Genomic DNA, 144,179 nt, shown 5'->3' with positions numbered 1-144,179 from the left:
TTACAAGTATTTTGTACAGTCCTCTGTGGGCTCATTCGTATTTAAAAAAAATTACTGCTGCAAAGTGCCCGCTACTTACATTCCATGCAAGATTAGAACTCAGATCGGTGATGCATGCAGGACGGTACAGACAGAAAATAAGAGCAATAATATGAATTATTATTCTTACAGTGAAATGAACGTTTACTGATACTTCTGGACGTATCAGAGTTGTGTGATCGCGATCCTATTCCAGCTTCTAGCTTCCTTTTGTTGTTATTATTATTACTTCACCTCTTTGATGTAAATCCTGAAACAGATATTTAAACTATCTTTATATACAAAACACACACCTCAAAAAATTTCGCATCACCCCGGTTCCCAGAACTACTGATGAGAGACGCTGACTGTGGGTATTGTATCACAGACGCAGTGCCTTTGAGTGTTGAGAAATACCACTAAACCCACCCAAAGATGTAAACAACCATGCGCCTACTAGATGGAAGGGGTCCAACAGCCGATCAGTTCCAGTCATTCCACCAGGAAAGAGGTACACCGCTCGCGTTGTCTGTAGTTCAACCATGCCTAGACGGTCAATACCGCGGTTCGATCGTGTCCGCATTGTTACTTTGTGCCAGGAAGGACTCTCAACAAGGGAAGTGTCCAGGCGTCTCCGAGTGAACCAATGTTATGTTGTTCGGACATGGAGAAGATACAGAGAGACAGGAACTGTCGATGACATGCCTCTCTCAGGCCGACCAAGGGCTACTACTGCAGTGGATGACCGCTACCAACGGATTACGGCTCGGACGAACCCTGACAGCAACGCCACCATGATATATAATGCTTTTCGTGCAGCCACAGGACTTCGTGTTACGACTCAAACTGTGAGCAATAGGCTGCATGATGCACACGTCCATGGCGAGATCCATCTTTGCAGCCACGACACCATGCAGCGCGGTACAGATGGGCCCAAAAACATGTCGAATGCACCGCTCAGGATTGGCTTCACGTTCTCTTCAATGATGAGTGTTGCATATGCCTTCAACTAGACAATCATCGGAGACGTGTTTGGAGGCAACCCTGTCAGGCTGAACGCCTTAGACACACTGTCCAGAGAGTGCAGCAAGGTGGAGGTTCCTTGCTGTTTTGGAGTGGCATTATGTGGGACCGACGTCGCTGGTGGTCATGGAAGACGGCTGTACGATACGTGAATGCCATCCTCCGACCGATAGTGCAACCGATGCGGCAGCATATTGGTGAGGCATTCGTCTTCGTGGACGACAATTCACGCCCCCACCATGCACATCTTGTGAATGATTTCCTTCAGTATAGCGATATCGCTCGACTAGAGTGGCCAGCATGATCTCCAGACATGAACCCTATCGATCATGCTTGGGATAGATTAAAAAGGGCTGTTTATGGACGATGTGACTCACCAAGCACTCTGAGGGAACAACACTGAATCGCCGTCGAGGAGTGGGGCAATCTGGACCAACAGTGCGTTGATGAACTTGTGGATAGTATGCCACGACGAATACAGGCATGCATCAATGCTAGATGACGTGCTACTGGGTATTAGAGGTACCGGTGTGTATAGCAATCTGGACCACCACCTCTAAGGTCTCGCGGTATGGTGGTACAAGATGCAATGTGTGGTTTTTCATGAGCAGTAAAAAGGGCGAAAATGATGCTTATGTTGATGTCTATTCCAATTTTCAGCACAGGTTCCGGAACTCTCGGAATCGAAGTGATACAAAACTTTTTTTAATGAGTGTAGAAAGTTGCTAAATATATGGTCCACTGTTTTTCCTATAGATCCAAATGTGTTTCAGCATGGTTGCGCCGCCCTCAGTGGATTTTCTTGATTTGAATCTGTAAACCTAGAACTTGTTTTAAGTGATAATTAATCTAGGAACATTATGCCTAAAACTCATTTTGTCTGTTGTCATTCGCGTAATTTTACATTACAGAGTTGACTACCTCACATTGTCATGTACCGAGAAAATGCTTTTCATCTGTTACTAAATTCTTTTATTTGATTTTGGTTGGCGAGTTAACTCATCAATTTACATCCAAACGTAATTTGGTTGTGCTAAAATACTTCGTGGCTGTATTTGTGATTGCTTACATTTAGTTCTCGCAAATCTCTGCATTCTCTTGAGCTATTGTGAAGCATACACAAATTCGACATCTGTTCTAGAACTTCGTGTTAAAAAACACCGATTAGACTTGCCAAAACACAGCGTGAACGTCTTTGTTGTTGTGTGTTCAGTCTCACTTGTTCTCAAGTGAGTGTGACGCTGAATTTTAGTTTTGTTTGCCTTCTCCCTTCCTCCTCTCTTTCTTTTCAGTCTCTCTCTCTCTCTCTCTCTCTCTCTCTCTCTCTGTGTGTGTGTGTGTGTGCGCGCATCTAGCTGTTTGTGTCGTAGAGTTCCTTTACTGAGTTAATGTTCCTCTGCATATTGCAGTGTAGTAGTTTATAATGTGGCAACATCTCACTTGAGAACATATGCACGGCAACTGGGACTGACACACACGACGTTACACTGTGTCTTGACACGTTTCATCGACGTTATTTACATACGTTATTTCTACAAAATATGTAATGTAGCGTTAAGGTAATAACAATTTTTATAGATGAAGCATCACTTATCCGTTCAATTTTTCAGATTCAAATAAAGAAAATCGACTTAGGATAACACAATGATGCTGAAACATATTTGGGCTTCTATGAAAAAACAGTGTTTTACGTAACGGGCGGACGTTACACCCAGTAACTTTTATTTGCAAACACAGCCTGTGCAAGAGCAACTAAACTTAATGATGAATATATCAAATAGCAAGATAAAACAGGATCAATGCACTGTTAATTTTCAATACAGTTTTCAGTGATTATTTCCCTAAACTTTCATCGTGATTCACACAGATGTCAGGCTTTAAAAAAATCATCTGCGTGTAGATATGCAAAGTTTGAAATTAGTAGGTGTTTCTACTCAGACTGTTCTGCTAAATATCTGCTATTTCTATGAAGAACGATACCGCAGCCAATAAGAGTACAAAATTGTTATTATCTTAATCCCAACCTCACTAATGTCGGTTACACTTTCGCTGCGAGAGGTCAACGTAAATCTTAAGAGAACGTCAAAGAATATTGAATTACTGCATCAGAGGCAAAACTGACACCTTCAGTCTCCCCGAAGTCACTCTGTTTTCACGGAACCGTAATAATCTTTTGACGTTATTTAGTTACGCAGCAAGCTTTCTAATCTGAACGCTGTTAAGGGAGTTTTCTGATTTTAACCTTCCAGTTCCGACAGACGTCGCCCAACGGCAGATAGCATTAGTCAGATTTTACTGTTGCTTTGGAAGCAACAGCGTTGCGATGCTGCCCTGTCGCCTTTCTTTCCTTGCCTCTTCTTTTTCTTTCTTTTTTTTTCGACTAACAGCCAAGTTCCTAACGACGTTACAATTTCCCACTCGCCTCGAGCGGCATCCTGCAGCCATTACGAAACACGCTTTCTCTCTGATTCAGTTATTGGCTTTGGGACGGGAGCTGAGAATGTAGTTATCGAAGTCAAATTATGGTATCTGTGAAGAAAGCAACAGCGTCTCCAGACGGAAATGTTAAGCTTTTCTGTCACCTATTACAGCAAAGCGTTACGTAGCCTGTCCAAATTTCCAATGGGGAATACTTGTGTGAAACTGTTCTTGCAATATTATACACGCAGAGAGCTGCGTAGTTCCTGTTACACATTTCTGGAAAATGTGTAGGACGCTTGGTAATTTATGTGTTACGTAGTAGCAGATATTAGTGCCCATGCCACCAGGAACACAAACTTAATTTTATATAGAAACGAAAATAACGTCATATGTGCCCCACGGAAGGATAATAGGACATCTAACGTTCTCAGTACCTATAAATTATTTATTAGAAAAGATCATAGGCATTATCAGATTGTTCGCTGACAACGATATTTTTAACTAGAAGGTATCTTCGTTGGATGATGATAAGGAAATTCAGAATGACTCTGACGAAGTTTTTTCTTGGTCGCATGAATAACAGCTCTCTGTAAATGTAGATATATGTAAGCGAATGCCTATAACAACAAGAAATAGCCCAATCACCTACGACTACACGGTTAGTGGCGAGCATCTCCAGACGTCATATCGTACAAGAATTTACAGAAATTACTAAGAAGCTGTGAAATGGGACGATGATGAACAATCATTATTAGGGAAGGACGTTGTTGTTGTGGTCTTCAGTCCTGAGACTGGTTTGATGCAGCTCTCCATGCTACTCTATCCTGTGCAAACTTCTTCATCTCTCAGTACCTACTGCAGCCTACATCCTTCTGAATCTGCTTAGTGTATTCATCTCTTGGTCTCCGTCTACAATTTTTAACCTCCACGCTGCCCTCCAATACTAAACTGGTGATCCCTCTATGTCTCAGAACATGTCCTACCGACCGATCCATTCTTCTAGTCAAGTTGTGCCACAAGCTCCTCTTCTCCCCAACGCTAGTGGAAGACAAATTTGTTGGAAGAGTTCTGGGAGAATATATGGATATGTTAAGTAAATTACATGCAAGACACTGGTGCGAGCAACTCTAGGGTACTGTTGCAGCATTTGGGGGCCATTATCAAATACACATGAAAAAAAAAAAACATCGAATTCAGAAGTGTGCAGTTAGAATCACAAGAGATCGTTTTAGCCCATCGAAAATGTGGCAGATGTGATCGCGAATTTAAATGGGAATTCTTGGAAGAAAGGCAATGGTATTACGGTGAAACCCTGTGGAGTACTTTATGCTGTCATCATCGTATATATATCATGTATGGATTATGAGAAAAAAGACTGACTTAGCTCGTCACATCACAGTTTCACACGAAGAAACGCTCAATTATATATTCGGAACTATGTATATGCAACGATGCATCACAGAAACCAGTGACCAAGACACCCACGCGATCATAAAGGCATACACAAACAAAAATTTCTGACTCTCTACAGAGGGTGTACTATAGTAACTATCACACGGTATTTCAGAGAGGTTACGTTTCTGCTCAAGTTATTGCTCAGAAGATTGATTTGGTGCAGCTCTGTAATCTCGTATATGCTTTTTTAGCCTTAACATATCTGCATAGCTACTGCATACCACATCCAGTTTGACCTACAGCAGTCAGTCCTCATTCTCCCTCCCCAATTTTTATCAATCAGGCTTCCACTCATACCAAATTACCTGTTCCTTGATACTTCATGATATCTTACCCTTTACGCAAACCTCTTTTCTCTCAGATTCGATTTGAAAGCTCTTCAAACCCATCGAACAATCAGCATTCTTCAGCAACATCACTTTATGGAAGCTACTTCAATACGTGTGAAATCCAAACTGGTGACCACAAAGTAAATGAAGTTGAGAAACTCTGCCACCCTGGAAGTAAAATAACACATTGCGAACGAAGCAAGGAGGACTCGAAATCCAGGTTAGCACAGGCAAATAGGGCATTCCTGGCCAAGAGTATTTAATTACTAGTGTCCAACATCCGCCTTAATTTGAGTAAGAAATTTCTGACGGTGTCCATTTAGAACACAGCTGTATGGCAGTAAAACGTGGACTGTAGAAAAACCAGAAAAGAAGTGACTTGGAACATTTGAGATGTGGTGTTAGTGAAGGATGCTGTAAATTAGTCTGGACCGATACAATAAGGAATGAGAAGGTTCTCCATAGAATCTTCCAGAAAAAAAGGAACATACGGATACCACAGAATAGTAGGACATGTGTTAAGACGTTACGGATTAGTTTCCGTGATACTATTGGGAGGTGTGGAGGGTGAAAACTGTAAGTGAAGACAGAGACTGGAATATACCCAACAAACAGCTGATAATGTAGGGCTTTAGTGGTGCTAATGTAGTCAGCCTTTTGAATAAGTATTCCATTTAACCCATATCTGAAAGGCTCAATCCTTCTGTTACAAACAAGCGTGAATCTAGGATTTGACTTTGGATGAGGATCACAGTATTAGCCCAACCCTCCCCCCCCCCCCCCCCCCACATACACACACACACAATCCAAATATAACTTGCCAGTTATTCTAAAAGTAACAACGATATTTTATTATTACAATTATTGTACTAAAACGTTCTATATATATGTTTAAATCATTGCTTAGCGTATCACTGAAATGTAGCTTCCAAGAAATTGCAATTCAGTTAAATATATTATCTTGTGGGGCTGCATTTGGATGAACCGAGGTTTAGGCTCGGGGTCATGCGAGCATAGGCTTATTTTACAATAACCTTTATTTAACAACATACATATTAACACAAAAGCACAATTACATCAATAGAAATGAGTGGCTGCTAATAAGAAATCAACAGTATTTTGCCCAGAAAGAGTTCTTATCTAAATATGAGCGTGCCACAATAATAAATAACATAATGAGAAACTTATCTAAGCAAATACAATGTGTACAACCCTAATCTGATTCAGCCCCTGTGACACACAAGCAGGCGCAAACCAAGACTAACAAAATAGAAATTACAATATTTACTCTCACCTTACAGCGTATTGTAATCTGACAAAGATAGTAACACAGTATAATGGATGAATGAAATCTCACAGGAACTACCGCTACAATAAAGAACCTCCATCAGCTACTACTGCTATGGGAGTTCACCAAGCTACCTAGCCTGCGAACAACAAACATCAACGGACAGTTCACAGAACTTATAGCTCAGTGGAATAGTTGAACGCATCTTCAGCATGATTACAGAACACAATACAGAACTCACTCCTGTACATGAATAGTCATGCTCTCAGAGTGAAAATGAAACAAAATACTTAACACATACTCTAGCACCCTCACAGCCATACCATACTATATTGCACTTGTAACAAATTTGCTATGTTCAAATACATGCATACACACCAGCCGCTGGCTGCCTTCAGTATGCTCAATAGCCTCTGTACAAGAAAACCAATCTGTTTGTCAGATATCCATCAATGACTGAGAACAACAAAAGCATATTCCTAGCACTCCTGGCATTCCTAGCACCTGTAAACTACAGTAACAACATATCTCCACAGTTCCATATCTCTAGACACTGGGAAAAGACACCATCCATCTCCAGTTAGTTGATGTACTTGACAGACTGGCAACACTTTGCATTGACTGCTACGGCTCTAAAGGCACATTCCTGAGTGAATCTTGCATCTTGTTTGATGGCCATCAACCAATTCGGACTGGTCTGTTCACGTAAGGCCTGTGATGGCAAACTGGGCTCACCACAGCACTCCCAAAACAAGTCCAGACTGCATCCCACACCAAACCTTGGGCCACCTCCTGAGCCATCTGGCTTCTCATGATGCCTAAAGTTGTAGTCGTTGCATCTCCCCATCATGCTGATCAACACATCCAGACCCAACCCAACGATAGAGCCAACAACCAACTCACACTGGTCTGCTTCACCTGCGACCTGTGGCAATAACTTGGGCTCACCACACCTTTCCCAAACCAAGTCTGGACAGCATCCCACATCAGACCTGGAGCCAACTCTGAGTCAGGCACCATTAGCCACCAGGGCTTCTTCCAGTGCCTAAAGCTGTATTCGTTGCATCTCCCATTCTTACTGACCAAAACATCCAAGCCCAACCCACTAATATGGCCACTAACAAATTCGCACTGCTCTGTTTCACCTGTGACCTGTGGAGATAACTTGGGCTCAACATGCCACCCCAAAAGAAATCCGGACAGCTTCCCACACTAGACCTACAGCCACCCCCTGAGTCGTCCTCCGTGATTAGCCCAGCGGTTACTGCTAACGCCTAAAGTTGTCGTCGCATCTCCCCATCATACTGACCAATACATCCAGGACAAGCACACTGATATGTCCACTAACAAATTCACACCGGTCTGCTTCATCTGTGGCCTTTGGCGACAATTTCGTCTCACCACACCACTCCCAGAATGAGTCTGGACAGCATCCCACAGAAGGCCTGGAGCCACCCCCTGAGTCGTCTGCCATTAGCCACTGTGGCTTCTGCCAGTGCCCAAAGTTGTACCAATGTGGACAACCTCGTCCACTGTGCCATTCCGTGGCACAATGTGCCGCAGTCTCGCCAGCTGGGATTGCAGCGCTGGCCTCCAGATGATGTTTTAATTAGCACTCAGCGCAACAGTCTGACCTTTCCCAAGCCACTACGCACTAACAGGTGTTGAAGCGGCACTGCTGCCGCTCAAACTCCGCCAATCGTGTCCTCTGGAATTAAGAGTGCCACCACAGTGCTGCCGTGGTCGGCTGGCATAAAAGAACTCTACCACGCTGCAAAATCCAATTTCGTGGCACAATTTGAAGAGAACGAGTCCAAATATTTTTGCAAGTAAATATATGTATCACACAATTGTTTTACGAATTACACTACTGCCATTATAATTGCTACACCACGAGAATGATGTGCTGCAGACGCGAAATTTAACCGACGGGAAGAAGATGAAATGATATGCAAATGATTAGCTTTTCATAGCATTCACACAAGGTTGGCGCCGGTGGCGACACCTACAACGTGCTGACGTGAGGGAAGTTTCCAACCGATTTCTCATACACAAACAGCAGTTAACCGGCGTTTCCTTGTCAAACGTTGTTGTGATGCCTCGTGTAAGGAAGAGAAATGCGTACCATCAGAGGCGGTTGTTCTGGGTACTGATTTCTCAGGATCTATGCACCCAAATTGCGTGAAAATGTAATCACATGTCAGTTCTAGTACAATATATTTGTCCAATGAAAACCCGTTTATCATCTGCATTTCTTGTTGGTGTATCAATTTTAATGTCCAGTAGTGTATAATAACCCAAATTTCCACAGCTTTGACAATCCCATAATTTATGTGATATAAAATCGAAGCATGCACACACAGTTATGAATCTTTCTTTTAGGTGTATCTGATACAGGTTTGTATATTACACGTATATGTGGGGGCACTGCTGTGTCTTTCTATCGTTTCCACTTACGTTCTCGAAAATACGTCCATCCGTTATTTTTCTTAGTGGATCATCTTTTCCCTTCCGTCTTGCCTCCTCCCCTCCCTGTTGTTTCCTGGTTCTACCTGTGGTCTCACTAACAGTGTCAGATTTACTGTTGGCGGTCGCTCGTTGACGAGCATCTTTTCGCGGTTGGTGACCCTCAGGAACGAACCTGGAAAGTACCCTGTGGTAAACTAAGTGTGTATGATTTTAGAATTTCTTCCCATTATCGAAATTCTTGGTCCTCACTGCACAATATTCTTCGTAAGTTTGTTAAAAACTTTGGTAATTAATAGTTGTAAAAATCATAACGCTTTCAGTAAACTGTAGTTCAGCAGGGTTACTTGCCCCCCCCCCACCCCCCTCCCCAGCCCCCCCGTGACATCGCCCATCCCCTTGGGTCCGTGCATAGTTATAAAGACAGGAATACATGCTGTCAGCGACTTTTTTGAATATTAACTAATGATGATTTTTTTCCTCTCTGCTTCGGTGATAAAATCCAGCTTTATTTCTAATAATTGTTGTTCTTAACACAGGCAGTGTCCAATAAACGAGTTAACTTAATGATCCATTGATTTATCTGCCCATGTTTCTTGTGGGACGCTAAACCGTTGTTAATTTCTGTAGCTATGCACGATACTTCCATCGTACAAAAATTTTTCCTACATACAAGTTATAATGAGTGCATTTTAATTGGTAGTAATCTAGTTTTATCAGCTCAATACAAAACATTACATTTGTTTTTCTGATGGCTGCCTGCTTATTGAGATCTATGGAGAGGCTTTCGCTGCTCTCCACACAATGAACGCGTCGGTAACAAAATTATTAGTCGAGTGTATTGGACCAATACTGCATTTTTAATGAGCCATTCAGAACAGCGACAAGTAGGTATCTCTAAACTTCATTATTGACTAACTCGCTACGGTATCAAAAACGTTATGTTTATTCATAACCGCAACTCTGACTCCATTTGGTACATAACTAATGATTTCCATATTTTTTACAGAGAGATGTTTAATCGTGGGAGTTAATATACTACTACAGCGCTTGAATAACTTTCTGTATGTGTGATCTCGTTAATACATAAAATACTTCCTTATTTCTGTCATTGTCGTAGCATATTTTCACCAGTTTTGCTACATCTGCCTCGCTTCAGTACCAACATTGTTCCATGTTACGTCAAATAAGAATAAAATATTAATTCAGAAACGCACTAGATCCAACCCCCCATCCTAGCCCTCGTCCACATCTGACTAGCTCAGTAAGAAAGAGTTAAGTGTCTCATCGAGAAGGTCATTAAAGTTTGTACACTGGCTCAGTGGAAGGAGGATGAAGAAAAGAATTGCCGGCCGCGGTGGTCTCGCGGTTCTAGGCGCGCAGTCCGGAACCGTGTGACTGCTACGGTCGCAGGTTCGAATCCTGCCTCGGGCATGGGTGTGTGTGATGTCCTTAGGTTAGTTAGGTTTAAGTAGTTCTAAGTTCTAGGGGACTTATGACCACAGCAGTTGAGTCCCATAGTGCTCAGAGCCATTTGAACCATTTTGAAGAAAAGAATTGGCTTCACCTTACACTAACTACAACAGTAGCATGGACTTGACCCGATTTATGTAAAGCACATAAAATGTGAGAATATCCAGAGAAGGTTTTGAACTCTTTCCTGCAATAATACGAGTAATTATATACTGTTTGTGAAGCCTGACATTGTCGAGGAGGAGGTCAGGTCTTAGTGTAATTTATTAAATAAATTTTTTTGTAAAGTAGGAACCTTTTACTGCCTACACCGCAGTTTTCAGTACACAATTAAAACACGATTAGTAGTTTCGGTTGTCTTCTACGACCATCTTCAGAGCGTTCAAACTGTAAAAGATCGGTGAACATGCATTGAAAAGCATCGTCTTTAGCTGTAGTCGTGCAGTGGCGTGTTTCCGTATCGTAAGCCAACAAGACTGTAAGAGTTTCTATGTAATAAATCATGGGCATATGATGCAATTTTTACTACTGTCATCCCGCGAGATAATTATTTAAGAATTGGCTCGCACACGATGAAGTTTTTAACCACATACTGTCATAGTCTTGTTGGCCCATAATACAAATGCATGTCGGCATAACTACAGCCAATAAAACGGGTTTTCAATGCTTTTCCACCTCCTTTCCACTATTGCACGAAGTGAACATGACTGTAGAAAACAACAGAAACTATTCACCATGTTTTAACTGTATGCTGAAAATTGCGATGTGGGCATTAAAACCTTTTTTCATTAAAAATGTTTAAGAAACTCGGTATTGTATTCAAGTGTCTTACCATTCTATTGCCCGCATCTCGTGGTCGTGCGGTAGCGTTCTCGCTTCCCACGCCCGGGTTCCCGGGTTCGATTCCCGGCGGGGTCAGGGATTTTCTCTGCCTCATGATGGCTGGGTGTTGTGTGATGTCCTTAGGTTAGTTAGGTTTAAGTAGTTCTAAGTTCTAGGGGACTGATGACCATCGATGTTAAGTCCCATAGTGCTCAGAGCCATTTGAACCATTTTGAACCATTCTATCATTTGACATTATAGCCAAAACAAGGGTTCTTTGCGCTAAATCTGGTATTTCGAGAGTATATATTTTGGGTACTGCGATCCGGCATTAGATTTAGCGCGGTGCTTGCACTAGAACAGTTAAAAAACACTCTGATAATGTATGCCAGTAAAAGTCGTAGTAACGTTACACAGTTTTACACCATGATGCATTCATATATCTGGATAAATTGATTAAAATGATATGGAATTGCACATACACTAAATACAGGATTTTCATGATGTTGACGGTTTCAGAGAGGTTACGACTATGAGGTTGAAAATGTGCAACCTTCTTTGATGGGACTTTGTCCTACGAGGGCTTCTCCCCTGGCCCACACTGATTGCCATCACCATGCAGCAGCACTGCTCAGTCGCTGGTGCAGTACGGGTTATTCATCGTCTTTTACTGTCCCTGTTAATACATATCGATAAACAGGTATGGCACTAGACTAATTTTTTACCCGCTCTGTCAAATGGACACGTAAAATTTCGCTTTAAAAATCATATTGTTTGTAACAGTGTAAGTTTGTAGCTTTAATTTGCTATGTAAGCGGTGCTGCTAGCCAATAAAAGCGGGTTAAAAGCTGTGAGCTGTCTGGGGAAGTTAATCTTGCATTACTAAGCAACTGTTTCATCAGGTATCTAGTCTAGGTTTACCAAATTCCCAAACAGACTAACATTAATGATAATCTTTTAATAGTCATACAACAACCGGTAATATATATATATATAAAAGAGAATTTAAATAAAAAGAAAGAAATCAGTTTATATTTGGAAATTTATTTTAAGATTTATCATTGAAATTTCAGCATATTACACTTGATTCCTAACTAAACTGGTGCCTTATTTAGGATTGTGAAAATGTGAGATTGCAATCTTACGGAACACATCAAATATGGAGCCAAGATTGGGAGACTGCATACAACACTGCATTCATAAAACAACACACAAAGAACGTTGAAACGCATGCAAGAGAAAGTTAACCACTACAAACAGATTCAAATTTTCACCCAAAGAAATTACGTTCGTAGCACAATCCTGTCCGTCATGTAATTACCACACACTGGTATACTAAATTCATACTAACTCTCTGTGAAATCTTCCCAAAAAGAATAGCTGAGGGCTACTTTGATGATTACACCACATGCTTCACGTGGTCAACTTAGTTTACACAAAGCGTATAACTCCACAATAATTTTGATAATTAAAACAAATTAGATCGAAAAGCAATTTACAAAAGAAAAAACTCGAACTGGTTACTAACGTCTTACTGTTAACCTGACGGGTCGAACAGTTATATAAGCACGTGGTACTGGTCTCGCAAAGTAACCCCACGTGGGTTGAACATAAAGAAAACTTGCTATATTGAAAAATATTGTCGAGACGAGACGTTATAATCACACAAGCATTCGCATTTAAGATTGATCTTAGTTAGAGTTACTGATCAACACGTGGTTCCACCTTACTCATAAAGTAGTGACAAAGCAACTACCGGAAAATAATCTGAACTTCACACGAGAATTATACTGCGCTGCAATTTAAGATAACATTAGATATTTTAGAGCTAAACCTGAAATAAAGGTGATTAAATTTTCAGTTAGGCTGAACTTAAGAAATCCATTGTCCTACGGACTTAGCAGACACGCGCTTAGCCGGAGATCTTACCACTTCAGACGCTCGCCACGGACAGACTGACCTGCGCTCCTACCGAGCGTGCTTCCTGTCGGTGGCTCACAAATACAAACGGAAGTGGCCAGAGGGGCAGCTTCCTATACCAACATGACAACGGACGGAGAGGACCATACTAAGGATAGAAACCTCTTTGCTTTTAGAAAGCGTAGCTACCTGTTCCGACGTTGGTCCTACTGTTCTCTAGCAGGCAGGCTTGTCTGCTACCATCAAGCATGCAACTAGAAATACATTTGTTCATTCATCCTCTCACACAGAAGGGAAGGGGGATGACAGTATCTTATCATATGCAGTATATACAAGAAAGCGGATGTAGGTTCCGTATGAGATTGTGTGACATGAATTACATATACACTGTGTTTTAAAGTGTAGTAGTGTGACAGATCGTTCTTGTTTATGTGTAAAAGTAACACGTTCCACTACTCAGTCTCCTCCCAGATAGTCAGAAACGCCACAGTAAATTTAGAAGAGGAATTTATGCCGTAAATGACAACAGATTTAAGAAATTAAACATGAAAGGAATCCAACAGAGACCTTTCAACAGGAAGCAAACCAACACTTTCGTCGACACTGGGAATTGGATGAAAGACATGTTGAGCAATGTTTGTTTTGGCTGCCTCCAGCTACACAATGTGAAATCCAAACTGAATATATCTGCCAGAATATCAGAGAAAATGTGCCTTACGTCTCTTACGATGAAAAGTATCCGGACACCTGGCTCAAAATGAGTTAGATGTTCGTGGCGCCCTCTATCGGTAATGCTGGAATTCAATATGGTGTTGGCCCATCCTTAGCCCTGATGACAGCTTCCACTCTCGCAGGCATACGTTCAATCGGGTGCTGGAAGGTTTCTTGGGGAATGGCAGCCCATTCTTCACGGAGTGCTGCACTGAGGAGAGGTATCGATGTTGGTCGGTGAGGACTGGCACGAAGTAGGCTTTCCAAAACATCCCAAAGTTGTACTATAGGCTTCAGGTCAGGGCTCCGTGCAGGCCAGTCCATTACAGGGAAGTTATTGTCGTGTAACCACTCCGCCACAGGCCTTGCATTATGAACAGGTGCTCGATCGTGTTGAAAGGTGCAATCGCCATCCCCGAATTGCTCTTCAACAGTGGGGCGGAAGAAGGTGCTTAAAACATTAATGTAGGCCTGTGCTGTGATAGTGCCAAACAAAACAACAAGTGGTGCAAGCCCCCTCCATGAAAAACACGATCACACCGTAACAGCACCGCCTCCGAATTGTACTGTAGCCACTAACACGCTGCCAGATGACGATCACTGGGCATTCGCCATACCCACACCCTGCTATCGGATCGCCACATTATGTACGGTGATTTGTCACTCCACACAACGTTTTTCCACTGTTCAATCGTCCAATGTTTACACTCCATACACCAAGCGAGGCGTCGTTTGCCATTTACCGGCGTGATGTGTGGCTTGTGAGTAGTCGGTCGACCATGAAATACAAGCTTTCTCACCTCCCGCTTATCTGTCATAGTACTTGCGGTGGATCCTTATGCAGTTTGTAATTCCTGTATGATGGTCTGGATAGATGTCTGTTATACATTACGACCCTCTTCAACGGTCGATGGTCTCTGTCAGTCAACAGACGACGTCCGCCTGTATACTTTTGTGCTGTACGTGTCCCTTCACTTTTCCACTTCAATATCACATCGGAAACAGTGGACCTAGGGATATTTAGGAGTGTGGAGATCTCGTGTACAGACATATGACACAAGTGATACCTAATCACCTGACCACGTTTGAAGTCCGTGAGTTCTGCAGAGCGACCCATTCTGCTCCGTCACGATGTCTAATGACTACCGAGCTCGCTGATATGGAGAACGTGGCAGTAGGTGGCAGCACAATGTACCTAATATGAAAAACGTATGTTTTTTGGGGTGTCCGGATACTTTTGATCACGTAGAGTATATAAAGCCGGAAAAAAGTAGGGGAAGCTTGAGACGTTCCCTGCCCTCTTTCGCACGTCGCCTCTCATTTTCATCAATTTTATTAGTGTTCTATGTCGTTGCACGGTTGTAACAGACCGAATAAGGTTATTGTAATGAGAGTATTTGTACTGAGAGCTCAAAAAATACTTTTCACTTGATTCCTAAACATGTTGTTTTACTTCCGTGGGTGGCCTGGGCGAGGCGAGCATCGTAGAATGCGGCACACTGCGTTTCCGGTTGGGAGCTGCACTTCCCTGAATTCTGAGGGGTTCGTACAATAGGCTTAAGCGCCTGGCGGAACGACTGACGTCGGTCGGGTGTCGCCTATTGTGTGCAGGGCGAAACGACCTGCGAGACGTCTGAGTGTCGCTGCAGTTTATGTGTTTACCGTTCTGGAGCGTCCGGAACGAAGATTCCTGGCACCGACTGATTGCATTGCCCTCATGATTCTGAGAATACTTGTGGACTGTGCCCTGCTGGGTGCGACTGTCTGGCACCAGATGGCCGTTGGTCTAGTCAGGTTGTTTTCATAGCCGGTCAAACGGCAAGTTGAGTGCCCTCAGCTGAATAGCAGAGGCATGATTGGTCAACTTAAACTGCGGCTAGCTGACGCCATAAAGCCCTGCTCGAAATTGGAGGGAACGGTCGCTATTGGCGCGAATGATGTTCTGAGACAGTGTGGGGGGAATTTTGGAATCAGAACCGAATGCTCATTCGCAGTTTTCGAGGAGATCAGGGAATTGAGCAATGCTGACTTCGTTCTAGCATCGCATCACAGTGGGTCTGATCTTCGTTGTAGTCGGATGGTGTTGCGACTTGGTCGCTCCTTTTCGGAATACCTTAGAATTCTCGGATAACCTTCGAGGCCAGGGGTTGACCAGAGTTGCTACACGGCAGAAGTCGGCGCCTACATCATCAGGACACTGCCTACCGACGACGTGCTGCAGATTTCAGTACTGTTACAGTATTCTGCGGCTCCGGCATTGTAGGACCTTATCAATTTCGTACTGGATCCCTCAGCAGCACGCTCGCTCGCTTTGCTACAAGTCCACCTAGCTTGTTTCTCCATGTGATCCCATTTGAGCTCTCACTACTAATTGCGATACTGCTATATAGTCAGGAGATTAATATTTGATTCATTAGGACCTCCAGTCATTATCGTCAATCTATTGCATCACAGAGAGTAGGAGAACCTTGTTCTCAAGCTATCTCTTATTCTCATAATATTTCAGTATACCCTATCCTTTAACCTAGTGTGTGTCGACAATCATGTACATTTATGTTCTGATACATAATAAATCTCATTGTGATATTTAAATCGCATATCATTTCGCAGATATAGGCAGAATCCGATTTCCTGTTGCTTATTATCATAAAGTTTGTAACGTCTATTAGCAAAAGACATATTATGTGATAAAAAGAAAGAACATTGTGTATCATGTTTTGGTCTTGTATGGAATTATGTACTTTTTTTATTATTTATTTTAGGTAATATCTGTGTCGGCGAGTACTGAAACCGCCACAGACGATAAATATCAAACAAAGATGAGAATGTGTGACTAGTATAAATAATACAGAACGAACATTAATTTCTCTGTCTTCTTCTTGGAGTTACGAGAGTAGGATAGCCTGTGACGTTGTATTGTACGCTAGCGTAGCCTTCTTTTGTCAAGACTGAGAGATGTACGCCATTACGTACTCATTTTAAAGGTGTGTAATAGTTAACATATTTAAATGTTTTGAATAGAGTTATTTAATGAAACCTTGCATTATTATTTGTCATAGCTTGCTTGGTATATTATCCCATCCTCTTGAGACATTTTCAGTTATTTAAATATTATCCGTGGTGCAGAGCTGCGCTACGAACGAACGAGCCGCTGCCGCGGCGCATTTAAACTGCATTAAATGAAATCTATCATACCGCAAAGAAGCGGGAAGGTAATAGTGAAATAAAATTATTTCTTTCAGCTTTCGGACTTGCAGAGCAGAGCAGCAGATTTTATGATGTGTTTTGCAGGTTGACGCGGGCTGCTGATAATATATTACTAACAGTACAAAAAAGATAATTTACCTTCGTAATATAATAGGAATCTTTCTGTGCTTAGTTTTGGTCTGGCTAACCTTATAGTAAAAAACGTAATTTTCTCCGATAATAGTCTCATGTTCTTGTGCTAGCCGTGGTAGTTATTGGTGTTTTACTGATAACAAAAAATCCACTGCAAAATTTTGATGTGAACAATCATTGCGAACTGTAACATCAGTATTCATAACAAAGTAATTTTCATTTTCAATAACTATAAGTAGGGAAGATATGCTGAATTTTATAGTGAGTTACAGTAACGAAAAATGTTCCTTTAATAGAAAGCCAGATACAGAACAATAAGAACCCCATATATTCTGTTTAGTTGAAAATTAATGATCATAAAGAAATTCATGGCACAGCATTAAAAAAAAGTATTTCGCGGCTCCTTTCGTATATGCGTTGTTACGCAAATAAGTAATAATAACAATAATAATAAAACAAAATAAACAGAAAAGAGCTAACGAAGCGAAAAGTTCTCTTTTTTTGAGGAGATAACAATTTTTATTAAATTATTGTGAGTCACCGTTGTGGGCATAATTAATTAGCTGGTGGATAAGGAGGGGGTCGAGTGCATGTCTCGTTCTCACGCAAAATTCGTCTGAATTAAAGAGGTGCAAACTCTCCTCCACCCCGGTACCTCGCAAGCTCACAGCCTGAAGGCTCAGTGAGGTGCAAACGTGTGAAGCAAGCAGTCAACCAGGTCACAGAGATGCACGCTTGCTTCCTACTGCCAACCGAGCGACTGTGTGCAGGATGGTCCTTTTTGGAGACTTGCCAAACAGATGTGCTGTGTAAGTTGTGCAACGGTGCTGGTGTCAGTTGTCACGTGAACATTCTCACACGTATAGACGAGGTTCTGGACTCCAGCACAGACGCCCCCCAGGATCGTCATATTGCAAAGGCAGACGTGGTAGATCCTGCAACTACCACAGCACAGGTAAGAGGGCCGAGGTGTGTCAACACGAACTGTTCTGCACCGATTATTAGCAGTGGGACTAAAGGCACGCACACCTCTGGCCTGTCTTCCACTCACACCACAACATCGATGTTCACGGCCCGACAGGTCCTGTCAGAGGATCACTTGAAAAATGTAATGTTGCCCTGTGGTCATCAGCAATTAAAGCAGATTCTGCCTGCACGCAAGTTAGGGTTGGTTGGGTTGTTTTGTGGGAAGACACCAAACTGCGACGTCATCGGTCTCGTCGTATCAGGGAAGGACAGGGAAGGAAGTCGGCCGTGCCCTTTCAAAGGAACCATCCCAGCATTTGTCTGGAGCGATTTAGGGAAATCACGGAAAACCTTAATCAGGATTGAACCGTCGTCCTCCCGAATACTGCACGCAAGTGAAGGCGTTTGCGTGTACGACATAGACCTGTTGAGCTCTGTCTCATAGAGTGCATTCATCCAAGACGGACTGGCCCCATCCCAAGCCTTATGGTCTCGGGTGCGACATGTTACGTCTCTCGTTCACTTCTGGTGTTTCTGGAGAGGATGCTAACCAGCACTCAGCACATGCAGAATGCTGTTAGAGCCATTATTTTGCCATTCTTCCGACAGGAAGGTGATGTGATGCTCCAAGAGGATAATGTTCGCCCACACGTTGCCCCTGAAACTCAACGTGCTCTGCAAGAGATGCAGCGACTTGCCTGGTGAGCATGATCCCAAGACTTGCCTCCATTCAAGAACATGTGGGATATGGTGGGACGAGGAGTGACTCCTGCTGCTTGTCAACCGTGATAAGGTCGAGTAGGCGTGGCATAATGTGTCGTAGGACAGTATCCGTCATGTGTACGGCCGACAGGATGTCAGAGTCAGGGCCTGTATTGCTACTCATGCAGGCTACACTACCTAGTAATATGGGTGTTTCAGCAAGGGTCAATACCTGTACAAATTTTTTACCAGCGAGATATGCGCACACAAACACACACACACACACACACACACACACACACACACATATATATATATATATATATATATATATATATATATATATATATATATATATATATATATATATTGAGAAGTGGCATGAGCCCCCTCTCATATTTCTATCTTACGATTCTCCTCTCTAATTGCATGTGGTGGAAAGTTGCTATTCCTTCACATGCGGACTTCCCACGCAGCGTCTCTCGTCACCCGGGTGGTCCGGTGACAGGCGGGCTCTGCTGATCTGGAAAGGGTTAAGCCGACGGGTGTGAGGAAGTCGAGTGAATGCTTTGCAGACGCCGACATTGTCAAAAGACACGCCCGGAGGGGCCTGAAGTAGCGGCTGGGCTAGAGGTTCCGTTACTTCGCAGAAACTTAGCGAAAACACTTTCTGGCGGGCTACCAGCGAGGCGTGGGAATGACTTGTGTACCCAGGCAGTTGTGGCGGGAAAATTCCCGCGCTTTCTGCAAAATAGTAACTGTGATTGGCTTGCTCAGGGCATAGCTCCGTGACGTAGCAAAATCAGCGCAGAAATTGGCGCCAAGAATCTCCATTGGTGGAATGGTAGTGCTCCGGCAATGGAGTGGAATTTTCCGCCGGTTTTCGAGTTGCTGATTGGAACGTTTAACCACGGCCACTGTCGTGGGGGCGGGAATGTTGTGTGTTCGGCCTGTACGGGTGCTCTAGGTAGTCGGCTCTCGCCTTTCGGTCGAGGACGTCGAAGCAACCAGCCATCGCCTCCGGTACGCCAGATCGTGTTCTGGCAGTTAAGAAGACAGTTTGGTTATGTATGTCCGCAGCACCGGCAGATAGGGATTTTCCTGGGTGATAATCAGAGCTCAGCAGAGCGCGCCTGTTCGTCTTTTTCCAACTTTGTTCTGTCTTGAGTAGCAGCAATTAATGTTGGGTTAGCTGTGTGTCTCTCTTAAGATTTGAGTGGCAAGGAATTGGCTCCACATACCACTTCGTCTTAAACCTCACAATCTAGTTTAGGGACAACTTCACCTTCACAGCGTTTGTTTGAGTATCCAATTTGAGCCAATTTGATGTATTATAAATGTTTCATGTGTTTTTGTTTATTATTTTGTGTTTAGTCTTAATAAATCATATTGTTATTTTGGACAGAACTTTGATTCTGTTAATCGGTAGAGCAACCCATCATTTCTCACTACATTAATGAAACCTTCCTTTATTTAACTTATTTATCAAATTAAATTATTGCAGGTGCCAAACTCTTTTCTACTCCACTTGCAGGGTTGATTACAGCCAGTTCGCGTATATTTTTTAATCCATGTGCAACAGCAAAAGTCGGAGTTAGAATAGGGAGGGGGGGCCTTAGAGCATCATTTACATATGTAGATTCTAGAAGAATTTAGTGTTAAATACACTGCTTACCCCGGCACCTCGCAATATATATATATATATATATATATATATATATATATATATATATATATATATATATATATATATATATCTGTGTGTGTGTGTGTATGTGTGTGTGTGTGTGTGTGTACAGAAGGTCACTGTTTCTGCAGGGTAAAAACTGGTTCAAATGGTGTAAGAGGTATGCGCTGCCTGCGATATGCAAGGTATAAGAGAATCGCTGACCAGAGAGCAGTGTTGACTGAGTAGGAACTGAGTAGCTGTAGCAGTAAGTTGTTGCTAGTCGCCTGTCTGCGGTTGTCGCTAGTCTGCTCTGGTCTGGTGTATCGTGTTGGCTGGGCCGGTGGCGGTGCAGCGATGCCGGAGCCTAAGTATTATTGTATAAGGTAAAAAGCAGCATCGCGCATATCTAGTAATGTATGTGAGTTCCCATGTAAATCTTTAAAAAAAAAAGTCCTAATAATATTCTTTGTGATATAAAGAATTTAAAGAATTTTTGCTTTTTTATTCAGAATCACCTTACAGGGCCATGACGCAGCACTGCTGTCGTCCTAAAATTTACCAGGTTACTGAATTTCTTTTTTTATTATGAGGTTTAAGTATTTTTCTGTTTCGTGCTTATATTAAATGAGAAAAGAATTTTGTGAGTGCATTAAATGTGAATGCATTTCTGTACGGAGATTATAAATGGGAACCAATTTTGTTCTGAGGTTACACTAAATTAGAATCACATTCATTATTCATATTTAAATTCATTTAATTATTTCGTGTGGGGAGGTTACAATGGCTCTGAGCACTATGGAACTCAACTGCTGTGGTCATCAGTCCCCTAGGACTTAGAACTACTTAAACCTAACAACCTAAGGACATCACACACAACCATGCCCGAGGCAGGATTCGAACCTGCGACCATAGCAGCAGCGCGGTTCCGGACTGAAGCGCCTAGAACCGCTCGGCTACCGCGGCAGGCGTATGACCCTCAAGCATCAATAAATAGAACCTGGGAAGACGCATCATTTAAGATTGTAACTTGTATTCATATCTATTTATTTAATGTATTCTCTGTTGTTCTAAATACTGCATTTATATTATCATGTCAAGTCGGAAAGTGACCGACACAGAAAGACGATTCTTTTGACATAGGAAGAATGAAGGGAAAAACTTGGTAAGTCACAATTCTTACTTTTTCTGGAGGCGAATTTTAAAATCTGAAGATTCGGAATACTTTAACTTCACAATTCCTTCTTGTTTAAGAGGGTAACGTATATTCAAGAGGGACATTACTGCAGAAATAGGATGTAGCTAGCTAGTACAGAGGAAAAATATGACAATTCCATAATATATTACAAATAGTTCTTAGATTTCAAAAATAAAAATAGCTGGTTGGTAACGAAATAATACTCATATGATCCTTGTGGACGCATTTTTCTCATTCATTACCTGTTTCGGGCTCTGCCCATCTTCAGATGAGCTGGTGACATATTTTGTTACAATCTCGCAAAATTACACACGTGTATAAATTGAGCCCCTGCAGTAAAGCACCATATAGCAACAACACATTCAATAGGCAACATAACAAAGTTATCAAGTAACGTCAAAAGCGACGTAAATTTTCCAATTCCACACAGCAAAATGAGATTTCAACTAAACATGTGTGCTACTAACAGCCGAGTGATGTGGCTGGCAGCCGTTCTCTTGAGCAGGAACGCCCGCTGTCTGGAATTGTAAAACTTATCTCGCTTTTGACGTTCCTTGACAACTTCGCCAAAATTATATTTTCACTGTGTATCAAAGGGTTTGCACTACATCTTAAATGTCTTATTGCTATATGGTGGTTTACTATAGGGTCTCCATTTGTATACGTGTATAATTTTGCAAGATTGTAACAAATATCTCAACAGGTCATCTGAAGATGCACAGAGTCAGAAACGCGTAATGAATAAAAGAAGGGTCCAGAGACATCCTATGACTATTATTTCGCGACCAACCAGCTATTTTAAAGCCATTTTTATTTTTGTGATTACAATGGTCGCAGCCTCTACCACGACTTTCAGCCACGTCTGCGAAACTAGATTTCAAACACTTACCACTTATTTAATAATTTAAAAAAATATTATGTAATGTAGTCTTACAACAATACATTATTAAATATTATTCTGTCCCTTTTCAAAGGTTAGGAGTAACGTAGCAGACGTTCAGAAAACATTTTCCTTTAACTACGCAAAATCTTTCCAAGTCCCACAAATCTTTGTATTTCTCAGTGGATATTGTAAGATCATCTCTATGATAGTCAGAATTTCATTTCAATGGCTGCTTCACAGCCTGTGCCATCTGAATCCTTGCTATCAACTCGAGCTTTTCTGAACTGCACAGGTGGGAACTCTCTCTGCAATCCACCTGCCCTCAACCTTCGTTAGTCATTGTTCTTTAGCCACCTATCCCCTTCCCTGCTCCCATTTCAGCACTGCACAGCCTTCTGTTCCACCAACACACCAACAGTCTTTTTACTTCTGTCCTTTCGCCACTCTGACCCCTCCCTTGCCCTACATTCAACCTCCCGACTGCACCTACCTGCGCTATCTCCTGTCCACCAGGCCCCTGTATGCTCCCACAAGCAGCACTTTAGTGCCTCCCATCGCTATGCTGCTATTCCTCCCCCTCCCAGTCTCCTCCTTACCCCCACTACACTGATTGCTTCTCCCATCACTCGCAGTTTCTCGCAGTCTGACCTCGGCAGCCAGAGAGAGTGGTCATGTGCGTGATAGTTACATGTGTATGTGTGTGGCCGAAAGGTTACTTAACGCTCAAGTAGCTGCTCCGATTTTCATAACATGAGTGGGTGCATGATATACTTTGTACACATGTAAAGAATGGCCGTGTTTACGTTACTAACGTAAACATGTATGAGCAAAATCACAGTTTAATCTTAGTTTAATTAAACAATGATAAAATAAACTTATATTATATGAGTTAAGTCACAGTTTAATTTAATAATAACAAAGTAAACTTTCATTGTCTCACTATATTGTCGCATACAAGTGTTACCTCACAGTAATTACTCACTGAGAGCATTAAACAGCAGACTTGCATCAGACCCCAACCAAGCGCTTATTCTGTTACTAATTACACTACTGGCCATTAAAATTGCTACACCATGAAGATGACGTGCTACAGACGCGAAATTTAACCGACAGGAAGAAGATGCTGTGATATGCAAATGATTAGCTTTTCAGGGCATTCACACATGGCTGGCGCCGGTGGTGACACCTACAACGTGCTGACATGAGGAAATATTCCAACCGATTTCTCATACACAAACAGCAGTTGACCGGCGTTGCCTGGTGAAACGTTGTTGTGATGCCTCGTGTGAGGTGGAGAAATACGTACCATCACGTTTCCAACTTTTATAAAGGTCGGATTGTAGCCTATCGCGATTGCGATTTATCGTATCGCGACATTGCTGCTCGCGTTGGTTGAGATCCAATGACTGTTAGCAGAATATGGAATCGGTGGGTTCAGGAGGGTAATACGGAACGCCGTGCTGGATCCCAACGGCCTCATATCACTAGCAGTCGAGATGATAGGCAACGTATCCGGATGCAGCACGTCTCGATCCCTGAGTCAACAGATGGGGACGTTTGCAAGACAACAACCATCTACTTTCAAACAAATTGTCTTTAATTAAATTTCTACTCTGTGGCCCCACAAAGATCCCTTCTTCACGTTTGCAGCAGCATGGACTATCCGATCGGAGACCATGGATGCGGTTACCCTTGATGCTGCATCGCAGACAGGAGCGCCTGCGATGGTGTACTCAACGACGAACTTGGGTCCACGATTGGCAAAACGTCATTTTTTCGGATGAATCCACGTTCTGTTTACAGCATCATGATGGTCGCATCCGTGTTTGGCGACATCGCGGTGAACGCACATTGGAAACGTGTATTCGTCATCGCCATACTGGCGTATCACTCGGTGTGATGGTATGGGGTGCCATTGGTTACGCGTCTCGGTCACCTCTTGTTCGCATTGACGGCACTTTGAACAGTGGACGTTACATTTCAGATGTGTTTCGACCCGTAGCTCCACCCTTCATTCGATCCCTGCGAAACCCTACATTTCAGCAGAATAATGCACGACCGCATGTTGCAGGTCTTGTACAGGCCTTTCTGGATACAGAAAATGTTCGACTGCTGCGATGGCCAGCACAGTCTCCAGATCTCTCACCAATTGAAAACGTCTAGTCAGTGGAGGCCGTGCAAGTGGCTCGTCACAATACGCCAGTCACTACTCCTCATGAACTGTGGTATCGTGTTGAAGCTGCATGGGCAGCTGTACCTGTACACGCCATCCAAGCTCTGTTTGACTCAATGCCCAGGCGTATCACGACTGTTATTACGTCCAGGCGTGGTTGTTCTGGGTACTGATTTCTCAGGATCTGTGCACCCAAATTGCATGAAAATGTAATCGCATATCAGTTCTAGTATAACATATTTGTGCAATGAATACCCGTTTATCACCTACATTTCTTCTTGGTGAAGCAATTTTAATGGCTAGTAGTGTAGTTCGGTATGTATGGCATTTTCTTGTATGGATCGTAAATTTATTCTCACCTATCTCGCTGTTTATTTTATATTACTCCAGCTCTCTTGGAAGTATGACAACATAATTTACCACTGTGTCAACTGAAGCAATAATAAAGAAATAGATATGGGCTCGCAATTATAAAACAACAATGGAGCGGTACAAGCAATGGTATTTGTGGTTGGCGCACCTTATGCTTAGGCGCACCCGCTCGAGGGTTAACACTCTTTTTGTTATGACTGTCTGCAGTTCAGCATTTCCACTATATGCTTAATAGAAATCTATCCTTTTCATAATATTGTCATTATTCCATCCTGGATTTTCCATTTTTTGACAATCACAGTAACTTAATTCAAATAGTTATAATACTTAAAAATACAGAAACTCACTTTGTCAAACGAAAAAGCTTCAAGATGCCGTTGCAAAGGAACCACTGTACCTTCACATCGAGCGGAAGGGTAGGTTGAACTCGTCCTCTTTGAAACTAACAACTCATCATTTCTTTCCAGGAATAAGTAACGAAGATTGCTCATAGGCTCCATCGCAACTGCTTCTAAACCAATCGAGTGCCGTATTATTTCGAGTGACTTCCAGGTCTCTTATAGGCCTGGCTTTCAAGGTGAGTTTCTTCTTGTAGATTGTATTGTCTGAATGCGGGGTCTGTATTCTGATTGTATCTGGCCGCTCCTCAACATCAATGACAACAAATGATGAAGTATGCGTGCTCAAATTCGTGTGGCATTTTGTGTTCCTGAACTTGATCAGTTATATCAATACTTTTATCGTATTCGAGGTACGAATGGCGACCTTTTGGAAGGATCACCTTTATAAAGTTCAGTCTTTTTCTATACGGACTAGATTGTGAAAGAATCTGCACACCATGGAAGTCTCGTTTTGCTCTCTGTAGTAGTCACAAAAGATCCCCAGATGCCTGACTTCTGGATTTAGAAAATTGTACACCAAATGATGAAGGAACGATGAAACTCCATCTGTTGCTTTTCGGTCTGTGTTCTTTAGACAAATATAAAACTAATCATCCAGTGTTGTCAAAACATAAACATTGTAAATAGTAACGGACAACTGTCGTTTATAACTAGCTTCATTTGTCTTGATATTTGGACAAGATAATTTTTTAGTTTATTCCATGATTACTGCAATCCTAGATGGATTCTTTTAACATTCCTTCTTTGTGTTTTTCTTCCAGTTGTGAGGTGTCAGTTGAGTTGTATAGCATAGCCCTGAGATGCTATAATTCCAATCGCTGACGAAATACTTGCCCGTAAGATCATGCAAATATAAGAAAATAATGTCAAGCATCAGGAACTTCGTACTGAAGGAAAATTACCACGGGTTGTTCAATTAAGCATGAAGTGAGATCGACCCTTGCCTCAGGTTGGTGGACACATGAAAGAAAAACCATAAAACCATATCGCAGATACAGCCAATGATACTGAAATTATTAGTGGTTTAAAGATAGAACCCATAAAAATAAGTACGAACACCATTATAATCGCCAAAGTGTGTGATGTAACAACTAGCTGGCTGTGAATGGAAACTTTTAATTAAATCCCGATGAAAGTTAACTAGCCTGGTGTCCGCCTTTGTTCAGTGATTGCATCACAGGCTCATTCTTATGGAATGACCTCTGTACTGAGTTCTAATGCGCAGACATCCTTCTGCACGGCGCCTCACCAGCAAGACTACTCATCGATCCCCCAGCAACACGTCAGTTCTCTTCCCTCACCTGGCGGAAAGTGTTTTCTTACGTAACTCTGCTGCTTCTCCCAGTGTAGGAATCTTTCCGACAAACTGCAGATCTTATGAGTTTCACCCAATTAGAATTTGTAAATAAATTTAAGAAACTCTTGCTCTCGTGGGTTTTGTCATGGCTAACCATTGATGGCACAAACTCTCCCTCTCCATGACAGGGTTCTAACCCCAGCCAATCAGAACTCTTACACATAGATATGCACAGGGAAGCGTGCCTTCTTCAAAAACAATTACTGTGAGCCAATCAGAATCATTAGGATTTTAAATGCACATTCTTTAGTGGCATGGGCGCAGAGAAATGGTCAGTCTCACAATTCGACCATTTTAGCAGTGACATCTATCTTCAATTGTTATCATTCCAAAAGGAATTCTTCAGGTTTCTAGCACACACCTGCAATACTGAGATGGGAAAGAGAGAATTATGTGTGTCATACCTGCTTGGGCATCAGCTTTCAGCTCCGAACACGTTTTAAGTCTCTACAGCCCTTTTAAGTAAGCATCCATCTTATCGGAGCCAGCTAGAAAGCGATCACCAGGCTACAGAAAATACCAGCTCCTGCTCCCCCTCACTATAATAAAAGGAAAGAAAAGCAGAAGTATTTCACTAAGTATTCGTTGGCAGCAGTGAATATTGTCTGCAGTTCTGAAGCAGTATTAAAGGATCGACGATACTGACTGTTGGATGTGCATAGTAAGTTATAAAATATGTTTTGTGACAGTATGACTGTAGACTGCCACACCACTGTCACAGAACACTTTTTGCTTGCAACATGCAATTCATGGGCTGTTTTATTCGAGCGAAGGTCAGAATCAAGCTTTTCAGAAGATCATACGGAAGTCAATTCCTTTTCTCAATTTTTTTCATCACAGGAACCACAAGTATCAGAACGCGAATATCCTAAACCTACATTGAAGTCTGAATTGAATATGACGCAGTATGTTTCATATGATACATTATTGTCTTTATACTTCTCCGTGAACGTATTGACCACTTTTTTATATTCGAAGACTCAGGTAGGCAGATTTTTTTTTCTGTCTTTGTCAAACTGTAGTGGCTGCTAGGATCCTTAAATGTACTAATATGACCCCTTGTTATGTCACACGTTTCACCTGTTAAAGCCTGTGGGCATTTTCTGTGTTTTCCTCAGCCGTCTCAAAGAGATTGGTCCCTACCTTCTTTATTCCTATTACTTTGACTCAACACAGTGCTAGATCGAACTTCCTTCATAAACTCCACAACTCAAACTAAAATGGTCAAATTAAACACAACAGTTAGTGTGGCAACAATCACAATATAGCTATAGCAGACCAACATCATTAAATTTTCCCGTTGCATTCCTTGGACTTGTCAGAATATTCCACTGTTTTGCATGGACTCTTAAGATTTTTTCGATGTATTCGTTTTCAAGATGTTGAAATGTCTTTCCACTTCTCAGACTATTGCCCACTTCTGGAAAACCATCTAAAACTAAGTTGGCTGAATAATTAAATTGTGAAAAAATCAGACTATATGCAATTTTGGACTTATCAGGTTTCTCCTCTGGACTCTACATGGGTAATTACTGTTAAATCTGAATGGTTGTTGTTTAACTATCCTACCACTAGGGTCATAAGCACATTGGAAACATCTCTCCATTGTTTACAAAACTATTAGTTTCAAAATATATGATTTTTTCACGTAGTCAATTGTATCCATTGATGTTTTGTTCATTTTTCTATTTACAACACGTAGAAATTAATTCATGGTTTTTACACTGAGTACCACCACTGTGGTCAGAGTGATCTCAATTTAAGTAATTTGTTGGTTTCATAAGTGTGACATTTATGGAGATGGAATGATGAATATTATGTTGAACAGCTGTTATACGAAAGATCTGCGACAGTGAAAATATTATTCCCTGCTTTTTTTTTTTGTACCAATTGTTAGGATTTCTTGCATCGGTTGTTATTGTACTCTTCCTAGTACCGCTGGGTTCAATATGATCCCATAAGCACACTGGAAAACTATATCTCCCTTGTTTTCATACATTTTTTAAATAGATATGATTTTCTCTCTCTGAGACAGTTTTATCCAACGATATTTTGTTCAGTTTAATACTTACATTAAAATTTATTCATGGTTTTTTTGCACTGAGAATCACTGGGATCAGTGATTCCAGAACGTATTATTTATGAATTACGCTGAACAACTGTAATATATGTTTTTATGTTAGTTCATTAAAATACTGTTAATGTATCCAGTGTAAATTACTCGAGTTCCATAATACCACAGTGGTACTCAGTGAAACAAAAATATCCAGGTAGTGGGAGGATTAATTAAAATTGTCGGATTCATTAGTATTTTATGTCAGAAAGAACAAAAGGTCACAGGTACTTTTGTTCAGAGTCAATTCGTGAGCTACACGTGAAGGGGCAAGGCATATGCTAGTCTAAGTAACCTTTAGGAAATTGATTTTGAACGTCTAGTTGGTCGCTGACTTTTTGTATGGAGGTGCAAGACTCAGTGCATTTCTTGGTGGCACAGGATAGATTTTGAGTGCCTGTTGAGCCTGGGATTTGATCTACAACCGAATGGGTGATGTATTATACTATTACACTGTATGCCTGTGAGGAACTTTTCGTATTCTTACAGGCAGAGTCTCAGGGAGAGCATAAGAGAACAATTGACAGAAATGGGGGAAAGAAATACAGTAGAAGAAGAATGGGTAGCTTTGAGGGATGAAGTAGTGAAGGCAGCAGAGGATCAAGTAGGTAAAAAGACGAGGGCTAGTAGAAATCCTTGGGTAACAGAAGAAATATTGAATTTAATTGATGAAAGGAGAAAATATAAAAGTGCAGTAAATGAAGCAGGCAAAAAGGAATACAAACGTCTCAAAAATGAGATCGACAGGAAGTGCAAAATGGCTAAGCAGGGATGGCTAGAGGACAAATGTAAGGATGTAGAGGCTTATCTCACTAGGGGTAAGATAGATACTGCCTACAGGAAAATTAAAGAGACCTTTGGAGATAAGAGAAACACTTGTATGAACATCAAGAGCTCACATGGAAACCCAGTTCTAAGCAAAGAAGGGAAAGCAGAAAGGTGGAAGGAGTATATAGAGGGTCTATACAAGGGCGATGTACTTGAGGACAATATTATGGAAATGGAAGAGGATGTAGATGAAGATGAAATGGGAGATACGATACTGCGTGAAGAGTTTGACAGAGCACTGAAAGATCTGAGTCGAAACAAGGCCCCCGGAGTAGACAACATTCCATTGGAACTACTGACGGCCTTGGGAGAGCCAGTCCTGACAAAACTCTACCATGTGGTGAGCAATATGTATGAAACAGGCGAAATACCCTCAGACTTCAAGAAGAATATAATAATTCCAATCCCAAAGAAAGCAGGTGTTGACAGATGTGAAAATTACCGAACTATCAGTTTCATAAGCCACAGCTGCAAAATACTAGCACGAATTATTTACAGACGAACGGAAAAACTGGTGGAAGCCGACCTCGGGGAAGATCAGTTTGGCTTCCGTGGACATGTTGGAACACGTGAGGCAATACTGACCTTACGACTTATCTTAGAAGAAAGATTAAGGAAAGGCAAACCTACGTTTCTAGCATTTGTAGACTTAGAGAAAGCTTTTGACAATGTTGACTGTGTAACACTCCCTTATATTTTGGTGTATCCACTTGTTCGCGGATCTGAATAGCAGCCCAAATTAAGTAATTAATTAATGTGACCATGTACCTAATGGGGCTGGCAATCGGATTGGACTGCTCAGGAGATGTTACATTCCATATTGTCCTTCGCAAATGCTGTAATAATGAAACGTCTGGTGGCAAGAAGGACAACAAACACAGCTTCACTAAACAAGACCTATATTCTTATCAAAAACCGCAAAGATAAGGAGACAGCCACTGCCTTCGCCATACACTGTTAATAACGGCTAATCTCAGCACAGGTTTCTTCGTTATTCATCGTCGTCACACGCAAAATCCAATCACTGTAATCCAACACTGTAATCCAAATAATGCCGGCGCGGTAGACGCGGAAGTTCAATAACGGCACTTAAATATCACTGAAATCACTCTATTAATTAAACTTTCTCACTTTCCCGTATAATACTAACACAAAGGGGTTAAACCGCGGCGATGGCCACTCCCTTTGTCGGTAATTTCTATCAATTGCTGGCTTCTGCACAGCTCTCTGCCCGCCTCGCGGGAACCTACCCCAACACAGCAACTGACTACTGACTCTCGCTCTCGCGACCCAACACACTATCGATAGTTGCCCTGTCGACCTGTGCTGATGCAAACTTAGTAGTAAGGGCCTGCGGACCCCTTACATCCCCGCCCTCGAAAACTTCTTTAGAGCCGCAGGCGAAAAAGAATCGGCAAGGGAATTAAACATTGCTACATTTGAATGAAACATACAATACAAATAATGAAAGAAATTACAATTCATCAAAATAATCCCTCGACTCCGGTAGTGGGCTGCCTCCACAATAATTTCTACAAAAAGTTATTACATCACATAAATGTGGTATATTAAATTACAAATTTTTATCAAGTAGCATTAGTCCTCTCAAGTCCAATATCGAATGAAACACACAACATACACTCAAAAATTATTACCTAAACACATGACATGTGAATTACTATACTCCAAATTAGTTATTACAGGTTTTATACTCATTCTTAGATAATCTTCGATATGAAATATGCAATTCTGATTATAATACATCAAAAAACACAATGTAACCAAACATTTCCCCTTTTTAAATGTCCGTTTTGCAACTAAATGTCCTAAACATGTCCTACCCCACTACATCAAGGAGCTTGAACAGTCTCAGTTCAGACATTTGCCCTAATCAAGTTTCTCTTCCTCATCTGGGTTATCTCTACTCTCGTGTGAGTAGTACCTTTTTATGTTTTCCACATGTTCCTTACCATGCACTCTCTTTGTCCGTGCATATTCCAACTCCACAGTGTTAGGATGACCAATTTTTATAATCATGTACGGTCCCTTATAAACGTGGTTAAACTTATGTATTTCAGCGTTTATTTTCTTTGATTTAGCATGAACCTTTACTAACACCAGGTCTCCCACTCGGTAAGTTATCGGTTTCACTAGCTTGTCGTGTCTTTCCTGTCTTTTCCTAGCCTTCTCCTTCATACTTAATTCCACTAGCTCCAATTTCCTTTCCCAGGTCAATGAACTTCCTGGTGGGTAGACTACCAACTCACGAAAAATACTATCGGGTTCTTGATTGAGCAACACTTCACATGGTGCAAACCCTGTAGAATCATGTGGGAGGTGATTCCTAACCCGCTCAAATTCTTCCAGATATTCTTTCCATGACCCATGCTTCCTATGACAGTAGGTTCGGCATAAACGGTTCAATTCCTTCATTGTTCGTTCCGCTGGGTTGGAAGCTGGCCTATACCTGGAAATGGCAATTTGCTCTATTCCGTGCTCATTTAGCATCCCTGTCCACTCCTTTGATCTGAACTGTGACCCATTATCACTCAAAATTCGCTTAGGAATACACACCTTTTGAAAATAGTCTTTCTCAAAATGGTTAATGACGGCTCTACTAGTAGCTTTCTTCAAGGGATAAAATTTTATGTACTTGGAAACCAGCTCTTCCACTACTAAGATTTGTGTGTAATTCCCTCGTGAGGCAGGAAGTGGCCCAAAGAGATCCACTGCAACTATGTCCTTAATTGCTGTTGGTACAATTGGATGCATATATCCTTTGTGCTGTACTGTAGTCGTTTTAGATTTCTGACAGGTGTCACATGTACTCAGTATTTTACGTATACGCCTTCCCATGTTGTTGAAAGCACAATCCAATTTCAACTTTTCCAGACACTTCTTCGGTCCATAATGCGCATTACTATAGTGCGTATACCAAATTAATTTTTCTACCACATGTTCAGGCACACAGAGTTTCCAGTTCTCCTCACTCTCCCTGTTTCTTTTATAAAGTATCTCATTGTGAATATAATAAAATGTGCGAATCCTTTCCTCTCCTGCACACCTGTATTTGTTTTTAATTGTCTTTAATTTCTCATCCTCGTTCTGTTCCCTACGCACATTCTTCAGGAACTTCCTTATGAATTCTTCATACTGTACTCCCCTCATCAGGTTAATTCTAACTCCTTCTCCTTCCGGCCTGTCCACCAACATTCCTCTTGAGTCAGCTGGTAATCTTGACAAAGCATCAGGTATTATATGTGTTGCTCCTGATTCATAAAGTATCTCGAAGTCATAGTCTTGTAATGCTAGGGCCCATCGCGTTAGTCTGCTATGCCTCAATTTGCTTGTAGTCAGAAATGTAAGGGCCTTATGGTCAGTCACGACTTTCACATGCCTCCCGGCCAAATAATACCGGAAACGCTTAAACCCCCACACAATTGCCAATGCTTCCTTTTCAGTAATCGAATATTTTCTCTCCCAAGCATTTAAACTTCTGCTACCGAACGCTATTGTTCTTACACTCTCACCATTTCCGCCCCTCTCTACTTGGTATAAATGTATTCCTAGTCCATAGTCAGAGCTGTCTGCTCCTAAATAAAAATCCTTGGAAAAATCCGGGTGGTACAATATATCTGCATTATATAGTGCTTGCTTGATATTCTCAAACTCGGTTTGGCACTCTGCACTCCAATGCCACGGCATCCTCGCCTTGGTCAATTCCCTCATACTCGGGGCATTAAGTACAGATCCTTTGACAAATTTTCTATAAAACTCACAAACCCCAAAGAATGCTCGCAACTGTTTCTTACTATGGGGGGTCGGAAAATTTCTAATAGCCTCCATTTTACTAGGATCAGGATAGATACCCTCCTCGGATATTATATGGCCCAGAAATTTTATCTTTGATTTGCCAAATTCCGACTTGTCCAGGTTTACAGTTACCCCTGCGGTTTCAAAAGCTGCCAAGATTGCATCCAGTCTATTTAAATGTTCTTCCCATGATTCGCTTGCTATCAAGAGGTCATCCACGTAGACGGTGACCCTCTTAAGTAACTCCTCGCCTAGTATTTTATCCATCGCCCTTATAAATTCGGACACTGACACATTTAGCCCAAATGGCAACACTCTAAATTGATAGCACCTTCCTCCATAAGTAAATGCCGTATACTGGCGAGACTCTGTGGCCAATGGTATCTGCCAGTAACCAGCAGTCAAATCGATACTACTAAGCACCTTTGCTCCTCGGAATTTTTGAATTAGTTCTTCTATAGTCTCTGGTTTGTCCCGCTCCGGTTCGATGATTTTGTTCACTGTTCGTGCATCCAAAACTATCCTCACCTTTCCATCCTTCTTATCAACGACAACAACGCCTGTATAATACTGTGGCTAATTTCTTCTTAGTCCTCTCATCTAGGTGTGTCATCTCCTCCAACTTTTTTCTGATCTTATCCTCTTTATGTCTATCCTCTCGTGCTAGTCCCTCAAGGTATATCAACTCTTCTTCTCCTAGTTCCTCTTCCCTGTATCCCGTGGTGGGTTCCTCTTCATGACACAAATTTACTCTTCTGAATTCTTCCTCTTCTTCGATTGCATTCCCCTCAGCAAACTTTAACCTCTTCTCTTCTCCCTTTCTTCCTTTGACCTTGATAGTACCTTCATCAAAACTCACTACTGCATCAACTTCATTCAACCAATCTATCCCTAAAATAATTGATGTGTTCAATCCGGCCACCACCAAAAATGTTGCTTCGTATTCTTCTCCCTCTATCTGGAAGGTAATCAACACTTGTTCTTTAATAGGTTTACTCCTTGCACCCAACGCGTTCACAATTCTTACTCCACTCACTGGGAAACTAGGCAAGCTAATATTTGCTTTTAGTATCTGTTCATATAACCTTTTGGATACTGCACATGCTTCACTTCCTGTATCGACTAATGCCTCGATATTCAGTCCACATAACTTAATCCCTATCATGGGTAGCATGGGTTCTTTGGGAATCCCACTTCTTTCCTCCAGTAGATCTTCTCTTCGGTCTCCGCCACTGTCGTGTCTTAGTAGGTTTACCCTGGTCCTCGTAGCTCTCACTCCCGATCGGACCTCATCTGGAGTGTCATTCAGTTTTCCGGTCTCTCCACCTCTTCTATATGCACCGTATCATTCATTCGCCTATCCCATCTCCTCTCATGATCTCTTGGTTCTTCACTCCTTCTCCAATCATTTCTCCATTGACGTTCACCACTATGGTTCCTGTATCTATGACTGCCACCTCTTCCTCTACAATTAGACGAATTACCAAAATGATTCCTTGGGTCATTATTTCCCCCTCAGTTTTGATCATTAGGTTGATTGTGTCCCTGTGATCGAACAGATTCCAACTGTTCCAGTATTTTCATCAAGGCCTCCCTATCTTCAATTAGGCTCCCGGATACAGTTTCTTGCATTCTCTGGCTCATTCTCCTTTTTATCGCTGATATCATTACGTCATCACTCAGGGGTTGTTCCAAGGTTTCGTTCAATTCCCACAAATGTTCGGCAAACTCTCTCAACGTTCCTCTCCATGTACTAAGTGACTTGCGATGGAGTAGGTCCTCAATTGCTGCACACTGATGGCTTTTGGACCAGTATTTCTTCAAGAATTCCTCTTCAAACTGATCATAACTAGTAGTCCCTTCCTTCTTCCTGACTCCCCAAGTGAAGGCCTCACCTTCCACTCTATCTATTGCAAATTTAATCTTGTCTGAGTCCTTAAGATGTGCTGGAAAAACTCCTTTTAGCCATTTCATAAATATCATTGGGTGCAACCCTCCTTTCGGTCTAAATTTCTGCCCTGTATTACTTTGGATGCACCGATTATCACTGCTCGTCAATGTAACGACCTTACCTCCCGCAATGGCTAAGGTGGCATTGCTAATTCGTTTATCAATTTCTTCCGTCTTGCTGTCCAATTGCTGCACTCCCTGTTGTTACTGCTTGACCTCCATTTCAACCCTCTTGTTATCCTCTTCTCGTTGCACGGCTATAGCATTTCTCAGATTGACAGCTAGTTGGTTTTGCCTATCTCCTATCCCCTTAACCGCATCATTGCATTGTTTCTGCATCTGCGTCACCTCGGCGATTCGATGATTGCAATTTGTTTCCACTTCGTTGATTCTTTCTCCCAATTCGGCTTTTGTTTCTTCAATATCGTCTTCTATCTTTTTTGCTAACTTTCCTTCCATCTTCTCCACGTCTCCCTGGTCTTGGTCTATGCTCTTCTGTAGCTTCCTCTCTCTCTCGTCGATGTCCATCTTCAGTCGTTCTTGCAACTCCTGCATTTCCTTCTTCAAATTATATTCCATCTTCATTTGTGATGTTTTGATCTCTTGTAAATCTTCCTTTAGTGATTCTCTTGTTTCTTGTGAACTCTTCTCTAACGATGCTTTAGTTTCTTGTGAACTCTTCTTTATCAAGTCTACCAACATCGACCACTTATCAGCATCCTCTGAAACTAACTTAGCTCTCGTCGTTTGTCCCGGTGTTTCGGGATAAGTAGTTGAATGTGCTGATGGGCTTCCTAATGACAATCCACAATCACTAATTCCTGAATCATCTCTGTCTTCCTGTCCTATCCCTTTCCTTTCAACTACTGCCTCACAGACCTGCTTATCTTCAGTAGACATGTTTGGTTTATTTTCAATACACAGCCAAGTAATACAAAATAACCTCTAGTCACCCAAAACACTCCTAATTACCATGAAACTAATCCAACAGCACCGGCAATCCTTTCAGTTAATCCCCAAAATGATACTACATGCATGAGTACCGAACATCACAACTCTCAAAAACCTATTAATTTCCAATAACACTTTCCACATACACAGTTTATGTAAAAATGTTTTAAACAAGATAATCACAACACTCACAAAATCTATAAATGTAAAATCCCCAAACAATTACCATTTAGACAGTGCAGTGTGCATAAACAAGTATGCAATATTTCAAGGTATGCTTCGCAAATTTTTCGGAAATTACTACCATTGGGCATTTTTCCTAATGTAAATATCAGTTAAAAATTGTTTAATTATCGCGAAGATTGCACACTGCAATTTAATGTTATGTCAACCAGTCGTCTTCACTCACCAACCGACGTTACCGCTAGTCGCGATGTTTTGACGTTTGAGGTAGGCGTGGCGCTGTACTGTCGCTGGAGCTGGGTGAGGTTGCGCTGCCGTGGCGAGTCGTCGTAGTTCTCCGTCGGCCGCTCCGTAGCTCTGCAGGCGGGCGTAGTCCGTAGTTTAGCCGCTAGGTGCCAGGACTGCGCTCGGTGTTTCGAAGTCGCATCGCTCGCCGTGGTGGGATGTCGTGTGAAATCACCTTGCGGACCGAAGCTCTTTGGCGCAACTGCTACACAGGTCTGCGTGACGTCACTCAACAATTGCGTCGCCACAACACATTATCGTCTGCATAACAGTTTATGGGTCCACACGAAGCTGTCCGATTTTCACTGTTCAAAAAGCAATTTCAGTCAAAATACTACCACTAAACACCTTTTTAACAACTTTCGTGACGAATTCTTGGCTCGTTTTGCTATAGTAATGTTCACACGTGCCTCTCTTTAGTGTTCACTTTTCACAGTTTTTCACGCGAATTTACGCATTTGCACTTTACAACCCAGTTTATTGACACTATTGTTCTATTTAATATGGCAAGAAAAACAGTTTAGTCACAATCATAGGATGCTATTACTTCGCATTGTTCAAAAAATGCATTGTTCCTTGCCGCGATTTTAAAGTTTATGCACTGTCCCGATCCAAATTGAAAAAAACACTTTCTTGCGTTAAGCAAGGTATAATTACCTATTGTTCATTACGATTCGTCCGAAAATTGCACTAGTCCTTTCACGGTAAGCCAAGGGTGTAACACTCCCTTACATTTTGGTGTATCCACTCGTTCGCGGATCTGAATAGCAGCCCAAATTAAGTAATTAATTAATGTGACCGTGTACCTAATGGGGCTGGCAATCGGATTGGACTGCTCAGGAGATGTTACATTCCATATTGTCCTTCGCAAATGCTGTAATAATGAAACGTCTGGTGGCAAGAAGGACAACAAACACAGCTTCACTAAACAAGACCTATATTCTTATCAAAAACCACAAAGATAAGGAGACAGCCACTGCCTTCGCCATACACTGTTAATAACGGCTAATCTCAGCACAGGTTTCTTCGTTATTCATCGTCGTCACACGCAAAATCCAATCACTGTAATCCAACACTGTAATCCAAATAATGCCGGCGCGGTAGACGCGGAAGTTCAATAACGGCACTTAAATATCACTGAAATCACTCTATTAATTAAACTTTCTCCCTTTCCCGTATAATACTAACACAAAGGGGTTAAACCGCGGCGATGGCCACTCCCTTTGTCGGTAATTTCTATCAATTGCTGGCTTCTGCACAGCTCTCTGCCCGCCTCGCGGGAACCTACCCCAACACAGCAACTGACTACTGACTCTCGCTCTCGCGACCCAACACACTATCGATAGTTGCCCTGTCGACCTGTGCTGATGCAAACTTAGTAGTAAGGGCCTGCGGACCACTTACAACTGGAATACTCTCTTTCAAATTCTAAAGGTGGCAGGGGTAAAATACAGGGAGCGAAAGGCTATTTACAATTTGTACAGAAACCAGATGGCAGTTATAAGAGTCGATGGACATGAAAGGCAAGCAGTGGTTGGGAAGGGAGTAAGACAGGGTTGTAGCCTCTCCCCGATGTTATTCAATCTGTATATTGAGCAAGTAGTAAAGGAAACAAAAGAAAAATCGGAGTAGGTATTAAAATCCATGGAGAAGAAATAATAACTTTGAGGTTCGCCGATGACATTGTAATTCTGTCAGAAACAGCAAAGGACTTGGAAGAGCAGTTGAACGGAATGGATGGTGTCTTGAAGGGAGGATATAAGATGAACATCAACAAAAGCAAACGAGAATAATGGAATGTAGTAGAATTAAGTCGGGTGATGTTGAGGGTATTAGATTAGGAAATGAGACACTTAAAGTAGTAAAGGAGTTTTGCTATTTGGGGAGCAAAATAACTGATGATGGTCGAAGTAGAGAGGATATAAAATGTAGACTGGCAATGGCAAGGAAAGCGTTTCTGAAGAAGAGAAATTTGTTAACATCGAGTACAGATTTAAGTGTCAGGAAGTCGTTTCTGAAAGTATTTGTATGGAGTGTAGCCATGTATGGAAGTGAAACATGGACGGTTAAAAGTTTGGACAGGAAGAGAATAGAAGCTTTCGAAATGTGGTGCTACAGAAGAATGCTGAAGATTAGATGGGTAGATCACATAACTAATGAGGAAGTATTGAATAGGATTGGGGAGAAGAGAAGTTTGTGGTACAACTTGACCAGAAGAAGGGATCGGTTGGTAGGACATGCTCTGAGGCATCAAGGGATCACCAATTTAGTATTGGAGGGCAGCGTGGAGGGTAAAAATCGTAGGGGGAGACCAAGAGATGAATACACTAAGCAGCTTCAGAAGGATGTAGGTTGCAGTAGGTACTGGGAGATGAAGAAGCTTGCACAGGATAGAGTAGCATGGAGAGCTGCATCAAACCACTCTCGGGACTGAAGACCACAACAACAACAACAACAACAGGCAGTTTGGTGTTTGATTATGAGTGATGACACTATGTTGCATTTTAAAACATTTGTAACGATGTTTTATGGCTGTAAGGTAATATTTAAAGGATATTTCATTCTGATTTCAAATCTGATTTTGGTTTCTCTGGCTCGCATCAGATTTTTGTGCAAATCACGCCTGAAGTTGTAGCTGAAATCGCGTTTTGTTTCTAACCGGGATTTTTTAAAATTACATTAAAATAAATTATTTATTTCCTAACCTTCTACAGAATCACTACACACTGCATTAGACTAGACTTAAAAATCGTAATAACTATTACAAAAACACATGTATGACAATTTAAATTCCCTTCATTGATTTCACTGCATCCCAATCTTTCTGAAATGGAGTGAAACGTTTCTTCCTTGACTGCCTTCCTTGACCAGTGCCATATCTGTTTAGCGTAAAATACAGGGTGATTCAAAAAGAATACCACAACTTTAAAAATGTGTATTTAATGAAAGAAACATAATATAACCTTCTGTTATACATCATTACAAAGAGTATTTAAAAAGGTTTTTTTTCACTCAAAAACAAGTTCAGAGATGTTCAATATGGCCCCCTCCAGACACACGAGCAATATCAACCCGATACTCCAACTCGTTCCACACTCTCTGTAGCATATCAGGCGTAACAGTTTGGATAGCTGCTGTTATTTCTCGTTTCAAATCATCAATGGTGGCTGGGAGAGGTGGCCGAAACACCATATCCTTAACATACCCCCATAAGAAAAAATCGCAGGGGGTAAGATCAGGGCTTCTTGGAGGCCAGTGATGAAGTGCTCTGTCACGGGCTGCCTGGCGGCCGATCCATCGCCTCGGGTAGTTGACGTTCAGGTAGTTACGGACAGATAAGTTGATTGTGGAATTTGCAGCTCTCTGCTCGCTCTGCGAGTCGATTTTCCTGGGCTACGAACAAATGCTTGCTGGATGCGTGCTACATTTTCATCACTCGTTCTCGGCCGTCCAAATGGTTCAAATGGCTCTGAGCACTATGGGACTTAACATCTATGGTCATCAATCCCCTAGAACTTAGAACTACTTAAACCTAACTAACCTAAGGACAGCACACAACACCCAGCCATCACGAGGCAGAGAAAATCCCTGACCCCGCCGGGAATCGAACCCGGGAACCCGGGCGTGGGAAGCGAGAACGCTACCGCACGACCACGAGATGCGGGCTCGGCCGTCCAGAACTTTTCCCTTTGCACAAACACCCATTCTCTGTAAACTGTTTATACCAACGTTTAATACACCACCTATCAGGAGGTTTAACACCATACTTCGTTCGAAATGCACGCTGAACAACTGTCGTCGATTCACTTCTGCCATACTCAATAACACAAAAAGCTTTCTGTTGAGCGGTCGCCATCTTAGCATCAACTAACGCTGACGCCTAGTCAACAGCGCCTCAAGCGAACAAATGTACAACTAAATGAAACTTTATAGCTCCCTTAATTCGCCGACAGATAGTGCTTAGCTCTGCCTTTTGTCGTTGCAGAGTTTTAAATTCCTAAAGTTGTGGTATTCTTTTTGAATCACCCTGTATTAGTCATCCATCACGGTTGTATTCCCTCTTCCCTGGTCTCTGTTCCATCTCCTTGATGTACTGGTGGAACTGTTCTCCCCGTTCTTCACTGACATCGCTAAGGTTCACAGGGAAAAATCAGTATGTGGGTGTAGAAAATGTTACATCCTAATTTCATGAAACTCTGCAACATTTTTAACCACAATTTTGTAATTTGGGTGTTTGTTGCTGCTCATAATGTTGGCTACTGCTTCTTTCAACAACATCCAAGCCCTTTATTCTACTAGATTCCTTCTACTTTCAAACAAATTGTCTTTCATTAAATTTCTACTCTGTGGCCCCGCAAGGATCCCTTCTTTACGTTTCACATAAGGTACTTTTGGAAATCTTGTTACCACATCAGGAAGCAGTCACCATCTTTCGGAAGTGCATAGGTGAACTGTTTCATCAATCCAAACTTAATATGAAGAGAAAGTAAGACTACCTTGCTTGTTTGAACAACTGATTCATTTATTATATTATGTGAACCAGGTTGGATGTTTTTTTCTCTCAGGCCAGTTAGTTCTCTTCAAATGCCTGTCTTTGGTTCGGCTGTCCCACTCACAAATGAAACATGGTATTTTTGTGCAGCTGGATTGTTAACCAAGTAACATGCTGACTTCTTTCAAATCCCACATATTGTCCAAGAACGTTTTTCACAGTTCATGTATTTCTACACTGTTTTAAGCTTCTCATACGTCTCCCAATGGCTTACTGAATCGGTAACAGGTATTCAGCCAAAGGAATTCCGTTATGAAAAAATACACCTTCCAGGCTACGTTTTGACGAGTCTGTATACAATCTCCACTGACTTGGATCAGAAGTGACCTTAAAGAAATTCAATAAACCCTCGATATCACAAGAAAAAACCATATGGTCTTTGTCTAAAAGGAATCGTAATAGTTCCTTTTCTGCGATCGTGTACCAAGAGACTGATACTTCCGGTAGTAGACGACGTTTTGCTTTCTCACTTAACCCAAGCAATTTGGCCTCATCTTTTCTCAGATTCAAGCAAGTAGTTAAATTACTTAGTTCATTTTTCATTAAATAATTCTGGCGCAGAAACATCGCCATCATTGCATTCATTTTCTGAGCTGCTCTGCTATTGCAAATCTTCAAGAATGGTAGGTGGAATTGGAAGAGGGTCAGATTCACTATGCATAATTGATCGTAAGGCTAAAGAAATGTTAGGATATGCGTTATGACCTTCAACGTTAACCGTACAAAAATTACAATCAAATATGAGTTTTGAGAATCCCTCTAAACCATGGGAATTGCAGAAGGCTTTGATTTTCTCTTCACATTTTTTCAACATCTCAGTTCGTCAACACACGTACGGCATAAATTGTGCGGTTCCCAGGTTCTGTCTTGAACACCAAGCCTCATACTAAAGTATGGATGATAGACGTTTCTCAAGAAACTATTTATGTCCTGCCTTTGCTCAGAAATTGGTGCATAAGTTCATAGCGTTTTTCCGTAAGTTCAATGAACACAGTAATATACATAACGGAGACTTTAGTCATCAATAATTTACAACAATCCAACAACACTGAGCTAACTTTTCGGTTCCGCAACAGTAGAAACAACGTGGTGCGAAGGCGAAGGACACATTGAGCCACGTTCGCAGTGCATTTTCATCCGGAAAGGAAGTTCCTTCAAGGATGTTCGATAGAGCGGAAAAGGTGAAAATTTGAGGATACAATTGTAGTTAGCAAACCTTATTGTAGTTACCAAACCTTACTTACCTTACGCGTTTCCTATTACATCTGCACCACTACTGGAGGCTCGGTAACAATTTATGAGAAATTAACCGTCAGTCGGGATCAATTCATCGCTACCTAACCACCAGAGGACGAGTACACGACTTTAAATCTGAATATGGCTCTTCTGAAGAGGAGGGGTTCGTTAATACACTTTTGCTTTCGTTCTTATAAAAGCATAAGTATAATAAGGCACTTTAGGATAAACACATCAGTGGGTTAACAAACTAATTAATAAGTGATTAGGATGTAATAGGAAAAACTTTAAGAACATGATTTCATAGGAAAATAAAGTGAGCTACAATCAAAAGATTAATGTTGACTATTCGTTTATTCGAATCAGACACAATTTTTTTTCAGAATCTTGGCCTCACACAGGTTGTTATTGAACACAACACCAAGCAAGAAATCAAAACTATTAACTTTTCAGAGCAAGCAGTGTGTTCTCAGGTGGAAACGATTATAAACTGATGGTATGGAGCCGTGAACCAAATCACTGAAACTGCATTTTAACCTCAAAGTTCATCAAGTGTACGAAAGTCTTTATACAATAACAAAATTCAATTCAGCTGAAAATTCCAGCCACTGATAGCCATACTGTGAGTCTACAGCACTCAGTCTCAAAATATTTCTAAGTCCCAGGGAACACCTAAGCCCACAAGACTTTCTGGCAGTGCAAACATTATCAAACTAACCATAGTGAGCAAGCGACAAGCATAAAAGTTGGCGAGTGCCACTCTGTAAGCCTGTTTCAAAAACACACTGCCTGATTCAGTGTAACAACTTACAACATGATCTCCACTCGTAAGATCATATGTATTGGTTGACTGTAATTAAAGTTCCAGATTTAAAACGCTGTAGACAGAGAAACACTGCTCAGAATGACGTCAAATTTGAACAGAATAGTATTGATGCAGGGGGAAACAACAAAAAATTAACGAAAATTTAACTAATAGCCGTAAATGAGGTCCACTACAGATGACAGAGGAATCGCAATACGATGGCTATGGTTTGTGAGCCGTGCGCCGATTCAGTAGCTCACGCCTGGCGTGTTGAACATGTTCTTTGCCATCTTCAACTTTTGTAGTCCTGTCTTCCTCAGTTGCGTGTAATATTACGGTATATTGATAATTTCAGTTTGAGGAAGAATATTATCTACAAACTGATGGACAGCCCATGGGATCCCCAATATCAGGAACACTAGCAAACATTTTCATCAGTCACCTTGAAAATCAGGTATTTGATAAGATAACCACGAATGAAAGTTTCAAAATCATATATTGGTACAGATACGTGGATGACATTATTTGTCTGATAGACGAGCCAAGTGAAAAAATAGATGAACTCCATTCAGAAATAAACAAAGCTCATAAGAACATAAAATTCACACTTGAAAAAGAAAAAGAAAATCAAATAAATTTTCTTGACATTACAATTAAAAAAGAAAATGGAAAACATACATTTAACATCTTTAGAAAAACGACAGCCACGGACACAATAATACATTCCACATCCAACCACCCCCACAGCCAGAAACTTGCAGCACTAAGACACATGTTACATAGATTAAACAGAATCCCACTCAGCAAGAGAAACTATGAACAAGAAATGAACACGATCATACAAATAGCTAGGAACAACGGGTATGACACACATGTGGTACACAGGCTCAATCAAAAAATAAAAACACAAATAAAAAACAAACACAACATTTCCACAATACAAAAGAACCCACAAGCAGAAAACTTACAAACACACTCAACAAACACACACAATGACAACACCTCACAGAAAAGAACCAGATGGTACACCATGACCTACACACATAAACTAACACACAGAGTTGCAAACATCCTAAAGAGACAGGGCTTCAAAATAGTATATAAGCCTGGGCAAACCCTTCAATCACACCTAAGCCAGCCAGCTACCAAGAGGGACAAATTCCAACAATCAGGAATATATAAACTTGAATGTCAAAGTTGTGATGCAGTATACATAGGCATGACATGCAGGAATTTTGAAACAAGATACAAAGAACATATCAGATGTTGAAAGTATGAAACAAACCATTCCACATTTGCAGAGCATTTAAAACACTACAACCATCATCCTACAAACATGGAACAAGAAATGAAAATAATGAGAATAAGCAACCATGACAAACATCTTATACAAATGCAAGAAAACTTCCACATCCAGAAAGCCATAGCAGAAAGCAAACATGTGATAAATGAACAAACACACATCAACACAGGCTCCCTACTACACTTAATAAAGGAAATGATAACATAAAAAAAATAAAAAAATAATATATATATATATATACATATATATATATATATATATATATATATATATATATATATATAAAACACCAAAATACAGACACACACACACACACACACATACACAGCCCCACCCCCCCCCCCGAAAAAAAAATTACATAACACCAAAATACAGACAGACACACACACACACAGCACAAAAAATATATATATCACACCAAAATACACACACACACATACACAGGACAAAAACAAAAATAAATAAATAAATACAATAAAATAAAATTAAATTAAATTAATACCACACCAAAAAACACTCATACACACACAGACACACACACACACACACACACACATACACAAACACACACACAAATGCATACACGAACAGACCACAGATACTTCAACAGTTACACTCATAAGTTTGGCAGTAATATTCGATCTTTGGCAAAAACATTTGACAGTCGGCAACAGAAACCAAAACATTGCATTAAAACAAGCGTTCAGTGCATAGTGCTGTTGAATGTGGAAAAAACACCAAATTGGCGCTCATAGGAAGAAGAATAACACCAAAAATGCAACAGGAGTGTAATATGTAAGAAACTGTCTACGCAACCCGTAAGTACAGTTCAAAACATTACTACTTAATAGGAAATACCAACCACCAGAACTGTTTATAACCTATAGGCACAGTGACAAAAATGTAAATAAAATATCTAACATATGTACATATTCCAGGCCACTGATGATGCCTTGCAGAAAATAAAGGCGAAACGCGTATGGCACTAAAATTGTGTTTTATTCAGTTGGTGTCAGACGGTCCATAAGTAAAAATTATCAATATACCGTAATATGTTCTTTGCCAGTTAGAGGGTCTTTGGTTTCCTCTCTGGCGCCCCAAGTTCAGTAGCTCGTGCCTGGCGAGTTGAACACATTCTATGCCGGTTAGAAGGTCTTTGGTTTTCTCTCTGGTGCTCCTAGTTCAGTAGCTCACACCTGGTGAGTTGAACATGTTCTTTGCCGGTTACAGGGACTTGGTTTTCTCTCTGGTGCTTCAAGTTCAGTAGCTCATGCCTGGTGAAATGAACACATTCTTTGCTAGTTAGAGGGTCTTCGTTTTTCTCTCTGGTGCGCCGAGTTCAGTAGCTCACGCCTGGTGAGTTGAAAACGTTCTTTGCCCATTATAAAGGGTCTTTGGTTTTCTCTCTGGTGCTCCGAGTTCAGTAGCTCGCGCATGGCGAGTTGAATACGTTCTTTGCCACTTAGAGGGTCTTTGGTTTTCTCTCTGGTGGAACAGCGGAAGCAGGCTGAGCAGATAGGCAGCGTGGCAGTCGGGACTGCATGGTTATGGTGGACTGTGTGTCCAGTGGAATGTAGCAGCTTCCTGAGAAGTGGTCAGTTAGCACTGCCGGCGCACCGTTTTTCTGGTATGACCAATTGCGGTCGGCGTTCTTCATGCAGGCCAGTGAGGCTCTTTATGCATCGTGCTGGACCAGCCTAGTCCTGCCCTGGCTGTAATTGTTCAAGTAGTACACGGGATCCTCTCAGGGAATTTGGCACAATCTGGGGAAAGCCACTCATAATGTCCCCTGCTGCACAAGACAACCGAACACTTCACCATAGGATTTTGCCGGGCACCAAGTCAATGCCTGGTTCTGCTTCCGTATGTTTATGGTGAGCATCATTTGTATGTTCTCAAGAGACTTGTCTCCAATGCCTGCTGATAGTTGCGTCTGGAGCAACTCGACACTGGTCTTCCACTTCGTTTTCAATTTTTTTTACATTTCTTTGCACCACACTCTCAACTTTGTGCTGGACCGGGATTTGACTCCAACCTGGGCATCCTTCTAATCACAAGGGGTCAATCTAGCATTTAGTTATAGAGCATGACTCACTTTTCATTGTTGTCATTCCATGACACAGCTGATGGTTGTCCATATTCGCAACAGCGAATACATTTTGTGTATTTCATTACAGCTGTAGACGCCACAGTGCCTGTTCTTTTGGACATGCATGCATGTCTGTAGGAACATTCCATCGTAATTCAGATAACAGTTTTGCAGCTATTGCATGACTGTCTTAGTGGAAGACCTTAGAGGATTTTCTGTTTCCTTCAGCATTTCAACTAGTAACATTACCATTGACTGTTGGACTCTCCTACCTGAACAAATTACAACCAGAAAACAATTATTTCTTTGCAGTAGGGAAAAATATCGTTACCCTATAAAGGGTACAATCGGTACAAAGGCTGCAGTAATTATCAATAGCCGGCCCGGTGTGGCCAAGGAGTTCTAGGCGCTACAGTCTGGAACCGCACGAATGCTATGGTCGCAGGTTCGAATCCTGCCTCAGGCATGGACGTGTGTGATGTCCTTAGGTTATTTGGGTTTAAGTAGTCCTAAGTTCTAGGGGACTGACGACCTCAGATGTTAAGTACCATAGTGCTCAGAGGCATTTGAACCAATTATCAATAAATTAGCGCTTCCCTGAGCTAGGGAAGAAAAGTCTTCCTTGTACACAGAACATAAGATTCTCCACGTTTACATTAATAATCAGATATATATATGAAACACTTCCACTCATTGGTAGTTAGAATTCACATTCTCCCCATTCAGATTACCCAATCAGTTCTTCTTGTTGTATAACAATCCTCTACTTGTATAACAATCCTCTGCAGTTAAGAAAATATAAACTGTTATCCACGATAATTAATCAAAAATCATTGCACTGCCAAATGTTTATCCACTAACCCCAAAAGGCCCTACATAGTTTGCAGATCACTGAAATAGTTCAATTCCCTGATTTTTTATATAAGCAGATTGGTCATTCGGTAAACTTTTACAGTTGTTGCACAAATTAAAATGTATTATCCACATATATATTTTTTTCAGTAATATTTGCAATGAGTATTAATATGTCATCTCCTGCAATAACTCTTGTTACTCTCTGTGTGTACACCACTCAATTGCATGATGCCAATGGGGATGCCTGCCATTCTCCCCAGCCACAAGGCATTTGATCAACTTGGCCCACAGCCACAAAACTCTGAAGGGATTCTGGTTCAAAATGGCTCTGAGCACTATGGGACTTAACATCTCAGGTCATCAGTCCCCTAGAACTTAGAACTACTTAAACCTAACTAACCTAAGGACATCACAAACATCCATGCCCGAAGCAGGATTCGAACCTGTGACCGTAGCGGTCGCGCGGTTCCAGACTGCATCGCCTAGAACCGCTCGGCCATCAGCGGCCGGCGAAGGGATTCTGGTGTTATTAAATAAGAAACTATTATGAATAACTTCAGTAAGTTCTCTCACTTTCTGACATTTACAATACGTTCTCACTGTTTTCTTTATAATGTTAAACACAATCTTAAAATAATGGTGTTTCTTCTTCTGTAGGACATACTTTTTGTGACAAAAACACACACCATCTTATTCTGTACCCAACTCATTTGTAACGCGTATCTCATTTAATTTAGTATAATCTAACTACATTGATAAAAATTACATGTTTTTTTCACTTCTTTTGTAACATCATGTCTCACCTAGCTTTATCTTGTACTATAGAAGCGATGGTCGGCAGTCATAGTGACCGTTTCCTCACTTTTATCTGAATTACGGAGTTAATACGCAAATTAAACCCACATCTTGATAGCTTTCGTTCCTTTACGATTTTATATTTCACGACTTTAAGAGGCCATAAACGTAGTAGTTTTACTACATCTTCCATTAAAGTCGTTCCGAAAGTCCTCGTACTATTCTTCTGCTCGTAAACCTGACTTCCAACTTAGGCATACAGCACAATCATTTGTGAAAGAAGTGGTTTTTCAGTCTCGTTTCTCTGCAGACTATCAGATAAATCATCATTGTTGACAGTTGCAATAGGAAACTTACCGGTTATCTAGCTATACTATGCGTATTTTCAAGTTATGAACCTTATTACAACGGCTCGGCTACACGAGGAATTTACTGCGAGCTTTTCACATATCAGAATTCTGTTCCCAAGATGGTGACTAAAGTGAAATTATTAGACTATTACATAAGGTTATACTTATACGAAGGGGAAACTTGAAATTTGCACGTTGGCATTTATCTGCACGGTATGAGCACTCCTAGGGAGAAACGTTTACTTTATCATTGGCTAGCACTTTACCCGATGCTTCACCCGCTTACTCGTGTGTCACATACATTGCACACATGTATGTCTGATTGTCGGCTTGTAATGCTACAACGATGAAAATTAATATTACGACGATGTCAAACCTTATTTTCATGATTTAAAGAAGTATTCATGATAATAAAAATGTAATTATAATTTTATTATTTTCATTTTTGTGCTCAGTGTATCAAAGACTTTCTAGTACACGGAATAAATTAGTATTGTTTGTACTACGAAACTATATATGATTGTTAAGGGTTAAGCATTTAATAATTCGATGTAAGACATTTTTTTGAGTCTGAATTTTGTTCCCGTACTGGTCGGTAGAGAAGGAAAAGTTCCTTAATCGATGTGAAGGCATAAAGTCTGTAAAAAGGAGAGAGAGAGAGAAGGTAAATACAAGTTATTCAAAACAAATATCTCTAAAGTGTAACGTCTTGTGATTTCCTATAACTAAAAATTGCAAGGTCTAATCTGAGCCTGTCCTGAAATAACAGCGAAGAACATTAATGTTATCATATATTTTCTTCGTTTGATCACGGTTGTGATTCGCATGTTTCTTTTTGTTACGCGACGTGTTATGAATATTTTCATTATACGCGCAAAAGTGCACACAGCTTTAATCGAACCTGCGTCTTTCGGAAACGATAACTTTTAATCAGTACAATTACGTGAATACTGTCTAAATCGCAACGGTGATCGCAAAAGTGTTTCCTGGACCAAATAATTCTTATAAAATGTGTATTCTCCAAAGCGAGCAGCATTGCACTATCGCTGACTCGCAACAATCGAAAGAGTAAAAACAGTGCTTAAATAAAATTGCCACCTTTTAATAATTGTTATTATCCCATTAAATAAATAAATAGCAATTCAGTGGCTATCCAGTCAATAAACAGAGAGGGCAATTCAGGCTGTTTTACACCTTACGAGTCCAGAGAGAATATTAAAGTTATGTGTGGTATCCAGCCGCGTAGCATGATCTTAGCCCTCGAAAAACATTGACAAAATTGTTAGCTCGCTGCACTGCCTCATTCTCGTGCCCTGGGTGACACACCGAAAAGCACAAATAAGAGACAAAACACACTTCATACTTTTAAAGTATTCCTAGTCAACTAAATACAGAATTGACATACCAACAGGTCGTTTAATTAGCACCCCCTTCTCATCCACATTTTATCCTAAAACAAATACTTTACTAGTGAAAAGGTAATATTGGACTTACTTGAGATAATCCTGGTAATTAGTTACATGGCTACCGACATTTAGCTCGCGAGCCTGTTATTCTTGTCAAGTCTAACTCAGTGAAGCTTTTCAATGATGACTAAGATTATGAAACTGCAGTTCATAAACATCTGTTGTATAGATCTGTTCAAGACCCTACAGTGAACTGAGAAAAACAGAATTAAAGAAATAGATCTTTGATAGTGGTTTGTGTTTGTTGGACACGCTGCTCGTTATCTGGTAGAGCTGAAAATACAATGAGGTGACAGAAGTCATGGGGTAGCGATTTGCACATATACACGACGCATGGCGGGAGTTAACAGACTCTGAAGACAGAATGGTAGTTGCAGCTAGACGCATGGGACATTCCATTTCGGAAACCGTTAGGAGATTCATACACTATTGGCCATTAAAATTGCTACACCAAGAAGAAATGCAGATGATAAACGGGTATTCATTGGACAAATATATTATACTAGAACTGACATGTGGTTACATTTCCACTCAATTTGGGTGCATAGATCCTGAGAAATCAGTACCCAGAACAACCACCTCTGGCCGTAATAACGGCCTTGATCCGCCTGGGCATTGAGTCAAACAGAGCTTGGATGGCGTGTACCGACAGGTACAGCCGCCCAAGCAGCTTCAACACGATACCTCAGTTCATCAAGAGTAGTGACTGGCGTATTGTGACGAGCCAGTTGCACGGCCACCATTGACCAGACGTTCTCAGTTGGTGAGAGATCTGGAGAATGTGCTGGCCAGGGCAGCAGTCGAACATTTTCTGTATCCAGAAAGGCCCGTACAGGACCTGCAACATGCGGTCGTTCACTATCCTGCTGAAATGTAGGGTTTCGCAGGGATCGAATGAAGGGTAGAGCCGCGGGTCGTAACACATCTGAAATGTAACGTCCACTGTTCAGAGTGCCGTCAATGCGAACAAGAGGCGACCGAGACGTGTAACCAATGGCACCCCATACCATCACGCCGGGTGATACGCCAATATGGCGATGACGAATACACGCTTCCAATGTGCGTTCACCGCGATGTCGCCATACACGGATGCGACCATCATGATGCTGTAAACAAAACCTGGATTCATCCGAAAAAATGACGTTTTGCCATTCGTACACCCAGATTCGTCGTTGAGTACACCATCGCAGGCGCTCCTGACTGTGATGCAGCGTCAAGGGTAACCGCATCCATGGTCTCCGAGCTGATAGTCTAAGCAGCTGCAAACGTCGTCGAACTGTTCGTGCAGATGGTTGTTGTCGTGCAAACGTCCCCATCTGTTGACTCAGATATTGAGACGTGGCTGGACGATCCGTTACAGCCATGCGGATAAGATGCCTATCATCTCGACTGCTAGCGATACGAGGCCGTTGGGATCCAGTACGGCGTTCCGTATTACCCTCCTGAACCCACCGATTCCATATTCTGCTAACAGTCATTGGATCTCGACCAACGCGAGCAGCAATGCCGCGATACGATAAACCGCAATCGCGATAGGCTACAATCCGACCTTTATCAAAGTCGGAAACGTGATGGTACGCATTTCTCCTCCTTGCACGAGACATCACAACAACGTTTCACCAGGCAACGCCGATGAACTGCTGTCTGTGTATGAGAAATCGGTTGGAAACTTTCCTCATGTCAGCACGTTGTATGTGTCGCCACCGGCGCCAACGTTGTGTGAATGCTCTGAAAATCTAATCATTTGCATATCACAGCATCTTCTTCCTGTCGGTTAAATTTCGCGTCTGCAGAACGTCATCTTCGTGCTGTAGCTATTTTAATGGACAGTGTGTAATTCCGCGACCAAGATTGTCAAGACTGTGCCAAGAAAACCTCATTTCATCGTTACCTCTCACTTGGGGGACTGCCTTCATTTAATTGCCGAGAGCACGGGCGTTTGCGTAGAGTTGTCAGTGCTAACAGACAAGCAGCAATGCTGAAATAACCACATAAATCACTGTGGGGCGTACGGTGAACGTATCCGTTAGGACTGAGTGGGGAAATTTGGCGTTAATGGGCTACGGCAGCACACGACCGATCTAAGTGCCTCTGGTAACAGCACGCCATCGCCTGCAGTGACCACATCGATTGGATCCTCGATGCAAAGTCATAGCAAAGGAAACGAGGGTTGTAACTTTAATAGTAACAACTATTTATTTACAGCTCTCACAAAATAGATGCTTTTTCAAAGTTTTACTGACCTTCAAAGTAGTCACCAGCATTGTTATAACCCGTTGCCAGCGATGTGGAAGCCGTGGGATACTCTTAGCAGTACCAGTTGTGTTGACAGTTCGAGTGACGCGAGCTTTTACCCGACCACTTCGTAGCATAATGTGTACTGAATTTAGTTCACAAGGGGTAATGGTAGCGTTCGAGTGTGGCTCTGACCCCAAGAAGCCATAGACACAAGTTGTCTGTCCGCAGTTCGTGGTCGTGCGGTAGCGTTCGATTCCCGGCGGGGTCAGGGAATTTCTCTGCCTCGTGATGACTGGGTGTTGTGTGCCGTCCTTAGGTTAGTTAGGTTAAGTAGTTCTAAGTTCTAGGGGACTGACGAGCATAGATGTTAAGACCCTTAGTGCTCAGAGCCATTAGAACAATTTTTTGAACCAAGTTGTCTATAAGGCACTGAGCAAGCTGGAGGTGCCTCCATAATGGTGTGCGCTGTGTTTACATGGATTGGGTCCTCTGGTCCAACTGAACCGATCGTTGATTCGGAATGATCATTTTCGGTTACTTTGGGACCATTTGCAGCCATTCATGAACTTCATGTGCCGGATGACAAAGCACTGTCAGCGGGCCACAACTGCTCGTGATTGGTTTGAAGAACATTCTGGGCAGTTCAATGGAATGATAGCTTAATATGTATCCCATCGAACTTCTATGGGACATAATCTAGAGGTCACTTCTTGCACAAAATCCTGCACCGGCAACGCTTTCGCAATTATGGCCGACTATAAAGGCAGCATGGTTCAGTATTCCTATAGGTGACTTCCAACGACATTTTGAGTTCATGCCTCGTAGAATTGCTCCACTATGCCAGGGAAACGGAGGTTCAACACGATATTTGGAGGTATCCCATTATCTCGGTGTATTAACAAGACTGTCGCCGTAGAATTCTGTACGCATCACGCCGCTGCTCCTTGTATTTGTTGTGATGCTGTAACTTGAAAAAGGATTCATCGGAGCACTTCAGGCATACAGGAAACTACTATGCAGTATAGCGCTCTTCACAGAGTACTGATCACTGGTCGCGTAAGGAGAAAATTTATGACATCTTGGGTTGTCGGGTGTTCTGCCGGATATCAGCGTTGTACTTGCACGATATTTCGGTCACATAGCTCGTAACCTTCATCAGGTGCGACCTGAGACTGCTCCTCGAGTGGACCTGGTCCAGTATTTATGCCTGTGGCCTTCCCCTCCACCAACGGCTGCAGGCGCTTCCTCTGTGGGCCGCGCCCATTCCTTGCGACCTAAATACTGGACCAGGTCCACTCGAGGAGCAGTCTCAGGTCGCACCTGATGAAGGTTACGAGCTACGTGACCGAAATATCATGCAATTACGACGCTGATATCCGGCAGAACACCCGACAACCCAAGATGTCATTAGATCGCCGGGAAAACCTGAAGAGTTACGAGAAAATTTATATTTGATGGAACGACTTGTAACAACAACTGTACATATAATAATTTTTTTCTTTATGAATTTCGATAAATTAGTGTGAACAATGTTTGATTTCATTTCTTTCTCTTTTCGTGTCATGTTAAAGAGACTGTGAGCAACTTTTGAAATGAATATTATTATTTATGTTAGATTTCAAATAATGTGATAATCAAAAGAAAGTGTACTTAATGTTAAAACTATTGTAAGATGTGAAAATTGTAATTTATACACTTGGTCCATACGTAGGTAATGCATTAGGATATGTGTAGTAGAAAACCTGTGGTGAATACCCTACCTGTAGGGGAGCGGGAAAAGGTGGAGGCAGGCGAGCGCGGGAAGACACACACTGGCGCACAACGGGCTCAATAGAACAGTCGGAGTTGTGAATCGGTCAGAGGAACACGTACTGTACCGAGGCGGCTACCCAGGAAAAGTGGATTCCATTGAGCCTCGGATGAACCGATTCCGACGACTACTTGGCATGGCTATATTCTGAGGCACAAAATTGGAAAGATTACGACGCTAAGAAGAAGGAAAGTGCCGATGTAGTGTGAGCCTTAGCCGTGCTCGTATGTGTGCCCTGCTGCCCGCTATCTAACTGCCGGCCAACCGCCGCACCGACTTGCACAGGTCAAACATTTATTTCATCTTTAGAAGTGTATCTGTGTGGACCAGTGTCGAAAATGTTTCTAACTGTTCAATAATAACGTGACTTTTACCAGAATTGCCTTAGCCATGACTTATCCTGATCACTGACCTAGACAGGATCCTTACCTCGTATTGTGCAACCCGAGTATCAAATGGTTCAAATGGCTCTGAGCACTGTGGGACTCAACTGCTGAGGTCATTAGTCCCCTAGAACTTAGAACTAGTTAAACCTAACTAACCTAAGGACATCACAAACATCCATGCCCGAGGCAGGATTCGAGCCTGCGACCGTAGCGGTCTTGCGGTTCCAGACTGCAGCGCCTTTAACCGCACGGCCACTTCGGCCGGCCCCGAGTATCCTGAACTGAAAGTTTAAAAATTAGTGTTAATAAGAATTATCAGTAGATCAATCTATGCTATAAAGAAGTTTAAAAGTTCTGTGTGTTATTGCAAATGTTGGTAAAGAACAAAAGTATGACTAAATTGGAAGAGAGTTTTTTGAATTGAGTTAGCGATGTTATTTAATTAATTTGAGACAGAACTAATGACAGTTAAATTATTCAGAAGTAAGACAAAAGAGTAGTTATCCATAGATTGATAATTTTGAGTGTTAATTTGCCTTCAGTACTTAATAGTTTCAGTATAACGACCATAACAGTTTCAGGCCCCCCCCCCCCCCCCCCTTCTCTTGTCCATTCTTTCAAACCTTGAAATGTGCTGATCAGATTTGACCAGTAAAGTTAAGTTCTATATTAATCCTAAGTGTATTAGTGTTGCTTTCCAATTTTAATAGTGACATTGTATGTGTGCTTTCAAAACTGCTCATTCTAGGACAATCTATGCCCGATTTCAGTCTGATCAATATACAAAATGCAGTTCGTAGTAATCATTGCTGTGTGGTGTTGTGTGAATTTATCTCGTCCAAATTAGTACAAAAAGAGAAAACTTTAGTTCAGTGGCTTTTTCTGGTTACAAACTTTGCCATATAACGCATCATTACTTCGTGTTACTATGATTGTACATGCACCCACTTGTACAAGGAAAAACTCTCTCATTGCCTAAGTAGGCTGGCGACCGAATTATTAATTATAGGTAACATCTACTGTGTATACTTCTTATCCATGCGAACGAGCAATTATACTTTACATTTGCTTGATGCATCACTGTAGTTATTGACTGAGTACAAGTCCGATCTTGCTTCTATTAGGTACACGCGGTCAACTTATGTACTAAAATCCTTGTTTATAAGGTGAAGCCCGTGAACTTATTACAGTACAGGCTTTATAGAGCTAACGTACGTCCGAGTAGGGCGGTAGCGTTACAGACTCTAACAGAGAAAATTTTTCAAAGTCGATGGGGTACTCCAAAAAACCGGAATAACATTGCCGTGGGCGGAGCTTGTGTAGTACGCATTTCTGCCGCTCATTACTAGTTCAGTGTCACCTGTGTTGTCGACCTGGCTTGTTCTGTTCATCTGCAGTGATTGTTTCTCCTAGCTCTGTTTTGCTCTTGTTTCGTTTCTTATGATGGCGAGGTTTAGTGAACAAAGTACAACTGCGAAATTTTGTTTTCTGTTTGGTAAAAATGCTGCTGAAACTGTTTTTAATGTTGAAAACAGCTTACCACGATGACACTATGGGGAAAACTCGACCGTGTGAGTGGTTTGCTGGATTTAAAAATGGCGACATGTCGATTGGTGACAAACCTCGTTCTGGACGTCAATCAACTGCCCGAATCGACGAAAATATGAGAGTTTGGTCCCCCAGGTCAGACCGTTATTCAAACCTGTTTGTTGAAAGTTTTAAGAAGATTTCGCAACGATGTTCCTAAAAAAAGACCCGATTTTTGGCAGGCAAGAGACTGGTTCTTCCACCACGACAACACATTTTCACACACAGCCATCACTGTTAGACAGTTTATGGCCGAAACGTGGCATAGTTCCGCTGTCGAAATTACCTTACTCGTCTGATTGGCTCTGTGACTTATTTCCACAAATGAAAAAGGGCATCAAAGGGCACGGATTTGAAAACATTGAAGAAGTCAAGAAAAAAAACAATGGAGGAGCTGTAAACCATTTCTAAAGGTTGCTAAAAAAAATGATTCGAATAGTGGCAAAACCGGTGGGACAAATGTATTTGTTGTGATGGAGAGTATTGTAAAGAGGATAAGGTTGTTTTGTAAACAATTTGAAAATATATAGCTTTCAAAAATATTTCCGGTTTTTTGAGTACCACACTAACAAAGCCGGACCACAAGCAGGCTCACGCCCGCGACAATTCGGTACGGATTCCAACTTTCTGAATGCTGTCTGTTCGTAATAGTAATTATCTCAGTAGCTTTTGTGGAAGAAAAATATTTTACAGTTAAATACATTCGATTTATTCTTAGAAAACCGTTTCCTAGTTAAGTGAACACTTTTGCACCTATAGAGCGCTGTAGTCCAATCCAGAACAAAAGTAAAACCATAACTAATTCTTCTCGTTAAATGCAATGAATCAGAGATAACCTGTCATCCTCGAGTATTGAAGCACGTGTAGGAGTTCATATATTGTTATCGCTGCTTGCGACAAACTCGCACCTGGAATAAAGTTCATTTACAACTGTTATGCGAAAGACGAAAAAATTAATACATACACATCGCGTCATTATATTTGATCCATTATAATCCCTAGGAAGTAGTAGGGGCATGTACACACCAAATATGATTGAAATTACCGCAGCAGTCCCGGAGTTATGCTTTTATGTCACTCCTCTTCACCTCCACCCCGAGCCGTAGGGGCGCTAGGAGAGCCTTAGTGTCACAGTATTTTTTTTTTCAGGTTGCAATGAGTAAGTTTAACCAGTTTCGCAGAAATTTCTTCAGGCGTTACAGAGATGGAGTAATATATCAGTCTTTCCCCTCCCTCTCCCTCTCTCTCACACACACTCACACTCACACACGTAGGGGCGAAACGTCATCATGACTGTCAAAAACTAGCGTAGCGACTTCAGAAACTATGGATTCGATACTTATTTCGGCTGTTACCTAATATTTTTAAATGTCGCGGCTTCTCATTCTCACACCTAACCTTTTACCCACACAAGATGTTTATATAGACAACACAAATAAAAAGCCATGTATATACAAATTTTGGTTGAAATCGCTTGACACATTCCTGAGTTATGCTTCTATGTCACACCATTTTCACCTTTACCCCACCCCTACCCCCACAGTTCTTCTATCCAGACAGTAAATTATACATGTACCAAGTTTGGCTGAAATCGATTCAGTGGTTTAGGAGGACATGTGCAACGTACATACATAGGCCTACATATATGTTTGTAAGATATGCGGATATAAATATCACGATAATTTTGCTTTGTGTACTGGAACTAATCTGTGATGGTATGTTTCGATGTCATTTAAACGGCAGTTCGCGTTCTATGACGTCATTCAAAGTTAGTATCAAAATTATCGTACTGAAGACACGTGGGTCATCAAAGAGGAAGAATGAGATGGGATGCCATAAGTTCAACAAATTATGTGAAAGTTTTCTACTAACTCTGTTAGTCCACTATTTCTGTCACATCGCCGTAGTATAGCCCATCTGCCTGAGGGCTCTGTAGCGTTATTGAAGTTATTTCGTTTATCGAGTAAAATTAGTTTTGTATAAGATAGCACAAAATTCCAGTAATTGATTAACTCTACATTTGAACCTACTTATATACTATATAAGCTGCTGTACAGTCATAGCAAAGGATACTTAGCACCCAAACATTAGCTGATCAAAAGTAACCGGACATCTATTAGTGGACTCTTTAACCATCTCGTACAATGGTGTTATTGAAATTAATCTGCAAGAAATTTAATATGCAACTTTAGTGAAGTATCCCTATCTTTCAAGATAAAAACAACCCATAGAATGGTAGTTACATGAAAATTCGACCTCTGCTAATATTTTCAATACCTTCAGTGTTCCAGAGGCTGAAATGATCTATCAATTACTTTTCAGTAAGATGGTATGGGTCCGCTTCATGAAATGACTGAATTCCAATTCTTTCCTGCTGTTAATTCATTATGACGTTGTCTTGAGTCCAAGCCTTATTATAAACTTTCGATTACATTGTTTTTCCAGTCCAGATCTGAAAATTTTAAGTCGCATCAGGCAATCTACATACCCCATTGTAAAATATAATTTGTATTAACGTTAATAATTAATTGTACTCAATACAATACAATACAATACAACACAAACGTCTCAAAAATGAGATCGACAGGAAGTGCAAAATGGCTAAGCAGGGATGGCTAGAGGACAAATGTAAGGATGTAGAGGCTTATCTCACTAGGGGTAAGCTAGATACTACCTACAGGAAAATTAAAGAGACCTTTGGAGAAAAGAGAGCCGCTTGTATGAATATCAAGAGCTCAGTTGGAAACGCAGTTCTAAGCAAAGAAGGGAAAGCAGAAAGGTGGAAGGAGTGTATAGAGGGTCTATACAAGGGCGGTGTAGTTGAGGACAATATTACGGAAATGGAAGAGGATGTAGATGGAGATGAAATGGGAGATACGATACTGCGTGAACAGTTTGACACGGCATTGAAAGACCTGAGTCGAAACAAGGCCCAAGGAGTAGACAACAATACATTACAATTACTGACGGCCTTGAGAGAGCCAGTCCTGACAAAACTCTGCCATCTGGTGAGCAAGATGTATGAGACAGGCGAAATACCCTCAGACTTCAAGAAGAATATAATAAATCCAATGTCAAAGAAATCAGGTGTTGACAAATGTGAAAATTACCGAACTATCAGTTTAATAAGTCACAGTTGCAAAATACTAACGCGAATTATTTACAGATGAATGGAAAAGCAAGTAGAAGCCGACCTCGGGGAAGATCAGTTTGGATTGCGTAGAAATGTTGGAACACGTGAGGCACTACTGACTCTACGACTAATCTTAGAAAATAGATTAAGGAAAGGCAAACCTACGTTTCTAGCATTTGTAGACTTAGAGAAAGCTTTTGACAGTGTTGACTGGAATACTCTCTTTCAAATTCTAAAGGTGGCAGGGGTAAAATACAGGGAGCGAAAGGCTATTTACAATTTGTACAGAAACCAGATGGCAGTTATAAGAGTCGAGGGACATGAAAGGGAATCAGCGGTTGGGAAGGGAGTGAGACAGTGTTGTAGCCTCTCCCCGATGTTATTCGATCTGTATATTGAGCAAGCATTAAAGGAAACAAAAGAAAAATTTGGAGTAGGTATTAAAGTCCATGGAGAAGAAATAAAAATTTTGAGGTTTGCCGATGACATTGTAATTCTGTCAGAGACTTGGAAGAGCAGTTGAACGGAATGGACAGTGTCTTGAAAGGAGGGTATAAGATGAACATCAACAAAAGCAAAACGAGGATAATGGAATGTAGTCGAATTAAGTCGGGTGATGCCGAGGGAATTAGATTAGGAAATGAGACACTTAAGTGCCAAAGAAACTTGTACAGGCATGCGTATTAAAATTCAGGGATATGTAAACAGGCAGAATACGGCGCTGCGGTCGACAACGCCTATACAACACAACAACTATCTGGCACAGTTGTTAGATCGGTTACTGCTGTTACAATGGGAGGTTATCAAGATTTAAATGAGTTTGAACGTTGTGTTGTGCTCGGCGCACGAGCGATGGGACACAGCATTTCCGAGGTAGCGATAAAGTGGGGATTTTGCCGTACAATTATTTCACGAGTGTGCCGTGGATATCAGGAATTCGGTAAAACATCAAATCTTCGACATCGCTGAGGCCGGAAGAAAGTCTTGCAAGAAAGGGACCAACGATGACTGAAGAGAATCGTTCAACGTGACAGAAGTGCATCCCTTCCTTAAATTGCTCCAGATTTCAATGCTGGGCCATCAACAAATGTCAGCGTGCGTCCCGTTCAACGGAACATCATCGATATGGGCTTTCGAAGCCGAAGGTCCACTCGGGCACTCTTGATGACTGCACGGTACAAAGCTTTACGCCACGTCAGGGCCCTTTAGTACCGACATTGGACTGTTGGTACTGACGAGAAGCATATTGCCTAGTTGGACGAGTCTCGTTTCAAGTTGTCTCTAGCGGATGGACGTGTATGGGTAAGGAGACAGTCTCATGAATCCATGGCCCCTGCATGTCTGCAGGGGACTGATCAAGCCGGTAGAGTTCTGTAATAGTTTGGGGTGTGTGCAGTTGGAGTGATATGGGACTCGTGATACATCTAGATACGACTCTGACAGGTGACACGTACGTAAGCATCCTATCTGATCACCTGCATCCATTCATGTCCATTGTGCATTCGGAAGGACTTGGGCAATTCAAATGGTTCAAATGGCTCTGAGCATAATGGGACTCAACTGCTGAGGTCATAAGTCCCCTAGAACTTAGAACTACTTAAACCTAACAAACCTAAGGACAACACACACATCCATGCCCGAGGCAGGACTGTAGCGCCAGACTGTAGCGCCAGAACCGCTCGGCCACCAGCGGCCGGCACTTGGGCAATTCCAGCAGGACAATGGGTCACCCCACACGTCCAGAATTGCTACAGAGTGATCCCAGGAACACTCTTCTGAGTTTAAACACTTCCGCTGGCCACCAAACTTCCCAGACATGAACGTTATTGAGCATATATGGGACATAATCTTACAGGTTTATGGGAAACCCTGCAGGATTCATTGTGCCAGTTCCCTCCAGCACTACTTCAGAGATTAGTCGAGTCCATACTACGTCGTTTTGAGGCACTTCTGCGTGCTCCCGGGGGTCCTACACTATGATAGGCAGGTGTACCAGTTTCTCTGGCTCTTCAGTTAGGAGAAACAAATAGAAATAATGGATAAAGGTCATAAAAAAACAAGTTCCCCCGTGAAAACCAAGAGTCATGAAAATGTACACAAAACGATATTGGACAATTCACAAATGGTGATACCAAGGTTGATAGATTCAATTTAGAACTGAGGGAGTCAACATAGGGTTGTTACAACACCCTTCGCCATTTTAACAGCTTGAACTCTGTTAGGGACGCTTTCAATAAGGTGTCTGAATGTGTGTGGTGGAATGTCAATCCAGTCTCCCTCAGCCGAAATCATAGAAAATAGGGATTTTGGAAATGGGATCTGGAGCAAAGTCGGCGTTCTGACACATCCCCAAGGTGTTCCATTGGGTTCAGGTCTGCATAAGATAAGGAGATACATGTCCCATATTTTGATGCTCGCAAGCTCACTCATGAAAACCAACAGATGGACATTTACACGACTGTTTGGGCTGATGTCCTAATGGTGGAGTGCATAATTGGAAACTAGGCCAGTCCATTTCAGGGATGTTATTGTCTACAAACCGTTGCCTCAGAATTATTGCTTTATGACAGGGAACATTACCACGTTGCTACAAACAGTCATCGTCTCTGAGCTGTTCCTCTTCTGCACACAGTGCACAATGGAGTAAAATGTGTTCATATCAATATGCAAATAGCATTTTCATAAGTGCAATATGGAGACCACTCCCTAACCACAAGAAACACCCCCATTCTGTAATACAATATCCTCTGTACTTCATTATTTATACTACACATAGCGGCAGGTAATGTACTCCAAGTATTTACCAAACCCACACTCTTCTATCTGACTGCCACAGAGAGTAGCGTGCTTCATCACTCCTAATGACACGTTGCTAGTCATACATTGTCCAGTGGCGTCGCTTTTTACACCACCTAAGGAGTAGCACAGCATTGGCTACAGACATGTGTGGCTAATGAACAGCTGCTCGACCATTGAAGCCATTCTTCTTAACTCCCTACGCTCTTTGGTACTCACCAGTGTTTCCTTCCATTGATTTCATACTATTTTCTAACACCAACTTTCATGGCGCTCGTTGGACTCTGTCTGACCATACATAAAGTCTGTCTGTTCTTGGTTTAGCATCACCTCTAGAAGAGTTGCGATATCCCTGATGCATTTGTTACTAAGATGACATCCAATGTCTAGTCCATATTCGCAATCACTGAACGCTCCTGAACGAACCATTCATCTGTTACTGCTTCTCTGCAGACGACAAAATGTTCCACACCTCCTTTTACACTGTTAGATCCACCTCTGGTGGTATATAATGATCGATTACATTTCATATATGGGTGTCCAGAGAAGATAGTGTATTATCAGTTTTCTGCCCTATTCCATCCACGTTTGAATAAGGTAAAAATGACTACATAACTAGCACACAATCAGATCTCTCTTATTTTCGTAATCCACAAATGAGACATACGACGTCATGTACATGCTCTAAAATACAGATCTAAATCTACACAACACGGTTTCACGAGAACATTGTCTTGCCACAAAAGATTCCCATTTAAGAGCACTTGTGCAAAGTGGTTACTGGACCACTGTCTGTGCCTGCTCCATAAGGATTCAGGAAAATGAGCCTGTTATTCTCCTTACGTAAACAAACTACTGGCCACTTGGGCTAACGCCTTTACATAAACAAACCACTTGCTTGTTATGTTTATGCAAGTGTAATTTATGATCCCATTGTAAGCAAATTGGGTATCTATGCTCTTAATTATACTTTCATAAATCTAATTTAAAAACGCATGCTTTTAGCCTAATCATAAATACCATAACTTTGACCGAAAATGCCTGCCTTCCCTACCGCTCCCCATCTCCAAGTATTCCACTTGCACTCTTATCCTAATGTAATCAACACACTCATTTGTGCTCTAAGTTATTGTTAGGCAACCAATATTTATAGCCTGACGCTTTTAGCCTAATCTTAATTACCGTAATTCGTGACACAAGATGGCCACTTCCCCAACATACCCCTCTATTCCAACTGGGTGAGCTGAATTACAATAATTTATGGCACAAAAAATGACATCAGGCACTTTGGAATTTGTGGATTTGTGAGAAATAGAGGAGTATTGTCCTATCGGCTGAATTCCTAAATTTAATAACGTAATGGCAGTTCGATGGTATTATCTGAAAGCCCTCCAACATATGAACACATCCCAATTCTTTTTATAATTTTGGTCCAATCTGAAACAACTTTGGGGTAGTTCGTCACAATTTTTTAGGAACTCTTGCTGATGTTCTCCCACGATTCCAAACACCCACTTTCAAGATCGTCGTTCAAAGACTCACGTAAATTATAGTAAATAAGATACTTTTGTGTTTAACTATCACCACAGTACTTTACTTAAACACGTAAACTGGTATCTGACAGTTTAATGATTATAAGTTACAAAAGTACATTATTTGAACAACATACCCTTGAGACTGACGTACTAAAAGAGGTTTAACAAATACTGATGTCTTATAACTTTTAGAAATGTGCAAGAAATTCGTTCACATTATAGTGTGTTAAAAACAACGGTCAACACACTGTGATGTTGGAAAGGAATGATCAGTACACTTGTGATGTCAGCAGAGCAGTGGCCTAGTGGAAGAAAAATTTCCACTTACACCAGTTTTTAAAGAATGTATGTGTCACTGGTGCAACCTCAAACACGTGTAACTGCCATGAGCAGTAGTGGGACTGGAATGGAAGAGGCATGCATTTTATTAAAAATAAACAAAAAATGTGTGGAGGAGTCCCGCATGTCTCGTCTCCATGGTTGTACGTGCCTCTCCTGGCGCTGCCACTGCCACCGCATTGTGCTGCAGTGTGTGTTGTGTTCACAATGGCTGCCACTTCGCTTGTAAGGAGATGCTGAGGACCACAGCCAACTGTCGCCAGCAGCGGCCATGCGTGAAATAACAAAATTACCTCCACGCCCAGCATCAGTGGGCTTTGACAGACCGATAGACAACTGAGTCATTAAACGACCGCCGCGCGGGATTAGCCTAGCGGTCTTAAGGCGCTGCAGTCGTGGACTGTGCGGCTGGTCCCTGTGGAGGTTCGAGTCCTCCCTCGGGCATGGGTATGTGTGTTTGTCCTTAGGGTGATTTAGGTTAAGTAGTGTGTAAGCTTAGGGACTGATGATCTTAGCAGTGAAGTCCCATAAGATTTCACACATTAAAGACCAGTCGCTACTTGTCTACGTAGTGTAACGCACTCTGAAGAGATGAAGGTGTGCGCAGGGCTACTGGCATGGACGCCATATGTAGACAGTCTTAAACATGCTTCAATAATTTGATAAATATAATACTTCAAAAATGAGCTGTAATTGACGTTCCATCACCATGAAATACTTTTCTGTAGACCTGTACAGTAACCCTATTTTCGTTGGCTTACTAACACTAAAACTAGTAATTTTATGACACCAGAAGATTCACGAGAAAATCAGTTTATCTTTAAATGTAATTTCCGCAGTACACTGATTCGTTTTAGCGAACAAAACTTACGAGGGTTATTCGGAAAGCATACTCCAGTCGGTGGCACAATGGGAACTACAGTGAAACTCTGATGAAGCTTCTCATTCATGTGTTGGGCAGTGTTATTAGTATGACCGTTGGTCGTGTCATATCGCTCTTTTCGGTTCTGAGAGCACAGTGAACACTTAAAGATGCCTATAAAATAGTGTCTCCCACCAAGTAAGGATGCCTGCTGAGCGATTCCGCCTGATTTCATGCAGCCCCGCATAACGTAACTGGCATTAATTTCCTCCTTGATGACAATTCTCGACCACACACGTCAGTGGCAATGAAGACTCTCCTGCAGCATTTTGGATGGAAGTGCTTGATCATCCACCGTACACCCCAGACTTGGCTCCCTCTGATTTTCATCTCTGCTGAGATGAACTGCTTGCTATGAAGACAACATTTTGGGGCAGACAACGAGCTCCAGACCAGCATAGAAAATTGCCAGAAAGCACAGGTGGCTGTCCTCTATGACAATGTTGTTACGCTACAACAAATGTGTAAGTCAGAACGGCGACTGTATACAGAAGTAGCTGGAACGTGTAGGTAACTGTTGCAACTGATTTCACTGTACTTTCCATTTCGCAACCGATCTGACCTTACTTTCCGGAAAACAATACTAAAAGCCTAGGAACTGCACATCCATAGGAAAATCGTTACTGCTTTCTCATATCTGCAGTAAGATAGAGTAAAAACCTCGCAACAAACCAACACATACACAAAATAACGTAACTGGGCTAGGTGCTTACAAGATAAAGTCATTTTCTCAAAGATTAATTTCATCTTTTACATATTTATTGGATCTTTAAGAGTATGTACGAAGACTTGATAGTTGCACTTGAATGGTATTTTGTATTATTAACGTACTACACGCATCAGAAAAAGTTTTGCATCACCACGGTTCCGAGAGCTCCAGAACCTTTACAGAAAATTGGAATATATACATCAACATAAACATCATTTCCACCCTTTTTATTGCTCATGAAAACCACACATTGCATGTTGTACCACCAGACAGCGTGATCTTCAGAGATGGTGGTCTAGACTGCTGTACACACCGGCACCTCTGATACCCAGTAGCACATCCTCTTGCATTGATGCATGCCTGTATTCGTCGTGGCATATTATCCACAAGTTCAACAGAGGCACTGGTGGTCCAGATTGTCCCACTCATCAACGGTGATTCAGCGTAGATCCCTCAGAGTGGTTGCTGGGTTACGTCGTCCGTAAACAGCCATTTTCAATTTATCCCAGGCATGTTCGATAGTGTTCATGTCTGGAGAACATGCTGGCCTCTCTAGTCTAGCGATGTCGTTATCCTGAATGAAGTCATTCACGAGATATGCATGATGTGGGCGCGAATTGTTGTCCATGAAGACGAATGCCACGCCAGTATGCCGCCGATATGGTTGCACTGTCGATCGGAGGATGGCATTCACGTATCGTACAGCCGTTACGGCGCCTTCCGTAACCACCAGCGGTCCATTCGGCATGTTGTTGGGCCCATCTGTACTGCGCTGCATGGTATCGCCGTTGCAAAGATGGACCTCGCCATGGACGTCGGGAGTGAAGTAGCGCATCATGCAGCCTATTGCGCACAGTTTGAGTCGTAACACGACGCCCTGTGGCTGCACGAAAAGCATTATTCAAGATGGTGGCGATGCTGTCATGGTTCCTCCGAGCCATAATCCGTAGGTAGCGGTCACCCACTGCAGTAGTAGCCCTTGGGCGGCCTGAGCGAGGCATTTCATAGACAGTTCCTGTCTCTCTATATCTCCTCCATGACCGAATAACATTGTTTTGGTTCACTCCGAGACGCCAGGACACTTCCTTTGTTGAGAGCCCTTCCTAGCATAAAATAACAATGCGGACGCGATCGAACCGCGGTATTGACCATCTAGGCGTGATTGAACTACAGACAACTCGAGCTGTGTACCTCCTTCCAGGTGCGATGACTGGAAATATCGGCTGTCGGACCCTCTCCGTCTAATAGGCGCTGCTCCTGCATGGTTGTTTACACTTGGGGGGGGGGGGGGGGGGGGGGTTAGTGACATCTCTGAACAGTCAAAGGGACTGTGTGTATGATACAATATTCACAGTCAACGTCTATCTTCAGGAGTTCTGGGAACTGGGGTGATGAAAACTTTTTTCTATGTGTGTATAAGTGAGTCTGGGTATCGCCTTTGTTAGGTGGTCACGGAGCGAGTTTATGTAATATTCAATGAGCATAAAACTGAATTTAAGATAGCTGATGGAAACCGTCGTGTCGTGCACCTCCACCACAATCTATTTGTTTGACTTTGGCACTTACCACTGCTTGCCTTTATAGAAGTTTATCTGGATAGACATTTGGAGGTAGAAAGAAAAAATGTTCCTGAAAACAATCTGTAGATTGTCTGGGTGAGGGGATAAGAATCACTGTTGGACGCTACATAAATCAACCCATGTCTGATAGGATGGCCAACAAGGACTGATACATTCTTGTACAAAAATCTTTATTAATTATTGTATTTATATTTACACACAGAATATGGAAAATGTCCAGATACAAATGAGGAATATGGGATATCCACATCTACTATACGTACTAGAGGAAACTGGTGCACTTGTAGAATAATTATGGATTGGTTGGTGTTTACCACATTAGGGAATGTAAGAAAAACCTTTTTATAAGCCTCCATTCCATAGTGTTAAGAAAGAAGCTCCATAAATGCTAGTAGAGGGTGATCACATGTTGGCAAACTTTTTGAAACTGCTGAATTCGATGGTATTTACTACTACCTTAGGAGATATATGAAAGATCTTTTCATAAGCCTCTATTCCCATTTTGATCTGCTTAAAATGGATGGTTATATTGTACCAGCATGTGATGGACTGGATGATGTGCACCTTGTTATTACATGGGTCTTACGAAAAAAACACTATAAATGCTACTGTTCCCAGAAATAATTATTCCCTGTGAGATTAGTAGACTTTTTTGTGTTCTGCATATTTTAGAGCGTATTAGACATTCTCTGTCACAAATCTTATGATAAACTTACCAGAAAATGCTGTAAGATTGTATACCTTCAAAGAATAAAGCTGTTTTTTGTTAAAATGAAATGGTGTCCATTAGCATTTTAAATTGTGGCAGACAATACCTGGGTAGATCAGCTCTTAATATGATGGATGTAGTACACCACGATCTTGACACTTCCTTCGAAAAATATGACCAGCATCAAAGAGTTGTGATTTAACGTCAAAATGTGGAATTTACAGATGATATCTCCATTTGTAAATAAAGCAATCTTCCTTAGGGTTAAAAACATTATTTTATTACCTCCAGATTATCACTGTTAAGACCTGTATTACACAGTCGTGTATTATCTGGTAACAAGCGCTTTTTGATGTGGGAATAGCACACCATCTGATAACTTTGTAATCTAATAACGACCCAAGGTTGCAGTGACATGTATACTGTGGAACATATCTAATTGGATTACATAACAATTATAATTCGTAGCCTACAGCCTTATATCGAATCTGTACTACACAGTTCTGTATCATGCGGTAAAAAGTGCTTTGCAATGTTGGAATAGCACTCCAGAGGCAACTTGTACACTTCGCCAAGTTAGTAGCTACTCGATGCTGTACCTGGGGTGTATAGCATTGAAAGATATCCGATTCCATAACACACAAACCCTCCTAAAATATTTGTTGTAATTAATTGGCATACTCTCATATTATTTTATTAATATTACATGATGTTATAGATACACTTAGAGAAAAGCAGTCTCTAGTGGAAGTGGTTGTAATTTGTGGTAGAAGCTGTGAGAAATTAATGTAAGCACTAAAAATGAGAGGGGGATGACATCACATATCTGTACTTTAATAGGGGAAAGGTGAAATATTATAGAGATATGAGGTCATGACGAAAGTACCATTTCTCCTATACAGCATCGAGAAAATATAAAAGAATTCTATGCCTATATTATATACAGTGGAATTGGCTGACACTGAAATGGATGTTCTAATGAAGTAGCTGTGATGTGTAGATGTATGTTGCCATATGGTCGTGGATATAACAGAAGAATTTGTTTGGATATTTAATAGAATGGAGATTTGTAACAGCCTAACATCAAACCACAAATTCAGGACTGAAACCCGGATTTCCGGCTTATTGCGAGTGCAAAATCCGTCCCGCTCTGGCATAAATTTTCATGTGTCACCAAGACACAGCTGAAGCCAAGTTATTCGGATTCGGCGAATTTACTTCTTGGGAATTTCGGGTGGCTTTCTTTCGTCAATACTGTCTGCTCATCTAGACATGCAACTAGTTTTTTTGTTAAAGTGAAACATCACACATCATTATTCTATACTGAGATGGGTAATACCTAGATAGGCCAATTATTAATATAATGACAATGATTGCACCATTATCTTAACGCCTCTTTCGAAAAAACTGCCCTCTGCTACACAGTTCTGTTTATCAATTAACACGTGTTTTGCGATGTGAGAACAGCACTCATTAGGCAACTTTACACTCCACAAAGCCAGTAGCAACTTCAAACTGTATGAGTGTGTACTACATGGAAAAATATTCAATCCCGTTATTATAAATTACACAAGAAATTATAATCCGTTGTCTGCATCCAAAGGTCATACTGCTTTAACAGTATCAAAGTGATTGATGGATACACTTAGGAAAAGCAGTGTATGAAGGAGGTAATCGGAATTTGTAACAGAATTTGGGGAGCTTTTATATAAGTTATAAGAGGGAGATGACAACACATATGTGTACCTTAATAGAGGGAGGACGAAAGATTTTAAGTTATGCATAAAATATATAATGCATGGGTCGAATAAACTACGTAAGTACAAGCTGTCAAGATTACGCCTCAACAATGTAGGATATAGAAAATTGACATCACATAAGTGAGTGCAAGCAAGGATTGAACAGGGCCGCACTTCTCTAAGGAGCCATCAGAACACTTACCAGTCAGTCAGGGGGTCCTATGTGGAATCTTATTCCTCAAAAACGTAGCACATAGGTTGGGGTTTTGCAGTATGTATCGCTTTCCTGCACATGATGCGGCTATGTATAAGATGATAGTCCCACCGAAAAACCGTAGTGAATTGCGTAATTTGAACGATTAATACAGCGACCTGGGCACAGTAAATGCAACTATTGCACAGACATAGACGAAAAGGTCCATTATCGTTCGATTAAACTATTGTAGGGAACAGTAAAAACCACATAAAACTCGGGAGTGGCTTTCCGGGCCGACCTAAAACGAGGAAGAGTAATCCATCCACAAAAGAAGAAGTGACTTACAAAACACTTATTCAACGGAATTTTTTAGTATTTCTTCTCAGCCTGAGACCCATATGATGCTGCAATGGTAGAAGATGCAATGAAGGGCAGCACGCACAAAGTCATGTCGTCGGAGCGAGGAGCTAAACGGACTCCAGTTGCAGACGCTGCAAGAGAGGCGTTGCGTATCACAGAGAGGTTTACTGCTGCAAATCAGAGGTCTATGTTGTGGGCAATATAGTACTTCCTCCCTCACACGTATCGCAAAATAATCACGACTAGGAATTAGAGCTAATGCAGGTTTTTTCTACTGAGAATCATTCTTTCCAAGTGAACAAAGCATGGACAAGAATAAAATATCAGATGTACTCTCCAACACACACTGTAAGGTGGCATGCATGTAATAAACATTTGATTTTCTATATAGACATTGTCATCGTCTGCGAAAAGCTGTGGACGTTCGAACAGTTTTCAGGTCGATCTATGTGTAGCAGGCAAACGGCTGGAAATCCCATCCGCGTGTCACCTAGAGGCTGTTAACTACAATTCTGTTATGTCTTCAACGAGCATTTTGTTTCTAGAATAGCTTCCTCTACGCGTATGTCCCCTGCCCATGTGGGAGAAGACGTACGGGAAGATTGTGTTGTACGAAATAATGCTGTTCTGTGGATGCTATACTAAGCAATGTATAACCAGAGGTGCCACGCAAGCGCTATTTGATCAATGCTCTGGAGAACTCTTAATCAGGCTTTCTCTACATTCTTAAATATTTTAGTTTATCACACCAATTGTTTCAATAACAGAATTGGTAGGGCCTTAACATTCTAAGTCTGCTAGAGAATATGTGGCATAACAGCTCTAAATATGAGGAGTAGCCATCTCTAAAAAAAGGCAACCGCAGATGTTGGACAGACAAATACAGGTACAAGGAAGGTAACTGCGAAGAAGTCTTGGGTATCAGCAGAAATACTGCAATTCATCAAAAGAAGGAATACAAAAATGTTCAGCGATATATAGAAATAGAGCAAAATCAATCCTATAGGAATGAGTAAATAGCAGCTGCAGGGAAGGCAATGCGAAATGGCTGCAGCAAAGATATATGGAAATCGAAAAGGAAATAGTTGTGGGAAGGACTGACTCAACATGTAGCGAGCAGATACGTGGAAAGATTACTCTGAAGGTCTCTATATGCAGAATGGATGGATAACATTCCATCGAAAATTTTAAAATCAGTGGACGATGTGGCAACCAAACGGTTATTCAAACTGGTGTGTAAAATCTATGAGACGTACCATCAGACCTTCGGAAAAATACCATCCACACAATTCCGAAGATAGTAAAGGCAGATACGTGCGAGAATTGACACACAATCAGCTTAACAGTTCATACGTCCAAGCTGCTAACGAGAATAATATCAGAAGAATGCAAAAGAAAAGTGAAGATGTGTTAGAGGACTGCCAGTTTGGCTTCAGAAAAGGTTAAAGCACCAGAGAAGCAGCTCTGACGTTGCACTTGTTAATGGAACGATGTTCGAAATTTTGAGAAAAATAGGAGTAAGCCATAGGGAAAGACGGGTAATATACAGCATGTATAAAACAAAGAGGGAACAATAAGACTGGAAGACCAAGAACGAAAGGCTCAGCCGGCCGGTGAGGCCGTGCGGTTCTAGGCACTTCAGTCTGGAACCGCGTGACCGCCACGGTCGCAGGTTCGAATCCTGCCTCGGGCATGGATGTGTGTGATGTCCTTAGGTTAGTTAGGTTTAAGTAGTTCTAAGTTCTAGGGGACTGATGACCACAGATGTTAAGTCCCATAGTGCTCAGAGCCATTTGAACCATTTTGAACGAAAGGCTCGGGTTAAAAAGGGTGTAAAACGGGGATATTATCTTTCGCCTCTATTGTTCAATCTATGTATCGAAGAAGCAATGAGTGAGATAAAAGAAAGGTTCAAGAGTGGGATTAAAATTCAGGGTGAAAATATATCAATGATAAGATTCGCTGATGACATTGATATCCTCAGAGAATGTTAAGAAAAATTACAGGATGTGTTGGATGGAATGGACAATGCGGAGAGTACAGAATGTGAATAGAGGGTAAACCGGAAGAATACAAAGATAATGATAAGTAGAGGAAATGAGAATAATTGGGGTTACTAAGTAAACGAAGTTAAGGAATTCTTCTACCTTGGAAGTAAAATTATCCGTAATGAACGAAGCAAGGAGGACATAAAAAGCGAACTAGCACAGAAAGAAAGGCCGTTCCTGAGCAAGAAAGCCTACTGGTATCAAACATTTGAAACACGCCCGGGGGTACAAAAGGTTGGGGGTACCTTTTTATACTGTTGTCGTTCCTTGACCGTGCGCTCTGTCCACACCACGTACCTGATAATCCCGCGGCGGTCGTACTGTCCTGCTCCACACTGCTGCTCGCTTGCCTGAAATTGTCTATCGAAATATGCAAGCGAGTAAGGGGAGCCACTCAACGTCAAGCACAACACTGTTCTACGTCTGAGGCGATATGGAAGTCACAGGTTGCACTGTTTACATTCTAATTCATAAGTGTTTATCCCAATTAATGTATGATTACCAGTCCAAAATATCACTTGGACGAGCGTACGCGTAACCGACACGACGTGCGTGATTGTTGATTGTGCGGAAGCCGAATGATCGCACGGAAGTTCTTACGCTCGTCACGCATACACAGATATTTGGTACCAGTCCTCCTTGACACTAGTAATAAATTTTAACGCTGTTCACAAAGTTAAATTTACAGTTCACAGTTGTCAGTTGTACGAGTGTGCGCGCAACCGTCGCGGCGCGGCTGATTGTTGATGATGCGGAAACGCGATGACCGAACGCCCGTTCTCACGCTCGCTACAAGACATTGGCACTTGTTTGCACTCTTTTATGGTAACTAATTTTTGCTGATTCACATTAGTTCAATCTGAGAGACCGAACACGGCGCGGATGATTGATACTATACGGTGCGACACGCAACGAGAGGATACATAAATACGTTATCAGCATCACTGCTCACTTTTAAATTACTTCTTGACGCACTTTCCTCTGAATCACTTGCATATTTTATCACTTTACTGTAATAACACTTGTAGTAACACTTCAACTTCCATGCTAACAATGTCTCTCACGTGCAGAGCTACACACTACACAACATAACAGTTCCGTGTCCCATGCTCGACTCGACAGACGCGACTGCCCGCAAAGATACTCCACAACTGAGCCAGTGATATGACAATACGCTTACACATTGACCTTAATTTGAAGAAAAAATTTCTAGAGATGTACGTCTGGAGCGCAGAATTATATGATAGTGAATCATGGAATAGGGGGAAAACTAGAACTGAAGACAATCAAAACGTTTGAGATGTGGTGCTGCAGAAGAATGTTGAAAATTGGGTGGACTGATAAGAATGAGGAGGTTCTCCACAGAATCGGTGAAGAAAGGAACATCTGGAAAACTCTGCAAGAAGGGACATAATGATAGGAAATGTGTTAAGACAGCAGGAAGTAACTTCCATGGTACTGGAGGGAGCTGCAGAGAGTAAACACTGCAGCAGAAAACAGAGTTTGGAATATATCCAGCAAATAATTGGAGACGTAGGGGGCCAAGTGCAACTCTGAGATGAAGAGGTTAGCATCGTGGCATGTTTGATGTGGCCTGCCTGAATATTGTTGACTCAGTTAAGGTCCCTGCAACAGTGGTATGAGGTAATTGCTCTCCTACCTTAATCCGATATCAGAGTCATCACATACTTGAATAGCACGTGGAAAAACGAGTAATGCCTGTGTTAAACCCCTAAATCTTTAAACATCAAGTAGTATTGCCTTCGTAAAGTGAAGCAAACCTCGAAGTATTAAATCCACTTTTCGTCCGTATGTACCACAGAGCACTGTACAAGGGGGAAGATGCTTGGTACGTATTTTAGCAGTTTTTCTGCTTTATACGTATACAGAGCAGCGAAATAGTTATTGGTATGCATGCACTCTAGTCTCTCTTATACGTACGACCTCTATGCGAAATATATGATAGAGGCACTAGCTTTATCGTGCAGTCCACCTTCAACGCTCGTTCCCTAAAATTATCCAGCAGTGTTTCACGAGAAGCATGTCGTTGTTCTCCCATGGAACCCCATTCACTGGGGTATGAGAAACCAGCCCAAGAACTTCATATAATTATGTCTGATATAGCTCTCAGGCCGACCTTTGAAAAAGACAAACAGTTCACAGCCTGCACACGAGTACCAGACTGTTCCGCCGTGGATTTTTTTTAAAAAAATAGAGTCTGCTTTTCAATTGGAAGACATACCCTACATTAATGTCCATTTGTAGGTAGTAGATACTTTTGGTCAGACAGTACGTGTGTAATGCAGATCACACAGCACACTATCAGGTAACTAAATGGGGACAAGTTTACGCTGCTCAAAATACTTATCAGAGTCATCCCACAAGAGCTGCATTCGCATTTGTGAATATGGTGAAACTCAAGCTGTACTATGTATTGGTGACAAGATAGTGCTGATGGAGTTTCACCATATTCACAAATGCGAATATAATTCTTGTACTTCATGAATCTGACGATTGCAGCAGTGCCTGTGAGCCGTGCACGGCTTCATGCCATTTATTGTTCGTCATCTTCTATTATGGCACTGCCGCCTTTTTTTTCTTATTCCATTTACTGGCGTCACCAACTTCCTGCCTTACTTGTCCGTGAGCAGCAGCAGCAGCAGCACGTATCGAAAAGTGCACTGTCGTACCATCGCTGGAGTGACCGGTAGTATTTCCGGGTCGTCGTGCGTCTGGCAGTCAGTTGGAGACGGACCAGCAATGCAGTCGGGACGCAGCGGCAGTGAAGTCGGGGACGGAGTGCCGGTTAGGCGCCGACAGCCAGTGCTCGCCGACCGCTGGCGACACACATGAACTGTCCGACGGAGGGAGATTGGAACGGGACGACCCTTGGTTGGTTGTTCGGTTGGTCATCTCACCGGTCGACGTGTATTTGGTCCTTTAACCATTTTCGGGCTTGGCCCGTTGGTCGGTTGGCGTGGAGCAATGAAGAAATCTCGGCGGCGCGTATTTTGGCCGGGCTCGCTGGCAGCCTCTATGCGGTGTCTGAGTGTGTGGTACTGTTGCCTTTGCTACGAGGTTCGTGGCTCACCGATCCTGGACATGAAAGTTGAGTTTTGACTTAATCTACCAGCAAGTCACGACGGTTCACATTGTATCGTTTGGAGTTCGTTGTCGGCTGTTGGGATATTCCCGCGAGCAACAAAGTGTGTTTTCAAGTTGGCAAATTTTAGCCACCCTCTGGTGGAGTTTAACTGTACTTGGTTATTTGAATTGAAGTGCACCTGCGGAATCTTATGCCTCGTGGCCGTTAACATTCCGGTTACCTGCCCTGGCCATTGACGTAAATTCAGACAGTGTATTTTCCCCATCGTGTTGTCGTTGTCCAGTACGGTGTGTAGTTTGACAGCTCAAAGTATAATTGGTTGTGGGCGCCAATACCTTCTACGTTGTTCTATTGAACTCCCTGTTGTGTGCTGGTCAGATGAAGCGGAGTTTACCTTGTCGGTGGGTCCGTTGAGTGTCTGTCGGGTGGGTTTTCGTCGGATCGACAATGGTTGGGCCGATGCCTCTCACCTAAGCGAGCGTTAGTGATTGAATTCCAGGCCGACCCTCGGAACTCCTGAGCGCCTTTGGGTGCACTGCCTTTTCTTGTTTGTTCTTGTTGTTTGTACTTGTATGGCTTCTAGCTGATTTTTAGAGTAAGGTTGTTTCGCCCTCAAGGCGTCAGATGGTTTGGGCCTTCAGCCTAATTTAAGAAATGTTTTACGTAAAGCCATTGGCATTTTTTTTTAAATTAATGTTATTGAGTCCGTAGCTCGTGGTCTCGCCGTAGCGTTCTCGCTTCCCGAGCACGGGGTCCCGGGTTCGATTCCCGGCGGGGTCAGGGATTTTTCCTGCCTCGAGATGACTGGGTGTTGTTGTGTCGTCTTCATCATCATCATTCATCCACATTACGGTCGCAGGAAGGCAATGGCAAAGCACCTCTACTAGGACCTTGCCTAGTAAGGCGGTGCGGGTCTCCCGCGTCGCTCCCCTACACTCTGTGAAGGAGTATGGGACTCATAATCAATTAATAAATAATGTTATTGAGTCTTAAGTGTTGGGCCTTCAGCCGATTTCGAGTTTAAGTTGTTTGCTCTTAAAGTGTCAGATTCTTTGGGCCTTCAGCCTAATTAAGGAACTGTTTTAAGATAAGGCTTTGCCTTTTTAATTTCTGATTTCGGTTGAGCTTTAAATTAGTGAATTTCAGCCGTTTTTAAATTAAAGTGGCCTTTCCCTTAAGGCATGAAATTGTACGGTGCATTCGGCCGCTAATTAAGTTCCAAAACTAAAGCTGTGTTTTTTTTTTTTTTTCTTGGCTCTTGTAATGTTTGATCAAATAAAAGGTGGTATGTTCGAGTGTAACTGACAGCCGCTTATTTTGGCCCCTTTCCACAACTTAAACTACCTGTCCTGTCCTGCGGGTTTAGCAAAGCGTCTCAGCCTGTTCCTTCAGGCAAGCGTGCGTGTCTGAAGGACATTGCCGAGGACGTCGAACCAACACAGGCACTGGTATTTACTGGTGCCGCTGCTAGCGACCATTGGCCGAGGCAGCGTCGCCTGTATACACGTGAAGTGGCAGCCATCGTGAACACAACACACACTGGAGCACAGCCTAGTGGAAGCGACGGCAGCTCTGGGGTCACTGCGGCTGCTATCAGGTGAGGCACGTGTGACCGCGCAGACGATTACCTGCAGGACTCTCCTCACATTTTTTATTCGTTTTAAATAAAGTGCATAGTTCTCTCATTTCAGTCCTACTACCACGCATAGCAGTGACCTGCGTTTGAGGCTGCACTAGTGTTTATAACTTGGAGTGAGTAGATATTTTTTCTTTATAAGTCCACTGCTGTGATGGAATCGTAGTATCTCGACCATAGTTTTTCAAACACTGGTAATGTGAGATCGAGTTGTTTTTGAAAGTAATAAGCTGTTGTGGTCACCAGTCCTGAGACTGGTTTGAACCAGCTCTCCATGCTACTCTATCCTGTGCAAGCTTCTTCATCTCCCAGTACCTAATGCAACCTACATCCTTCTGAATCTATTTAGTGTATTCATCTCTTGGTCTCCCTCTACGATTTTTACCCTCTACGCTTCCCTCCAATACTAAATTGGTGATCCCTTGACGCCTCAGAACATGTCCTGCCAACCGATCCCTTCTTCTAGTCAGGTTGTACCACAAACTTCTCTTCTCCCCAATCCTATTCAACACCTCCTCATTAGTTGTATGATCTACCCAACTAATCTTCAGCATTCTTCTGTAGCACCACATTTCGAAAGATTCTATTCTCTTCTTGTCCAAACTAGTTATCGTCCATGTTTCACTTCCATACATGGCTACGCTCCATACAAATACTTTCAGAAACGACTTCCTGACACATCTATACTCGGTGTTAACAAATTTCGCTTCTTCAGAAACACTTTCTCTGCCATTACCAGTCTACATTTTACATCCTCTCTACTTCGACCATCATCAGTTATTTTGCTCCCCAGATAGCAAAACTCCTTTACTACTTTAAGTGTCTCGTTTCCTAATCTAATTCCCTCAGCATCACCCGACTTAATTCGACTACATTCCATTATCCTCGTTTTGCTTTTGTTGATGTTCATCTTACATCCTCCTTTCAAGACATTATCCATTCCGTTCAACTGCTCTTCCAAGTCCTTTGCTGCCTCTGACAGAATTACAATGTCATTGGCGAACCTCAAAGTTTTTATTTCTTCTCCATGGATTTTAATACCTACTCCGAATTTTTCTTTTGTTTCCTTCACTGCTTGCTCAATATACAGATTGAATAACATCGGGGAGAGGCTACAACCCTGTCTCACTCCCTTCCCAACCACTGCTTCCCTTTCATGTCCCTCGACTCTTACAACTGCCATCTGGTTTCTGTTCAAATTGTAAATAGCCTTTCGCTCCCTGTATTTTACCCCTGCCACCTTCAGAATTTGAAAGAGAGTATTCCAGTCAACATTGTCAAAAGCTTTCTCTAAGTCTACAAATGCTAGAAACGTAGGTTTGCCTTTCCTTAATCTAGCTTCTAAGCTATTTGAAAGTAATAATACGTTATTAATTGTGAAATATATTTCTGTACAGCGGTGTCGGGGATCTGTTGTTTAGATGGCACACTGTGTAATTTTTAGAGATGAAACTGTGGGATGTTAGTGTATCTGCTCAAATAATACACTGTAGTAATTATTAAACATTAAAAGTCTCTTATTTGCGATAATCTGCAAGTGTCTTTCGATGACCATCTTGGAAGTGAACATTCGGAATACTGTGAGAAGATCAGTAAGGTTTCCACAAAAATTGTAACAAACTGCTCCAAAATTGTAAATATTAATGGAAAGCGGTCATACATTGGAATGCTTTCAGAAAACGCCACTGAGCAGTCATGATGTCATCAACTTATAGTAATTCCACTTTCTGGATTTGGTGCCGCTCCATTGGAGGGCCTCTTCATAGTTTACTCCAGCAGCTGCTAAATTCTTGCCGCCACTCACAGAGTTGGGATTTCCTCAGGGAAGTTGGCATCCCTTTCAAGTATTCCAACTATCTACCGCTCCGATGACACCCCACGCCAGGAGGGGCAGCTCACCTAACTGGGTCATGTACTGCTAGCCGGCTGTGGGCATCAGCATCCCAAGAAGCATACAACCGTGCCAGCAAGCTGGGCGCCAGTTGACACTGCGTGGTGCGCACCTGCAATGTTACTACTCTGAGAAGGGTTGTTACCACCTCCTTGTGGCAAATGAGTCTAGCCACGTGATTGACTTTTAATATCGTTTTACCAAGCTGCTATTGGCCTGTTCGTTACAACATCACTCTCCCGCTACACAATCATGCACAGAAGTGGTCATTCACCTATTGGTCGACATCAGTTGGTGATAGAAGAGGTATCGACAATGCCTACAAACGCCATCCATTGATGAAGGTGATGATTCGACTACTGCAGCATTGCCGTTTCTTCAATATATGATGGGGTGAGTGCAGTCTTTTTTATATGTTTTTTTATGACTATATCATGGAGAATCAACGAGTATAATTGTATTAGTAAGATCAACATGTGGTAGGTAGTTGCAGACAGTGTTCTGTGGGTGTGTAAATAAGAATCTTAATTTTTCAAAATGTGTTGTCATGAGCCTTCTCATTGTCTAGAAGTACATAAGATGTTAACCATTTGTAGCAATTCAGAAGAGGAAGCTGAGTGCTATCAAAAAGTATTCATTGTTTGCAGTGTGTAAATAGCAGGTGTGAGCGGCCATTCAGGCAGAGTAGTTACGTTACAATAAGAAGTATTGTGACTGTGTTATAGTTAAGCGTCCTTTTCATAATTTCGTTTTGTTTAGCTGTCTTGTTATATTTAATAAATACAGTTTTCACAACACCACAGTCTGAGAATTGTTGGTAATGTGTGTTAATTTGCACCGCCGGGAGGGGCAATGGTGTGGACCAAGAAATATGACTCGGTATGTAAACATGTAAAATAGTGTAAGGGTTGATATAGTGGTAGGCTTAAGTGTGTTCGTCGTTTGTGTGTGTGTGTGTGGTTGATAGATGCTAATTGCCGGCCGCTGGTGGCCGAGCGGTTCTGGCGCTACAGTATGGAACCGCGCGACCGCTACGGTCGCAGGTTCGAATCCTGCCTCGGGCATGGATGTGTGTGTTGTCCTTAGGTTAGTTAGGTTTAAGTAGTTTTAAGTTCTAGGGGACTTATGTCCTCAGCGGTTGAGTCCCATAGTGCTCAGAGCCATTTTTGATAGATGCTAATCGTTCCATGTCCAGTACCACTGGCAGTGGAGTTTTCGACAACACAGAGGAGGTATTAAATATCACAGCAGCTGAAATAGGTAAGATGCAAGCGGACAATGAGAAGCTGTCTAACAGATTGGAAGCTCTTTGGGCTAATGGGAAGGAAATAGCTTTCAGCAATTCTCCGAAGTTTGCAGAGGAGAGGCAAAGAAGACGCAACGACTGGTGAATTGAAAATATGCCTTTGGGGGTGAGGAATAGGAAGATTTTGGAAAGGATGAAACAAAGGGGAAGAGAGTTAGCAGAGAAGAACAAAGTGGAAATGGAAAGGAACAGGTTCTGTCCAGCGTACCTGTTCCCACAAGATGACCGGCAAGCGTTGGTGTAGTTAAAGGTGTCAACGCTGTGAAAAGTAGGACGAAACCAGTTGACTGGTGAGATCCTTTAAATGAGAAAATTAAATGGTCAAATGTGTGTGAATTCCTAAGGGAACAAACTGCTGCGGTCATCAGTCCCTAGACGTACACACTACTTAAACTAACTTATGCTAAGAGCAACACACATACACCCATGCCCGAGGGAGGACTCGAAACTCTGGCGAGAGGGGCCACGTAGTCCGTGACATGGCGCCTCAAACTGCGCGACCACTCCGTGCGGCGAGAAAATTAAGATAGTAAATGAAGAGGGTACTACCGTGAGCAGATCCCTGAGAGTTTGTACAACATAGGGATTAATAATGTAGTGGATGTTATAGGGAGAAACGTAGCTCCGGTATCATCTGGAATTTCGGAGTCTGAAGTAGCTGTGGTGCCAGACGGAGTAAGTGTAAGCTCTATGTGGCGTATACCAAAGTGAATGGATGATTTAATTGCCGGGGTATCTTCCCCAACGGATGATAATGGGCTTTGCTTAGAGGTCATGTGCCTGGGTTAGAAGTGAGAAGAAATATCCATGTTGCTGATTTTTGCGTCGTGCAGTGTGGAACTGCAGACAGTGATGTTATTGTAATACTATAGGAAATGCAAAGGAAGCTGCTAAAGTAGATAGTTGTGTTCTAGATATTGTGGAAGACACGGTACAGACGCACATATTTCCTAAAAAGCGGGGTGAACTTGGGATAAGAAAGAGGAAGCCGTTTTCATAAAGTTAGTGACAGGGCCAACAAGGCTGAATCTTTTGTTGAATGTGTGCCTGAGGTTCGGGACGCAACGAAAGTGCGAGCACTAGGTCACAGCTTTGCAGAGAAAACAGCTGGTGTGCACTGCGAACTGTTTACAACATAGCCGTAGTCTGAGGGGCATAATGTATGTGATGTGTAGGAGGCACACCTGACAGTAAATTTTCTGCCTGAGATAGCGCAAAAATTGACCTTCTGCGAAGCACTGTGAAACTTGGACAGAATTCCAGCTAGGGGAAGCTGTCGTCAGTGCGTTGCTAACACAACGTTCGGCCACCTTAAGGGGAAATCAAATTAACCCGAGAACACGAACGCTTAATTCGTATGATATAGTGAAGCAAGACAGCAGGAAGTTGCTTTTGGTGCTCAAGGGTACCAGAAAACCGACTATTTCTGGACGCACTCTGTGATTAACACTACGGTGATACGGGTAAGTGGGATTCATGTGCGTGGACAGTACTGTGAATATGTTTTGTAGGAAGGCTTTTGTAGGAAGGCAGTATCTGAAGGACCCACCAGACAGACAGAAAAGATGCCGAATATAAGAGTTTAATAGAATGAGATCATGTGCTGTTAAGGAAGTTTTACTCTGGATACTTACTAAGAGGGAAAGAGTTTTCCAGTATCATTCTTAATAAGAAGTGGAAAATGATAAGCAAACGATAACTGCTGTAAATGTGACATTGTAACACGGATATACTAAGAAATGTATTTCTTGCATTTAAGAGTTATCTACTTCTACATTTCTATCTAAATGACTACTCTATAATTTACAAATTAGTGCCTGGCAGACGGTTTGTCGAAACATCTTCAAGTTATTTCTCTACCGTTCCACTCTCGGATATCCCACGGAGAAAACGAATACATGAATCAAATACTTTTCTGTAGGCCACAGTCAACAGCCGAAATATATCGTACAAATTACATGACACAACGCTGCTTTTTTTTTTCTTAATTTCGTATTTATTCCTACGGACTTCTCTCTTAAACAATCGTCCACGGAAGAAACAAAGTAAAAAAATCTCTTACGTGTCGTACATGATACAACACGAGATTACTATCCTTACTGGAATCACAACAAATGTTGTCTTTTGCCACTGAATCCCCTTGCATGTTATCGACGTCTGAGATGGAGATGGCTCTGTGAAACAAGGCCTTCACACCTAGATTATATTGTCAATGAATGCTCCACAAAGAAAATGTGCCTCCATGATCTATTGTGAGCAATATCAGAGACTTCACTAATGATTTGGTCAAGTACTTAGCATCGCTACTCAGTCTCATTGTAGGCAAGTGCCCATGCCATTTAATAATTCCTACTGATTTTATCAGTACTCGACTTAGCAGTTTTAAGCCAATAGAATTTTGGCGATATGTCGAGGAACTATTATAGTTTGGCCTCTTGATTTTTATAGTCTCAGGGAGTTCTTGGAATATCCAAACTCACACACGAAAACATACAATTTACAATGAAGATAGCAATAGAATGTTGTGTACAATTTTAGCCGTCTTACTGAGATGTAAGAGCGATGGTACAGTTACGCATCAAGGTGGTAAGGACATGGGAGTGAGAAAAATTTTCTAAGCCCCTACAGCCCGGCATTGCTCAAAACGAGCCAACCGCTGGGCATAAACATTTGGGCACGATCAGTCAGTCACCAAGGGCGCGTCATCAACATTTGTGAGTGCGAGCAGAATTATGAGACAAGTGTAGACCAACCCGCCTCCGTTACTCTCGTAACATTATAATGAGGTGACAAATGTCATGGGATACCTCCTAATGCGTCTCACCTCCTTTTTCCTGGCGCTGTGCAACAACTCGAGCCATGCTTCCTCTGTAGCCGTCCATAGTAAATTGCGAAAGTGTTGTCAGTGCAGTATTTCGAACACGAAGTGACTTCTAGATTATGTCCCATAAATGTTCTATTGGTTACATGTCAGGCGACCTGAATAACCAAATCATTCGCTCGAACTGTCAGGAAAGTTCTTCAAGCCAGTCGCGATCAGTAGTGGCCTAGTCACATGGCGCATTGTCATGCTTAAAAATTCCGTCGCTGTTTAGAAAGTCCATAAATGGCTATAACTGGTTTCCAGTCAGTGATCGGTTCAGTTGGACTAGAGAACCCAGTCCATTCGATGTAAACACAGCCCTCACCATTGTGGGCCCATGGCCTGCGCCACACTTAAATCCTACCGCCAGCTCTTATCAACTGAAATCTGGACTCATCTGACCAGGCCATTGTTTTCCAATCGTCTAGGGTCCAACCGCCACGGTCGCGAGCCCAGAAGAGGCGCTGCAGGCGATATAGTGCTATTGGCTAAGGCACTCTCGTCGGTCGTCTGTTACTAAAGCCCATTAACGTCAAATTTCGCTACACTGTCCTAACAGATTCGTTCGTCGTACGTCCCACATCGATTTCTGCGGTTATTTCACGCAGTATAGCTTGTCAGTTATCACTGACGATTCTACGCAAACACCACTGTTCTAGGTCGTTAAGTGAAGGTCGTCAGTCACTGCGTTGTCCATGGTGAGAGGTAACGCCCGGAATTTAGTATTCTCGGCACACTTTTGACGCTGTGGATGTCGGAATATATAATTCCCAAATGATTTCCGAAATGTCCCCTTTGTCTAGCTCCAACTACCATTTCTCCTTCAAAGTCTGTTAATTATCGTCGTGCGACCATACTCGCGTCGGACACCTTTCACATGAATCACCTGAGTACAAATGACAATTCCACGGATGAACTGCCCTTTCATACCTTGTGTACTCGATACTACTGCCATCCGTATATGTGCATATCGCTATACCACGACTTTTATCACCGCAATCTATGCAAGAAGCACTAGGTAGGGTGCAAAAACACCTATCATGGGAATGACAAAACAGTTGATACTGAAACAAACTGATCAACTGAAATCAGCAAAACTGAAGACCCATGACAACTCGTAATAACCACGACCAATTTGGTCATTACAGATGGCATCATACAGCAAAGTCAGTCCTCAACGCCATAAATATTCGGCACTAGAGTGAGTCGACTAGTATGATCGATGGCGTTCATGTCGGTTGTACACGAATCTCGAATTATTATATTCTAATATCTTGTGTGAGATGGCTTTAGGGTTGCTCATACTCTTACTGCCTAACGTGATGACCACCAGCCCATAGCCAAAGATGACTAGGGACCAGCAACCAATACTGAAACCGTCAATGATGGGTTGTTGACGAGTCTACCAACGCCGTTCCAGTTCACGGCACCAACTGTTCTGAAACTTCAGCATCATTTGGGTCGGCCTACTGACAAGTGGGCCAGGACCAGAATGCAATATAACATCAAGGCATCAATCAGCGTGGTCCATTTGACTGGGTAACCCAGGCACTGACCTCAGAGGGACAGAGTATTCCCATCTACAGCAGGCCTGCCGACGGGAAGTGCCTTCTGAGTCAACAGATGGGCAACCCGCCACACTCCCAGTCAACTGGCCTGCGCTTGGGGCTGATGCAGCAGCCTTCGCCAGCCCTGTCTATGGATTCAGCAGATTGCACTCCGACTCACGAAGCCACCACGAAAGACACCGCAAGAAGATCTATTCTGAGGAATAAAAGAAGTAATACTTAATCTTGTTGTATTGCGTCTGACGACGCAACACAGATTTCTGTGCCTCCATCCTGGTGAAATAGTAGGGGTTTACAGCCCAGGAGTGGACGACTCCCACAAATTGGATTTCAGAGGTGTTCATGCCCAGCAACAATTGGAATTGGAGCAACATTGGTCAAGCCTAAGGATGACAATGATTCCAGAAGTATTTCCAACCCGGTGCAGCAACGTCTATAAGAGTTACATAACTTTGCTCAGAAAAAAATGTACTTGTCCTCAGAAATACTGTATTTTTGCGTTCCCCAGAATATGACTTAAAGACTAGAAAGTTCCTTTTAGAATTCCAAGTGAACCAGTTGATTTATCTTAATTTAAAGATAATAGCTGACAAAAGTGTTTCGTTCTGGTAGTTGTGAAAATTTTAATAGTGCATCTTGTGATAAATATATATCTGCGACATGTACTACATGTAGAAGGTAAAGGCACTCAGCAGACGATTTCTCAAAGTCTCGATGAACAGTGATTAGGCTTAAGGATTACATGTAATGACCTTGGTTGCAACTGTAGTTATTAAGTTAGTGTTTGGAAGCAGTACTAGTTTGTTCGTGAAAAAAGGAAAAAGTGTATTGCTCAGGCACGACACAAATGTGAGCAGCTAGTACTAGTGATATAATAACCACTCTTATGGATCAAGTTTCTAAGTTGTTAGAGAACAGTGAACGGCAAAAAACACATAATGAACAGCTAAATCAGCATTTACAAGCTTTACTAACAGGACAGCAGCCTCAATCCTGTTTGGGTGAAATTAAAATGTAGTAAATGTTTCTTCCTCATCTACCGATCTTGTAGCCACAAATTCCACAATCCCCTGTATTTGTAAACAATCAATTAGCCACGGGCAAGTTAAGTAGCTGGTCAGATGAAAAGTGCTTGTAGTTGGCCAAGCTAAGACCTATATCATGTATCACAAAGTTCTTAACTAGGAGCCAATATTTTCAGGATTAGCAGAGGGTTTACGACAGAGGTATAGAGTCCACAGGAATTCAGGTCATATGTGAAGTAAAGCCAGTAGCAAGACGCTGCACGGTAACAATAGTGATGTTTTTGATGATAATGCCACTAAAGCAGAGTTACTAGACATTGTTTTCCGAAATTCCTTCATAAATGAAGACGAGGGAAAAATTGCAGAATACAAATTAAGAACAACCATGAGTAACTTAGTAGATATCGTTGGTGTAGCGGAGCAGTTTAAAACACTTAAGACATGGCCTCTGGGCCAAATTGTTTACTAGTCAGGATCCTTAAGAGTATGCTGATACAATAGCTACATACTTAACAATCATATACAACTGCTCGCCCATAGAATGATCCATCCCCAATGACTGGAAAGTTTCAAAAGTAACACCAATACCCAAGAAAGGAAATAGGAGTAATCTGCTGAATTACAGACCCCTATCACCAACATCGATTTGCAATAGGGTTTTGGAACATATACTATGCCTGAACATTACGAACCACCTAGAAGAAAAAGCCAAATAGCCAACACGCGTTCAGAAAATATCGCTCTTGTGAAAAATTAGCCCCTCATTCTCTAGAAGTAATCAGTGCTAACGAAGGGGATATCAGATTTGTTCCATAGTTTTAGACTTTCTCACATGCTACATCTACTGAAACTGTGTGCCTATGGTGTATCTCTTAGTTGTATGCTTGGATTCGTGATTTCTTCTGAGAAAGATCACAGTTCGTAGTAACTGACATACAGTCATCACGTAAGATAGAAGTGATAGTTGGTGTTTCCCAAGGAAGTGTTACAGTCCCTCTGCTGTTCCTGATCTACAAAATGACATGGGAGACAATCTGAGCAGCGCTCTTAGATTGTTTACAGATGAATCTAGGCCTCGTGGACAAGTCAAGACTGTTTGTAGTAGGCAGAGATAGAATATATTTAGTAGGGAGGACACAGCACAAGTTTAACCCAGGAAACATATGTTTTCGTTAGCAAATGAAAGTGTTACCAACTGTGGGAAACAATTTTCTGCAATATTTGAATCTAGAACGAAATTTTCACTCTACAGCGGAGTGTGCGCTGATATGAAACTTCCTGACAGATTAAAACTGTATGCCGGACCGAGACTCGAACTCGGGACCTTTACCTTACGCGGGCAAGTGCTCTACCAACGGAGCTACCCATGCACGACTCACGCCCCCACCTCACAGCTTTAATTCCGCCAGTACCTCGTCTCCTACCTTCCAAACTTCACAGAAGCTCTTCTGCGAAATATTTGAATCTAACTTACTGGTTAGGCATCATGCTAAAATCGACCTTTGGCAGCAAATTATTGAACTCAATGACACACGTTTCAAACGGCGGTAGTATTGCGTACAAAATCTATAAAAGGACAATGCATTGCAGAGCTGTCATTTGTACTCCGGTGATTCATGTGAAAAGGTGTCTGACTTGATTATTGGTGCAAGATGGGAATTAACAGACTTTGGATGTGAAATGGTAGCTGTTTGCCATTGTTAAAGTAGTACCAAATAAACTGTGTACAAATGCGTTAAAAGTAGTTTCATATGACAGTACCAGCAGGTACAGGAAAGCCAATTTTGGATACAGTAGATCTCAATGTCCGACAACCACTGCCATTTTAGACGAATAGCATTGATGAACAGCATTGTTTTATACGAAGAAGTATAGCAGATGCAACGAACGTGAATGGCAAGATTAAGGTGCCAATAAGCTTGGATCATTTTGGAATGGACAACGTGAGTCCTTAGAAGAGGTTGGTACTAGTTGCGCTAGAAATACTCGGTGAAGAAGAGACAGATAGGTCAATGATAGAGCATAATGTCAAGCAAACTGTCAACACATCTGTGTTGAGTAGTCAAGTTAGTCACTTAAAGGCTAACGATCTGCCAGTCATGGAGTCATTTTAGTGCAGTACAAAGATTTATTTAATTCAAAAGGTCCACTGTTAGGCACGCCTATAATAGAGCGTTGAATTCCAATGGTCAATCACACACCAGTGTATCTTAAGCAATATAGCTGACTGAAGCACCTCCAGCTGTTGATAGAAAAATTAATAGGTCCGCAGCCTGAAGAAGGTATAATAAAACACAGCGACAGCCCTTGGTCAGCAAGTATAGTAACTGAAATGAAGACATCATCCGACAAAATGAAGAAATATCGATTCTGTTGTGATTACAGATATTTTAAATGAATGCACAGTAACTGATGCGTATCTACTTCCTAATATAACCAAAACTTTGGAGAACCTGGGACAGTGTAAATTTTTTTCCACAATAGATTTCAGGAGTGGTTATCACTAAATTGAAGTATGCCTGGATTAAAGGCCTGAAACAGAATTTACAACACCGTCGGGTCACTACCAATATCGCAAAATACCTGTGACATTCAAGCGTTTGTTAGATGGAGTCCTTCACGATTTGAATCTAAAAAACGTATGGTCTATTTGGATAACATCATAGTTTTTGCTAAAGATTTAGATGAATACGTACAACTCTTAAGAGAAGTATTGAATAGGTTAACGATAATTCGTCTTAGATTCAGCAATGACAAATGTCGTCTTGCATATTTACAAGTTAATTACCTAGGACAGATCATTAGGCAAGATGGAGTGAGGACAGCCCTTTGTCTCACTGCAGCTGCGTGTGTTTTTCCCGTTTCACAGACAGTAAAACAGTTACAATCACTTCTTCAGTTAGCAAATTAGTAGAAAAAATTCATTAAAGCGTTTGCACAACTCCATAACCACCGACTAGACTACTAAAAAAAGGGGCTACATTTCACTGAATATCAGAATGTCAAACAGCATTTCAAATTTAAAGGAGATATTAACGTCAGATCCTTTATTAATTTTTCTTGATATTAGCAAAGAATTTTTACTATCATAGAATGCATGCAGTACTGCTTTAGGTGCCATTAAACATCAAAATATAGATGGAAAGGAACACCCAGTGGCATACGCGTCTCTTCACCTAAATAAGGCTGAACACAACTGTTCAACTACAGAAAAAGAGATGCTAGTTTTAATGTGTGGTATTTCGTATTTCCGTTGTTACTTTTAAGGTTGTAAGTTTAAAGTTGTTGAAGTGGTAATTGGAACTAAATGATCCTTCAAGCCAACTTGCAAGAGAGCCACTGAAATTAAGTGAGTTTCAGTATGAGTTAGTTCACAAGACTGGTATTGAGCACGCAAATTTGGACACACTTAGTAGCAAATTGCAGCTTTACAGATATCTTGATGAAGTCTGACAGACTGGAACAAGGCACAAGTGATGGACAAAGAACGCCAGTTGTGCAACAAGCAACCACTGTTTCTTATGCACGAAGATTTACCATGTGGGTCAACTAAATGCAGACTGCATGTACTTGTTCCTTCAGCATTCTGAACCAAAGTTTTATGACAAGTACATGACTATGTACTGTAAGGACATAGAGGTAAAAGAGCTACTGATAGACAAATTACAGAGACACTTTGTAACGCCGGAAATGCATATCCTACTATTTCCATCACTATTTGTATATATCTATTTATGCATTTATTTCGATGTATAATTGGTTTGTTTTGTAAATATTATTTGTATTTTTACGCTGGGTCTGGCCTAGGGAAAACTATGCTATCGAACGATTACATCGATAGGTCGTGTGGAGAACCAAAGTGTTTAGGATCTTTGGTAGTGTTAACTCTGCTGCATGGAGCGCGGGCAGAGGGGGTCTGGCGGGAGTAGGGCAGTGGAGCAGGTGTGTTGTGTGACGCTCCCGCGAGTTGCCAGGCTTTCGGGGTTTGGCAGCATGTAATTGCGCTCGACTTTCTCTTATAGTTTCTGACACGATGTCGCGGACGGGAAGCATTAGCTGGTGCACATCAAGAGCCAGTTTCGCCTGGTGACAGTGTCGAGAAGAAGGCCCGCCAACATCCAGCTTCTGCAACAGCGACAGCCGACAATGAGTAACTGTCGCCACCTCCCCGATCTACGACTGCAAACCTTCAATCAACCAACAAGGAAGACTAAAAGCACGTAATGTTTTAGAACTGTATGGCAGACCTCAGCTTTTCGAACTATTCCATCACTAAAATACAGCAATTTAGCATGAACCTTTGTTGCTCATTGTCCCAATTGCATTACCAAGCAGGGCCCTTCCTTTTCCGGAATGAACCAGAGTGTCATTGAAATTCAAATGCCAGCATTAAAGTAATATCATTCCATTTCATTGCTTTAATTTCAAAGTTCAGTTAAAGTATTCATAGCTGGCTACAATATTTAGATTACACAAGCACAAATTAAGAGTGCAAGTTTTATTACCATATTTTAGCTTACATGTGACTGCAGCTCAGCTTGGTAGGTACTAAATTTTACTATTGTTAACTGTTCAGAATCATTTAATTCAAGGTCAAAGTTAAATCTCTTATTTCTAAATTGCGTAGATTCAACCAGCTTCTGAAATGCTTGTTGAGGTAGCCCAAGACTAACCTTATTTTACTGAATTTCGTAGTGCTTCAGAAACAAAGCTCACTATTAATTTCAGTCACTAAATTAACTTTCAATTTTCCGGTTTTATTAATTCTTGTGCTAAATTTAAGTCAGCGTGTAGCGAAATTTTATTACTTCTGACAAACATTCAGTTTTCACACAGCGCGTGTCAACCTTCAGTTGCCACGTTTTTAGTGCTAATTATATGTGCATTAATCTTCCATTTTCAGTTATTATAGTAGTTGTCCATAGGACTGGCGACTGTAATTTTCCCCAAATCTCAAATATCTAATTAACGCCAATTAATTGTTAACATAACGACCGCAAATTTACTTTCTTTATTAATTTTACCTTTTTCTCAAAATTAATTTTCACCAATTTCATTTGCATTTTTCCTTTCATCTAGGTGTAACCTTTTCCTCCCTCTTTACCGACAGATTAACTTCGGTGACGATTGCTTTTCCCAAATTTCCATTAGGTACACGCGGTTTAATTTCTCACTGTCATTAAGGTCGATAAGTGAGAGGGGAGGTTACAACTTTGGTGGAGAACACGACTTGGTGATATGGGGCAATACAGTAGAACTGCAGCCAATGTCTCAATGAATAGACTGTCACCAGAAAATACAGCTACAAAGGTTATTAGAATCGGAGAAGCCATTTCACATGATAGGAATTGACATTCAGGTACCATTTACTACATTTAACAGGAGTATCAGGGAATAAGTATGCATTATGATTTATCATTTTTCGAAATACCTAGTAATGATAGTAATGACAGCTTAAAAAGCGAGCACTGTAGCTAAATCTGTGGTGAACAACAGGGTACTTAAATTCGGAGTATCAGAAACTATATTCTCAGATCAAGGAACTAATTTTATATCTTATCTGATGAACCAGTTATGTCGCCTGTTAAATGTGAAGAAATTGCGTGCTGATATATTTAACTGACAAGCAAATGGTTGAAGTGTGTCCACCATACCATAGCAAAATCTGAATAGCCAACTGTTAGACTGGGATAGATATCTAAGTTATTTGGTGAGTGTGTATAACTCTAAAATCCACACAAACAAAGTTGTACACAGGCGAAAGATGCCTTCAGCTGCTGATGTGATTCAGCAGAAGTTAGGTACACAAGGCCAACATGTGAAGCAATTCGCAAAAACGTTGAAAGATGTCTTGTAACAGGCAAAACGTGCTAATGCAAAAGCACTGCAACGTCAAGAACGCATTGGATAAGTGAGTTACCTCAATACAGAATAGGGAAATAGGTCCTACTGGTGAACCCTTATACCCCAAAGGGTAAAACTATGGAATTCTTGACGATGTTTCAAGGACCAAATCAGGTAGTGGAGATGACTTCACCAGTCAGTGTCAAGTTGCAGTTACCGATGAAAACGTTGATAGTGCATGATAATTGTATCAAGCATTTTAAAGGTACCATTAAAGCGTTACCCCAAGTACCATCAAGGACTTAGGGATAAGTAATGGGTTATATGTGTTTAATTTTGTATTGGGTTACCTAAATCAATACTATTTTATTTAGTTTGACATAGTATATGTAGTTTCTATTGGCTACATCTTCATCCTGAGGAAGGGCAGGGATTCATGATAATTCCTCTCTCCTAGGTGGTGTCGAAGATGATGCTGAAACATGTAATCATGAACAAAGTCGTCTTACACGTATGTGGTGCAGAGGTAATTAAGAATCAACCTTTGCAAAACGGAATCTTATTCTCGCAGCAACGGGACGTTCTTCTCACGAACAACAGGTAGTCGCCAAAACATTGATATCTGGGAGGTAAGGAATGTAGTACGACGGTTACAGGATATGTTTAAAGACTTATCTGCAAAAGTAATCAAAGGGGAAATACTAACAGATATACAGAGTGAATATCAGGAATTGAAGTTTCCTCCGAGGAGCTGAGGGCTCAATTTCAACAACTGACAGCTACGATTTCTGAGTTACTAGAGCGAAAGAAAAGAGGCTGGTTAGACGCTGGTGGAAAGCTGTTGAAAACAATATTTGGTATGCCAGATAACGAAAATATCATGACTTTAAATAATACACTAGGGATGATACAGGAAACTGCCAGTAACACAGAAACAAATGTAAGTTGGCATGTGGCACAGATCACGAATATGGAACATGAGACGTTCAACATTACAATAACTATGCACAAAATAATAACAACCAAGTTGCAGAACTATGTGGAAGGGACGATGAAAATATTAAACAAAGATTTCAGAGATATAAAGTCATTTTTGAGACTAGGGGAGAAACTAATAGTGACCTTACTACTATATCAACTAGGTAATAGTTTGAGAGATGCCAGAAGAGAAACTGAAAGCGTACAGCAAGCAGTTCACCATGCCAAAGATGGACAGTGAGTACAACACTATCAACACCACAGCAGTTTTTATTTGGATTAAGCAAGTAGGAAAAGAATTTCCAACAGGGTTATGACATGTTGTAGCTATAGTAAAAACTAATATAGCATTTTTATATCACGTTACTTCTCTTAAGGTCTATTCAGATCAAGCTAGGGTATCCACTGATATACAGTTTCCAGAAGTAGTAATGTACAGTTTTCAGAGTGTTTAAACACTCCATACCAGTGTTTCACAATTAATCTGTATCCAGTGAAATGGAAGCTTATTAATAAGTGAGTACAGATTCAGATAAGCGATGGATTACTTCTTTCACAACAAAGGATACGCACGTTGTTCTGTCAATAACTGATGTTAACAATTCTATCAGGGAGTCAATACCCACTTGTCCAGTTCAGTTGGTACGAACCAACAAGTGATCATGTGAAATTCACTTACTCCTAGGAAAAATGGAAGCACCTGAATGCAAAATGGTAGTATTAATGCCTTAACCACATTTTCAGGAGGTTGGCAATCAATGGAATTTTTCCGTTCTCACCAGAGAAACTTATGGTTACTTGCTATAACAACACAACATTTATAGCTACGATAAAATCAGAACTGCGACACAATGGATTATTGATTAATGGAACCAGGTGTGACATTGCCGGGAGACAGTTTCACCTTCCTGCTACAATTACAGGAATACGGCCAATGTTGTACTGGCCAGAGAAGCTTCTGTGCATTATCCATCCAAAACCTAAGCTCCCGGAAGAGTACCTTGTTCCCCATTTTGCTACAAACGATGGATGAAGTATTCATTTCGGAGAAAGCACAAATTTCGATAGATCAAATGTTACAGCAAGTATAGCAATATCAAGAGAAACGTGGACGGAATACCATTACGATCAGTGTATCAACCACTAGCGTTACTGAGATACTGGCATTTATTTGTGCAGTTCACTTTCGCCAGGACGAAAAATCACTCATGCAAATGAAATTCCCATTGAATGGATTCGTACCGGCGACTAAGAGATTCTAGAGAACATAATCTATAAAGAAGCGAACAGGGAAGAATATTTTAAACTAGGGTTAGATTTCTGTTGTGATTAAAGTAACCAAAGGTTCAAAGTAAATGTAAATATGTAAGGTAGTTAACTAGCGGACAAGGAAGGAGTAAAATTGGGGACGAATTTTATTGAGATAGGGAAGAGTAAGGGAATGGGAGAGAGAAAATGTTTCTAGGTCCCTACAGCCCAGTACTGCTCAAGCACATGGAAGTATCAACATGAGCAAGCTGCTAGACGTAAACATTTCAACAGGGTCAGTAGGTCACCAAGAGTGCGACATCAACACCTCTGTGTGTGAGTGTGAGTAAGCTCAGCAGAAAAGTGTAAGGCAAGCGCTGACCAGACTACGAGTACTTCCTTTACTCTTGCAACACTAATTATCACTATATAGGACGGAAGAACACGTATCAGGGGACTGACGAAGCAGCTATGATACTAAAACAAATTGATTAATCCAATATAGGAAAACTGAAGACCGTTGACAACTCTTACTGAGCGAGACCGATTCGGTCATTACAAATGACGCCTTGCAGCAAAGCCATTTGTCAACACCATAAATACTCCAACCCACTAGCCTAGTAAGCTGATTCGTAGGATCAATGGCATTCACGTCGTTTGCACTGGATTATCTGTTTATTATATTGTAGCATGTTGTGTGAGGCTGTTCCAGTATTGGTCGTACTCTTGCTGGCTGATGTGATTACTACCAATCCAGAGTCACAGACGACTATGAACCAGCAACCAGTACTGAAACCGCCAATGATGGCTAGTCCACAAGTCTACCATTCCAGTTCAGGGCACCAACTGCAGCATGTTCGGTTCAGATGGCCTGCCGAATTGGAGAGCTAGGATCAGCATTTAAAATGACATCCATTATTATGGTCCATCTTCTCAATACAGACACTCATCTGAGCAGGACAGAGCACTCTCAGGACGGCATATGAGCCAAACACACATGTGCCTCATCTGCCTCATCTGCCTCATCTGCAGCAGATCTGCTGATGGGAAGCACCTTCCAAACCAACGGGTTGCTGGCCTGCGCTCAAGGCTGATGCAAACGTCTTCGTCAGCACTGTGTCTACCTCTGAATTCTACAGATTCCACTCAAGCTTACGAAGCCACCAGCCACCGTGGAAGACACAACGACTAAATCTTTTCTAAGGATTAAAAGAAATAACACTTATCTTGTTTTATTTCTGACGGTGCTACACAGGTTCCTCGGCCTTCTCGTAACGAAACAGAAGGGGTTTCCTGACTGGGTGTGGGCGACCACAGTAGTACACGTGGACGTTTGGTCTTCCGAAAGCCAGTTCACACAGATCTGTATCTACAGGCTACTGGTCGCATCCGCCAGCATAAACAATAGGCTTTCTGAAGACTTGGATACACCAACCGCGTACCATATCAGATACCAATAACCTGCCAGCAAAATTGTAGCACCTGCAAACTGTTCACCTGGAAAATGGTTATTCATCCCACAGATACAGCGGCCGCTACATACATACAAGCGGGACAACAACGAAGAGGATGATGTCTCCAAGACGACAGCCTACCTGCCGTATATTCGAAATATTTCCGTGAAAATAGGCAGAGTGTTTTGATACCAGAAGGCTACAGTGACCTTTCGTCCCCAAACAAAATATCGGCACTTTTGGCATCGATCAAATAAGACTAATAGCTATGCAGAGAGGTATTTCGAAGAATACATGCCACTGCAGAAGATCAGAATCTAGTGCCGATTTAGTGGTTCTATGGTAATGCTTCCAAGAAAAATCTTCGTACATTTGACGATGTTACGATAATTTGGTTTTAGTGAACTTCATCGTCTGCAAACATAAGGTTGGAAAACAGTATTAGTTCTCATTTTTGTATAAAATTAATACGTTGCAATTTAGCCTGCCATTATTTAAAGACATTACAGTGACATTCATAAAATTGTGGTTAATATATACAATTATTATGCACGTACTATAATAATTTACAGGGTGTTACAAAAAGGTACGGCCAAACTTTCAGGAAACATTTCTCACACACAAAGAAAGAAAATATGTTATGTGGACATGTGTCCCGAAACGCTTACTTTCCATGTTAGAGCTCATTTTATTACTTCTCTTCAAATCACATTAATTATGGAATGGAAACACACACCAACAGAACGTACCAGCGTGACTTCAAACACTTTGTTACAGGAAATGTTCAAAATGTCCTCCGTTAGCGAGGATACATGCATTCACCCTCCGTCGCATGGAATCCCTGATGCGCTGATGCAGCCCTCGAGAATGGCGTATTGCATCACAGCCGTCCACAATACGACCATGAAGAGTCTCTACATTTGGTACCGGTGTTGCGTAGACAAGAGCTTCCAAATGCCCCCATAAATGAAAGTCAAGAGGGTTGAGGTCAGGAGAGCGTGGAGGCCATGGAATTGGCCTCTACCAATCCATCAGTCACCGAATCTGTTGTTGAGAAGCGTACGAACACTTCGACTGAAATGTGCAGGAGCTCCATCGTGCATGAGCCACATATTGTGTCGTACTTGTAAAGGCACATGTTCTAGCAGCACAGGCAGAGTATCCCGTATGAAATCATGATAATGTGCTCCATTGAGCGTAGGTGGAAGAACATGGGGCCCAATCAAGACATCACCAACAATGCCTGCCCAAACGTTCACAGAAAATCTGTGTTGATGACGTGATTGCACAATTGCGTGCGGATTCTCGTCAGCCCACACATGTTGATTGTGAAAATTTACAATTTGATCACGTTGGAATGAAGCCTCATCCGTAAAGAGAACATTCGCACTGAAATGAGGATTGACACATTGTTGGATGAACCATTCGCAGAAGTGTACCAATCAGCTGCTGATAGTGCCTGCACACGCTGTACATGGTACAGAAACAACTGGTTCTCCCGTAGCACTCTCCATACAGTGACGTGGTCAACGTTACCTTGTACAGAAGCAACTTCTCTGGCGCTGACATTAGGGTTATCGTCAACTGCACGAAGAATTGCCTCGTCCATTGCAGGTGTCCTCGTCGTTCTAGGTCTTCCCCAGTCGCGAGTCATAGGCTGGAATGTTCCGTGCTCCCTAAGACGCCGATCAATTGTTTCGAACGCCTCCTGTCGGGACACCTTCGTTCTGGAAATCTGTCTCGATACAAACGTACCGCGCCACGGGTATTGCCCCGTGCTAATCCATACATCAAATGGGCATCTGCCAACTCCGCATTTGTAAGCATTGCACTGACTGCAAAACCACGTTCGTGATGAACACTAACCTGTTGATGCTACGTACTGATGTGCTTGATGCTAGTACTGTAGAGCAATGAGTCGCATGTCAACACAAGCACCGATGTCAACATTACCTTCCTTCAATTGGGCCAACTGGCGGTGAATCGAGGAAGTACAGTACATACTGGCGAAACTAAAACGAGCTGTAACATGGAAATTAAGCGTTTCCGGACACATGTCCACATAACATATTTTCTTTATTTGTGTGTGAGGAATGTTTCCTGAAAGTTTGGCCGTACCTTTTTGTAACACCCTGTATATGCGTTTATATACAGGGTGTCCCAGCTATCTTGTCCACCCAAAATATCTCTGGAACAATAACAGCTATTGGAAAACGACTTTCACCGGTATCAATGTAGGGCTGGGGCCCATGAATGTACATATTTTTTCTTCAGCAATCCATAGCATGACAAAGCACATACACAATGGCGTTGATTGCATCGCAATATTCCCATTACATCCCGCGATATTAAGACGCGAAGTTGACGCTTGAAACACCCGACATGCGTTGCTAGCGCACGTCCTGAGGCTCAGGTGTGAACCCCATGCTGCCCGTAATCGCGATGTGATTGACATGCGTAATCACACTTCCATACTTATCAAGAGGTCCTCAGCCACACCGAACACAGCCGCATCTCGTATACTGTCCACAAACTAGAGTCCAATAACCTCGGCGTCTTCCCTCTGATTACCAACCCGTATACGCTGCAGCACGTTGACAAACACATGCCTCCGCCCCTGCACCTATACATACTCCACCACATCCTATCTCAAAGCAACTTCACCCAACTCCCTCTTCAAGACAGTGAGATCTCCCCTGTTATACGATATCTCTCCTGCCAGGTTTAACTCTGTCCACCCATCGCACTCCACATCAGGGCTCTTCTCTCTTTTTCTGTCTCCATCTAACTTTATCCCTTTCCTCTTATTACCACTACCCTACACACACACACACACACACACACACACATACACACACACACACACACACACACACACACACACACCAAACTTCTCCTCACCCACTGTCTTTCCCACCGCCTGTATATACACTATCCATCCCAACTCCAACGTTCATCTCCATAGTTTTCCTACCTAACTGATCCGAACCTTCTCAACCTGTACACCTCAGCACTATGGAACATATTCTTTCCTCCCATAATACTTGTCACCCAGCATAGATCCTTTAGATTTTAATTGAAGCAGCAGTGCCCCAATGTTTTTTCATAGAGAATATCACCACTCTGCAATTGTGTATTTTAAATTGTGTATATTTTTCGTCCTTTTAGCTGTCCGTTCTTAATCATTTTAATTCAGAAACGAAAACGAGCCCTCATTTTTTTCTTTCATCTTCTTTGTGTTTTTAAGAACACTCATGTGTGTTTATTTTTCGTCCTTTTAGCTGTTCGTTCTTAATCTTTTTAACTTATAAACGAAAAACAGTCCACACATTTTTTTCTTTCATCTTTGTTGTACACTACTGGCCATTAAAATTGCTACACCACAAACATGACGTGCTACAGACGCGAATTTTAGCCGACAGGAAGAAGATGCTGTGATATGCAAATGATTAGCTTTTCAGAGCATTCACACAACGTGCTGACATTACGAAAGTTTCAACCGCTTTCTCAGCAGTTGACCGGTCTTGCCAGGTGAAACGTCGCTGTGATGCCTCGTGTAAGGAGGAGAAATGCGTACCATCACGTTTCCGACTTTGATAAAGGTCGGACTGTAGCCTATTCCGGTTGCGGTTTATCGTATCGCGACATTGCTGCTCGCGTTAGTCGAGATCCAATGGCTGTTAGCAGAATATGAAATAGATGGGTTCAGGAGGGTAATACGGAACGCCGTGCTGGATCCCAACGGCCTCGTACCACTAGCAGTCGAGATGACAGGCATCTTATGCTGCATCACAGACAGGAGAGCCTGCGATGGTGTACTCAACGACGAACCTGGGTGCACGAATGGCAAAACGTCATTTTTTCGGATGAATCCAGGTTCTGTTTACAGCATCATGATAGTCGCATCCGTGTTTGGCGACATCGCGGTGAACGCACATTGGAATCATGTATTCGTCATCGCCATACTGGCGTATCATTCGGCTTGATGGTAGGGGGTGCCATTGGCTACACGTCTCGGTCACCTCTTGTTCGGATTGACAGCACTCTGAACAGTGCACGTTACATTTCAGATGTGTTACGGCCCGTGGCTGTACCCTTCGTTCGATCCCTGCGAAACTCTGCGTTTCAGGAGGATAATGCACGACCGCATGTTGCAGGTCCTGTACGGGCCTTTCTGGATACAGAAAATGTTCGACTGCTGCCCTGGCCAGCACATTCTCCAGATCTCTCACCTATTGGAAACGTCTGGTCAATGGTGGCCGAGCAACTGGCTCGTCACAATACGCCAGTCACTACTCTTGACGAACTGTGGTATCGTGTTGAAGCTGCATGCGCAGCTGTACTTGTACACGCCATCCCAAGCTCTGTTTGACTCAATGCCCAGGCGTATCAAGGCCGTTATTACGACCAGAGGTGGTTGTTCTGGGTACTGATTTCTCAGGATCTATGGACGCAAATTGCGTGAAAAAAAAATGGTTCAAATGGCTCTGAGCACTATGGGACTCAACTTCTCAGGTCATTAGTCCCCTAGAACTTAGAACTAGTTAAACCTAACTAACCTAAGGACATCACACACATCCATGCCCGAGGCAGGATTCGAACCTGCGACCGTAGCGGCCTCGCGGTTCCAGACTGCAGCGCCTATAACCGCACGGCCACTTCGGCCGGCGCAAATTGCGTGAAAATGTAATCACTTGTCAGTTCTAGTATAATATATTTGTCCAATGAATACCCCTTTATCGTCTGCATTTCTTCTTGGTGTACCAATTTTCATGGCCAGTAGCGTATTTTTAAGAACACTATTGGCTGAAGAGTGGACTATTGTACCAGTGACAGCCCCCACGCCCCACCCCGTGGTATGAATTAATAATAAAGAAAAAAAAGCATCTGAGAGGTTAATTTTAGGTGCGAAGTAGTACGGTAGTCTCCTCGTGCTGTGACTCGCCCGCGCTCCTCGCTCCCCGCCGGCGCTGCCCTGCCAGTAGCTGGCAGTTTTTCGCGCCCCGCGGCAGCTCTCGCGCTCCCAGAAGTGGACGCGCCTCGCCGCCGGCCTGTAGTGTTCTCGTTGCCCCGTCCCGGCCAACTGCAGCTCCGACTCCTTGCCCGGAGCTGCGCCCGACACGCTAATTATGCCCGTAATTAAATTTTCCTCTGATTTATTGTGCGGTGACGCCGACCGTCGCGCGCAGGCGGGCCACTTTCTCTGCGCACCGTGGTGACGTCACAGCCTCCACTCGCCTCGGCCGCCGCCGCTTTCCTCCTGTTCCTCGCAGGTGTTATCTCACACTGAAACTGAAACCAGCTCCGCGACTTTCAAATTCTCGCTGTGTTGAGACACGAGCTCTCTATCGACCTCAAGATGAGACCCTCTGTTCAGTCGGCGATAAACCGAGAGAGTGAACTTTTCTCATGTCTGCAGAAAGATGTCGTTCCCAATTCTACTGGCGCTGAATCTCTCTGCCAGATTTAAACTGAAAGAAGCAACCATTTCCAAAGTAAACAGAACTTTCTAGAGCACGGTGAATGGGCGTGGCGACGGGACGGCCAGGCCTCGGCTGTCAAGCCCTGCCCCACCCGCCACGCAAAGTTGGCAACCCGAGTTCGAGTTCCAGTCCGGCACAAATTTTCAGTGTCGTCATTCCCCTGTACAACTCTATGCATGCATGTCCGATGGAACACACACTGCAGCGAGTACAGCTGATATGAAACACATGAAATGTATTTGCAGTTGAGAATACGGACATTTTTTATTTTCTTTGTTTATTTAAAAAAAAAAGAGCCCTACGACTGCCGTAACGAGTGTCCGAATGGTTTCTCCTCTGTTGGTACGGTTGCCCCCGTATTCAGTCCGTAGGGGATCAATATGCACCAAGAATCTTCATAATTAACAGAGTCTCATACCCGGAACGCCCCAATGAACAGGAGGGTCCGTACAATTAGCGAAGTGGGTCCTGTATTTCGGGTGGAGGTTGAACACCGCATGCGTCATCAGTAAGGGCCAAAATCTGAGGGTGCTTTTGTGTGCATCACGTATACAGGATTGTCCATTGATAGTGACCGGGCCAAATATCTCGTGAAATAAGCGTCAAACGAAAAAGCTACAGGGAACGAAACTCGTCTAGCTTGAAGGGGAAACCAGATGGCGCTATGGTTGGCCCGCTAGTTGGCGCTGCCATGGGTTAAACGTATATCAACTGCGTTTTTTTTAAATAGGAATTGCCATTTTTATTACATATTCGTGTAGTACGTAAAGAAATATGAATGTTTTAGTTGGACCAATTTTTACGCTTTGTGATAGATGGCACTGTAATAGTCACAAACGTATAAGTACGTGGTATAACGTAACATTCCGCCAATGCGGACGGTATTTGCTTCGTGATACATTATCCCTGTTAAAATGGACCGTTTACCAACTGCGGAAAAGGTCGATATCGTGTTGATATTGTGATCAAAATCCCCAAATAGCGTGTGCTATGTATGCTGCTCGGTTTCCTGGACGATATCATCCACATTCGGGAGGACGACGGTTCAATCCCGCGTCCGACCATCCTGATTTACGTTTTCCGTGATTTCCCTAAATCGGTCCAGGCAAATGCCGGGATGGTTCCTCTGAAAGGGCACGGCCGACTTCCTTCCCTAATCCAATGAGACCGATGGCCTCTCTGTTTGGTCTCTTCCCCCAAAACCAACCAACCAACCAACGATATCATCCATGTGTCCGGACCGTTTGCCGGCTAGTTACCTTATTTAAGGAAACAGGAAGTGTTCAGCCTCATGTGAAACGTCAACCACGACCTGCAACAAATTATGATGCCCAAGTAGGTGTTTCAGCTGCTGTCGCGGCTATTCCGCACATCAGTAGCAGACAAACTGCGCGAGAATCGGGAATCTCAAAAACGTCGGTGTTGAGAATACTACATCAACATCGACTGAACCCGTACCATATTTCTATGCACCAGTAATTGCATGGCGACGACTTTGAGCGTCGTGTACAGTTCTGCCACTGGGCACAAGAGAAATGACGGGACGATGACAGATTTTTTGCACGCGTTCTGTTTAGCGACGAAGCGTCATTCACCAACAGCGGTAACGTTAACCGACATGCACTATTGGGCAACGGAAAATCCACGATGGCTGTGACAAGTGGAACATCAGCGACCTTGGCGGGTTAATGTATGGTGTGGCATTATGGGAGGAAGGATAATTGGCCCCCATTTTATCGGTGGCAATCTAAATGGTGCAATGTATGCTGATTTCCTACGTAATGTTCTACCAATGTTACTACAAGATGTTTCACTGCATCACAGAATGGCGATGTACTTCCAACATGATGGATGTGCGGCACATAGCTCTCGTGGGGTTGAAGCGGCATTGAATAGTATATTTCATGACAGGTGGATTGGTCGTCGAAGCACCATACCATGGCCCGCTCGTTCACGAGATCTGACGTCCCCGGATTTTTTCTCCGTTGAAAGTTGAAGGATATTTGCTATCGTGATCCACCGACAACACCTGACAACATACGTCAGCGCATTGTCAATGCACGTGCGAACATTATGGAAGGCGAACTACTCGCTGTTGTGAGGAATGTCGTTACACGTATTGCCAAATGCATTGAGGTTGACGGACATCATTTTGAGCATTTATTGCATTAATGTGGTATTTACAGAAATACGAAATAAGAAATTCACAAAGGTACATGTATCAGGTAATCACGCTGTAACAGCATGCGTTCTCAGACATGAAAAGTTCACAAACGTACATGTATCTCACTACTACCTATCAGAACCCCTCGGAGAGCATTAAACACCAGTTCTAATTGCCCAATGTGAAACATTAAATAACTGTTTCAAATTCAGTCATTTCGACATAGAGAACAAAAAACGTAAAGTGACCTGTTTGCAAATTAGATACACAAATAACCACTGTGATATATAAAACAACGCTGTCATGATAAATGTAAATGTTTAATGTGTAATATAGCATTTGTGGAAGGTAGAATTGGCCAGATACAACATTCTAGTTCAGTACACATATAATTCGAAAATGATGCTATGCTGAAACAATATGTGTAAAAGCCACTGTGTGTATTTTGAATGTGCCAAAAGCATTTAACTGTTCTTATGTGAGAAACACAATATAAATGTGAAATTTTTACTGTAACTAATCGAAAGAAATCGATCACATGGTCAGGAAGTACCAGTAAACCTATAATTATAAAATTACTACAACAAATTAAATAGAACATATAAATAAAGCACTTTAATTGAATCTCTGATATACGTTCGCACTAAAATTCAGCCACTAGTTGATTTGTTATAAACAAATTTAGAAATGTAATTGTTACCTGTAACATAATTGGTCAGAAAATGTATTAACTCGTAACTAAGTTGAAAATAGTTCACCTTCTGCTGCACGTAGAGTGTAAATTTTTAGCAATGTGTATCTCATATTCTGTTTAACTTCTAATTGTAATTTTACATAAAACTGTAATGTTTATTGCATGTAATTGTTAACAAAAGTATACATAGAATGTCGTGCAGGCACCTCTAGGGGCACTCGTTTTTTGTGTATGGTTGCTATCACATGTATTGTAGGCTCACTCGTTTGTTGACTTTTGTGGCGTGAGCTCTGTGTCGTTTGATGTCAACTTTTTGTGTACATGTGATGTAACCGGTACAGTTCACCAGGCTCGGACACCAGAGTCCTGGAAATATATTGGTATTAAAACTGCACTGTGCTTTTGGAAGTTATTTAGGAGTTTTCCGCAATTCTTTTCTTAGGCTGCACAGTGACGAGACATGAATCAGGAATTTTACAAAACCCCCGAGAACTAAACAACTCTCAATGTTGGTAGTATTGACGTGAAAACAGCAGCGCATCGACTGCGTATTTCACTCAAAACATTTGCAACCCAGAGGTGCATCAGCATGACTGTGAAATCGACAACGACGTGGTGGTGGAAAATAAATATCACAACGTGGTGGTTTGAGCTGGAATCGCCTGAAACTGCAACTGACGCTGGCGGCAACCATCTCAACATGGTGGAGGAGCTGGGATCAAGTAGAAGACTGTGCAGTGGACGACTCGCAAGAATTCCATGTACAAGACGCAGGAACCATAATCTTGCACGTTGCAGACTGCGCCAAGGGCAACACCAGGAGCTAAAGTGAAATTCTAGAATCACATCGTGAATGCAACAGATAAGTACTCTTTCTAATTGTTTTTATTTCAGTCGCAGTCAGTGTCCTACTTTTTTTTTGGGTCAGTGTGTGTGTGTGACAATTTCACCTGATAGGCAGGAAAGTATTGTGTCTAGTGTTTATCCACTTTGATCAAAATGAGCGAAACTCATTTAAATCGAATAGGCATGACCACACAGTCAGGCTGTCAATTTCATGCTTCAACTCCAAATGACTTGACTGAGTCTGAAAAACAGGAATTAGAAAATTTTCTCTGGGAAAACTGTAACATTTTTAGTGATCAACCTGGTAGGGTCAAAGATTATAAATGTCATTTGAAGTTAAAGCCACACGAATCCTTTTTCATTAAGCAAAATGGGGTACCCATCTGTAAAAGGAAATAAGTGGAGAGGGAACTCCAGAAAATGCAAAAATGGAGAATAGTAGAGAGAAGTCACAGTCCATATAACAGCCCAATGGTCTGTGTTTCAAAAAAGGATGGTGGTGTTAGGCTGGTACTGGATTCAGGTCACCTGAATCCATGGAGGAACTCTTGTACAAATTCAATGATACAAAATATTTTTCTAGCCTGGATTTGACCTCAGGTTTTCATCAAATCACATTAGCGCAGGATTTGAGGCAGTACACAGCCTTTTTATATAATGGTAAATGTTTTCATTATTGTGTTGTTCTGTTTGGGCTGAATGTGTATGTAGCTGAGTTTATTCGAGCTTTGGATCATGTGATTGGAAGTGCACTACTATCTAAACTAATTATTTACGTGGATGATATATTAATAACCAGCAAAACTTGGGAGGAACACCTTGATACTTTGTACAAATTAGCCAATAATTTCAGGCAAGGTGGCATGACCCATAAGTTAAGTAAATGCAAATTTGGAGTATTAGACTGGAAGTTTTAGGCCATATAATTAACAGAGAAGGCATTCTACCTGACAGTGATAAAATTTCTGCAATTGTCCAGTTTCCATGTCCAAAGAAGAAGAAACAGCTGAGGTCATTTTATGGTCTATGTAATTTTTATCGTAAGTATGTCAGCACCCAAGCTTTAAATGCACCATGTTGGAGAGAGCTATTAAAAAATAACACCATATGGGAATGGACAGATTAGTGTCAAGCAGCATTCGATGAGATCAAACAACAACTAAATAACAGTCAATTACTCCATAGACCTGACATTTCACTACCGTTTTGCCTAATGACAGATAGTTCAGATTACGGATTGGGTGTACATTTGTTTCAACAGAAGGAAATTGATGGAAAAATAGAACACCTTTCAATTGCCAGCCAAGGTCTGCAGAAACATGAACGTAATTACACAGTCACTGAGAAGGAACTACTTGCCATTGTATGGGGTTTCACTAAATACAGGAACTATCTAGCAGCCCATAAAGTCATAGTTTTCACAGATCACAAAGCTCTATGTTATATTCAAGACTGTAAACTTTTCTATAGTAGATTAACCAGGTGGGCCATATTTTTGGAACAATTTGATTATATCATTCAGTATATAAAAGGGGATCAGAATATAATTGCTGATGCTTTGTCTAGATTACCTGTGGGGGGTGGTCAGGAAGAAGAACTATTGGATAACAAAGTGTTTAAAATAATGTACATGAGAGGGACTAAGGGTGATACAGAAATTACTAACATTTGCAGTCAGCTTAGGAGATACAAGAACCCGGATGATGGTTTGAAACTTGTGAAAAGCCTTATTGGTAAAAAGGGTTATGAAAAGGTTGGCAATCATTATCAAAATTTCAAAGGTATTTTATTCAGGAGACATAACACTGACTCTGACATCTGGAAGGTTTGTTGGCCTATACAATGTGTTGACATTTTAATTAAGTACACACATAGGAGCTATGGACACTGTGGAATCATGAAATGCACTGACAAACTTAAGGAAAATGACTATTTTAATAATATGTTTAGAAGAGTAAGACAGGTTATAGAAAAATGTGATCGGCGTCAAAGAGTAACAGTCACAAATCAGAAATGCCATGGTTATTTACAAACATTGCGCCAAAAGGCAAATTGGAACTGATAGGAATTGATTTGTTTGGCCAGTTGCCAAGAACTACAGAGGGTTATACATATTTGTTTGTAGTTGTTGACTTATACACTAAACTAGTAAAACTGTATCCACTAAAGAAGGCAACAAGCAGGAAAATTTTGAACTGTTTCTGTAATGATTACTTCACACACATTGGAAAACCAAAAGCCATTCTTTCAGACAATGGGAGCCAATTTACATCTAACGTTTGGAAAGATTTCATGAAAGATGAAGACATTAAGGACGTTCTTATTTCCGTTTATTCTCCACCTTGTAACCCAACTGAATGCTATATGTGTGAAATAGGCAGCCTTTGTAGAACTTACTGCTCTAAAGATCATACAAATTGGTCAAGTTGCATATGTGGTTTTGAAGATGTTTTGAACACCTTACAACATACAACAACTGGCTTTACGCCTTATGAAGTCCATTTTAACAGACACCCACCAAACATCTTGTATGAATTGATCAATTTCCCTGTGTGTAATGAGTTAACACCGGACAAGAGAATGGAAATAGTAAGGAAAAATATTGAAACACACTGTGCCAAGAGAAAGCTTAAACATAATTCAAAAGGAAAATTTACACAGTACAATGTAGGTGATCTAGTCTAAACAAAAAGTTATGAGAAATACAAGACAATCAATAGAGAGATCAAGAAATCTTTCGATATTTACACTGGTTTATGAGAAACCACATCCAAACGCCTACCAACTTATCTATCCTAAATCAAAAAACCTATTTGGTTTAAGAAATGTAACTCAGTTGAAAGCTATGTGCAATAACTGCAATCCCTCACGGGTGGTACACAATCTTTGTGTACTATGCGTGTGGCTTACGCAAGGTGCCCCAGCTAATGTGACATTTTCTTCTCAAAAACACTGATCCCATATTCCATGATACCTTCCTGACACATAAATTTCCTACAATACATACATTATATTTTTGTACCTATGTTTGCTTATATTTGTTATGTAAGATACTGTATTTTCATGTGATTTAATTTGTAGTATAAGATACATTTTGTTTTGACTGAGTAATCTGCATCATCAGATGTACTGATAATCTGACATTTACATCCTACCGATTGTGACTATTACTGATATGTGAGGACTATGATTTGAACTTATGTTGCCAGAAAAAACATACATGTATTTTCTAGTGAGGAACAGTTATACATCTTTACAGACAACAGACCATACTGTATTCGTATCAGCTTATGCAGAAATGAAAGGTGAATTGTGTGAAGATACACTAAGCTTATTAATACATACTTAAAGATTTTATGGTACATTTGTGCAGTTAAGAAGAACTATATACATCTTTTCACTGTTTTTATCTTATATATATTATTCACATGTAAGTAATTATTATGTTTTGCATCTCATACCATTATACGACTGACAACTGAATTTATGTGTTACTATGTATAAGAACACTTGAGATGTTGAAAGATGTTATGATTTATGCTGTTAAGAAGGGATTATCGCCATGATATACTATATACATGTTTCACTCAGCTATGTACACACGAGAGAGATGTTGAAATTGCTGTAAATTGTTGAGGTTTGTCTTGAAATAAGGTAAGTGATGTTGCGATTTGCATTTGTATTAAGGATTTGAGGTTGCAGACTCATTCCTGTTTCTGATTCACATTAATTGATGTTTATGGTTTATTGATGGAAGATTGTTTGTTTTGGCTTGTATTTTCGTAGGGGTATTTGGATGATGATGATGATGATGATGATGATAGGTTTAGGTTATATGATATGCAATGCTGCTGATGTGGTTTGGTGGTATTCAGCCCTCATTTATTAATGATTTTGATGATTGGTTTAATTTAGAGGATTATAATGATGATGGTAACTTATGAATGATTTGAATTGCATGAGGTAGGACTCTTATACATTTTTATTGAAGGAAGTGCTGATGTGAAATTACACTTCAGAGTTATTTTGAACAACTGTAACAACACATAGCATCCAAATCACATTGAAAAACTATTATTTTACACTACTCACACCTCACAAGACACAATCTGGAGACAAGTTTGGTATTGAGGGTTAGCAAATGACAACTTTAATAGACAGACTGAGGACTGTGACGAAATGAAATATAAGATTCAATGTGACAAGATTATTGATTTTTTCTACAAAATCTCCTTACTGTAAGGTTGCTAACTATAGCACAATTGCATTTTCACTTGCTTAAGTGTATCTTGCCACTTTCAAGAATTTTATTGACGTATTACTTATTTTCTCACAATTTATAAAATCTTGTAGCTGTTTCTCATTGTTATTTTGATCTGACTTTCTAGATGTCTGGTAAACATTTTGAAACGTTATTGCATTTTATGTACAAAGCCAAGAGATGTAGATATATATATATTGACTATACATAGTATATTCAGATACTTGTGACAACAACCTGGATTGGACATAAATGAACAGTTTCTATACCATCACAATATAAATATAAATATATAATTTTGAATATTCATGTTTGACAACATTTGTAAAATATTTTATGGTATTGGAAACTGTTAGGATAATTTTTATCCTTCTGTCTTTTATATGATACTATTATTCCAGATCATGTCATATGGACACTTTAAAAGTGCAACATAATTACTCCAATCAAATTTGTAATTTGTCTTAGTTGTGTTTGAGTGTTTGAAGAAGGAAAAATAAATGGATGCTCTAGAAGTGACAAAAAAAATAAGGACGCTCTAGAAGTGATGGTTTGGAAAAACATTCATTCAGGAACTTTCATGTAAATATCGATTTTGTAGAAGTTTGGAAATTTCTTTGTAATCTCATATTTTCAATTCTTGTTTTCTGGAAGTATATGTTTGTAGCTATTTGAAAAATATATCTGTATGTAAAGTTTCATGATTCAATTTCATACCTTTTACGATATATGCAGTTTGTGTTATTTTGTCCAACTAGTACTGTACCATATCAGTCACACTAATATTTCTGTGAGAAGAGTTTAGTCTATCAGGCTAGGTAAAACTCTTCGGGGGGGGGGGGGGGTTTGAAATATTACTGTATCTCATTGTTGCCTATCAGAACCCCTCGGAGAGCATTTAAGATAAACACCAGTTCTAATTGTCCAATGTGCATAACTAAATAACTGTTTCAAATTCAGTCATTTCGACATAAAGAACAAAATGTAAAGTGACCTGTTTGCAAATTACATACACAAATAACCACTGTGATATATAAAACAACGCTGTCATGATAAATGTAAATGTTTAATGTGTAATATAGCATTTGTGGAAGGTAGAATTGGCCAGATACAACATTCTAGTTCAGTACACATATAATTCGAAAATGATGCTATGCTGAAACAATATGTGTAAAAGCCACTGTGTGTATTTTGAATGTGCCAAAAGCATTTAACTGTTCTTATGTGAGAAACACAATATAAATGTGAAATTAATACTGTAACTAATCGAAAGAAATCGAGCACATGGTCAGGATGTACCAGTAAACCTATAATTATAAAATTACTACAACAAATTAAATAGAACATATAAATAAAGCACTTTAATTGAATCTCTGATATATGTTAGCACTAAAATTCAGCCACTAGTTGATTTGTTATAAACAAATTTAGAAATGTAATTGTTACCTGTAACATAATTGGTCAGAAAATGTATTAACTCGTAACTAAGTTGAAAATAGTTCACCTTCAGCTGCATGTAGAGAATTAAATTTTAGCAATGTGTATCTCATATTCTGTTTAACTTCTAATTGTGATTTTACATAAAACTGTAATTTTCATTGTATGTAATTGTTAACAAAAGTATAAATAGAGTGCCATGCAGGCGCCTCTAGAGGCACTCGTTTTTTGGCTATAGTTGCGATCACATGTATTGTAGGCTCACTCGTTGGTTGACTTTTGTGGCGTGAGCTCTGTGTCGTTTGATATCAACTTTTTGTGTACACGTGATGTAACCGGTACAGCTCACCAGGCTTGGACGCCAGAGTCCTGGAAATATATTGGTATTAAAACTGCACTGTGCTTTTGGAAGTTATTTGGGAGTCTTCCGCAATTCTTTTCATAGGCTGCACAGTGACAAGACATGAATCAGGAATTTTACAAAACCCCCGAGAACTAAACAACTCTCAATGTTGGTAGTATTGACGTGAAAACAGCAGCGCATCGACTGCGTATTTCACTCAAAACATTTGCAACCCAGAGGTGGATCAGCATGACTGCGAAATCGACAACGTCGTGGTGGTGGAAAATAAACATCACAATGTGGTGGTTTGAGCTGGAATCGCCTGAAACTGCAACTGATGCTGGCGGCAACCATCTCAATGCCGTTACACATATTGCCAAATGCACTGAGGTTGACGGACATCATTTTGAGCATTTATTGCATTAATATGGTATTTACAGATAATCACCCTGTAACAGCATGCGTTCTCAGCTATGAGAAGTTCACAAAGGTACATGTATCACATTGGAACAACCAAAATAAAATGTTCAAACGTACCTACGTTCTGTATTTTAATTTAAAAAACCTACCTGTTACCAACTGTTATTCTAAAATTGTGAGCCCTATGTTTGTGACTATTACAGCGCCATCTATCACAAAGCATAAAAAGTGGTCCAACTAAAACATTCATATTTCTTTACGTACTACACGAATATGTAGTAAAAAATGGAGGTTCCTATTTTAAAAAACGCAGTTGATTTCCGTTTGACCTATGGCAGCGCCATCTATCGGGCCAACCATAGCGCCATCTGGTTTCTCCCTTCAAGCTAGAAAAGTTTCGCTCTTTATAGTTTTTTCGTTTGACGCTTATTTCGTGAGATATTTGGCCCAGTCATGATCAGTGGACCACCCTGTATACAGGTAGTAAAGGGTCATGGTTTTCAGCCAATTATGGCATTCGTCCTGGCTCATGGAAAATCATACTGTCGGGAAGTACTATATCGACAGGGGAGATAGCCTCCGGCAATAGGCGCAAATTAATGCCAGCATGCACTGCGTGAGCCGTTCGCGTCACAATTCAGGCGCTGCACATCGAATCAAGGAAAGAGCTGAGCCGTGGTGCGACTTTTCTGGACACCAGCTCTTTGGCACGACACTATCGATTATCCAGCTGTACTAGGATCTTTGCCCTGTGGTGATCTCGCGGGCGTTTCACGCACGCGGCAGTTGGTGTTGGACTCGCTACGAGGCAGAAGAACGTGCTTGAGTGGACGAAAGGAGAAAACTCGCGTGTTCGGCCAGCAGCGGCACGCCGGGTCTACCTCGTAAGACGGTCGTGAATTTGTGGTGGACCTGCCTGATGTCACATCCGTTAACACATGTAACACCATGGCTCTAATGCTGTACGGATTTATTTTGCCTTTTGCTTTAGTTTAATATTACATTGTTGAGCTTCTGTAAATGTGTTTGATTGAATCGATAACACAAAATTGTATACTCCTTTCTTTGTTAAAACTTTGATGTCGTTGTTTGATTCTATGCAATGTAGTATATCTGTCATTTAAATTCTTTGTCCCATTTGGAGGGAACTAAACTTACTATACATAAGTGTAATCTCTGAATGAATAATTTTATAATTTTTTGTAGAAATGTCACTATGTGCGAATGTTCTGTTTTATTGAATGAATTTGGTTGCTGTTATGTAAACTGCTGATCCTCACTTAAGGTTCTTAGTTAGTTTGTATGTAAAAGGTGTAGTGGTTCCCCTCGGGAACTGAACTGTGTAGCACGTGCAAATTGTGGTTGGCCTAGGTAGAAAAGGTGGAACCAAGAGTCAGTCAGGAAAGAGCTACCAGTCAGGGACGAGCTACGAGTCGGGGACGAGCTACCAAACTGTGCACTGTCATGTAAATGTTGCATATTGTGCTGGTTCCGAGAGAGGCTTTTCCTGACGCTTTCCAATGCCTCGGATGGATGGATAAATAGGTGGAACCATTCTGGAATTTGTATCTATCATCGCCACCAAGAACTGACAGAGTCCAGCAATTCTACCTGCAATTCCACCTACCAACATGTAGTTGCCACCACATTGCGCAATCATTGCATCAGAATGCTACAATGATGTACAGTGAAGGATCAGCTTAAGGGATGTGTTAGTGTGCTCAAATATAAGGTAATTTATATCTGAATTTATGTACCTACCTTAATTTTTCTCCTCATCATAACACCTCTCAGGTTCCTCTCCGTTTGAACTAAAGTGATATCCGAGTGTCCTTACTGAAAGAACATTAAAGGCCAGTGTTTTGCTAATTGATGCCTCTTGAACATATAAAAAAGAAAGTTAAAGTCAATGTGGCAAGAGAGTGAGTTAAATTTAATGATGCTTGATGAAAATAATTCTCCTAGTAAAACTGCTTATTAATATGTTGTTGCCAACTTCAAATTAAAAGTTCTTAAGACTGGGGTTTATAAAGTTTTGCTTAGTAAATGATCACATTATTGCCTGTTGTAAATCACAGAAGGTGAGTCAGTATCTTACATATGTTAATTTTGTCTCTCAATGTAGTAAAAGTGGAAAACTGCAGTTTTGAAAATTTATATACTCATGTTTGCTAAGTGTTTGTCTCTCATGTGTATTGGAAGTGCATATTAATAATATAACAGGAGCCACAGTTTGTCTATTGAATTAATGCAGGGTAACAAGTAATGGGGAGACCACTAATTATGAAAACCATAATTTCTTTATTCAAATGATAGTGAGAATCAACCTGTTAGTGGATTCCAATTAACTTTCATTTTAAATAGTAAAGTATTTAACTGAGAGAGACTTAACCTATATCCAATTAATGATTCTGCAGTGAATAGTAATAATAACGTTATAAAGACCATTCAGTTTGTATAAGCCCTGAAAGTAATAGTGTTTTTCGGTACCTGTTATAATTTTGCAAATAGTTTGTGCTGCTCTAACTGTTAGTTTCAATCTTACCGTAAACGTATGTGTCAGAGTTCACTGCACTCACGTGTGACAAAGTATAGGTTGTGTTTATCCATTAAAGTTACTAATAACTATTTTCTTGAACGAGAATGTTAATCATTCTCTTGCCTAGTTAGGCTGGCGACCGTTTTCTTTATCAGCTAAACAGTGCAGATAGGCAAAATTTTGTTTGTTACTGTTCAAATATTTACGTAATTCTGACTTTCATTTCCAATAAGCCACCTCCGTAAGGTACAACACGGTCAACATAACAAAATTCCTCTCAGAGGGTAACACTGCTCTGTTGCTTTATACCAAAATTGCTTTAACAAGATAGTTTTATTTCACGACCTGCCTACAACTTTAAGGTTATGGTATAGCAGTAGCGGACGGTAGTGTTATACGTGGCTTTTCCGTGACAGGAATAGTTTGTTCTGTTGGGGCATAATACGTAATAAACCAAATTTGGTATAGGATTACATAGGCTACGTAAATGCTGTTGCAGTGTTATATGTGGCGACCGTGACAGGGCTAGTTTGTTCTGTTGAGGCATAATACGTAATAAACCAAATTTGGTATGGGATTACATAGGCTACGTAAATGCTGTTGCAGTGTTATACACTGTGCGTCGCATTACTTTGGTGCCTGTTTTCTCGGAGAGACCCATCCCTGGAGACCATCTCGAACAACGCTCTCTATCGAAGGTGTAAGTGATTTTGGTGCCTTCGTTTCGTTGAACCATTTGCTTCCAGCGAATGTACTTGTTGCTTGGTTGCCCTAATGTACGCGTTGTTGAAGTAAGAGCAGCCAGCAAAGTGTGTGACCGGATGGAGACCAGCAGTTCAAATGGCTCTGAGCACTATTGTACTTAACATCTGAGGTCATCAGCCCCCTAGAACTTAGAACTACTTAAAACTAACTAACCTAAGGACATTACACACATCCATGCCCGTGGCAGGATTCGAACCTGCGACCGTAGCAGTCACGCGGCTCCGGACTGAAGTGCCTAGAACCGCACGGCCACCGCGGCCGGCCCAGCAGTTACTACTTCCTTTTAAAATCCACTGGTTGGATTACTATGTGGAAGCTGATTAGAATGAAGATGTGCGTGTTATATTTTTTGGCTATTCGGACAGTATTTAGAAGTTTATGTATTATCTGTATGAGATTTTCAGCGTATTTTGATTGCCATCATGTCGACGTCCCTTATATATTGCTGTAAAATTTGGGTCACTTATATACGTGCATTTATTTGAATGCACTTACTCAGTATTAGAGCAATTGCTTCTTCATTTGTATTGTTATTTATTGATCTCTTAACTTACATTAATTGATGTTTGGTTGGTGTTTGCCGAATCTTCTGCGGTCTGTTTGTGTTCCAGTTTTCTGCGAGTTGGGGTGTGTGGGAGCGACGCCACGTTTCGCTTTGGTGCACATAAGCTGTGACGTGCCGTCTAATGGGAAGTGACTCCCGGTTGGGCCCAGGCATTAGGTGTTGTTTTGGATGGCTGGTCTGCTGCTTCCAGCATTTAAAGTTAAGTCACCTTTTGTCCAGGGCAGCCTGGCGTCACTGCTCGGTTGGTAAACATTTAACGTGTTTAATGTATATTTAAAAAGAAAGGTTTTTTTTAGTTTGCTTGGTAATGAATTGTATTAATTGGCAACTTGTTCTGCTGCTTGTGTTATATGGGTTCTTAGTGAAGTGGTGTGCGTTTCATAAATTACTTTCAAATTGCAAATTACGTCTCTTTAAAAAAGAATTATCTGTGTCACATTCCTTTAAATCACCTCCAGAATGTGATTTATTGTTCCTTTAACTGTTGAAATCTTTGTGGCTCATCTTTCTAAGTCAGTCTTGGTAATTATAATTTGCTGTCTTGCTTGAGAAGCAAGTTATGTGTGATTTTGGTATTGTCTTAAAGATGGCCACGTGTTGATTGTCTCTTAGCTGTTTTATAAATATTGTCTTGAATAAATTGTTAATTTATTGTTTTGGTAGTTGTTGTGCTTAAGGTGTGACATTATAGGGGCCTTGACCTTCCATGCTAAGTGTACCCCCCTTACCGACTTCCTCAGTCACATGAGCATCTCGGACACAAGGGGTCGTCCGCCAGATGAATGGAATGTAGACGCTGACGAGTAGCGAACTTCCCGTTAACAGCCACGTACCACAACGAACGCACCGACGTAGGCAGAAAAGATGCGTGTACTGCACGCCACACCGTGTGCCAGCCAATTTCGGGATACCGTTTGCGACCGTAATGGTGGATTGTTACGGCTGTCCCTGCACAACTCAGAACTAGACGCAAACTCCCATATTCCGTCGTTCGTGCTGCACAACCTGCAGTCGTACAAGCGTTATGTAATTTCCGAACAGGGGAGCACATTTTAATTGAAAGTCGTTGCCTGGTAACGGTGGATAAATAACAACACACGCACTCCAATATCATAATTATCCTCCAATACCAATCAGCGACTTTCAATTAAAATGTCCTTCCCTGTACGTTGATGACGCAATGTGTATACGAGTAAAAGTTGTGACGCGCGAACGACTATACAGGTATATGGAAGTTTGGGTCTGGCATTAGTCGTGTGAAACCGGTTAAGACGACCGCTCGCATAGAGTGAGAAATCCGGGTTAGGGTTGCGGCCCGGCATAAATTTTCATCGGCGTCATTCCCTTCTACAATTGTCTTCCTCCTATTCTCGGAAGAACATGCACTGTACTGTTATCATCGTTTCCCAACGATCCCATTCCTGGTATGAAAGGCGATGATTCGAAACTGACTTACCCTGGAAATTCTAGCTTTGGGAAGGTTGTGGGAGGTATAAGCGACAGTGAAATGAAAACTGCATAGATACAAAAAAAAATGTTCAAATGTGTGTGAAACCTTATGAGACTTAACTGCTTACACACTACTTAACCTAAATTATCCTAAGGACAAACACACACACGCATGCCCGAGAGAGGACTCGAACCTCCGCCGGGACCAGCCACACAGTCCATGACTGCAGCGCCCAGACCGCTCGGCTAATTCCGCACAGTGCATAGATACAAAAATTAGGTAAACTAATTATTGTTTCAGTACTAATCGCCATAGCTGTCAACACATCTATACCATTGTGGACAAGGCGATCGGTGAGCACACAGCACCCAAATTCGTTTCGACTACGCTGTAGAACAGTGATCGTCAGACTATTTTGCTCAATAGTCAATACCGAAATTATGTACATTTTTAAAAATGGGCGTTCAAATCTTAACATACGACACGTAAATTGCTTCCCATTCGCTGACACTGACGTCATATGGCTATTGCGCGCCCTCTTTCATTCTATTTGTTCAGCCATCAGCAGCTGCTTTTGCGACTGGGGTCAGCACAATTGTTCCTTGCGTCGTCAACGTTAGCCACATGGGTAACGAAACATCATTTTACCGTATATTCTTTTTAATGGTTTCTGACTTCCCAATGTAAATCAGTACCTCTAATTTTTATCTTTGCATTGCATTATCTGACGATGGTCTACTGCTAGAGGCCGAAATCGGTCATATTTTTAATAACTGACTGTGCGATCAACACTGTTTTTACTAACTTTAATGTTACCTAAAATAATGAATTTAATAATTGGTAACCTACTTAAATCAGTACGTTATCAGCTCCTAGCAGACTAGCTGTAGTAATGGAGCGACAGTTGACAGCCGGCTCTCAGGTACTGATCGTTAAAATTCGGCACCTTTCGGAACATCTCGTGTCGACTGTTCTGTGTTTCAGATTACTACCACCCTCAACAACCCCAAAGTTGTAATACTTCCTGACGAAGTTGTTGTACTGTCTGGTGTGCTCACATTATTAACTGATTAATAATAGTAATTGTACTTATATCTAAATCCATTATTCAATAGAGGCACTATCAGAAATGTTTACAGTGTCATTGTTCATCTTTTTGTGTTGTATTACAACAGCCTTAATTCACTATTGGCCATTCAAATTGCTACACCACGACCATGACGTGCTACAGACGCGAAACTTAACCGACTAGAAGAAAATGCTGTGCTATAGCATTCACAATTACAACGTGCTAACATGAGGAAAGGTCCCAACCGATTTCTCGTACACAAACAGCAGTTGACCGGCGTTGCCTGGTGAAACGTTGTTGTGATGCCTCGTGTAAGGAGACGAAACGCGTACCATCACGTTTCCGACTTTGATAAAGGTCGGATTGTAGCCAATCACGATTGCGGTTTATCGTATCGCGACATTGCTGCTCGCGTTCGTTGAGATCCAATGACTGTTAGCAGAATATGGAATCGGTGGGTCCAGGAGGGTAATACGTAACGCCGTGCTGGCTCCCAACAGCCTCGTATCACTAGCAGTCGAGATGACAGGCATCTTATCCGCATGGCTGTAACGGATCGTGCAGCCACGTCTCGGTCCCTGAGTCAACAGATGGGGACGTTTGCAAAACAGCAACCATCTGCGCGAACAGTTCGACAATATTTGCAGCAGCATGGACTATCAGCTCGGAGACCATGGCTGCCGTTACCCTCGACGCTGCATCACAGACAGGAGCACCTGCGATGATGTACTCAACGACGAACCTGGGTGCACGAATGGCAAAACGTCATTTTTTCGGATGAATCCAGGTTCTGTATACAGCAGCATGATGGTCGCATCCGTGTTTAGCGACATCGCGGTGAACGCACATTGGAAGCGTGTATTCGTCATCGCCATACTGGCGTATCACCCGGCGTGATGGCAGGGGTGCCACTGGTTACACGTCACGGTCACCTCTTGTTCGCATTGACGGCAGTTTGAACAGTGGACGTTGCAGTTCAGATGTGTTACGACCCGTGGCTCTACCCTTCATTCGATCCCTGCGTAAACCTACAATTCAGCAGGATAATGCACGACCGCATGTTGCAGGTCCTGTACGGGCCTTTCTGGATACAGAAAATGTTCGACTGCTTCCCTGGCCAGCACATTCTCCAGATCTCTCACCAATTGAAAACGTCTGGTCAATGGTGGCCGAGCAACTGGCTCGTCACAATACGCCAGTCACTACTCTTGATGAACTGTGGTATCGTGTTCAAGCTGCATGGGCAGCTGTACCTGTACACGCCATCCAAGCTCATGTCACCACATTGTAGGTAGGTGTCGCCACCGGTGCCAACCTTGTGTTCAAATGGTTCAAATGGCTCTGAGCACTATGGGACTTAACATCTTAGGTCATCAGTCCCCTAGAACTTAGAACTAGTTAAACCTAACTAACCTAAGGACATCACACACATCCATGCCCGAGGCAGGATTCGAACCTGTGAACGGAGCAGTCGCGCGGTTCCGGACTGCGCGCCTAGAACCGCGAGACCACCGCGGCCGGCCAACCTTGTGTGATTAATCTGAAAAGATGATCATTTGCGTATCACAGCACCTTCTTCCTGTCGATTAAATTTCTCGTCTGTAGCACGTCATCTTCGTGGTGTAGCAATTTTAAAGGCCAGTAGTGTATTTCCGAGTCGTCGTGTGTCGGAGTTCAGTTGGGGACGGAGCAGCAGTGAGGTTCGCACAGCCAGAACTCGCCCGACGGAAGGATGTGGTCGTGAGAGTGCAGACCACGTCAAGGACCGGATTCAGTGAGTTTAAGTTGAATGGATCGTTACATTCCAGTAGTGCAACCTTCACTTGTGTGCGTGTCTCCATCCGTCGAAGTGATCTCATGGCAGTAAGTTGTCAGTCGACGAATCATACTGGGACCATTCCGTGCCTGACTTGAGCAGGAACGACCGTTGGTTGGTCGGCCGGTACGACGTGTATTTGGTTTTCCGACCGTTTCTGGATCCTTTGTGTTTGTGTCGACTTTTAATTCGTCCTGTTGCTCCACAGTGACTGGTTTTAATATTGTTTGAGTTGTTTGTGGTATTGTTTTCGCGGATCAGTGAGTATCTAGTGTGATTTTGAATGAGCACTCATTTTAACGATGTCTGCGTACTGGATTCGTGGAGGCGACTTGTTGTGATTACCTCGGATTACTCTTGTGCTTGAACATGTTCTCTTGTATAATGATTGTCGTTTTACGATGTCAAGAGTGTAGTCCGCCCGTCTGCCTAGCATGGATTATTCTGTAGTGTATTGGACATCGGGCGTTAGGTAGATTTTGCGAGAGTGCTGGTCCTGCGTTTAACTGTGACTGGTTTGAGTTGCCATAAAAAAAGAAAATGGCTCTGAGCATTATGGGACTTAACATCTGAGGCCATCAGTCCCCTAGATCTTAGAACTACTTAAACCTAACTAACCTAAGGACAACACACACATTTATTTCCGAGACAGGATTCGTACCTCCGACCGTATCGTTCACGCGGTTCCAGACTGAAGCACCTAGAACCGCTCGGCCACCATACGGCCGGCTGAGTTGCCATCATTAAGTGAGTATAACACTGGGCTGCCTACGTTTGTGGGACATTGCTAGGTCAACCATTGGAGCACTGTCTGAGGTCCACTTCCCATTGATTTGACCTGATCATGGTGATTCTTTAAAAAAAATTTGATTGTTACTATGGATTTCAAAAGAACTTGCTAACCAGGCAATCAGCCATCAATTTGTTTGAGTTATTACTGCTATTGTGGCCTTCAGCAGACAAATATTTGTATTTCTTGTTAATAAGACCTTCAGCCGTGAATGCAATTTTGACTTGAGAATTTTTAATTAGATATTGTCTATTAATATGATTGTTCTTTTATAATATTTTAGTAAGAATTTGCTATCTAGGCCTTCAGCCGTCAGATTGTTTGTAGTAGTTGTATTATATTGTATTGTGCTGTATGTTAACCGGGAACCTAGAAACGACGGAGAAGCTCCGTCCCCGCCACAGCCGCAATGGTCCAAAACCCAACGACGACTACCGGAGTCCACATCACCCCTCCGCCGCCCCACACCGAACCTGGGGTTATTGTGCGGTTTGGCCCCCGGTGGACACAATTAGATATTGTCTATTAATATGATTGTTCTTTTATAATATTTTAGTAAGAATTTCCTCTCTAGGCCTTCAGCTGTCAGATTGTTTGTAGTAGTTGTATTTTATTGTATTGTGTTGTATGTTAACCGGGGACCTAGAAACGACGGAGAAGCTCCGTCCCCGCCGCAGCCGCAGTGGTCCACAACCCCACGACGACTACCGGAGTCCACTTCACCCCTCCGCCGCCCCACACCAAATCCGGAGTTATTGTGCGGTTCGGCCCCCGGTGGACACAATTAGATATTGTCTATTAATATGATTGTTCTTTTATAATATTTTAGTAAGAAATTGCTATCTAGGCCTTCAGCCGTCAGACTGTTTGTAGTAGTTGTATTGTATTGTATTGTGTTGTATGTTAACCGGGGACCTAGAAACGACGGAGAAGCTCCATCCCGGCCGCAGCCGCAGTGGTCCACAACCCCACGACGACTACCGGAGTCCACTTCACCCCTCCGCCGCCCCACACCGAACCCGGGGTTATTGTGTGGTTCTGGCCCCGGTGGACACAATTAGATATTGTCTATTAATATGATTGTTCTTTTATAATATTTTAGTAAGAATTTCCTCTCTAGGCCTTCAGCTGTCAGATTGTTTGTAGTAGTTGTATTGTATTGTATTGTGTTGTATGTTACCCGGGGACCTAGAAACGATGGAGAAGCTCCGTCCCCGACGCAGCCGCAGTGGTCCACAACCTCACGACGACTACCGGAGTCCACTTCACCCCTCCGCTGCCCCACACCAAACCCGGGGTTATTGTGTGGTTCGGCCCCCGGTGGACACAATTAGATATTGTCTATTAATATGATTGTTCTTTTATAATATTTTAGTAAGAATTTGCTATCTAGGCCTTCAGCTGTCAGATTGTTTGTAGTAGTTGTATTTTATTGTATTGTGTTGTATGTTAACCGGGGACCTAGAAACGACGGAGAAGCTCCGTCCCCGCCGCAGCCGCAGTGGTCCACAACCCCACGACGACTACCGGAGTCCACTTCACCCCTCCGCCGCCCCACACCAAATACGGAGTTATTGTGCGGTTCGGCCCCCGGTGGACACAATTAGATATTGTCTATTAATATGATTGTTCTTTTATAATATTTTAGTAAGAAATTGCTATCTAGGCCTTCAGCCGTCAGACTGTTTGTAGTAGTTGTATTGTATTGTATTGTGTTGTATGTTAACCGGGGACCTAGAAACGACGGAGAAGCTCCATCCCCGCCGCAGCCGCAGTGGTCCACAACCCCACGACGACTACCGGAGTCCACTTCACCCCTCCGCCGCCCCACACCGAACCCGGGGTTATTGTGTGGTTCCGGCCCCGGTGGACACAATTAGATATTGTCTATTAATATGATTGTTCTTTTATAATATTTTAGTAAGAATTTGCTATCTAGGCCTTCAGCCGTCAAATTGTTTGTAGTAGTTGTATTTTATTGCATTGAGTTGTATGTTAACCGGGGACCTAGAAACGACGGAGAAGCTCCATCCCCGCCGCAGCCGCATTGGTCCAAAACCCAACGACGACTACTGGAGTCCACTTCACCCCTCCGCCGCCCCACACCGAACCTGGGGTTATTGTGCGGTTTGGCCCCCAGTGGACACAATTAGATATTGTCTATTAATATGATTGTTCTTTTATAATATTTTAGTAAGAATTTCCTGTGTAGGCCTTCAGCTGTCAGATTGTTTGTAGTAGTTGTATTTTATTGTATTGTGTTGTATGTTAACCGGGGACCTAGAAACGACGGAGAAGCTGCGTCCCCGCCGCAGCCGCAGCGGTCCACAACCCCACGACGACTACCGAAGTCCACTTCACCCCTCCGCCGCCCCACACCGAACCCGGGGTTATTGTGCCGTTGGGCCCCTGGTGGACACAATTATATATTGTCTATTTATATGATTGTTCTTTTAAAAAATTTTAGTAAGAATTAGCTATCTAGGCCTTCAGCCGTCAGATTGTTTGTAGTAGTTGTATTTTATTGTATTGTGTTGTATGTTAAACGGGGACCTAGAAACAATGGTGAAGCTCTGTCCCCGCCGCAGCTGCAGTGGTCCACAACCCCACGACGACTACCGGAATCTACTTCACCCCTCCGCCGCCCCACACCGAACCCGGGGATATTGTGCGGTTCGGCCCCCCGTGGACACAATTAGATATTGTCTATTAATATGATTGTTCTTTTATAATATTTTAGTAAGAATTTGCTATCTAGGCTTTCAGCTGTCAGATTGTTTGTAGTAGTTGTATTTTATTGTATTGTGTTGTATGTTAACCGGGGACCTAGAAACGACGGAGAAGCTCCGACCCTGCCGCAGCCGCAGTGGTCCACAACCCAACGATGACTACCGGAGTCTACTTCACCCCTCCGCCGCCCCACACCGAACCAGGGTTATTGTGCGGTTCGGCCCCCGGTGGACACAATTAGATATTGTCTATTAATATGATTGTTCTTTTATAATATTTTAGTAAGAATTTGCTATCTAGGCCTTCAGCCGTCAGATTCTTTGTAGTAGTTGTATTGTATTGTGTTGTATGTTAACCGGGGACCTAGAAACGATGGAGAAGCTCCGTCCCCGCCGAGCCGCAGTGGTCCACAACCCCACAACGACTACCGGAGTCCACTTCACCCCTCTGCCGCCCCACACCGAACCCGGTGTTATTGTGCGGTTCGGCCCCTGGTGGACACAATTAGATATTGTCTATTAACATGATTGTTCTTTTATAATATTTTAGTAAGAATTTGCTATCTAGGCCTTCAGCCGTCAGATTGTTTGTAGTAGTTGTATTGTATTGTATTGTGTTGTATGTTAACCGGGGACCTAGAAACGACGGAGAAGCTCCGTCCCCGCCGCAGCCGCAGTGGTCCACAACCCCACGATGACTACCGGAGTCCACTTCACCCCTCCACCGCCCCACACCGAACCTGGGGTTATTGTGCGGTTCCACCCTCGGTGGACACAATTAGATATTGTCTATTAATATGATAGTTCTTTTATAATATTTTAGTAAGAATTTGATATCTAGGCCTTCAGCCGTCAGATTGTTTGTAGGAGTTGAATTTTATGTTATTGTGTTGTATGTTAACCAGGAACCTAGAAACGACGGAGAAGCTCCGTCCCCGCCACAGCCGCAGTGGTCCACAACCCCACGACGTCTACCGGAGTCCACTTCACCCCTTCGCCGCCCCACACCAAACCCGGGGTTATTGTGCAGTCGGCCCCCGGTGGACACAATTAGATATTGTGTATTAATATGATTGTTCTTTTACAATATTTTAGTAAGAATTTGCTATCTAGGCCTTCAGCCGTCAGATTGTTTGTAGTAGTTGTATTTTATTGTATTGTGTTGTATGTTAACCGGGGACCTAGAAACGACGGAGAAGCTCCGTCCCCGACGCTGCCGCAGTGGTCCACAACCCCACGACGACTACCAGAGTCCACTTCACCCCTCCGCCGCCCCACACAGAACCCAGGGTTATTGTGCGGTTTGGCCCCCGGTGGACACAATTAGATATTGTCTATTAATATGATTGTTCTTTTACAATATTTTAGTAAGAATTTGCTATCTAGGCCTTCAGCCGTCAGATTGTTTGTAGTAGTTGTATTTTATTGTATTGTGTTGTATGTTAATCGGGGACCTAGAAACGACGAAGAAGCTCCGTCCCCGCCGCAGCCGCAGTGGTCCACAACCCCACGACGACTACCGGAGTCCACTTCACCCCTCCGCCGCCCCACACCAAATCCGGAGTTATTGTGCGGTTCGGCCCACGGTGGACACAGTTAGATATTGTCTATTAATATGATTGTTCTTTTATAATATTTTAGTAAGAATTTGCTATCTAGGCCTTCAGCTGTCAGATTGTTTGTAGTAGTTGTATTGTATTGTATTGTGTTGTATGTTAACTGGGGACCTAGAAACGATGGAGAAGCTCCGTCCCCGCCGCAGCCGCAGTGGTCCACAACCCCACAACGACTACCGGAGTCCACGTCACCCCTCCGCCGCCCCACACCGAACCCGGGGTTATTGTGCGGTTCAGCCCCTGGTGGACACCCCCCCCCCCTCCAGGGAACGTCTCGCACCAGACGTGTGTAACCTCTATGTTTGCGTGGTGTACGCGTACGTGGAGATCTTGTTTGCACAGCAATCGCCGACATAGTGTAACTGAGGCGGAATAAGGGGAACCAGCCCGCATTCGCCAAGGCAGATGGAAAACCGCCTAAAAACCAATTACAGTCTGGCCGGTTCACCGGACAATAAGGCTACATGAGGAATGCAAGTTTCCTTTGCGAGCTGGCTAGTCGTGACCAAAAATATCGCCACCTGAGTGGAGATGGAATGTGGGCAAAAGCAGTTCGCAACGTGAAAGTCTGGTAGCTACTTCCAACACTTCACACCAAACTTCGCTTACTCAAACAATTTGTAAAGGTCATGTTTCCGCTAGGTAGACCATTTGCTTGTCTAGCTGGTAAACTGCCTCCTATTTCAACTTCTGAGGTAAAGGAAGATTTGCATCTAGGCCCGCAAAGCGGGAGCTTCAGGAGGATGAAAGTTTTCACCCAAAGTTTGACCCAAAGCATAAACTGCAAAAGAAGAGGGCTGATATGTTGTAAGAGGGTACCAAAAATTTTTCTGCGAGGAACAAGAGATATTAACCACAACCAGATGGTGAATGACATGTTCGAAACATATCATTTGGGGTGAAACATTTCTCCGAATACACATACAGGATAGAAATATGGAAACACCGCGGCAAACTTGACCGTATATGCAGACGCTAGGCAAGGATGCAGTGTTGTATTTGATCGCGACAGCACCTGTAAAATATCCTCAGTACGTCACAAGTGTCAGTAGTCGTCAGGATAATGGTCTGTCTAGTTGTGAGCATATTATGTCTGAGCTGAGTGAATGCGAAATTGGAGGGACTGTTGGTGCTGGTATGGGTGACACTTCTGTAATCAGTGGATCCGAAGAATCTGGTTGAGCCGTGCTCACTCCGAACTATGCGTTTCTTTGAACTTGGCTGTCTATCTGCGTTTGGTTCCCGCCATTGTTGCGGTTATGCTGTGGTTCTTCCTCCTTCTACGTGTGGCAGAAGCGATATGTATCGATATTTGCACCGTGTACCATCTTTGGTCTTGCGCATATAGTTTCTGGCTAGGGTTTGTGCGGGCAGTCGGTCTGTTGGTGCGGTTCAGGGAGGATATGTCCGTGCGGCGCGGTCGGCTGGGTCTGCTGGCGGTTGCTGCGCAGTGTCGGTGCGTGTGTGAAGCTGTCCCATTGCTATGAGCTTCTTGGCTCACCGACCCAGGACGTCAAAGTCGAGTGGTGTCTTAAGTACCCAAGCCACGTCCGTTCATGTTGTGTCGTTCATTTCGGTGGTTCGCTGTTGGGGAGCTTTTCCTGTGAGCAACACTGAGTGTGAAATCGAGCCGCTGTGCGGTGGAATTAACTATATTGGTTCACTACAATTCAAGTGTACCAGCGGAATTTTCTGCCTTGTAGCAGTTAGTGTTCTGGTTACCTGCCCTGGCCACTAACGTCATTTCAGGCAGTGTCCTTTCCTCACCTGTTGTCGCTGTCCAACACGGTGTGCAGTTTTGACAGCTTAATACATATTTCATTGTGGATAATCACGTCCGTAACAGTCTGATCCTTGAGTTCATGTACCGATTGGTGGCTAGCAATTCGTTTGGTCGGTCGGTCCGTGACTGTCTCTTGGTTGGCTTACCGACGGATCAAGCGTAGTTGGGCCCATCACCTGTCTCATCTAAGTGAACGTTAATGTTTCGAGAGCAGCCCCCCCCCCCCCCCCCCCCCCTGGAGGCGTCTGAGTGCCGTTGTCTACACTGTCCTTTTCACTGGTGTTTAATGGTCCGTTAGTAATCTATTATAGCCAATGCTTTAAGAAAAAAATTGTTGTGCTTTGTGTAAATGAAGGGCCTTCAGCCCATATAAGTAAGTTTGAATTCTGGCAAGTGGATATTTTGCTGAGAGTTATTGTTGTTGTGCTATCTTTTCATTTAGTGTGCTGTCTGCCACTTAAGGTTTAAGGTATTTTGAATTTTTGGAAAATCAATTGTGGGCCTTCAGCTGCTTAAAACCTTATTCTTAAATTTATTGTCGTTGCATTGCTTTTTCATTTAGTGAGCTTTCAGCCACTTAAAACTTATTTAAAAGGTTAAGGTATTTTCGAATTTTTGGAAAATCAACTGTGGGCCTTCAGCCGCTTAAAGCCTTATTCTCAATTTCCCTTAAGCGAAAACATTGCGGCCTTCTGCCTTAAAAGATTATGGTAATATATCTTAAAATTTTGAAGTTTAATTGTGGCCTTCAGCCGTTGGTATTGCACCTTGAATATGTTTCTTCCATCCACTTTTGCCTTGAGGCTTTCAGCCTAGCTGTGATATATATATATATATATATATATATATATATATATATATATATATATATATAATATTTGCAATTTTAACTGCGTGTCTTCAGTCACTTGAAATTTATTTTGTTGGTTTTTAAGATTTCTTGTTTGGAGGCCTTCAGCCTTGAAAGAATTGTATTTTGAATCTCGTAGTTGTAAAGGTTCGGCTATGTGCCGTTTTGGTTTAAATGTGTTATTAAATTACAATTTTGAAGTGAAACTGACCGCCACCTTATTTGGCTCTTTCCACATTCCTAATCACCTGTTCTACCCAGCGCCGGCCGCGGTGGCCGAGCGGTTCTACGCGCTTTAGTCCGGAACCGTGCGACTGCTACGGTCGCAGGTTCGAATCCTGCCTCGGGCATGGATGTGTGTGATGTCCTTAGGTTGGTTAGGTTTAAGTAGTTTTAAGTTCTAGGGGACTGATGACCTCAGATGTTAAGTCCCATAGTGCTCAGAGCCATTTGAGCTATTTTTTGTTCTACCCAGCGAGTTTAGCGGGCGTTTCACTGGTGTTTCAAATGTCACCGTATCTAGGATTTATACCGCGTACCGTGAAAACGGAATAATACCGTCTGACAAGTCACAAAACGGAAGAAAGTGTTGTTGAGTGATCGTGGCTGACGGTCAATGAAGAGGTTAGTGTTGAAAAATCAGAGGACGACAGCTGCAAAAATCGCTGCAGAACTGAATGTCGCTCTCACGAAAGGAGCTCTGTAAGCAAGGAATTGGAGTGCGAGGTGGAATTCCAAAACAACTTATCAGTAATGCAAATGTCATAGAAGGGAAACGTGGTGCAGAAGCCATAAAACCTGGACTATGGAGCAATGAAAGAATGTCATTTGGTTGGATAAGTCTTGTTTCACACTGTTCACACTGTTTCCAACTTCTGGTCGATGTTACGACCCAAGAGTGAAACATGGAGGATGTTCGATAATGATTTTGGCAGCCACACAGTGTTTCATAGTTACTCTGCCATGTCGCTTTACTGCCAAAGATTATCTGACTGTTCTGGCTGATCAGGTCCGTCCATCCAATGGTGCACTGTTTGTTCCCCAATGGTGATGCTGTGTTCCAAGCCTACAGCTCCTATCGTTCAGGACTGGTTATGTGAGCACGAGGTTGAATCGTCACATCTCCCATAGCCACGACACTCAGTAGATCTCATTTTTATTGAGCCTTTGTTGTCTAGTTTGGAGGGAAGGATGCATCATCGTTACCTCCACTTTCCACTATTTTGCAGAAATAACGGTATAATATTCCCTTGAAAACGATACAGAACCTGTATTCATCCAATCCGAAACGACTGGAATATGTTTTGATTGCCAACAATTTTCCCTTGTCGATTAGACACAGAAATGCGTTGTGTGTTTAGTGCTTCCACGTTTTTGTCCACCTCCTGTACCTTGGTTCGCGAACTTGAGTACCAACATCATCTACATCTACATTTATACTCCGCAAGCCACCCAACGGTGTGTGGCGGAGAGCACTTTACGTGCCACTGTCATTACCTCCCTTTCCTGTTCCAGTCGCGTATGGTTCGCGGGAAGAACGACTGCCGGAAAGCCTCCGTGCGCGCTCGAATCTCTCTGATTTTACATTCGTGATCTCTTCGGGAGGTATAAGTAGGGGGGGAGCAATATATTCGATATCTCATCCAGAAACGCACCCTCTCGAAACCTGGACAGCAAGCTACACCGCGATACAGAGCGCCTCTCTTGCAGAGTCTGCCACTTGAGTTTGCTAAACATCTCCGTAACGCTATCACACTTACCAAATAACCCTGTGACGAAACGCGCCGCTCTTCTTTGGATCTTCTCTATCTCCTCTGTAAACCCGACCTGGTACGGATCCCACACTGATGAGCAATACTCAAGTATAGGTCGAGTGTTTTGTACGCCACCTCCTTTGATGATGGACTACATTTTCTAAGGAGTCTCCCAATGAATCTCAACCTGGTACCCGACTTACCAACAATTAATTTTATATGATCATTCCACTTCGAATCGTTCCGCACGCATACTCCCAAACATTTTACAGAATTAACTGCTACCAGTGTTTGTTCCGCCATCATATAATCATACAATAAAGGATACTTCTTTCTATGTATTCGCAATAGAATACATTTGTCTGTGTTAAGGGTCAGTTGCTACTCCCTTCACCAAGGGCCCATCCGCTGCAGATCTTCCTGCATTTCGCGGCAATTTTCTAATGCTGCAACTTCTCTGTATACTACAGCATCATCTGCGAAAAGCCGCATGGAACTTCCACTATCTGCTAGGTCATTTATATATATTGTGAAAGCCAATGGTCCCATAACACTCCCCTGTGGCACGCCAGAGGTTACTTTAACGTCAGTAGACGTCTCTCCATTGAGAACAACATGCTGTGTTCTGTTTGGTAAAAACTTTTCAATCCAGCCACACAGCTGGTCTGATATTCCATAGGCTCTTACTTTGTTTATCAGGCGACAGTGCGGAACTGTATCGAACGCCTTCCGGAAGTCAAGGAAAATGGCATCTACCTGGGAGCCTGTATCTAACATTTTCTGGGTCTCATGAACAAATAAAGCGAGTTGGGTCTCACACGATCGCTGTTTCCGGAATCCATGCACAGCAGGCGGAATATGAGGAACGACAAAAACAACAGGAAGTTGGAGGCCAGCATCAAACGTTCCTCCTACTTTTGCTAAAGCAACAAAAATCTGCATAATAACTCAGTAGCCCTCCTCCAAAATGCAGCCACCCCTAGCAGTGACATATTAAGCGGAAAATTCAACGTTCAAAAGCGCTTGTGTTACTCCCTCTTGTGTCTCTCTGGAAATCCCGCACCGTTGGTAGATGCCCCGAAATGGACAGAGGAGGGAATCCGTGATTTTAGAATAAATCGTTAGTGTGCAGCAGAATGTGCGCTGTTTTCACACTTGCTGACGAATTAAAACTCTACGCTAGACTGGAACTCGGATAGAAGGCGCTCTTTTTTGCAGTATTGTCGTTACCGACTCAACGGTAGTGCAAGCGCCGGTAGAATCTTTTCAACATACCTCCCTGCAGTTGCAACCCTGGTGGATGGAATATCGCAGAGAAACGGCGTAGCCACAGCCTAGGGAAATATTTCCCGAATAAATCTTTCGCCCTGTGGCGGAGTGCACGGTATTTTGAAACTTTCTGGAAGGTTAAAACCGTGAATCTGCGAGGTTATGTCACGTGATATATACTTCTGTAGCGAGATTGTCACTGGCAGCTCAAAGTGAATTCCGCATTGCACTGCGTTGTGGAATATCTGTATAAACATGCAGATCGCGAGGGGTCAGTAGAAAAGTGAAAAAAGGGATGTAAGTTGTTTTATGTACATCAGTAGGAGAGCGAATAAGTGGTTATGAACGTTTTGTATAGAGTGAAAGATAAAGATCCGTTAACGCTACTAGAGAATCGAATTTCTTACTAGCGATGTTTACAATATACAAACGTTTGTGAGCTGTAATATGTCTCTGTCAGCTAGGGACTTTAATAACATCGACAACATGAGGTCTGTGGCTTCTTCACCGGTGGCAGTATAAGTATCATTAACACCGGCTGAGAAGCAAATTACGGAAAGACAACGTAACCTGTCTCAGATCGGAACTAATGTTGTAAGTAGGCTGTTTAGGTTTTTATGTTGGTAACGCCACGTAGTGCTCTGTATGAAAATCGCTGACTGCACTGTGTTAGTCTGTGGCTGGTTGGACTCATTGTTGGAATGTCCATCAGTAAAAGGAAATTTGTTTAACTGTATGTCACTATATATATATATATATATATATATATATATATATATATATATATATATATATATATATATAGCGTGTTTCAAAAATGACCGGTATATTTGAAACGGCAATAAAAACTAAACGAGCAGCGATAGAAATACACCGTTTGTTGCAATATGCTTGGGACAACAGTAGATTTTCAGGCGGACAAACTTTCGAAATTACAGTAGTTACAATTTTCAACAACAGATGGCGCTGCAAGTGATGTGAAAGATATAGAAGACAACGCAGTCTGTGGGTGCGCCATTCTGTACGTCGTCTTTCTGCTGTAAGCGTGTGCTGATCACAACGTGCAAGTGTGCTGTAGACAACATGGTTTATTCCTTAGAACAGAGGATTTTTCTGGTGTTGGAATTCCACCGCCTAGAACACAGTATTGTTGCAACAAGACGAAGTTTTCAAAGGAGGTTTAATGTAACCAAAGGACCGAAAAGCGATACAATAAAGGATCTGTTTGAAAAATTTCAACGGACTGGGAACGTGACGGATGAACGTGCTGGAAAGGTAGGGCGACCGCGTATGGCAACCACAGAGGGCAACGCGCAGCTAGTGCAGCAGGTGATCCAACAGCGGCCTCAGGTTTCCGTTCGCCGTGTTGCAGCTGCGGTCCAAATGACGCCAACGTCCACGTATCGTCTCATGCGCCAGAGTTTACACCTCTATCCATACAAAATTCAAACGCGGCAACCCCTCAGCGCCGCTACCATTGCTGCACGAGAGACATTCGCTAACGATATAGTGCACAGGATTGATGACGGCGATATGCATGTGGGCAGCATTTGGTTTACTGACGAAGCTTATTTTTACCTGGACGGCTTCGTCAACAAACAGAACTGGCGCATATGGGCAACCGAAAAGCCCCATGTTCCAGTCCCATCGTCCCTGCATCCTCAAAAAGTACTGGTCTGGGCCGCCATTTCTTCCAAAGGAATCATTGGCCCATTTTTCAGATCCGAAACGATTACTGCATCACGCTATCTGGACATTCTTCGTGAATTTGTGGCGGTACAAACTGCCTTAGACGACACTGCGAACACCTCGTGGTTTATGCAAGACGGTGCCCGGCCACATCGCACGGCCGACGTCTTTAATTTCCTGAATGAATATTTCGATGATCCTGTGATTGCTTTGGGCTATCCGAAACATACAGGAGGCGGCGTGGATTGGCCTCCCTATTCGCCAGACATGAACCCCTGTGACTTCTTTCTGTGGGGACACTTGAAAGACCAGGTGTACCGCCAGAATCCAGAAACAATTGAACAGCTGAAGCAGTACATCTCATCTGCATGTGAAGCCATTCCGCCAGACACGTTGTCAAAGGTTTCGGGTAATTTCATTCAGAGACTACGCCATATTATTGCTACGCATGGTGGATATGTGGAAAATATCGTACTATAGAGTTTCCCAGACCGCAGCGCCATCTGTTGTTGAAAATTGTAACTACTGTAATTTCGAAAGTTTGTCTGCCTGAAAATGTACTGTTGTCCCAAGCATATTGCAACAAACGGTGTATTTCTATCGCTGCTCGTTTAGTTTTTATTGCCGTTTCAAATATACCGGTAATTTTTGAAACACCCTGTATATAATGACTTTTGAATGCTATTAGGGTAAATACATTGTTCGTTCTCTATCAAAACCTTTCATTTTCTAACTATCCCTATCAGTAGTTAGTGTCTTCCGCAGTTAGAATCTTTTATTTAGCTGGCGGTATTGGCGCCCACTGTATTGGACTAGATCGAGTAACGAAGATTTTTGTGAGGTAAGTGATTCATGAAAGGTATAGGTTATTGTTAGTCAGGGCCATTCTTTTGTAGGGATTATTGAAAGTCAGACTGCATTGCGCTAAAAATATTGTGTGTCAGTTTAGTGAAGATCAGAATAAGTAAAGAGAAAACCGTCTGAGTACGTTGAGTTTTGCTCAGCGGTTTGAAAATCAAATAACGTAAGAGTTTTTCCAGCAATGTCATTCTTAATTTTTGTAAGGGGAAGATTCAATGTTCACCTCTCCATCTGCATCCAACCCATTCCTGTCACTAACAGAGCGTTTAGGACTCAGACTCGAGAGAAAACTAACATGGAAAGCACATCTCCTTACCAACCAACACAAAATTTGAAATTTATTGAAACCACTAACAGGTCACACCTGCGGTCTACATCTTGCTACCCTTATTCTCACCACTAAACCCGCAAACAACCCTATCCTAAGTTATGCCGATGTTGCCTGCATCTACGCTTCTCCAAAATTCTACACAGACGTTGAAATTCTAGATGGGTGTGTACTACACCTCGTCTTCTGCATGAACTACCTTAAAGAACTCTAATCTCATACCAACTCGGCCACTGTCTAAAAGATGCCATCACGCTGTTGTGAAAACACCCCTACGATCTGTATATTCAAACTGCCAGAATAATACAGTTTAGACAATAATTTGTTTTCGAAGACCAGGTTCAGGTAGTACAGGCCATGTTCAGATCAACAGATTAATGTTAAAAAGTAAATTAGCTGTACGTTACATAAAATAAATATGTCAGTCAAAAAAGTAAATATAAGTGAGATAAAAGACTTTTTATTCGAGCGCCGTTCATTGTCGTTATGACAATCAGGCAGACTCGCCGTAAGCATTGAGCATTGAGGCAATCACAACACCGACGCGATATATACACACATCAAAAAAGTTTTGCATCACTTCGGTTCCGAGAATTCCGGAATCTGTACAGAAAATTGGAATAGGGATCTACATAAACATCATTTCCGTTTTTATTGCTCATGAAAACCACATATTGCATGTTGCACCACCACACAGCGAGACCTTCAGAGGTGGTGGTCCGAAATGCTGTAAACACCGGTACCTCTAATACGCAGTGGCACGTCCTCTTGCACTGCTGCACGCCAGTATTCGTCGTGCCATACTATCTACAATTTCATCAAGGCACTGTTGGTCCAGACTGTCCCACTCCTCAACGGCGATTCGGCATAGATCCCTCAGAGTGGTTGGTGGATCACATCGTCCATAAACAGCCCTTTGAAATCTATCACAGGCATGTTCGATAGGGTTTATGTCTGAAGAACATGCTGGCCACTCTAGTCGAGCGATGTCGTTATCCTGAAGGAAGTCATTCACAAGACGTGCACAACGTGGGCGCGAATTGTCGTCCATGAAGACGAATGCCTCGCCAATATGCTGCCGATATGGTTGCACTGTCGGTCGGAGGATGGCATTCACGTATCGTGCAGCTGTTATGACGCCTTCCATGACCACCAGATGCGTTCGTCGTCCCATATAATGTCCAGCGTTCAGCCTGACTGGATTGCTTCCAAACTCGTCTCAGAGACTGTCTAGTTGAAGGCATATGCGACACTCGTCGGTGAAAACGTGACGCCAATCCTGAGCGATCCATTCGGCATGTTGTTGGACCCGTCTGTACCGCGCTGCATGGTGTCGTGGTTACAAAGATGAACCTCGCCGTAGACGTCATGCGCATCATGCAGCCTATTGCGCATGGTTTGAGTCGTAACACGACGTCCTGTGGCTGCACGAAAAGCATTATTCAACATGGTGGCTACGGCAGTAGTAGCCCTTGGGCGGCCTGAGCGAGGCATGTCATCGACAGTTCCTGTCCCTCTGTATCCCCTCCATTTCTGAAAAACATCGCTTTGGTTCACTCCGAGACGGCTGGACTCTTCCCTTGTTTAGAACCCTTCCTGGCACAATGTAACAATGCAGACACGATCGAACCGCGGTATTGACCGTCTAGGCATGGTTGAACTACGGACAACACGTGCCTTGTACCTCCTTCCTGGCGGAACGACTGGAACTGATCGGCTGTCTGACCCCTCCGTCTGATAGACGCTGCTCATGCATGGTTGTTTACATCTTTGGGTGGGTTTAGTGACATCTCTGAACAGTCAAATGGTTCAAATGGCTCTGAGCACTATGGGACTTAACATCTGAGGTCATCAATCCCCTAGAACTTAGGACTACTTAAACCTAAGTAACCTAAGGACATCACACACATCCATGCCCGAGGCAGGATTCGAACCTGCGACCGTAGCGGTCACGCGGTTCCAGACTGGAGCGCCTAGAACCGCACGGCCACTAGCAGCCGGCCTGAACAGTCAAAGGGACTGTGTATATGATACAATGTCCACAGTCAACGTCTATCTTCAGGAGTTCTGGAAACCGGGGTGATGCAAAACTTTTTTTGATGTATGTATATACAATTTCACCTTGTAGTCAAATGGTTCAAATGGCTCTGAGCACTATGGGTCATCTGAGGTCATAAGTCCCCTAGAACTTAGAACTACTTAAACCTAACTAACCTAAGGACATCACACACATCCATGCCCTAGGCAGGATTCGAACCTGCGACCGTAGCGGTCGTGAGGTTCCGGACTGGAGCGACTAGAACCGCTCGGCCACAAAGGTCGGCCCTTGTAGTTAAACTGTTCGCTCCAGACCATTGGCATTTAAGCATGGGAGTAGCCTTAAGTCTCTCATTGTACGCTATGATGTTTTGATCACGATGGGTGGTTGTGGGCGGCAAAAACTGTAATATTAACAGACGTTTCGGGGCTGTCAACACAAACTGCGTGGCGTAATCTCTGCCTAGCGCGGCTCAGCATAATTTATAATAACCACAGGAAAAAGGTAACAAAGGAAAAAGTTCTCGCGAAAACTGTGATTTAGTGTCAATTCAACAATTAAATCAGGAGTAATTAAAATCTGTATGTACTAATATAGAACGTAAAAATATACAGGAGCAAAATTCCCAAACGTAAAAGCAACTTTGCGCGATCCCTTACACCGTCGAAAAGACAAAAGACGGCACAGAACAACGAAACCAATCAAGTAAGAGAAAAACGTCAAGCAGAATTATGACAAAATTCTCAACGGAGAAGAAATAATCTGACAGAAGTGCAACGTAAAGATATTAGCGTAACAGACCGGAGAAGAAAGCAATCATACATAAAAACAGGGAAAAGATCGGATGTCAATAAAAGTGATGAACAGAATGCACAAGTAATAAATAATCTTCGCTTAGGAGATCAGATCGCGGCACAATCACTGAAGACATCTTCAAATGCTGGATGCGCAAGAAGGCAAGAACGTCACTCTATTAAAAATGGGGCATTTCGTTGGGATCCAAGCAGAAAATATAACGAACATGAAACTATAGCAATCTGGAGAATGGATAAACTATATAAATATTGTAAGGCGAAAAAATGTAAATGAGAAACACCAAGTATATCTTGATTAAACGGTAAAATTACATTGCCAGCACTAAAATTACCTCCTCCTCAATTCATAGAAAATATAAAAAGCGAAACACTGATATCGAAGGACTTTTTGAAAAAAAATAAGACGCTATTGCGCATGCTTCCAAATGATATAATTTGGAGCAACAGCAATAACCGAAGAGGAAGTATTTAATCAGGTGTTTAGAGTGTACCATACAATTGGGTCATTGTTACCGTTTCCAAATGAAACGCCCAGAAGTTTACTTTGTAGGAAACGAAGAAAAGTGTCATGATGATCTCTCCATTGGCAAAATGTTGCGGAATAGTCTCCGATTCGCATCTCCGGGAGGGGACTGCCATGGGTGAGGTGACCATGAGAAAAACTTTGACTAACCAAAGGAAGGATGACGTTCTACGAGGCGGGGCGTTGAATGTCAGAAGCTTGAACGAGGTAGGGAAGCTATAAAATGTGAAAAGGGAAATGCAAAGGCTTAATCTAGATATACTAGGGGTCAGCGAGGTGAAATGAAAAGAAGACAAGGATTTGTGGTTTGATGAGTATAGGGTAATAACAGCCCTAGAAAATGGTATAACGGGAGTAGGATTCGTTATGAATAGGAAGGTAAGCAGAGAGAATGTTACTGTGAACATTTCAGTGATAGGGTTATTCTTATCAGAAACGACAGCAAACCAATATCGACAAAGTTAGTTCACGTATACATGCTGACGGCAAGATTTCAGTTAGGTTAAATCATGGTCAGACAGAGATTCCAAAATCAGATACTGGACTGTGAGGCCCACCCAGGAGCAGATGTAGACGACTCAGATCACAATGTAGTATTGATGAAGAGTAGGCTAAAGTTTAGGAGATTAGTCAGGAGGTATCAATTTGCAAAGAAGTGGGGTACGGAAGTACTAAGAAATGATGTTCTCGAAGGCTGTAGATACAGTAGTAAGGAATAGTTCAGTAGGCAGTAAAGCTGAAGAGGAATCGACCATTCAAAAAAGGGCAATCACAGAAGTTGGAAAGAAAAACATAGCCACAAAGAAGATAATTGAGAAGAACAGAAGAAATACTTCAGCTGATCGATGAAAGAAGGAAGCAGAAAAACGTCAGGGAAATTCAGGAATACAGATGTATTAGTCGCTGAGGAATGAAATAAATAGGAAGTGCAGGAAAGCTAAGACGAAATGGAAAAATGTGAGGAAAACAAAAAAGAAATGACTGTCGGAAGCAGTATAGGAAACTCAAAACAACCTTCGCCAAAATTAAAAGCAAGGGTGGTAACATTAAGAGTGCAACGGGAGTTCCATTGTTAAATGCATAGGAGAGAGCAGATAGGTGGAAAGAGTGCATTGAAGGCCTCTATAAGGAGGAATATTTGTCTTATGTGATAGAAGCAAAAACAGGAGTCGATATAGAGGGAATACGGGATCCAGTTTTAGAATCACAATTTAAGAGAGCTTTGGAGGGCTTAACAACAAATAAGGCAGAAGGGATAGATAACACCATCAGTATTTCCATAGTCATTGGGGCAATGGCAACAAAACGACTATTGGTGTGTAGAATGTATGAGTTGGGTGGTATATCACCTGACTCGAAAAAATATCATCCACCCCAAAGTCCGAAGAATGCAAGAGCTGACAAGTGCGAGTATTCTCGTACAATCAGTTTAACAACTCATGCATCCAAGTTGCTGACAAGAATAATGTACAAAAGAATGGAAAAGAAAAATGAGGATGTGTTAGATGGCAATCAGTTTGGCATAAGCAAACGTAAAGGCACCAGCAAGGCAATCCTGACGTTGAAATTCCTAATGGAAGCAAGACTAAAGTAAAATCAAGACACGTTCATAGGATTTGTCGACCGGGAAAAAGCGTTCGACAATGTAAAATGGTGCTAAATGTTCTAAATTCTTAGAAAAATAGGGGTAAGCTATAGGGAGAGACGGGTAATATACAACATGTACAAGAGCCAAGGGGGAATAATAAGAGTGAACAACCAAGAACGTAGTGCTCAGATTAAAAAGGTGTAAGAGATGGATGTAGTCTTTCGTCTCTACTGTTCAATCTGTACGTCGAAGAAGCACTTATGGATATAAAAGAAAGGTTCAGGATTGTAATTAAAATTCAAGGTGAATGGATATAAATGATACGATTAGCTGATGACATTGCTATCCTGAGTGAAAGTGAAAAAGAATTACATGATATACTGAATGGAATGAACAGACTAATGAGCGCAGAATGTGGTCTGAGAGTAAATCGAAGAGAGACGAAAGTAATGAGAAGTATCAGAAATGAGAACAGCGAGAAACTTAACATCAGTTTGATGGTCACGAAGTAGGTGAAGTTAAGGAATTCTGCTACCTAGGTAGCAAAATAATCAATGACGGACGGAGCAAGGAGAACATGAAAGGCAGACTAGCACTGGCAGAAAGAGCATTCCTGGCCAAGTAGAGTATACTGGTACAAAACATAGACGTTCATCTGAGGAAGAAATTTCTGGGGATGTACGTTTGGAGTACAGCATCTTATGGTAGTGAAACAAGGACTATGGGAAAACCGGAACAGAAGAGAATCGAAGCATTTGAGATGTGATGCTACAGACGAATGTTGGAAATTAGGTGGACTGATAATGTAAGGAATAAGGGGTTTCTGCGCAGAATCGGAGAGGAGAGTAATATGTGGAAAATACTGGCAAGGAGGAGGGATAGGATGATGGGACATCTGTTAAAACATCAACGAATGACCTCCATAGTACTAGAGGGCACTGTAGGGAGCAAAAACTATAGAGGAAGACAGAGAGCGGATTACATCGAATACATCCGGCAAATAGTTCAGGATGTAGGTTGAAAGTGCTACTCTGAGATGAAGAGGTTAGCGCAGGAGAGGAATTCATGGCGGGCCGCCTCAAACCAGTCAGAAGACTGATAACCCAAAAAAAAGAGAGAGTGAGCCCAAAAGAAAAACGAGAGAGACCAACAGGCGAGCATGAAAGACGGTTCAATTAACCTCAGTCAAACGAAGTGACCGTCGTAATTGTGGACAGTGAAATTAGTTATCGTGACACTGTGACACAGCCAAGAAACAGTATGGTGCAGCCTATCGCTGAATGAAATGGCACTTATGATGCGTTACAGTATGCAACAATATTTTGACAAGGTGAAGATGGCTACCATTTCAATGTACACCAAGTTGATCCGCAATCAGGTAGTCCAACAATTAAAAAAGTCATTTCGAAAAAGTTTTATATATATCGTATAATGGACATACAAAATGAATATAATCACATACTTAACTGTCGACAATTGATTCAACAAATAGTCAGAAAGGTTACTCTACATTCGTCAAAACCAAAAATGAATTGCGACCGGATGAATAAATTCACTTACGCGATACGATAGCCAATAACGCAAACGTAGAATATCTAGAACGATTAGTAATTTTGCCTTCAACGTTCATCGGCAGTCCCAAGCATATGCATGAGTATGCAAAAGATGCTATTACTTAACGTCAGAAAACATGGCCGTCCCGATTTGTTTATAACATTTATGTGTCATTCTCGTGGAAAGAGATTAAAGATGAGTTACAGTATGGACATTTATAAAACAACAGACAGAAAACTGAAACCCCAGGTAAGGTGGTTATTGTCAGTCAGTATCATAACGGAAACAGTACCAATACACTGGAACATTACGAGACGCGCTTACAGATCGACTTTGATGTGCACAGCAACAGGGAGCTTAAAAGACGAAAGCCGGCCAAAGTGGCCGTGCGGTTAAAGGCGCTGCAGTCTGGAACCGCAAGACCGCTACGGTCGCAGGTTCGAATCCTGCCTCGGGCATGGATGTTTGTGATGTCCTTAGGTTAGTTAGGTTTAACTAGTTCTAAGTTCTAGGGGACTAATGACCTCAGCAGTTGAGTCCCATAGTGCTCAGAGCCATTAAAAGACGAAAGTTGACCGATTATATGGCCCATTCGTCCTTTTTAGGTGTTGGGTATTTGACCTAAAGTAAATGTGTGCATTCTGATAAAATAAAGTTGACACGGGGTTAAGCTGCTGACTGTATTAACCGTCCTTTTTCCTTATAGAACTTCAAACTCCTATCCTAGCATCGTTCCGTGGCTGTTGTGACTGTCAGTGCATCGCAAACGCTGGAGCCCCAGTTCTTAATTTCATCACTCTGAATTTTAATCTGATGTTTACTGATATTAAATTTTCGATGTAGGCCGTGACCAAGACCGTCCGTGTTGCTGCAGCGGTGGTCACAGATTTTATTGCAGCATCAGCAAGGCTGCGTTATCCCACGGAACGTCTTCTCTGGTGTCTCTCTGGCCCTTGATGAAACTCGGCAGAGACAAAAAAGACGGTGCAGTTATTAAGAAACTTTTATGTCAATGATTATTTATCGGTATAAAAGTTACAGTTAATAAAGTAAAATCAGAATTAAGGCAAGAAAAAGGGTAAAAAGACTACCGCTCTCAAAAAGATACTAAATATAAAAAAATTATACCTAAGGAAAAAATCACAATTGTTTCAGTGACCACCGAAGATGAATCGAAATGGTTCTGGTCGAAATTAGACTTTTATTACGGTCGCAAAAGGTGGAATATACATCCCATATTACTTGTAAAACTACAACAATAAGATAGGCCTACAAAACAAAAAAGACAATAACTCATAGTCAATCAACTGTAGAAGCTTACGTATGGTAAATAATCAACTTATCTTTTGGTTTGACAACTTGGCAACAGCATTCGACAGCCCATTCAAATTGAGTGGCACTGTAATATCGTTTATTATTTCATATCGGTAGCTAAAACAGATCAGTTAATATTAGTCAAGTAATTTTGTAGTGCCATTATCGTAAGCGTAACAGATCACTTCTCACTGTCGTCTGCTATTATGAAGCTTGGTATACACAGTTGTCACCTTTATACTCGACTTGGAGGACTGTGTGCCCTTTAGTCGCTTATCTGTCCGCCTCCATAGCCGAGGGGTGAGTGCGGCAGAATGTCATGCGAGAGGCCCAGGTCCGATTTCGGCCAGATCGGAGACTTTCTTCATTCTGGGACTGGATGCTGTGTGTCTTCATCATCCCTATCGACACGTAAATCGTCCAGGTGGTGTCAGCTAAAAAGACTTGCATCAGGCGGCCGGTCTAACCGGCGGGAGGCCCTAGACACACACATATTTAGTTTCCGTTCCTTATCTACTACAATTAAATCACATGTTTTCAGTATCATTCGACGGTTATTTATCTTGTAGTAGTCTTTACTTCAATTATCTTAAAAAAAACTAGGTACCGTAGCTAGTACATTCGGAGACAGTATCGAAACAGCAGAGTTCGAAACGAAAACTTCATGTTTCACTGCGATACGTCGGAACTACGAGGGCAGTTCAATAAGTAATGCAACACATTTTTTTTCTCGGCCAATTTTGGTTGAAAAAACCGGAAATTTCTTGTGGAATATTTTCAAACATTCCCGCTTCGTCTCGTATAGTTTCACTGACTTCCGACAGGTGGAAGCGCTGTACGGAGTTGTTAAAATGGCGTCTGTAACGGATGTGCGTTGCAAACAACGGGCAGTGATCGAGTTTCTTTTGGCGGAAAACCAGGGCATCTCAGATATTCATAGGCGCTTGCAGAATGTCTACGGTGATCTGGCAGTGGACAAAAGCACGGTGAGTCGTTGGGCAAAGCGTGTGTCATCATCGCCGCAAGGTCAAGCAAGACTGTCTGATCACCCGCGTGCGGGCCGGCCGTGCACAGCTGTGACTCCTGCAATGGCGGAGCGTGCGAACACACTCGTTCGAGATGATCGACGGATCACCATCAAACAACTCAGTGCTCAACTTGACATCTCTGTTGGTAGTGCTGTCACAATTGCTCACCAGTTGGGATATTCTAAGGTTTGTTCCCGCTGGGTCCCTCGTTGTCTAACCGAACACCATAAAGAGCAAAGGAGAACCATCTGTGCGGAATTGCTTGCTCGTCATGTGGCTGAGGGTGACAGTTTCTTGTCAAAGATTGTTACAGGCGATGAAACATGGGTTCATCACTTCGAACCTGAAACAAAACGGCAATCAATGGAGTGGCGCCACACCCACTCCCCTTCCAAGAAAAAGTTTAAAGCCATACCCTCAGCCGGTAAAGTCATGGTTACAGTCTTCTGGGACGCTGAAGGGGTTATTCTGTTCGATGTCCTTCCCCATGGTCAAACGATCAACTCTGAAGTGTATTGTGCTACTCTTCAGAAATTGAAGAAACGACTTCAGCGTGTTCGTAGGCACAAAAATCTGAACGAACTTCTCCTTCTTCATGACAACGCAAGACCTCACACAAGTCTTCGCACCCGAGAGGAGCTCACAAAACTTCAGTGGACTGTTCTTCCTCATGCTCCCTACAGCCCCGATCTCGCACCGTCGGATTTCCATATGTTTGGCCCAATGAAGGACGCAATCTGTGGGAGGCACTACGCGGATGATGAAGAAGTTATTGATGCAGTACGACGTTGGCTCCGACATCGACCAGTGGAATGGTACCGTGCAGGCATACAGGCCCTCATTTCAAGGTGGCGTAAGGCCGTAGCATTGAATGGAGATTACGTTGAAAAATAGTGTTGTGTAGCTAAAATATTGGGGAATAACCTGGTGTATTTCAATGCTGAATAAAACAACCCCTGTTTCAGAAAAAAATGTGTTGCATTACTTATTGAACTGCCCTCGTAGTAATTTTTTTACCGGGTGTACAAGTAGGAAACCGGAATTCCCCTATAGATGGTGCTAGCCGTCAGTGTAGGGCCCGTGAGAGCGCGTCTACAGCGCCATCTGCTTCCTGTAACGGCTGACGACGAATGTCAACACACAGTAACCCAAGTTCCATACATCGGTACCTGTTTCAAACCCGTAAACATGTCGAGTTTTGTGCCTACGAACTACGATTTGCGGACAGCATTGGTTTTCTGTTATCATTTGAATAAAACGGCTGCAGAATCGCGTAGAAAGCTTGTCGAAGCTTCCGGCGTATATGCTCTTGGGAAAACACAGTGTTTCGAGTGGTTCAAAAAGTTCGAAAGTGGAGATCTTGACGTGAGAAACTACGAGCGCGGGAAACCACCGAAAAAGTTCGAAGAGAACGAGTTGCACGCCTTATTGGATGAAGATGATTCTCAAACTGAACAGGAACTCGCGGTAGAATTGGACTCAGGAAGCCGTTTCTCTTCGGTTGAAAGCTATAGGAAAGTGGGAAAATGGGTTCCTCACGAACTGAATGAAAAACAGCAAGCAAATCGAAAGACCACTTGTGAAATGCTGCTCGCCAAACACAAGAGAAAGTCGTTTCTCCATCAAGTAGTGACACGTGATGAAACATAGATATATTTTGAGAATCCTAAGCATCGTAAATCGTGTGTGAATCCAGGCAAACCATCGACATCCACTGCAAGACCAAACCGCTTTGGAAAGAAGACAATGCTCTGTGCTTTGTGGGATCAGAAGGGTATCATCTATTATGAGCTGCTAAAACCTGGTGAAACCGCTGACACTGATCGGTACCCACAGCAGATGATCGATTTAAATCGAGCATTACGTGAAAAACGACCGGAATGTGAAAAAAAGCAACACAAAGCCATATTGCTCCGTGATAACGCCCCACCACACACAGCAAACCGGGTCAGCGAAACGATCTAGAGGTTCAGTTGGAAAATACTAGAGCATGCGGCTTATTCTCCAGACTTGTCTTCGTCCGATTATCATCTATTTGCATCACTGGGACACGCTCTCGCTGAATAACGCTTCAGTTCCTATGAAAATGAACGAAAATTACTCGCTGACTGGTTCGCTTCAAAAGAAGAGCTGCTTTTTTTGGCTTGACGTTCACAGCCTGCCGGATAGGTGGGAGAAATGTATAACTGGCAATGGAGATTATTTTGAATAAAATATTGTTTATCAGTTTCAACC

The 144,179-nt window shown here is 42.1% G+C and overlaps 1 protein-coding gene across 1 annotated transcript; it reads right to left on the bottom strand.

Annotated features, from left to right (window-relative positions):
* Positions 1-34,281: 34,281 nt before the first annotated feature.
* On the bottom strand, positions 34,282-34,911 carry LOC126260708 (uncharacterized). Its single transcript, XM_049958045.1, has one exon. The coding sequence runs from the start codon at positions 34,909-34,911 to the stop codon at positions 34,282-34,284; it is 630 nt and encodes a 209-aa protein (XP_049814002.1).
* Between the last annotated feature and the right edge of the window lie 109,268 nt (positions 34,912-144,179).

The sequence above is a fragment of the Schistocerca nitens genome, chromosome 5 (assembly GCF_023898315.1).
Source record: "Schistocerca nitens isolate TAMUIC-IGC-003100 chromosome 5, iqSchNite1.1, whole genome shotgun sequence".
Taxonomy (NCBI): domain Eukaryota; kingdom Metazoa; phylum Arthropoda; class Insecta; order Orthoptera; family Acrididae; genus Schistocerca; species Schistocerca nitens.
Note: the sequence above shows the minus strand (reverse complement) of the source record. Positions and strands in the feature narration are given on the sequence as shown.

Bases quoted from the DNA above. Each gene is read 5' to 3' on its own strand.
- LOC126260708 (XM_049958045.1), bottom strand. From the start codon at position 34,911: ATGCTACCCATGATAGGGATTAAGTTATGTGGACTGAATATCGAGGCA.